The 129,923-nt window shown below is 40.2% G+C and overlaps 6 protein-coding genes across 8 annotated transcripts; 4 read left to right on the forward strand and 2 right to left on the reverse strand.

Moving 5' to 3' along the window:
• The first annotated feature begins 22,709 nt into the window (after window positions 1–22,709).
• Window positions 22,710–26,887, forward strand: irx1b (iroquois homeobox 1b). Its single transcript, XM_044172424.1, has 5 exons — window positions 22,710–23,212; window positions 24,101–24,340; window positions 24,861–25,653; window positions 25,865–25,925; window positions 26,540–26,887. Exons 1-5 carry the CDS (start codon window positions 22,976–22,978, stop codon window positions 26,586–26,588), a joined length of 1,380 nt encoding a protein of 459 aa, XP_044028359.1. The 5' UTR covers window positions 22,710–22,975; the 3' UTR covers window positions 26,589–26,887.
• A 15,319-nt stretch (window positions 26,888–42,206) lies between these two features.
• irx4b (iroquois homeobox 4b) lies at window positions 42,207–46,451 on the forward strand. Its single transcript, XM_044172531.1, has 6 exons — window positions 42,207–42,675; window positions 42,915–43,103; window positions 43,373–43,485; window positions 43,893–44,049; window positions 44,320–44,473; window positions 44,585–46,451. Exons 1-6 carry the CDS (start codon window positions 42,631–42,633, stop codon window positions 45,166–45,168), a joined length of 1,242 nt encoding a protein of 413 aa, XP_044028466.1. The 5' UTR covers window positions 42,207–42,630; the 3' UTR covers window positions 45,169–46,451.
• Window positions 46,452–51,468: 5,017 nt separating this feature from the next.
• On the reverse strand, window positions 51,469–53,364 carry ndufs6 (NADH:ubiquinone oxidoreductase subunit S6). The gene is made up of 4 exons (XM_044172349.1): window positions 53,213–53,364; window positions 52,791–52,844; window positions 52,141–52,263; window positions 51,469–51,606 (listed from the first exon to the last, which is right to left on the reverse strand). Exons 1-4 carry the CDS (start codon window positions 53,354–53,356, stop codon window positions 51,538–51,540), a joined length of 390 nt encoding a protein of 129 aa, XP_044028284.1. The 5' UTR covers window positions 53,357–53,364; the 3' UTR covers window positions 51,469–51,537.
• Window positions 53,365–53,616: 252 nt separating this feature from the next.
• Window positions 53,617–54,742, forward strand: mrpl36 (mitochondrial ribosomal protein L36). Of its 2 annotated transcripts, none has more exons than XM_044172350.1 (2): window positions 53,617–53,755; window positions 54,265–54,742. In XM_044172350.1, the coding sequence occupies exon 2, from the start codon at window positions 54,276–54,278 to the stop codon at window positions 54,654–54,656; it is 381 nt and encodes a 126-aa protein (XP_044028285.1). In that variant the 5' UTR covers window positions 53,617–53,755; window positions 54,265–54,275; the 3' UTR covers window positions 54,657–54,742. The 2 variants fall into 2 exon arrangements, with proteins under 2 accessions (XP_044028285.1, XP_044028286.1); XM_044172351.1 differs by lacking the exon at window positions 53,617–53,755 and adding an exon at window positions 53,773–53,976.
• A 1,915-nt stretch (window positions 54,743–56,657) lies between these two features.
• lpcat1 (lysophosphatidylcholine acyltransferase 1) lies at window positions 56,658–78,774 on the forward strand. The gene is made up of 14 exons (XM_044171732.1): window positions 56,658–56,947; window positions 65,784–65,923; window positions 66,102–66,316; window positions 67,399–67,511; window positions 67,748–67,808; window positions 71,294–71,352; window positions 73,266–73,300; window positions 73,533–73,587; window positions 73,817–73,899; window positions 74,568–74,693; window positions 76,107–76,260; window positions 76,834–76,932; window positions 77,007–77,148; window positions 77,620–78,774. Exons 1-14 carry the CDS (start codon window positions 56,861–56,863, stop codon window positions 77,745–77,747), a joined length of 1,497 nt encoding a protein of 498 aa, XP_044027667.1. The 5' UTR covers window positions 56,658–56,860; the 3' UTR covers window positions 77,748–78,774.
• A 15,530-nt stretch (window positions 78,775–94,304) lies between these two features.
• On the reverse strand, window positions 94,305–105,451 carry nrsn1l (neurensin 1-like). Of its 2 annotated transcripts, XM_044171734.1 has the most exons (5): window positions 105,351–105,451; window positions 102,851–102,933; window positions 100,449–100,601; window positions 97,339–97,681; window positions 94,305–94,342 (listed from the first exon to the last, which is right to left on the reverse strand). In XM_044171734.1, the coding sequence occupies exons 2-5, from the start codon at window positions 102,908–102,910 to the stop codon at window positions 94,320–94,322; spliced, it is 579 nt and encodes a 192-aa protein (XP_044027669.1). In that variant the 5' UTR covers window positions 102,911–102,933; window positions 105,351–105,451; the 3' UTR covers window positions 94,305–94,319. The 2 variants fall into 2 exon arrangements, with proteins under 2 accessions (XP_044027669.1, XP_044027668.1); XM_044171733.1 differs by lacking the exon at window positions 94,305–94,342 and having other exon boundaries at window positions 95,907–97,681.
• Window positions 105,452–129,923: the final 24,472 nt, after the last annotated feature.

A 129,923-nucleotide genomic window follows, 5' to 3' on the forward strand; every position in this document is an offset into this window, starting at 1 on the left:
TACAAAAAAATCTTCTCCGATCAATTAAAAAATCAGGAATATTTAAACATTTCATTTCAAACATTTAATCAGACTGACATTTTAGTGTCTTCACCTCTAATAGTTTGTGATAGGGTTAGGCAGTAAACTACTAACATTGAATCTTTACCTGATCCAAATGTATTCATGTTGCAATTTTCAGTAAATACATTCTCTGAATGTAAACTAACAATAAAACTGAGGCTAGCTACAACGACCAGTGACATATAACAGAATAAAAAAAAACAAAACAAAAAACCAAACAAACAATCAGTCTAGAAAGTGGCCATATTCGTCAGGAAACAAATCAGAAGCACGAAAAGTGAAATAGCACTGATGTATTAACATTTTTAAAGGAAGTCATTAGTTTTTAGCATGGTTCCAGATCTATATGTCACCGCCCTAATTTCTGCCTTTTTCTCTTGTGTGTTTTTGCAAAATATGTGGTTCTAGAAGCTTGGTGACATACAGACTATACTCACAGGGCTAGTTACTGCTACTCTAACTGGTGTACAGCTAACATGATAGCTGGCGGGGCTAGCGCTAGTTAGCTAGCTCTCTGTGCTTTTTTCTGTTTTCTCTGTTCTGAACTGTTTACTCCTCCTTCCCCGACACTTTGTTCTCAGGATTGTACATTTCAGTCAATAAAAAGTCGAAAGGGAAACATTTAAAAAAATCACGTATCAAAGTTCACCACAGATCAACCAACTCAACCTTAAATTTTTGCGTGAAATTACTCTGCCCCTGCAAGTGAATTGTTGTATTAAAGCAGTTTCAACCACGCATGCAAGGTAAAAAAAAAAAAAGACTATTCTGCTATTCTGTACTCGGGAAACAATGAATTTCCTTCAGTGTAGTACGGCGGCTATCTCAGAAAACAACCGTCCAGTCGGTGCAGAGTATATAAATTACATGCTCAATGCAAAACACCCACTGAGCTACAGATTCATCAGAGGCCAGAGACTGCCTACTACTTTGTATCTGTATGTGTGAACGCAGCGTTACTCTACAACTTTTGTTTGAAATACTTTCAGTGCTCACATACAAACTGACAATTCAACTGCCTACAGGGCTTAAACTTGAAACAAAATTTTCAATTGCTTTGAGTGATTACACTTCAACAGACACTTCATACCCTTTCAGGTCATCAATTTCAACTGACACTATAACTGCTTTAGGTGTACTTACACACCTCATGTGCAAATAATAATTATCTTAAGTCATTTCAACCTGTTTACAGTGTTTGCACCTGCAATTTTCAGCATAAGCGAGCACACATATTCCTAGTGAACGACTGAAATAAAACGAAAAGGAAATTATCAGGCCAAGCAATGTCCAAATGAGTCCGTTTATATGACACGATTTTGTGGGTTTAGTATATTAACACCCCTGTATGGAATAGTAAATTGAGCCATATTTGATTTATGAGTCACCTCTCCATCTGTCATAGATAGTCACATGCAGCATTTCAGGACTGACATGAAGCATTTCATCTCTTCCATCAGAGAAGGTGTGTATGTGTGTGTGTGTTAGTGTGTGTGTCTCAGGGGTGTATTGTGGCAGTGGGGGTCAGCTGAGCGGCTGCTGGGGGAGGATCTGCCAGTGAAGTGGTCAAGCAGCCCCAGATGGGTATCTAATAGTCTTAATCCAACAGGTCACCATACTGGGCTCTGCCTCGCTGCCGCCCCTCATAAACCTGGTTTTCCTCTCCTTCTGCCTCTCTGCCTCTTACTCTCTTTCAACTCCCCTCTGCTTATCTAACCTCCCCCCTCTCTGTTTCCCCCTCCTGTCTCGCTCTGCCTGTCTTTCCAGAAAAGCAGCAAGAAGCTAATGAGGCTTGGCTGGCGTTTATCCAGCCCTCTATCCCCTTGTGTGTGTGTGTGTGTGTGTATACTTGCTTGTGTGTAAGCAATCTAAGTATCTCCAGGCTAGATTTATTATGATATTTGCCTGCTTCAAAATAAATATTAACTTGATGTTTTTTGCATCTATGGGCAAATTAATGCAGTGATAAGGATATGGAGAATCTAAAAAAAGAGCAAAAGTCGATGGAAAAACTGCTCTGTAAAGACAGGTAATCAGAGGCCGCTAGAAATGGGAATTCCAAGGTGGATTTTCAGGGGCGGAAGGCAGGTTTTCCGCCCCATTAAAAGGTTCCCAGTGCAGGGAGATGCGCTCCACCTCGGATAAGACGGTCCCCTTATCTCTCTATGGAACAGACAGATGGGAAATCATTCCTGCTTTTCCCTGCGTCCGTGAAACACCTGCCTGTTTTCCATACAGAGGGACTCTCCCTGAGAAACAAACACTAAACAGCCTCCTGGCACACGCTTTGATGCTGAAATCTACCTTTTCTCAACCTGAGAATATTCTCAATACATCATTAACTCCCATTGCTGGAATTTGCAGACAGGTCGAGCTAATGAGACACATTTCAGAGAGTAAATTTCAAAACGGGCTCTCAGTTTGACAGACGACTACGGCGGTGGTTCACATTTGATATAATTTACAGAGAGCAGCAACAGATAGGAAGCGAGGGGCTGAGGAATCACATGTGATGCTGCTGCGAGGATAGAGACTGAGAGGAGACCTGTCACACACATTGTTGTAGCAGTCATTAGTGCAAAGTGACAGTTTCTGGTGGCCCTTCAGTCAGCTGGGGAAGCAGAGGAGAGAGTGTGTGTGTGTGTGTCAGGGAGGCGAGACAGTGGGATGTAATGTATTATATCAACAACAGGTTCACTCCAACACCCCAGCCAACGTGACAGTGTTAATATTGCAGGTTTATTATTCAGCCGAGCAGAGCTGAAGGTGTGATGACCCGAGCAGGTGACGGGACTAATTAACCACCGTTTGACCCTGCCTGCCTCAGACAGCTGCTTTGTCTGTGTGTGTGTGTGTGTGTGTGTCCGTGTGTGTGTGTGTGCACTCACTGTGAGTGATACCCAGTTTAAGAAATTATTTTTAATTCCTTCGCCGCTGAGGGTGTGGTAATTGTATGTGTGCACCCACCCGTCCGTCAAATGTTTCAGGCATCAGATTGCAGGTGGTATCCCACACATGATTTGATTTGCATAGGAAACAAATTAAATGATCTCACAGCTGCTGGCAAAATATAATAGATTTTAAGACACTGGATTTAAGATGCTGGATTAAATCAGGTGTTAAGAGGTAATACTGCAGTGTGCAGTCAATCAATCAGAGCGATGTATTTATGAAAGGTCTTTTTTCATTTAATGTATTGAAGTCTACATGTATGGGGGATGCCGCTGGTTGGCTGCTGATGTACTGTAAATATTATCATGTGACTGACAGTTGATCATCAGCAGGCAGGTGTCCATCAACAAAGAGAACATAATATGAGCTGAGAAAGCCTGTGTCTCTGCTGTGCAGGTTCAAAAGGAGCTCAACTGTAACAGGTCTGGTATGTTCATTTAAATATTTGAATGAGTTTTCAACAGAAGCAAGCAGCCAGAATAGACAGTTTTATCTAATGACCTGCAGAGAAAAAAAGCAGCCTAAAACTACATGAAACACAAAAGAAAAATGTGAGATAAATAATATAGGTATATCCTATATAAAATGTAAGCAATTTGACATTGACAAATGATCCACCAAAATTAGCTTCTATGGTCTGTGCAGACATTTGGGATTTACGTATTGACAGAACAATTTGAGAAAAACTGTGGTTATTTGTTAGCATTTGTCCTTTTTGTTAGGCAAGTTGTCATGTTCCTCTCTTTTGTCCTTTTTAGTGTTTTCACTAACTTCTTGCAAAAATGTAATATCCATTGTTCAAAGGAAATGACAGCAACCTGCTAACAAAGGATTGTTCTTAAAGGATTGGTTATTCTTCTTTATTTGTTGTTTTTAATTTGGGATTTCATCTGTCCATCAACTTCAAAATCTTGAACACCATTGATCAGATTTTAACTGAACTGAGAATTGTGCATCTCACTGCTGCCATTTTTTAGAATTACACTAATAGCATTCTCCGATTGGACCAATTTACTGAATTTTTGGGGGAAATGATGCATCAGACCACTAAAATGATTAGCTTCAAAGCATCAAATCATCTAAAATTGGCTGAAATGTTAGAATTTTCATTTAAAACCTAATTTTTCTTTTTGGTCTTTCACCTATTCTAACACTGTTTATGCTTTATTGCTCTTTTTGTTCTCCTAACCAACTGGGTTTTCATTGTACTGTTTGGTTTTTCACACTGTCTCATATGTTCTTTGTTTTATAGCTTGTTTTTCAAAGACTTTTACGTAACATGGTTGTATGTTTTCAACCAGGTTGGCACTAAATTGATGCACTTGGGACTAGGAGATGGGATCTCTGGTGTTGAAAACATCCGTTTGCCAACTGAGTTGAACTAAATGTTATGAAGCACTTAAAGCTGCCCTGTGGATTCTTCTTCCTTGTAATGTTTCATTCAGTGTTACTCACCAAAACACATTGTTTATATCTTTGTGGTCTTGCCTTTGTTGGCACATTGCTACATATATTGGTGCATTACCACCACCTGTAGATCAGTGGAATGGTATGAAACCATTGGCAGGAATGTGTGTCTACCCCTGCGTGTGAGACAAACTAAATGGGGACCCACTCATAGAAAAACTGCTCCATAGTGCTACTAGAAGTAACAGCCGCCACAGGTTACCTTTAAAGGGATACTCAGTGATTTAATATTGCACCTCCACAAAGTTGGGAGGCCTGCAAGAGATAGATAAAAAAAAGTCAAAATCAATCAACGCAGCATAAACCGAAATATTACAACTTTTAGTCCCTAGTATGGGTCAAGCTCCTACAACACTGGGTCCTACGTTTCCTATAATACAACTCAATAGCATCTTTCGTTTCGTTAGCATCTTTCCCTGCCTGGTAAATGCCCATGTCTTTAAATCTCCATCCCCCAGTTTGTAAGGCAGACTTTCTGTTATATATTTATAGTATCCACATTGAGATGGCCCTGATGACATCATCAGGATTGTTTTCTCAGACTTTAGAAAGCTCTTCCAGAGCCACAGAGGATATTTTTTCACAGGCTGAGTAAAATTGTGTAACACTGGTGGAGTGCCCCTTTAAGATATTCCATGACATATTTTAATTCTACACCTATTTTCACAGGCTGATTAGTGCTCTCCATCAGTGTTAATTTCAGCAACAAAAACTATGATGAAAAGTATTCGTTGATGACCTAGGCCTATTTATTACGACGAAAACAAGACTAAAACAATTTTACAAAGGTAACCACTTGGACGATCTTGTGAAAGACAGACTAATGGACGGATGGAAGAGCATGAGTCTGTTGTATTACTGCAGAGCAGAGTGACATGGACACTGTGTGGGAACAAGGTAGACTAAAATGTCTTCAGTTTTTGTTGACTCAAACAAACAAAATCAAATGACTACAATTTGACTGAAACAATATACATTTTTGTCAAAAGACGAAGTCTAAATAAAAATCTGGTGCCAAAAATTAACATTGCTTTCCATGTGTAAAATCAGTGGAGTACCTCTTTAAGTTCAGAGTTTATCTGTCCCTCAAAGATCTCTTGCACTGGCCAAACATCTTACCAACAGTGACTTATTGTATCTGTAATGGCTGTCATTTAAACAAGAAACAAGTTTGAATGAGAACTAACATGCCATTTGATCACATTAATTCAAATGCAGACCACATATCCAAAACTGCATTGTAAAGTTGATGCTGTTTGACTAATTTGATGTGGTTTTGCTGCTTCACTTGGCTGACAACACATTGGCTACTGACTGGCCCAAAGGGGGGCTGACTCATTTATTGGGTTTTCTTGGATTGTTTTAGTCCCGATTTTGAGCAGCTACCTGCAAAAGAAACCATAACAGACGCACAGGGAGGCCACTGAATTCTTGTGGGGCCCCAAATGCACTGCACACTTGAATCTGTAATGGCATGGTGATGATGGAGTACTCTTGACCTCCAGGTTTGCGCACACACACATACCCACACCCACACACGTCTTAAATCTCTGCAGCTCCTTTCCTCGACTCATTCGTCGTGTCTTTTAACATCTCAGCGTTCCTACAGATTGGTGACTTCCCCGGTTCAACTCCTCAACAATAGGCAGGTCCTACCCGGAGCTGGGGAAAGCTGGCCTGCCATTGTCCCAGCTGAAAGCCCAGTTATTCATTGCCCGTGAGTTAAAGAGCTGACCCTGGTGTAACACTGACGTAGCTGGCTTACAACACTGAGGCCCTTTGTCTGGCCCTGCCTCGTCTCTGATCACCCTGTAATGAACTGAGAGCTCTGTCGAAAATTCACAGCCTTCGCCTTTCATCCCCCTCTTTGCCTTGTCTTCATTTTTAGTGCTCTTTTTCTCAACAGACATTATTTTAAAGGGTTCTCCTCCCTCTAGAGCCTCTTATACAATAACAATGCTGACAATATGAGATGGGCCATTAATTTCCTCTCAATGGATCCCAGTTGTTTTCCGCTCTTCTCCTGTCTTCCCTCCTTTCTTTTGCTTGCTGTGTTTTGTTCGCCTTCTCCAGCTCTATAGGGATGGGTTTATTCATCTCATAGGGGTCCATTTGACACACACGCACAAACACGCACACATGCACGAGTAGGCACCTCCTACTGTTCCAATAATGGAGAGTTAAACGCTCTAAATGCTTTACGACATTTAATCATTACCTCACACAGGCAGTAGTCCCCCCTCCCCACACACACACACACACACACAAACAGTTGCCTCAAATGCAAATCTTATCTGTAAAACATACATTCAGGACATATGCAAAAATATTACAGGATCCGAGCAATGCCCAAACATTTTTTTTGGCCTAGCTAATATCTTATTTTTTTCCTGAAAATATTTCTTCAATCTGGAATTGGTGATGGATTTCTGTGAACTGCAGATGGACCTGCTGTAATAAATCCTCTCCTTGAAGTGTGTGTGAGTGAGAGTGCATGTGTGCGTGCGTGCATGTGTGTGTGTGTGTGTGTGATATCCCGGGGTAAATTGTTTCCTCCCGGCTTTGAGAGGTGGGCATTCAACAGCCTGCCAAAAAAGCTATAGGCGATAATTAAATGATTCCACGCTTGAAAGGAGAAAGAAGGGGGGGGGGGGGTGGAGAGAGAGGAGAGAGAGATACCGAGACAAAAATGGATGGAGGAGAGAGAGAGACAGAGAGAGAGAGAGAGAGAGAGAGAGAGAGAGAGAGCTGGATGGAGTGTGAGGAAGGGAAAGAGAAACACAGAGAGAAATAGATTTAAAAAGAGGTTTTTGCCACAGTGTGGGATAGTATCACACTCTGTGGGCCAGCACACTGTGGATCCAACCCAGTGCCTGACGCCAGCGTGGAGATAAAGAAACATCATTAATCAGCCATGTTGGAGGAGTCTAATTCAGGATGGCTCCTGTCAAATGCCAAACGGACATGTTTCATTCCAACTCCGGTTTTTCTTTTACCTTCAGTTCTGCTGTCTTGTTCTGCAGCATCCTGCTTCAAATCACCACAATTCCATAAACGTAGACTAGGAGATGCCCACTACAACCACAGCCACTGGAGCAGCCGGGGGTTGCTTGCTCAAAGGAAGCACAGCAGCTATTGTTGAGGGAGTGGAGAGTGTCACTCGTCTACTTTGTTCATCACTTTCCCTTTAATTTATTTTCAACATAGTTTCAGGCTGAACTTTAGGCTGAAATTGAAATAACGCTAATACAAGTTTGGTTATTAGTGGTTAAACTTAAAGGAAAGTTTCATCTATTTTCAACCTCACTGCTATGTTGTAGTACTGAAATGATTCGTGAATTACTTGATTAGTTGACTGATAGAAAATTAAAGGGGTATGCAAATGATTTTGTGTTGCATGTTCATAAAGTTGGGGGACTTGTGAGAGACAGATTTAAAAATGAATCGTCAAAATCAAAGCAGCAGAGGCCGAGATATCCTGACTTTTAGTCCCTAGTTTGGTGTCATTGTGTTACATTTTCCATAATGCAGCTCAGTAGAGTCTCTTCATTAGATCCTCCCTGCCTGGTGTATGCCCATGTCTTTCAAACTCCAAGCCCACAGATTGTAACGCAGGCTTTCTGTGAAAAGTTTGTAGTCTCCAAAAGATAACCCTGATGATGTCATCAAGCAGTAGGCTAAATAAACTGATTTTGATGAAGACATTTTTTAGCAAGAAATATGCTGAACAGTTGCTATATATCAGCTTCATGTATTTGAGCATTTGCTGCTTTTCTCTGTTTTATAGTATTGTAAATTGAGTATTATCGGGCTGTAGACAGCTGGTCAGACAAAATGAGCAGTTTGAAGATATCACTTTGGGCTCTGGGAAATTGTGATCCCACCCCATTTTTTCTCATGACATTTCATAAACTACATGATCAGTAACAAAAATAAATGCTGCTGTGCTATTTTGTTAGTTTAACAATAATTTCTGACCAAATGATTAGTTAAGTGGAAGACATTTTACTCGTTTATCACATGTGGAACATCATTTCAAAGTGAATTCACATACAGGCACATGCGATTTTCAGATATTTCACCTGTGAAATGTAAGACAACATTAGTTTCTTTTTTGTCTTTAAATTATTTTTGCGGGTATTTTATACCTTTATTGGACAGTGACAATGAAGAGATGACAGGAATTGAAAGGTAGAGAGAAATGGGGAATAAAGCAATAAAGGTCATGCAATCAACAACATTTCACGTGTGACAATTTCATGTTCAGGCACGTGGTTTTCACATGTGAAATGTAATATTAAAATTTTCACATGTTCTTTTTTTGTAACTTATATCATGCATTGCATCTTTCTCCTTCTCTCCACCTCCCATTCAATAAACAATCCAGTGGTTTAGTATAAGCTCATTTACATTCCTCAAACTGTCACTCACAAGCAGACACACACAGAGAAATTGTTGCTGTATGTGCCAATTTTTCAAGACTTGCAGCATTCAGTGTTCATCACTTGACACCCAGAGTTGCTCAGGTTTCAATGCTCAAACAGAAAAAAACCCCTCTCTCTCTGTCTCTGTCTCTTATTCTCTCGCTCACTCTGACAGTAGGTGTTGCATACTAATGCGTGTCTGTCTCAGGGGGCCGAGATGAGGAAGTCCTCTCCCATTACTCAGTGCCCACCAGCTGGGCAGGGGCAAGGGCTACAGCAGCTAGACAGATGGTACTGTCACCCCCTGCTCACACACACACACACACACACACACACACACACACACACACACACACACGCACATACACACACACAATGGTGTAACAGTAAGGAGGAAGTCATTAGCTGGGAAAACCACAAGATTCCTTATTGAACGGGCGGGGAGAAGAGGGGTAAGGGATATATAAAGAGAGAGAGGGAGGTTTTATCCTAAACTCAGTTCTGCTGAGGCAATCTGTCATGGTTGAAGTAATTGCCCTCGTCTTGCGTGAATGAAGTGATCTGTCATCGCCCACTGCATTACTGCCTTAAGAATTGCTCTGACACACACATACGCACACACACACACACACGGTCACAAAGCCATGACCCTCCTGAACGCTCCGACTAAGATGCATGCAGCTGTGACATCTTGAATAAACCGCCCTTCAAAAAATTTCGGGGGAGGGACAACAAATGGAAGAGGACACACGGCAAGTCTCTCTTCTTCCTCTCCGTCATTCATAATCGCTCTTTGTCTTTGCGGAGAAAGAGTGCGAGTGTTGCGGAGTGTAAAGGGGGTGATTCTGGCTCTGTTTTATCAGTAAGAGTAGGGTGGGCTTGGGTCTCATTAGGTCAATATCCTCTGGTCTTATTGTAGCTTACTTGACGTGGTTGATACACTGTGTTGAGTGAGAAAACAAAGGGGCGAGGGGAGGTATAATTGCACTTTAACTGCCGCTATTGGACTAATATTTGTCCAAGTGGTGAAAAGAGACATTAGTCACATTGATTAGGAGTCATTATTGGACTGGCGGGTGGTGAGCTGGGCTGAATGGCTGCAGCCGTTGGATGAATGTTGAGCATTAAAATGGAATGATATGGGAAAATGGAAAAATAATAAAAGGCTGATATTAGCCGGAAATATTTGAATATGTACAATACAATGAATATTTTCAAAGACTAATATACACTATATTTTTATATTATTTGCACATGAATTATCAGATTTGGTAAAACTCATTAAGTTTGCAGATGACACTATATTAGAAACGCAGATGAAGCCACATGTAGAACAGTTTTATTCAGTCAGAATCATTTGGTTACTGATCTGTGGAAAAATAACCAAACTTTTGCATCCCAGTTACTCCCTTAAATTTATTGGCAGTTATCTCCACTTAAACAGTGGGGCATTACAAAGGCAATGAACTTCAGAGACTCCTCCCATACAATAAATCACCATTACACCATTACATCAGATAAACTACTCAGAGGCTTGAAAACTAGTTGAAAATGTTTCTACTGCAGCACTTATCCTGAGGCAGGACCAGCCACGAACTCTTGATTTTAGGTTTAACCATGCTCATGATTTTTGTGCGATTTGATATAATATATACTATTCTATATACATTATGTTGGAATGACAATGATGTTTCTTAATTTGAATCAGTGCTGCAGTGGCATGATTCAATGTATTTATTTATTTGCATGGCTTTTTGTTTGAGAGATTCTCACTTTAAACTAATTCCAAAGTGACATTTTGATCCGATTCCACATCGTTTAACCAAGTGTTGCAGTTGCCTTACCTTAACCATGCCTTAAAGCAATAGTTGTGACATTTTGGGAAATATGCGTATTTGCTTTCTTGCCGAAATGTAGATGATAAGATTGATACCACTCTCATATCTGTCTGTTATATCCGTTATATCTCTTTTGTTCAATCCGAACAAAAGGCGAAGTGTAAAAACGACAAGTCGTGGTTTTAGAGGGAATTATGTGCCAGACAATATCTTAGGCGAGAGGAGTGAGTGTCTGCTGGTTTTCTTGCTACCTCACGGTGACGACAAGACTCGATATCAATCTTCTCATCTAACTCTTGGGAAGAAGGGAATAAGTGAATTTTCCAAGATGTAACCACAGTTTATTTACCATAACCATGATCTTTTCTTAGCCTTAACCATACCACAGTAGGAGGAAGTCCTTTTCAAAAACAATAGCATTGGGCATAATAAGATTTTGCAGAATTGTCCAATATTAATGTTCTTTTCTGGCGATGATAGGGCTGCTATGTTCAAAGGCATCTTCACCCTATCAAGAATAGCATACTGGGAAAAACACTTATTATTTATTTATCAAAATAAATAAATATTCATTACAATAAATCCCTACACAACCAACATAACAGCTCTGCAGTCAGTGCCACAAGTTTAAAATGTTACACAGTCAGACAGGTGTTGATTTAACTTTATGGTAATTTTTGAGGAGCTTATAGAGTTTTTATATTGAATTACAGGTGTTACTGTGTCCACCTCCTGTACATACAGTACCTTAAATTGCAGATGTACCCCCCACGTGCACACACACATGCACACAAACTCACCACCTCCTCCATCACCTCCACACATGCACACTCACACAAACAGACGGTCAAATAAACATACAGTCTGTCATATTTGCGGCTGGTAAACAAGCGCTGAGAGGCTGTTAAAGCCGGCAAGCTGGGTAAACCAGAGACAACAGTGTGCTTAATGAACTGGGCTGCCTCCCAGCACAACATCTCATCATCACTTGGACTTAAACAAACCACTCAGCTGCTAATTGGCCCGAGCTGCATGGAGCCGCTGTGAGGAATGTACGCTCCCCACCTCCACTGTTGCTTCTCAAAGGCTTGACAGACAGCAGCAAGACAGACTCTGTTATTGAGTCTTTGCACAGATATGTGACAGTCTGGCCTTGTGTTGGGCTTGACTGTGTACAGCCATACATGCACTGAGTCACTGTATAGTCTTGTGCTTCATTTATGTTTTTGTGGTATTGATAGTTTGTTTTTTACTAGTCCTCCCTCCCACAATGTATTTTGATACGATTTGATTACTGAAATTGTTGGTGCACAAAGTTGGAGGTTAAAGTTAGTTTTTTAGCACTACATTTCCCAAAAAGCACTTGTCACTCAAACACTGCAGCAGATATTCTGACATCTTTCCCTTGGATTTTTCAGATGTGTGAATATGTTCAAAGCGTGAGTTTCTATAGGTCACCTGCTCCTTTCTTCATCTGTTTAGATATGGTGGCTATCACCGCTGATGCTAACTACCCAGTTCTTCTTCTGTTTATGTCAGACAAACAAATAAAGCCCATCACTTCCTGTGTGCCAGAGGATTTCGCCCAGGAAAGCCCTACCAGACAGCAGGTGTTTAGATTAGAGAATGCAAAGATTCATAAACTGGGTATAAGCTGAATTATATTATTTGCAAACAAACATTTATTTATATGAAATGTTGCAGATATTTCTTCACCGCCATTTATTTACATTCTTGTGTGTGTTATATCCAGTTAATACTGCTGCTGTGCCATCTCATTTTCCCCACATGGATCATTAAAGTTTCATCTTATGGAGCTTTTCGGAAACATGCAAATCATTTTTCATAATAATATGACTTATACATTGTCTTATACAAGTATTTAAGGGGATTTCAGACTTGCAGCCAACAATTCACCCACGATGTGATTTTTTGTGAGGTAGAGGTTTGTGCTCTGAGTCAGACCAAGCTTGTAGCAGGGTGGAGATGTTTCGAGCGAGTGCAGGGTTTAGGAGGAAGTTGATAGAGCTTAAGCGCAGGAAGCACACCCAAATGGCTCGAGGCCAAGCCAGAAAGTGACAAAAAAAACACATCTCTGCAGTTAGTTCAAGTTCATGTATCTGTTTGCTTTACTGTACCTTAGATTTATTATTAAGGGAGTGTGCAAATATTTGGGACATGAATGATATGGATATTGAGGGTGGATTTCAATACTAATGACAATGATACTTTTTTAAATGGAGCTGCTCATAGATGATAGTTTGCTAATATTCAATTCCAGAGCAAAGTTAACTGTTTTCATGCCAGAAATAGCCCATAATTACAAAGATATTCTGTTTAAATCAACTGATTTAATCTACATAGATAGATCTATCTATAATAATTGTGTGTGTGTAGTCGGACCTCTTTTCAGCTCGTCGTGGTAGAAAGGAGGTTATGTGATCCAGGTCCTACCAGTGTTTGCATATATGCAATGTTAGTTTTTAATAGGGCAAGGGAAAAAAAAGACCGGAGCATCAGCCGCGAAGTGAAAATATTCAATAAATTGAGAGAGAAAAACAGGAAACGGAGAGAGAGAGTTTGATTTAACTTGCCCAAAGGAGGTTCAAAATTTGAGTTGTCATGTAATTTTATGCATGCATACATGTTTTAGTCATTTCAAAACTATAGCTACTCCTCAGCTGTTATTATCCCCCACAATGGAAAAGGGAGGTGGGTTATGAATAACTGGAAAACTGGTATCCAGTTTTACCAGGTTGTCTTCTGTTTTTATCATCAGTATGTTTGACTCATTAGACAAGTAATTACAACTGTACAACTGTTATCTGTTCACAAAGCAGTCTCTTCCAACCACAAGTGAGACGGAGTGCCAGTGTGACAACATGCAGAACGTCACCAGAGAAGTTGGATGTCAGACGGACCGCTTTGTGGGGAAAAGGACTGTGGCCACACAACTGTCTAAAAGAACACTAAGCAACAGAAAGAATACAGGTATGTTGAGAGGTCAAGTTCTTAGTTTGCATGTAAGTCATCATCTCCACTGTACTATTCTGGCCCTTACTCAAGATTTTGTTATTTGGGTAATACATACATTACATTAGGCCTGTCGCGATAATTACATTATTGACTTATTGTATGATATATGAACATGATAGTAAAGATTTGACAAGAGTGTTTTCCCCACATACAGTTGTCATGGTCTTCCTCCAGCCTACCTCCTGCCTCAGTCCATCCCTGCACTAGAGTCCCACCAGCCTCCATTTAAGAAAAAAGTCAGCTGTGACCCACATACAAACTGATTGGCAGCTGTCAAAGACTTCTATGAAATGTATTAAAAGTGTATTGAATAAATAATTGTGTACATAACACATTACCTGAGAATTACAATACAAGACTTTAAATTTAAATGGGAGGTTTAAAACCTGTGTACTCCCCATCTTCATCCGGGTACTCCTGTTGAATACGGAGCACAACACACGAAGGTATGACAACCCTGTCGTGCTTTCCCAGGTATCCCCAGCACCAGGAAACAAAACATATGTAGGCCAGGTAGCGAGCACGACTGTAATGACAAAATAACAACAAAATGTCATGTCATGTGACAATTTCATATTTATCTAGGTTTGCTTTGGGTAGGTGGTCAGTTGTTTTTGTTTTGTTTTTTCAGTGAATTTCCACAACCATAGAGCAAAATTTTCAGAATGATTATCTCATTAATGCATGTTACTAACTCTACATTTTATCTCTCCTGTAGTTTTGTGCTTTCTCGTCTCTCTTTTCTCCCTTGCTGCCACTTTCAGCAGGTATTTCTGCCTCCAGAGCTGCAGAGTCTGGATCTGTGATTACATCACTAATATGATTGCAAAAACCTGAGGTTCTTGAGTCCTAAACCTTTCAGTTTTTGAAAGACTGGCATTTGACATTTGATCAACACAAATATAATTTCTACACATTCAAAATAAAAAAATATTTTATTGTCTAACTTACACAGCTCTTTCCTTCATCTACAGCGGCCCATGGTCTGCCTGGTAGGTGTTTAGGGCATTTTGCAGGGAGTAGGGGTTCAGGCAGACAGGCTCAAGGCCTGGATGAAGAGTCATTCATGGCTCTTCAGGAAGATTTCAGGAAGCTCTCCAGATCTATCCTGAACCTGTTGGAGTATGTGTAGTGCTAGACATCTAAAACTCTACTGGCTGTGTATTCATACTTTTAATGATCATTGTGGAAGATACATTTGTTTATCTTTACATACAGCATTAAGGTCTTTGCAGCAGACATTCTCAGGCTCTGTGGCATTGTCCTGCATTCTCCACAGGTGCACCTGTACAATACAGTTTAATTCACAGTGTGATTAAAGATATTGTCAGTCATTTGAGTTGTCAATTTTATATTATGAACAACCAGACATAAAAGTAATCTGGACAGTTTAGAGCATATTCTGTTGCTCAGCTTGTGTGTTTTGCAATGATGATATTCAGCAATCCACACTAAAGCGGTTAGAAGACCTGCAACTATGTGTAGTTGAAGATGGGTTTCAAATGAAAGGAAAAACCAAGTGTCTTATATGGAGTCAGGCCACCACGAGCCTCTAGAACATCTTCAGTGCTACTGTGGATCCACAAAATATTCCCTCATATATATATATATATATATATATATATATATATATATATATATATATGTAATTGGTGGTGGAGAGCATTGTCTTACATGTTAGTCCAAAATCTTCCATATGTGTGAAACTGCGTTAAGATCTGGTTACTGTAAAGGCTGTAGCATTTTATTTACATAATTTTCATACTTAATATGCAACATATCTAAAACCATGATGGCTGTTAGTTAGATCTGTGACAGACAAATAATAATAATAAAAATAGTCTGCTAAAGTGGCAACATATGTTTTATTCTGTTATTTATTGATAGCTTAACTTTATGTGGCTATTCATGCTAGCCATGCTAGTTATATATTGCTAACTTGCTTAAAAGGGAGAGAAAGAATTACCATTGTGTTGCAGACCGAGAGGGATGAGGTTAATTCTTGGGTAGCTGGTCGTTGTCCTATGACCTAGATTCTGGCTTTGGAGGCTCAAACTCGTATGGCTGTGTGAATCCAATGAAGCTGCTAGAGGGAGCCTCCATTTTTGTTGTACAGTTTGACAGTTGAGAGAGGCGCAGCTTTCCCGCGAGTGGGTGTGGTTTTTAATCATTCAAATTTGGCTGGGTGGTTAATAACACATTTTTGTGTGGTGTGACAAACTCAGAACACATAATTATTATTGCTTTACACTGACTTTAAAGACCTTTGAGGCAAATTTGTGATTTTGGGCATTTATGCACACACTTTATATCCTGCACTTGCTTATTGGACTTCTGGTTAGACCTAAACTGCATTTCGTGGCCTTGTACTTGTATGTGTGTAATGACAATAAAGTTGAATCTAATCTAATCTAACATAAGTCTACATGAATGAACCTTAACCTGCAGCTTCACGGTGAGGACGAGGCTTCTGGAGCGCAGTCACCGGGGCTAACGTTAAGCTAGTTGTTGATGGTCAGTAAATAACTCCATACTGTAAACTGTCTTTAAACCAAAATGTCTCTTCTTCTATTTCTTAACATGTTAAATACAGAAGATATGATATATTGGTGTGGGTTTTGGAGTTGTTTAAAGACACTTTTGAGCACCTTGGGCTTAGTAATGAAAGTAATGCAACAAGTAATATAACTAATAATTTTGCTGTTGAGTAATTTGTGAAGTCTTAATAATGATAATAATAATAATATTTTTTGAGTGAACAATATTTCCTTTTTAAAATAAATACAAAACTGTGAACCATACTTTGGTGCTTTGTTTTACATAATTTGAAAAGTCTCCACATTAGACCATTATGTGACAGTGAAATCAGTGTAGGGTGAAACAACTTTTATGGCAGGACTGTTACAGAATGGTAAATGGGCTGCACTTATATAGTGCTTTTCTACCTTAACTGACAAAGCGCTTTACAATTGGCCTCTCATTCACCCATTCACACACACACACACACACACACACACACACACACACACAAACACGCAAGGCTCTGGCCTGCCCATCAGGAGCAACTTGGGGTTCAGTGTCTTGCCCAAGGACACTTGGACATGTGGACAGGAGCGAACCGCCAACCCTGCCGCCCCAGGAAGACAGTGTGTTTGGCAAAATCACATCTTCCCATTTGTATTGACAGGCTAATAGTGGCTTATATGCTTATATCATTCAGTTTTGTCTGCTGTAACTACATAGTCACACTGTAATTACTAAATTACACAGCACTGTCTACAATATATGACTTTAACTTAACACACAATAAAAGTATGACATTATATAAGCCAGGAGCTTCAATTTCAGCTGGGTGAAAGAGACACACGGCCCCTCGCCATCTCTTTCTCACTAGCAGTTAATAGGTGATTAAGCCCTGTTGCAGACAGTGGGCCACAGGGAGCCAATTGATCTGACCTTTGACCCCTCACTCTGACGGAGGGGGTGGCTGGAGGTCAGGCCTGTAAGGGATACCCTCTTTATCCTTCCCCCAGAACAGGAGCTCAAAGCTGGGGGAGGCACCCAGCCAGGATCCGAGGGTCTCTGGGGCCCCCCACCACCAGCATCGCATTCATATGGTCAATATGAGCCAAAGAGCAAACACCTCAGTGCTCTGAGGCCCTGTGCTGCTTGGACCTGAGCTGAGTATCTTTGATTTTCAAGGGTATCTGAAGCTTTGACGCTAACTTTTGCCCGAATAGATGAACAGGAAGCAAATATTGCATTTGAAAAACATAGTTACATGATATCTGTCATAGGTGGCAAGTTTGGATTGGAGCCTAACTCCTCCAGTTCGGAGATCTCTGTCAGTCCTGAAGTGAAGACTGAGCTGATCCTTCTCTCAGTCAAGGACTTGCAGGGGATTTTCAGTGGAGAGGACTGTGTAATGCCACTTCTCTTTGAGGTATCCATTGAAGTCAGCACTATTGCATTAAGCTTACTGGTCTTCCTAAGGGCACCTTTTCATCACAACCCACACACACACATGCCTCCCCTCACACTCCCCCTTTTAAGTTGAGGTATTGTCTTTGACAGCATTATAACGGTATCATTCCGCTCCCACTGTGAACAACAAAGACAAGAAACGCCAAATCCTAGAACGCAGCAATCTGTGTGTGTGTGCCTGTATGCGTGTGTGTGTGTGTCTGTGTGCTCTTTAAAGCAATGCTAATGGGCCCTAAGAAGCATTAAAGTGACCCCTACTGTAACAAAAGAGTTAATAATCCGTTTAGAAAACAATCAGATCCCTGGCAATGAGAAAAGCCCCCTGCTAAGTCTTTCTGTAAAGAGGAGGAGGTGGGCATTCACCTTTTTTTTCAGTCAGCAATCTTGTTGAACATCGCTTGTTTTCATCGCTCTCTCTATGGGGAATGATGGAACTGTATTTAATGGCAGCCCTCAGCCGCAGTCGGCAAATAAAAAGACAACGCAGTTGAGTTTCACAAGCGGGGCGACCATTTTGAGCGATTCAAAGTGACCCTTGCCGGAGGTCAGGGTTTGTTATCAGCGTCCATCCACTGTAAATGAGTCCCATTGGACTTCTAAAGGAGCTATTAACAAACAAACACTGGCACGCCCGTTAATTGCTAATGATAGGCTCTTTGTCTGGTGTTTCCCCTCTGGGTCAAAATGTTCAAATGTCAAAACAGGATCCATCTCCAGGCAAGTGGCTGTCAGGTCACACTGCTGCTGGTATAATAGCTAATATAAGCCATTAAGACTATGAATGACATCTTCCGTGCTGCATGTCAAATATCATGGTGATTAAAAAAGTGTTACAGAGTGATAGAATAAGTACAAGCTCAGTGTGAGGGATCATAAAACTTTGGGTAGCTGAATATATTACCTCAGGCTGGCAGGCTTATCTGTTATGTGTTAGAGTGATCCATCTGTTTTAACATCAGGTCAGAGCTGAATCTATCACTGCTTATCTTTGCTGTCAAGTAGATGAAGACGGGGTTTTTTTTCTTTATCTCTGCTGCTTGTCCTTCCTTCCCTGCCTCTGCTGTCTCCGCAATCTCTGACACTCTGGAAACTGATCACAAAGCCTGCAGAAGACAATTCATTTAGCAAAATAAAACAACAAGGGAAGAACTGTGACAATTAAGTGAAATGATTTTGCTTCTTTGCAAAGCATATCAGCTCTTATCAAGTGTCATTTTCTTGGCTTTGGTAGAGGGGCCTGACTTTATGTGCTTTGTTGTTCAGGAAATTAACATTTGTTTTAGGAAAACAATACTAGAAGCAGAATTATTTCATCAAGATTTCTCATTGAGTTTCACAAAGATTTAGAATTTACCGGAGTATCTGTGACTAGAGAGCAGTGTTGGGCAAGTTACTTTAAAAATGTAATCAATTACTCTTCATATATTACTCATTGAAAAAGTAATTATTACTAATTACTTAACAGCAAAAGTAATTAGTTTAATTACTTGTTACTCAGATAAACTCTGTCAAAGGTGCCTTTAAACAACTCTAAATCCTCTCACATGTACACATCAATTAAACACATGTAGAAATAGAAAGAATAGCAGGTATTTACGGACCATCAGCAGCTAGCTTAACGTTAGCTCCACTGACTGCATACAGCATACAGCAGGGTTCACACACCCTCCAACTCTGTGCTAAACCGGCCAGTGTAGGCATACCTGTGGCTAACGTGAGCAAGAAAGCTAAAGTGACACAACATTTAAATAAAGCTGTGTTCAAAATCACTCGCTTGTTCACTCATTCACTATTCCCTGTGTAACACAGACTAGAGGTGTGCTGATTTACTGTATACTGTACAGTACATGAAATATTCTGACGATAACAACACGTTGTTACCATAACTATCGTTGTTTTCACAGGGCACCATGAACAGAGCACAGTGCCTTCAGTTTTATTTTGATTAGCCACAAGCGACTTACTTCTTTTTATAGCTCTAACAGTACTGTTTCAGCAAGTTTGACTGATATCACGGTAGCACCATTTACGGTAATATTTTTGGCCACAATAGTTGTAGCATGAAAATGTGTTACTGGCACATCGCACACACTCTTTCATGGGCCGTAAATTGAGATTTTGGACGCTCATAAATCATTATCATTTTGTGTCGCCACTGACAGGTGTAGAGTCGCACAACGTTCGTGTCTATAAAATGCAACTGATTGCATTGTGGGATTGTCAGCAGAAAGTAGTGACCATGCTATGGACACTATTTTGTTTCATTGTAGGAATTTTTGGGGGCACTCTGTAGAGCATATATTTAATCTCAAAATGGCGGAGAGTATTTGTAGTGCCAAAGTGTATATGGAGTGGTTTGGGCACAGCCAAAGACAACTTTAGAGTTACCAGGAGTCACATTTCTCCTATTTAGTTTGAAGCTAACCGCCTCTCCACACCTCCAGCCCCTGCGCAATAAGCTAACGCGTTTCCACTGAACGCACAGAGACGAGCCCTCCATCAAACCGACCCCACATATTGTCGAAGTAATGGACACTGCTAGAGGGACATTTTTATAGAAAATTTTGTTTTAACACTCTACTACTGTTGAAAATTCAATGTTTTACACCCAGAAGAACTGAGATCTTGCAAGTAGTATCTATGAATGCCAAATAAGCCAATTATTGAATCATTATTGCATTACTGGTATCATCAGTCCTTTGTTGAAGTGTTAGCAAACAAAAGAAATCAGCTCATTTTTTGTCTTCATTTACCTCACTGCAAATTACCCAAGAGGAAATGCCCAGTGCAAGTGGATTGTGGGACTTTATTTGAATGTTTCCTGCGGTAAGTTATTCCTTTGTCTGGGCCGAGCTAATAGCAGGGAATGGGATTCAAATAGAGTCAAGCTGCCTCCTGAGATCCCTCAATCCACCGTCGCCATAAAAAGAGGTCTGAGGCCAGTCTAAATATTTGGTAGTCTTAGCAGGTTCATGTTAAAAGACACACACATACGCACATGCGCGCGCACACAGCACACACACACACACACACACACACACACACACACAGTGAATGCACAAGCAGGCCGAGGCTGTGAAGTTGAATGGCATAGCTCAAAGCCTTCCTCCCCCTATTCCTGCCTCTTTCTCTCTCTAAACCGCCAAACCATTCTCCCCCTTTCTCCAGCTCAGAGGAATTCATTAACTGCCTCTCCACAGAGACACTATGGAAATCAGGCAGCTACAAAGGCAGAGAGAGAGGGAGAGAGAGAGGGAGAGAAGAGGGAGGGGTGGTGGTGGTGAATGGGGCTATATTATCCTATTAGATGGTGGATATGTCTCGTTTCCCTCCCCTGTCATGAGAAAAACATTAATTTTAAGTGAGAAACGAGGGAGGGAGGGAGAGAGAGAGAGAGAGAGAGAGAGAGAGAGAGAGAGGGAGAAATGGTGAGGGTCTTTAACATTGCTCTTTTATCGAGCTGAAATGGAGAGTCCCCTGGCTCCATTTACCTTGGCAATGAGGATAGAGTCGCTCTCCATGAATGCCATTTAAAATGCCATGGAGATTAAGCATCCTCTCTCTCTCTCCCTCTCTTTCTCTCTGTTTCTCTCTCTCGCACACACACACACACCACAGCAGTAAGCAGCAGTGGCGGCGGCGGCGGTGCTCGTCATAATATGTGTTTAGGAAAACAGCTTTGAGATTCATGAGTAAAGCCCTCTAGGTGCCAGCGCTGAGGAGGGAAGAGAACGGAGAAAGAGACAGAGAGGACCATCACTTAGCCAGAGTGGGCTTTAAGCACTGTAATTAAATCATTAGATCCTCTCCTCCTCCCTCCCTCCACCACCCCTTCCCCTCCCTCTCTCTCTCTCAGCTCAGCCAAGCTCATCAGGGGCTCCAGTATGAAATGATGAATCTGTATTTATGGGGATGGAGTAATTACACAGCTAACCTCTGAGGGAACCCAGGAGGGCCACAGGGCCACTGAACAGGGCGCTGGGTGCTCAACCTCATTAGCACTGCCCTAATGTGCGTGTGTGTGTGTGTGTGTGTGTGTGTGTGTGTGTGTGTGTGTGTGTGTGTGTGTGTGTGTTCAAAGGAGCAGATTGAAACAGACTTGCTGTTTTGATAGTTAAGCCTGTGAGGACACATCAATATGTGTCCTTCCAATTTTTCCACTTTTGCACAATAAAATATGAGATTTTCTCGCATCTCATATCTCAAATTTATACTTCTACCCCCTTATTTTCTTACCAAATATATTCCACAAAATCAGTGACTTTATACCTGGGCCTAACAGAATACAGAAGTCCATTCTTCTCAACAAACATCTGTCATTTTCCACTCCACAGCTCCTGTGTGCTCCATATCTCTGCTATCTCTTATCCTCGTCGATCTCTGTCATTACCTTCAGTCTCCTTTATCTTCGCTCTGAAAATATGCTCCACCGACTTCCGTCGATAATCACGTACATTCCTCTCGGATCTGGCCGACCATATCGATGCCTCCCGGCCCATCTGCTGGCCAGAATGTCCCGGCATACCCTGCGGATCAGCTGTCAAAGCATGGAGGAAAAATTACACCTAAAATAAGCGAGTTAGATGTGTTCAAACAACAGTTGTTTAAACCATTATTATCTATGTTATTATTGATATTATTATGATTGATAGGCTATTATTGTTATTATACAGTACACATTTTTCAATGATTACTAATAGTATGATGTGTGCACAACAGAGGACAGAGTGAGGTGGTGCATTTCTTAAATAAAGTCACACTGGCCACAAAAAGCAAATATACACTTGCACACACTTCACAGGTTTTCTTTTCTGTATAGACACAGTGAAGACTGCAGAAATTAGATCACACACACCAACACACACACACACACGACCTAGGCTAACCAATGCACTAATCGCCTGCCCCGGGCATAGGAGGAGCTTGGTGCTTAAGTAGGCTGCCAATCAGTCAGTCAGCTCCACATCCAGAAGCTCCTGCGGCCAGACGCACGCATCACTCCGCACTCGAGGTGCCAAACTGCGGCTCTGATACAACTCCGGGTCGGTGGAAGTGGAGAAGCTTGACAGGGGGACTCTGGTGATTTAGACACCCCCTTCATCCTCTTCTTCTTTCTTGGGATTTCTACTTTCTCTTTTTTTTTCCCCAGCCTCCTCTTGCTGTTGTGTGGCTTTGACTTTGAGAGAGATTTACTGAACGCGTTCTCCGGACATGTCTTTCCCTCAGCTGGGATACCCCCAGTTCCTCAGTGCCTCCCATGAGGTGTACGGGGGCGAGCGACCGGCCTCTGCCCGAGAAGGAGGTACCGAGGGCGGCGTGAGCTCGTCGGCTACCGCCGCGGCTGTCGGCTCCATGCTGGGGATGTACGGGAGCCCATGGGCGGCTCATAACTACAGTGCCTTTCTGCCGTACAGCGGAGCCACAGACCTCGCCCTCATATCCCAGATGGTGAGAGTTGATACTTGTTCACCAAAGACTGAAGCAGCTCAGCTGTTAATGACAGACTATGCTTCTTGTCAGGCTGAGCTCTTATTTATTGTAAACTAATTACAATCAATTATCCAAAAGTGTAAAGTGATTAAGATATGTTTATACAGATCATTCTTTTTCAGGGAGATTTGTGGGTTGACAATCGTTAATAAATAATCATGTTATTAAGTCCAAACCGCCAATTGTCAGTTAACATCTCATTATCTTTATGTTTAAATGCTTAATATATGTATATAGGTTCTGCATGTAAAAATATGGAATCATCACACATAAGAGAAATGCGTCAGCTTTAATTAATCTTTAAGGTTAAAATTGTCAATTCAGATTTTTTGGGGAAATTATTGAAATCTTAAGGGAAACATCACTGGAGACATAAATTACTAGGCTATAAAGTAGGCCTAGTAGACTATATGTTTTAGTGAAAAACAGCGTTTATTAATTAGAAAAACACAATTAATATTAACAATTAATAATTACTAATGTAATAAAATATATGTGTAGTGTTTAGAAATTAATTGTATTCCTTATTAGTTCGTTAAATCGAAACTAAATTAGAAATATAATTTAGACAGGAAACCATTTATAAATAATAAATACTAAACTTCTAAATAAATAATTGTTATAGGCTATTTTCTTAATTCAGGATATGTCTAATTCCTGATTTCCTGATAAATCGCCTATTTGGTGTCAATCTGACGAGATATCGAAACTTTTCAAAACTTTTTTCTGCAGAAATGATAATTCAAAAGTTGTGTTTTTACGCATTCTCTGAACTTGAAGAGCAAATCATTTTCAAGACAAGTCGCTCAACAAGTTGTCACCTCTCTCCCTCCAATAACCTTTCAGGGCTCCCAGTATGAGCTGAAGGACAGCCCGGGGTCCCACCCAGCCTCTCTACCTGTCCACGCTCAAGGCTTCTACCCGTACGGCCAGTACCCGTACGGGGACCCATCCAGGGCCAAGACGGCCACCCGGGAGACCACCAGTACCCTGAAGGCCTGGCTGCAGGAGCACCAGAAGAACCCCTACCCCACTAAAGGAGAGAAGATAATGCTTGCTATCATCACCCGGATGACACTCACACAGGTGGGTAGTGTGTTATGTTTCAGTTGTGGCCTGGTTTTAAAACATTTGGAAAAAAGAGCCCAGTGCTAATCATTAGGAGCCCTATAGAACTTTGGGGGCATTTGATATGACACACACCGCCCATCACCCCAACAGCACCCTTTAGTGGGCATCAGTCTCCATATAGAAGGATAATAAATTACCATTGACTTGTTTTTCAAAAGTTATGTCATAGGCCTACTTCTCACTTCCTCTAAGCGCACTAGTTCATTAAACTACTTGTTACATTACTTAATATGATAATCCAGTTGTGTGACTGATACTTGAATACAGTCACACTTCCACCCCGAGAGAGGAAAGTCTCCAGATATTTCTGATTTCAAAGCTGGTTTAATGAGGAATGATGATGAAACGGGGTGAAGAATAATGAGTGTTTTTATATTTAATCATTTCATTTCCAGTTTGCAGCCCTGTTTTGTCTAAGGAACGGTGATTTTATTCTGATTTATAACGCGGGGAAAATAATGTTTCCTTTTTCCAGGTGTCGACGTGGTTCGCAAACGCCCGCAGACGCCTGAAGAAGGAGAACAAGGTAACCTGGGGCCGCAGCGCCGAGGACCGGGACGGCCGCATCTTCAGCAGCGACAACGAGGACGAGCACGGCAAGAACGGCAGCGACGACGAAGACGAAGAGGAGGAAATCGATTTGGAAACTGTTGATATCGAGAGACCTGAGGAGCAGCGAGAAGGGGAGCAGGGCTCCGGGAAGGGAGAGGGAGAGGCAGGCCAGGCCACCAGAGAGCAGGCCTCGGAGCCGAAGAGCTCGGACAGCAGCAGGACGCTTTCTGTGGAGGGCCTGAGAGGAGTGGAGGCGGCTATTTCTCTCAATAGATCGCCTGTTGTCAAACTCGCAGTGGATCATTCTCCGAGCAGACAGGAGTGCCAGAGACCACCGCAGAGCAAACCCAAAATCTGGTCCCTGGCTGAGACCGCCACGGCCCCCGACAGTTCTCACAAAACCTCCCCCGCGGCCCATGCGCACCACCCGGCTTTGGCCTCCGCCGGCCACCCGGCCTTACTCCCGGGTCATGGGATATATACATGCCAGATTGGCAAGCTGCACAACTGGGCCAACGCGGCTTTTCTGAATGCCAACTCTCTTTTGAACATGCGGTCCCTCCTCGGAGGGGCGCCGGCCGGACACCTGTCTCTCCACGGCGCAGTGCCGGTTGCGCGTCATGACGCACGACAAAGAGCGGCAGGCCCCGGAACTTCGGGGACGGAGGATGACAGTGACATAGAGTCGTCAGGAAGCTTCAGCCCCAAAAGAGACGGTATGGACTGCATTTGATTGCACAACCCTCTGCAATTAATGTGTTTACTGAACAGGCCTCAGTAGAATCACTTTGACGCACATGTCAACAAGAAGTGATCCAACAAAATAATTATCTGCAGGACAATATAAGTACAATTTACTAGTGAAATTTTGAAGATAATTCTAACCAATACATTGTTATTTATTTGACCATTTCTGCCTTTTTACAGAGGAAGAGAGCGACCACAGGCCTGACTCCCTGAAGTCCCCATTCCAGCTGATCACTGACAGGTAACCTCATGCGATTGAAATCAATTTGGCATTGTGACATTATCAACCTCAATTTCTTTTCACATGTCTTCTGCTAAATGAACCTTAAAGCAGAGGTAAACACTGTTACACCTGACTGGGCGGAAGGCAGAACTCAGCACATAAATCATGTGATTGAGTCCCCACTTTAACGCCTCGTCAGCCAGCAGTCTAATATATCCTGCGGCGCCCCCCAACAACGCTGAGTTATCGCCACCTATGTCATTTAAATAATCTGCCGCCATTTATTCACGCCCCCTCAGTGAATGCAGCTAATGTATGTCAAAGAAAACGCTGATAGCAACATCAGGAATTTAGTGGAGGGTGAAAAGACATAAAACAATTTACCTACAGTGCTTTTTAATTTGCATAAACAGAATTTAACATTGTTTTAGATTATCTTTAAAAATGATGAATATGAACAATATTAAAACTGGTTAAAAAATGATTTGACAATATATTTATATTTATAATACAGACTTAATGATATCTTATTTATACATATTTTTCTCTAATATTTGAGTAAATTTATCCCACTGTTGCATTTATTTCACCTCTGACCTCTGTTTTCTTTTTGTTCTCTTTCCTCACTTTAGACCTCACCATGGGACAACACCACAGCGAGTTCTGACAACAACATCATGAGAAGACAAAGCAAAAACAACAAAAAAGAAAGGAATAATTTTATTTAATGGAGAACAGTTAAATGAAGGCTATTTTGTGACAGTGCAACCTGTCATAGTATTACTGTTTAGCTTCTACATGCAAAAGAGATGGTTGTTTTTGTCACAGATTTGCTTGTATCACTCTCTTTTATGTCCTATGTTCTTTCTTCGCCTCTTCTGTTGTGAATGGAAACCTTGAAAATTGTAAATACAGGATATGAATTTGTCTTTAAAGAGTATATTTTTTGGGAACTAAATAAATGTCATTATAGTCATTTATTATTGGAGATCTTTTTTCCCTGTACCTAATTAGAAATCCGGGGGGAAAGGGGTGCAACGGGGGTATAGCGGTGACTTAAACTTCCTAAAGCCAGAACCCAACTTTTTATTACAGAATCTGCTTTTTTAGGGTTGATCGAGATTTTTATAATGTTAATTCACAGTATATTATTATATCTGACAAATATCAGAACATTATAATTAATGCTAGCATAGAAATTCTCCTTTTATTTTTCCTCCTTTCGAGAAGTTCAGTGTGAAGTCACAGAGCATTGGGTATTGATAAATATACATATAATACATATATAAGATATTATTAATTTACACTTGTTTAATGATGATCGCAGTGTACCCACCTTTTAATTGACCCCTTCATCACTGTGTCTAGTTTGTTTCACACTCTCCCTGCCAACTAAACCATGCACTGTCAGCCCTTTTTAGCAAGAAAAGTCTCACCCTTATTGAAATCTGCACTCTCGCCAAATCTCGGAGACTTATGCCAGCGCCTTGGAAGCCACTGCAAACGCTGCGGAAATTGAAATTGAAGATTTCCAGGACCTTATGAACCTGTGCCTGTGCTTTCAGCCCAGGCCTCCTTGCTTTAATGTTGGATTATACCCCCTCAGTGCCACCACTGCCGCCTCTGAAATATGGATCAGACGACAGGAAAGGCCAGCAGCCAGTATGGGGGCAGCAGCTCAGGGGGAGGTGGATGGGAGGGGTGAAGGGGGGGTTGTGTGTCACTCTGAGCCATTCTTGACGTTCACAGGCCCAAAGACAGGGTAGAGAGAGAGAGGATGGTGGGGGGTCTTAGGGCTGTTAATAGTGAGGGAAGCTGTGGTCCTATATACATGCTTGGATTAACAGTAGGTCATGCAAGCCTCATGATTTGGGCCCTTTGGCCTCTCAAGGGGCCTGGACAGCCTCAGGTTCATGTACACAATTTAGATTTAATTGCAAATTTAAACTTGCTATGCAGTCTATGTTAGAAATCTTGTTGTATATTAGGCAACTGCTTTAGGTTCACACTTAACTTTGATAGTCCAACGCTGATAGTCAACCTGCTGTCAAGTGGATATAGCTGCTTGGTAAAATGTTTGTTGAATTTCCGGTGGTTAAGCACTGCTGAAGTCTATAGATGTTCTTTATTTGGATTAGATTGCTGAAATGTTTGGGATTAGGTTAAAACTGGGTGAGGTTGTGGTAAGGTTACATGGTCTACAAAGGCACAACAAACAAGTATGTGGCAATGTGTTGAATGGCTACTTTCTGTCATTTAATAGATTAATATCAACAGTTGACAACTGAAATGAAGGGGTACTTTTGTATTTACTTTATCATTATTTGCCTAAACAATGCGTTCTAATGGAAACTTGATTGGGTGTGTGGCCCTGACTGGGCAGATGAACAGTCTGCGGTACACAGTCAAATGGTGATTTGAGCAGGCACGATACACACTGACAGAAGCCACCAGGTTTATGGACCTGGAGATTAACTCAATGCTGCCACCTCACTCTCAGAAAAAGTAAAGCAGAATTGTACTTTTTGGAGTACAATTGTCACTGTGTCTGTATCTCCGCTGAGGCACAATGCGCTCAACTCTTTTAAATTCCTAACAGTTATTAATGTTAAACATTACATACTTTGTAAAGTTGTCATTTCAGCTGACAAACACTCACACCAACCCAATAATGTTGTTCAACTTGCTCAGTTTGCATGTTGTCGCTGCCTAGTGAAAACCATGTTTCTCCAAATTTGGCAATTTTGAATTGTTCAGATAAACTGAAGGACACCGTGTTGCTTTATGGGGTGAGAAATTTCTCCTACTTCTTAATATAGAGTAAATAAAGTATTTAAAGACCCTGTGGATTATTTGGAAAACGCATTGTCAAAAAGCTGAAAACAGGCCCGTTTTCACATGAAACACTGACATGTGGAGATACATGGTTTTCACGGAACAGCACCAATTTCACGCTGCTAATGACATGATGACTGATTAATTCTACCCATGCTTCTATTTCACTCAACCAAAATGCACTGCAGTGCCAAGCACTCCTAAATAAGGCTCCATGCTAGCTTTATTGTCCATCTAAATGAATTAGTACAAATTTGCACTCATGCCAGAAACTAATTTGTATCTTGTATCAAAATATATACATTCACTATCACCAAGGCCTAAAATGCACCCAGTGTGGTACATGTGTGAAAAATGTACTTTACAAAACATGCTCCTCTTCTAACTCTAAAGCTAAAAAAAAGGCTAATAGGCTCAACATTTGTTGAATCACTCATTTTAAAAACCATTACCTTGGACATGTAAAGCTGGCTGTTTCTAAGGGATCTATGACTTATAGTGAATGCACTGTAAAATCACAGGTTGCAGTATGGTGAGCTATATTACTGTAATACTTCTCTGAAAATATAATTGATTTTTTTGGTTGAAATGCTGGATATTTCCTTACGCTGATCATAAAGTCTAGGCACAGTTTTATTTACCAATAAACAACCTTAAAGGAATAGTTTGACATTTTGGGAAATACGCAAATTTGCTTTCTTGCAGAGAGTTAGATGGCACACAACCCCCCGTAAAAACCACAAAATGTCATTATTACACTTAGTTTTTTGTTTGGATTAAACAAAGAAAATATTAAAAGTTAATTAGTGAGGTTTAGAGGGGCTGGTACGTGGATGTTTTAAATCTTTACACAGAGCCAGGTTAGCAGTTTCCCTGTTTCCAGTCTTTGTGTTAAGCTAAGCTAACAGCTGCTGTCAGTAGTTTCATATTTACTGTACAGACATGAGAGTGGTATCAATCTTCTCATCTAACTCTCAGCAAGAAAACAAATAAGCATATTTCATAAAATGCTGAACTATTACTTTAAATCTTGTGTATGAGGTGTGGGAAAATAATAGTCGTGACTTTGGTAGTGTTTTCAGGTGCGGTAGATTTTCTCCTCACTTAAAAAAATCTGCATTTCTTAATTCATAAATACATCCACCCATATATCCTTTCACAGACAGAGAAAGAGTCAGAAAACGAGAGCTAGAAAGCGCAAACTCAAGTCTAAAGAGAGCAAATGAGAGAGAGAGATGATGCAGTGAGAGCTGTCATTGATGTGAGAACAGCATGGAAGGAAGCCAGACACTTGAGGCCATTTTCACTTCTTCTGCCAACTCTGACAGACTGCCATCAGCACCGCTGAGGAGAATATCAGCCACTCTTCCTCTCATACACACTTCACTTTTTCTACACCTCATCCCAGCCAGATCACGCTACTGTTCTTCCAAGTACCCAAACAATATGTTATTCTTTCAAAGTTGGATATCAGTGAGCTTAGCATGATGGGGCTGAAAATGACATCAAATGGCTGTTTAATCAGTTACACAGCGTGTCCAAAACATGTTTTTTTGTTGTGAAAGGAGTGGAAAAAGTGAACAGATCCAAAATATGATTAGTGTTTTCTGGCCGGTGCAGCCGGAAAAACTTCTTCAGAGTTTCAAGTTTGTGCTTCATGTTGGTTGTTTGTCACCCAAGCCGCCCCAAAACTTTTCAAAAATAGAACTGGTACACACTGTAAAAAGCCATAAGTGAGGAAAACAACCATCGCTATAACACTCTCTCTGTGGAGTTTTTTGAGTCGCATCAGCCCCTCAAACTCTCAGTGTGAATAGAGTCTTCATTGGTGCTTTGGTATTCTGATATAGGCTCTTTGGTGAGTTCTAATCCCTATTAAAGAGGTAGATTATGGAAGGGATTTGTCTTTGATTTGCCTGTCCCACTGCTCTTTTCTGTCAGCATCTCGCTCTCTCTATATATCCTTCCCTCGTTCTTTTTCTCTCTGCTTCTCTGTCTGTCTTGATGGGATGTTCAGAGATTGAACAATGATGCCTCCATGTGTCATCCCCCTCACACTCCCACCCTCAGCCATCCTTCTGTGATTATGGCCACATGTATGAGGGTCCCTGTTTGCCTGAATAGATTTGTTAAAGGCCCCCAGTGGATGAGAGAGGCCTAGGCCCCGTAGCCTGGCCCTCATGTGCAGATCTATCCCTCTGCATGGGGGTGAGCTCCCTGCCAGTCTCCCCTCTCCACCCCCCCACCCCCACCCCCCCCACACACAGTGGTTACCCCTCCTACTCTTCTCCGCTCCTCCGCCACACAGAGATAATCAGGCTTATGTAAAGACGACGTGCTCTTTTGACAGTCATCAGCTCATCAGTGATCCAATCAAGCCCAAATCCGCCATTGTTCACTGCTGAAAGTGTCTCAAATCCGCTTGTGCGGGAGAGAGGGGCTGCGCTCTTTATCCTGCCAATCACTCCTGACATTCCTGCCCCTGTTGCCATGGCCTGGGGTCAGAGGTTGAGAAAACAGAGAGCATGAGCTGACTCGGGGAGAATGGCGGGGTGCTAAAGGAGGGACTCGCCGCGCAACGACCCCATTGGTCAGCCAACGCAGGGGGTAAATGTAGACAAGTTAGGACTCTATAGCCCCGCTGAGAGGTCCAGCCGGACAGAAAGAGACATGGGCAGGGAAGGAGAAAGAAGGGGGGGACGATGAGGCAGAGAAAGGGCCAAGGGAAGAGAAAGAGGGTAAGAGAGGTGTGTGTGGAGAAAGGAGGAAAAAGAGGGTTAGGGAGGGACAGTGTTTGATCGCCAAATAGGCTTTACAGAGCTTGACCTCAAGGGGCTCTGAGAAGAAAAGGCCTGACACACAGTTAAAGGCTGTGGAGAAGAAATAATGAACACGCGAGTTAATATTTCTTGAATTTTGAATGGATTTCTCCACTTAAAATGTAGAAACTAAGCATTTTTTTCCCACAGCAAAACAACCCACTATAATTAGTTCTATATTGCTGGAGCTAAAGAACAAACTGCCAACAAAAAAAGTAAAGTCTGGTGCGTGTGTGTGTGTGTGCGCAGGCTAGCCGCTGAGCTGCAATTTGAAATTGAAATGTACCTCCCAACGCAATGAAACTAATACATGTCATTGCAGGATAAGCGGGGCACTGGGTTAAATCTGTTGTAATGTTGTCAAAAGAATAATTTTCTGTACCCAATGTATACGTAAGTGAGCAAATGTTTAGCCTAGACAAGATATCATAGGGAATTTACGCCATTCACTGTTCCTCCATAGGGATTAGTGGAATTAAGCGTTTATACAAAAGCGAAGTATCAAAACTCATGGGTAATTCAACAAACTGAGTTTACAGAGTGCTGCTTCTTAGCCTGCGTTTATTGTGATGTTGCAGCTGCGAGTACCGTACAGACAAATAGCAAACATTGTCAATGCCTTTTAAAGGAGACAAATTTAATATACAGGGAAAATACACACAACAAATACTATGAAAGGGTGGGAGTGATAAGTCTTTTCTCTTGTTGTCTGCCCATTCATGGCAATAATCTGAGAGAAGAAGCAGATTAGGACAGAGGGAGGGTTCGTGGTGTTCGCATCGCTGGCTCTTTTCAGCCATTTTGAAACAATGTTTATCCACTGGTTTGTTATAGTGTAGCAACTTAGCTTAGTGTACTGCTGTGAGAGTCCTGAGGGGGCTGAGGACTTGCTGCGTCTTTGTTCAGCATCCATTGAGACACACTGGTGTATTGGAGCAGGGCGGAGAAGCTGCACAAAATTAATTCATATGTGATCTTGCCGATTTCTCTAATTTGTGTCTCAGTTTGTGAAATATCTGGGAAATGTTGCAGGGAATATGCTCATCAAAGTCACACTGTAGGTTTATGCAGCCACTGTTTGCACGTGACAAAGAAAATTAGCCCACCTTTGTATAATTTAAACTGCAGAAGATTTCTGTCTCTATCAATATTTTTTGTCTACTACTGAGCCCTAAATGTCATATTTTCTTTAAAAAAGTTTAAAAAAAATAAATTAAAAAGCCACCACTGTAGGAAGATTGTCAGTACCTTTAAAGGAGAAAGAAGAAAGAAGACAAATAGTCTCTTGGTTCCAGAAAGTTCTCATTGTATTGAAACAGGTTAAAATTGCCCAACCACAATGGCAGATTTTTTGTCACGCTAGCGGCGTGGCTCTAGCGTCAGTTTGTCCAGCACTTTGGTCCAGACTGAAATAATTAAACAACTATTAAATGGATTGCCATGAAATTCATCAGAGGATGACTTTTCCTCTAGCGATACCAGCAGGTCCAAGTTTTCACTTATCCAGTGAAATATCTTTCATGGTTCCCGAATGATGTATCCTGATGACTTCGGTGACTTTTCCTCTAGCGCCATCATAAGGTTCACATTTGTGGTTTGGAGTGAAATATCACAACTATTGGATGGATTGCTATGACGGCCCTGCCAACAACACTGTTGAAAGATTCGTAGACGTTGTGTTGTGTTGAGCAAGTTAATTACATTCCCGCTGAAAAACAAGCGTTCCCTCCTATTTTCAGGAAAACTATTTCAATCTGTTTCCTAGACAAATTTAGGAATTAGTGTTTGTATTTTGGAAGAACACAAAATAAAGCAGAATGCTGCTCTAAAATCATGAAAGAATTAATATTAGATGAATTAATATTAGAAACAGGTTGAAATGATTTCACCACACTAGAAAATGTTGGACTAAAAGATAATAATAGATAAAAAATGACATGATAAGATGAGGATTTTGTCAGTGTACAGTAACTCAGAGTGCAAAAAACCCTCTGCTGTCTTTCACTCTGTTGATAATTACAAATGACTCAGGGTCACATATCTTCACAGTGTAATTACACATGAGATGCATGCACACACACTATCATTCTACACACACAGTTGCAGAGTAATGTGAGTCCTCATTCATCTGCCCAAGTCGTTTAGGGTAATAGAGCTTAATGGAGTATATTAACCCTGTCCAGCTTGCGTCCCCCCTCAGATGTGTGTGTCTGTGTGTGTGTGTGTGTGTGTGTGTGTTCATGCACGTGCACAGGGAAAGGGGAAACCTGCCAACTGTTTATCTGCAAAGGACACACACAGAGACACACACACACACACACACACACACACACACACAGAAACACACTGGGGGAGCAGAGATCTGGTTTCCCACTGTCACAGATGCTTACCCGCCTCTCCATTAGTGATGTGATTGGAGTGGACATAGAAAACCAGCATCCTCGTTCCCACAAGGGCAATCTGAGGAAATTATTACCCCGCTCCTCTCTGGGGAATGTGAGCACTCCAGAAAGAAGCACTTAATTGACTGCTATCACATGCAACTCAACCGCATAGCATGAGTTTTTGAGCATTTGGTGTGGATTAATACTTTGCGAAATAGCGTGTGATGATATGTGATCAGTCATGGCTCTCTACTGTAGATGTGGAATCAGGAGATCAGACACTCAGCGGCGTTTACTGGGAAAGTGACAAACAGATGATCACTGGAGAATGAAGATTGATACAATAGTCAAGATCTTCAGTCTGTGCAATACAAGATGAAAATCTTTTTGTGATCTATAAAGAACATTATAGTATTTAATCTAGGTTGTCTGTCCTGATGCAAATGCTGCAGGAATGTGACAAAAAAAAATCATATGCTGATTAAGATGTAGCAAAAAAAATCATTGAAACAAAGGCTGTAAACTCAGTAGGGTAGGGATGTTGGGCTGGTCACTGCTGGCGGCCAAAAGTCCTGGGAGGTCCTGTCAGAGATGTAACATGAAATCTGCAACCACACACACGCGTACCCATGCAGACAAGCAGACCTGTTGTACTGTCTTTGGTCAGTCACAAAACTGTGGGTGACCCTTTCACCCCAGTCAATAACAACTGCAAGTTGAGATCACTGGCTACCCTCAGGCTAACACCACCACACGCACACACCCCATCACCAACACTGTAAGGCTGTAGTTCCCTAAAGCACCAGAGGATGGCACTTGAGGTCTAAGCAGTGGTACTGCAGTGGTAGTACGGAAAAATGTAGCTCTGATTTCTCTTTTCATGGTATTCCCCAATCTAACAACCTAAAGTGCACACTGGGGTAATGCTCTGAGATTAAATGTGGTGCCCAGTTTTGTAGGATTTTAGGATTTTCTAGAAATATTCACTTTGTAACTTCCACTTGGCTTACTGAAGTTCTTTCATGAGCAAATCAAAATCATTTTTGGTTATCTTTGGGTTTTTTTAATCCCCCAACCCCTCCACCCCCAAACAAGTTCTGCAGACCCCTGTCGTCTTTAACAGCCCAACGTGATGTTTCAGACAGTGATGGAAGAAGAACGCAGATCTTCGACTTAAGTAAAAGTAGCAATTCCACAGTGTAGAAATACTTTGTTATAAGTAAAAGTCACACGTTCAGAATTTTACTTAAGTAAAAGTACAAAAGTATTAGCATCAAAATAAACTTAAAGTACCAAAAGTAAAATATAATGCATAGTAAAATAATGTACTGGATTATAATTATTGATATTGCAGCTGGTAAAGGTGGAGCTAAATTTAATGTCTTTATATGCTGCCAGGTAGCTTGGGAATTTGCCCCCAGGGATCAATCAAGTATTATCTTAACTTATACTGTAATAATACATTGTAATTTATTTGTTAATTATATTTTGAATTATTACCCTGAATCTGCAAAGTAACTAGTGACTAAAATTATCAAATACATATAGTGGTGTAAAAAGTACATATTTGCCTCTGAAATGTAGTGGAGTAGAAACAAAAAGTGGCATAAAATGGAAAGACTCAAGTAATGTACAACTTCCTCAAAATTGAACAGTAGTACAGTACTTCATTAAATGTACTTGATTACTTCCTACCACTGGTTTCAGAAGTCCACTACAGCAAAAATGACATTACTTTTGTTGGCGTCTCAGAGCCCCCAGCTGTAAAACATGGAATGGAAATGCATGTGTTCTAAATCTGTGATTGGTTTCCCTCCCGAATCCCAAAAAATTCTATTTCTGTTGTTGTTTTATAGTAACTTGTTCCTAAAAGTTCTAACAGGGATTTAGACCTCTCTAATTGACCCCAAACATAAGTAACGTCAGTATGTATGTAGAAAAAGTAAAATAGCAGACAGTCAATGATGAAGAAACTGTAAAAAATAAATGGTCAGGAAACAGGTAAAAAAAAATTACATACAGACGCAGAGAGAGAATGTGACAGAACAGCAATCAAGGAAGAACAAGGGAGATGAAAAACAAATTAACAGATAACAGGTAACAGACAGAGGATCAGTGAAAGAGTTAAGATAGGTTAAAGTGTTTGTTAAAGGCTCTATCGGTCCCTGTGGACTTCGGCTAGAAGAGCTGAATAATGTATGTCCGCTCCCGGAGTAATGAAGTGGAAGTGATATGGAGGAATATGGCTGGCCTCCCAGGGTTCAACGCAAACTGTACACACTCTTAAGAGCTGCCTGTAGCCTAAACCTGTCTCCCTCTCTGCCTCTGTCGGTCTCCGTCCACTTCTTTCACGCACACACTTACACACACGCACTGCACAGCGGCTAAGAGGGTTAGCTTGTCTCTGTTCCTGTATCTTACATCATTGATGAGGAAGACCAGGGCATTTATAGTATCCCACTCAGAGTTCAGCAGCTCCAGATCTTCCATGAGGCTCTTATTAGACAGGAGCTGAGGAGCAGCAGATAGCATGGCTGCTGCTCAGTGGTCAGACAGGTACTCGTGGCAGCCTTGTTTGTGGATCAGATCGAGCCCGGTTTGCACTTGTACTTAACAAGAGGCAGCCACTGTTGGCCGTGTCTTGTGGTGAAAAGAAAGAACTGTTTTCTTTCCTCATGATCCATTTATTGCTTGTCCTCCTCTGTCCTCTTCTTTCTCTCTGAATATCCCTCATTTTTCTCACAGAGCAGAGACTTGAAAAAAGGTGGAAAAGTTACCTCGTGTTACCCCTGTGTTCATTTGTCTGAGGGTAGAACACTGTCAGCAAAGGAAGTCTTGCATGGAATCGACTTTTCTCCTCATTTTGTTTCACTTCAGAACACCTTAAGATAGTTATTTTAGCAAAGTGTCAGAAGGAATACACCATAGCACACAAATACTATCTGAACAACAGAATAACTTCTTTTGCTGTTGTCAGTTTTGTAAAAAAAGATGTTAAAGAAATAGTTTGACATTTGGAGAAATACTTTTGTGGGAAGATTGATATCAATCTCATGTTTGTCCAGAAAATATAAGGCTACTCCAGCAGGCGGTTAGCTTAGCTTAGCACAAAGACTGGAAACACTGGGAAACAGCTAGTCTGGCTCTGTCCAAAGGTAACAAAATCTACCTACCAGCACCTCTAAAGCTCACTAATTAACACGTTATATATTGTGTGTTTAATCAGTACAAACACCAAAGGGTAAAAATGACAATTTGTTATTTGGTTAGGTGTTGCAACTATTTCTTGGTTGGGTACAGTGGCTTCCTGGAGTCCCGTCTTGTCTCTGAGGTTGCCAGGCAACCAGCGGAGACTCCAGGAAGTCACTGTGCCAAGGCCAAGAAATAGTATTGCTCCAGTCACGTCATTTCGTTCAAAACTGCAGCCAAGTGGGAAAAACTGTTCAGGTCAGCCTCCAACTTGTTATTTCGAGTCGGAAATATCGGAAATTTCTGACAGCGATGAAATCTCCCACTTAGTGAAAAAAACCACAGAATTGTCAACAAAGTGGTGGCAAAATGGCTGCAAAGATACCGTCACTGGCGGTTACATCTTAATAAAATCCAATATTAACACTAACGCAATTAATTCAGTTCATTTAAAAGGACCTATAAACAGTTCACTTGCTCACAAACTGCTCTAAATACGCAACAAGGCAAAAGTAGTTAATTTAGGTTTAAATGATGTGACTACAAGGCTGGCAGTGGGCCAACCATCTCTGAATAATGTGTGAATGCTCCAAAGTCGGAATAATGGGAGGTTTTGCTGTTCTTCCCATTCTGCTGACATTACATGAATGCAGCATAACCCCTCATGAAACCACAATCAATTTTACATTTCCTTTTTTGTAGAGATTAAACACTTTAATTAGTGAGCTTTAAAGCCTAATTATGCAAGAATTGGTCATTTTTGCAAGTGCAATTCACTTTTACACCACTGTCGTACAAATCGCACCAAAAACTTGCGAGTCGAAGACAACTTTGCTAACACAGCCAAACATCAAGCAAGTGCAACAACACAAGACACAGCAAGCCAGCTGATATTACTTACTAGTCCAACAGCAAGAAGGCCAGCTCGGTGTCTGTCTTACAGCCTTTTATTTTGCGAAGCTCTCGCCAACATCTAAGCCAGTCCGAGATATACTCTTGTCTGGCCTCTTGCTTGGTCACTCTCTCTTTTTCTATTCTTAACTTCCTCCGTCAACATCCTCTTTGGTCTCCTCGCCTCTGACATGATGTCCATGCTGAAAATAACAAGCAAGCTTCTTCTTATAGCTAGCTAAAGGCCCATAGTTGGTGGTGTGTGACGTAGTGCCGTGCAGCATTACACACTTCTCGCAGGAGATCGTACCTGCTCAACTCAAGTTACATAGTGCAAGAACAGGTCTTTGGGGTGCGGAGTGGGAATGAAAGAAGCACCATTCTCCCTATTACAAGTCAGTGTACCATCACAATGATTTTGAAGCTGTTATTTAAAGGTAAAATAGTTGCATAATGTTGCTAAAAGGTGCTGGTAGGAGATAGAACTAACAGATGTTAAAGTGAAGAAGAAAGTGAATTAGCATATTTTCCCATTTTATTTATTTATTTATTTTTTACCAGGAGCCTATATATGGAACTATTTTCCTCTCCAATCTGACTAAGATTACCTCTCCCAAAAGAGGCTCAAGAAACAATAGTCATGTTTTCACACCGGTTGTTAGAAGCATTCTCACTTCAATTTGGGCCCTTCAGCACCACCCACTGATATATTTTTTTCAAGGTAAAATAGATAAAACCAAGATGAAGGCTCAAAAAGCATCTACATGTTAAACAGTGATTAAAATTGCATGGATTTCAGATTTTAAGGTAGAAAATATTCAAATGCAGCACACTGTGATTGAAAGAACTTGTGATTGGAGTTGTTTGGCCCTCTCTTCCAAACACTTTCTGCACTGCCTGGCCCTCTTCCTCTCACATTAACATGCTTCTATCATTACCCCCCTGCCCCACCTACTGCATAATAGCTAGAGTTGGATGCAGGAAGAAGAGAATAAGAATGTTTCCTTTCTTTTTTTTCTTCTTTTCTTGAGGAGCATCTTGAATGAATGATTGATGTTAGGGGAGCACGATCAGAAAGATATAATCACGGTCTAACGAACGCAGAGCCTTAAGAAATACATACTGGAGGAATGCCATAAATTTATAAACACATCATATATTAATATATAAGTAGTCAATTGCATATTCAAAAAGAGGGAAATAACATAATCTATGCCTCTCCATGTACAATGCTTGCATTATATTCATTCTTTTTACCCAGGAAGAAGGTAACAAAAGCTTGGAAGTTAAACGCTGCTCATTCCTCTATACCTCACAAGTTATTTTCCCCATAAACTATATGAAACCAAGATTAAACACAGTCATGTTCATTGTCAGTGGCTAAACAAATTGCCATTCTCTGTGAGTGACATATGTTTTGTGTGAAGACGTGCAACACCAGCGTGGGGAGATAACTTCATTTCCAAGCTTTGAGCACAGATGAGGTTAGTTCGTGTTCAGTATATGAACACCTTTCACGGGACAAATGGAATGTCACTCAAGCGCCGGTACACAGATGCTTTCTCCCCAGTGGGTCCTGAGATGCTTTCTGGTGATGCAGCTCTGTTGTTCCAGCCCTACTCTGGGTGCACTGGGAATATTTTGTCCTTTTACCCCTCCACATCCCCTCGCTCCATTTCAAATCCCCTGACTATTAACGATTTCCTCTGCTACCCAAGTTTGCCTCTTTAGGCTTTCCCTCCTTTCCACATTCATTTCAACATGTTGGATTTCTTGCTCGTAAAGTTTCTGATCCTCCTTTTGTTGCTTATTTCTTCTTTTTTCTCCATAACCTCAAATTGATTTCTCATTTTGATTCTCCCCTCCATTTCTTCCAATATAAGGGACTGTACAAAAATGATTAGGGTGGGTAGGGGGTATGATTTTTATATTTCATTTTATAAAAAAGGAAGACCCTCTCCAACATTATCATCATTTTCTTTGCACCACAATACACTCCCCCCAAATATCTCAAAATAATATATTTATGGCGGCAGCTCTGTGGCTGCTGATGGACTTAATATTATATTGTACAACAATATTTTCCACCCAATCTGCAACACTGTCTCCTAGCAATTACGTTTATATACAAATCATTTGCAACAGCAAATGTGTTCTTTAAGTAAACGTAATGTTTTCTATTAACATAATGAGAAAATGTAGTTAATTAACTATCGGGCAAATCGAAAAAATGTTGATACTGAACATATCAGTAAAATCTTTACTGCAAAGGCACTTCATTTGTTTTCCTTCAAAATATCCAATCTTGCAATACAATATCCAATTGTAGTGACTACAGCAATATTAAACTTTTTTATAGTTATGTTTAGGCACTCACATCTCTTAGTTAAGATAGATTAAGATAGGTCTGGTTTAATACAGAAAAAGTCCACAGTGATTTAAGACACAACTTGTTTATCAACATTTAACCAAAACCACAATCTTTCCCTAACATTAACTAAAGCCAAACCAACCAAACCAAGTCACATATCAGAATCAGAAATACTTTATTGATCCCCGAGGGGAAACTCTTTGACGGTAGAGTCTGGATACGAACCCTGGACTCGAAGTCGAAGTGCTGCGCTTAAAGGGACAGTTCACTCCAAAATCAAAAATGCATATGTTTCCTCTTACCTGTAGTGCTATTTACCCATCTAGATTGTTTTGGTGTGAGTCGCCGAGTTTTGGAGATATCAGCCGTAGAGATGTCTACATTTTTTTACTATAATGGAACTATATGGCATTCGGCTTGTGGTGCTCAAAGCACCAAAAAAATACAACTGAAAAACTCAACAGCAATGTCTCTTATCATAAATTATGACCCAGTTACTTGTTCACTCTGAACATAATCCAGCCAGCGATTATGATTGTCACCGCAACGTAATTGGGAAAACAATTTAGTACTATTGAAACAGAGGGTGAGGACCTCCCACAATTTAGCTGGTTGAGGCGGTGGATATGGACTTGACTGCAGTCAAAGAATCAGGCTCCAGAGAAGAGATATCTTCATTCACAAGGGGCTTTAATTTCAACAACTATATAAACGTAGTTTCTAGGAGACAGGGTTGCAACCTGTGGATCATTGTATAAAAATATATATGAATTAGATCAGATGATGCTATAGCTCGATATGTATGCGATCAGATGTCTGACTGTTGGTCAGACGCTTCTTCCGGACAGCGTCTAAAGCGCACAGTTATATATCTACAAAAGCCACATTTGTGATTTAACTACTTGATCAATTTAAAATTTTTAACAATAAATCTCAAAAGTTTAATGAATCTGGGATGAGAAAAAAACATAAAAGACTATCCCCAGCTCTCCCAAAAAATTCAGACTAACCTCTGCACCAAAAAACAAACTCTCCCTTCTCTGACCCCACTCTCCCCTCTCCCCACTAAGAATTTTCATACTATCCCTAACTCATTTCCTCTCTGTCTCTTAACATTCTACCCCAAAAATTCTTTATTTCTGCCATTTTTGCGTGTTTGTAACTTATCCAATTGTTTTTAACAGACACAGTCTTCTTAACATTTCCCCCCATCCTTTTACTCTTGCCCTATCTTCATCCTCCCCCATCTATAAAGAATGAATAAAGATCTAAAGGTGGACTGAGAAGAAATTAGAGAAATGTTTCCACTTCACCAGGATAGGCTTAAGACTGTTATTAAAACATGACAAGCCATTCAGTTGATAAAGGTGCTTACTCAAGGGAATGCAGAGAGTGTTTATTCTTTGATTAATTTGCTTGAAGGAGACCTGAAATTTCCCCACTCATGAATATGTGGATGACAGGGAGATTTCTCCGTGCTGACAAGTTATCTAAACTACAGGGCAAAACGATTATGCTAATATCAGGTTGTAGTCATCAATCATCTTATGTCAATGTGGTGTCAAGGCATCACGTTCCTGATCCCCCCTCTGGCCATAGCAATGTGTGTGTAGGAGTTTGCGTGTATGTGTGCATGTGTGCAGCTGTGTGTGTGTTTATTTGGAAAGGAGAATTGATCACATTCTCATTACGCCTGAGGACTGTTGGGGGGGTACTTGCGCTTGCGTGGAGCTGTTCCCCTGGATAAGAGCTGAAAGAAAACTGGAAGGGAATTAATTAGGTGAGTTTCCTCATCTTGATATGAACACCGGGCTACACACAGAGAGACCGGGCTGACGTCAGAGAGACGCGCCTTAAAACCTAAGAGCGCATCACAGGGAGATGCATGGTTTGATCACACAGGCACACAGGCACACACTCGCTTTGGATTGTAAGATAGCAGGGATACTGTAGAAGCTGCAGCTGCTAGGTGAATGAGGCGGAACTGCAAGGGAAGCCAAAAAGTTACTTTTCAAGACTGTTAATCTTGGTGCGTAAAATGAAAGTGGTGCGTAAATGTCTGCGCGCCCCCATTTGGATAAGGTGGTAGGTCCAAATTTTAAAACCTGAAAAGTTTAACGGCAAACTAGCTCTGAACTAGTGTCAGAGGCAAAAGTCTACCGTTGGCACGGATGCTGTTGGATGTCGCCCCGGGTCTGCGCTCCTGCTTTTGTCTCTTTGATCTTATTTGAGCCATGGCTTACTCTCCGCTGGGATACTCCTACTCCACCACACCGCAGGTACAGTCAATATTTTTAGCATGTTTTTTGTCCTTAAAGTTATTGTAGATGATTAAGTATAGACTACTACAGTGTCAGAATTTCCACGAACAACTCACTTGTTTTCTTCACAAAATGTGACAAAATCAGTGAGTAGCACGGCAGGTTTTCGGGTGTGTGAAAAATACCTTTAAAGTATCTTTCGCACTGATAATGTAATGAGACAAATAGGGTTAATTTTTGCAATTTTCTTGCCAAAGTTTCTGATGACCTCCAGCTCTCTGGCTGGTTGTCTGGAGCCGGGAACGCCTCCGTCACACCCGGTGCTGCGCTCCCCGGGCCACCAACTCACCGCTGGAACAGGCATTGGACTCTACAGCGGCCCTTATCCAAAGAGCCAAGGTTACTATAACACCTGCACCAGCGACGCCACCGCTCTCTATTCCAGAGTGAGTTTCACATTTCACTTTATAGTTCATTATTACTATAATTTTGCCTTTATTTAAAAATGCGTAATTGCGCACCTAACTCATTTTGTTCAAATGTATTTATTAGGATAAACCCCTTGAGATGTACCAAAAAAAAAAAAATCTAAGCAGACAAGGTCATTTCAGGCTAAAGCCACTCTTTAGTATCAGAGTGCATTCCTGTGAAAATATGTTGGAGTATTTTAAGGATTCGGATTAATCATATATCAATTATTTGCCAATATTTTCAGGGGCCACTAGATCCCAAAGAAGAAGCAGGATCTGTGCATGTGGGGACGTCTCAGACTCCTGCCTACTATCCCTATGAATATACATTTGGACAATATCCCTATGACAGATATGGGTAAGCCAAAGTCTGCATATATTGACTGAGTGCTTTTATTGCCTTTAAGTTAAACCATATTTTCTCGATTCAGTGTCAATGTTAACATCAGACATCCTCCACTTGGGACTGCCGACTCTCTGATGTCTCTGTAGCAAGTTTGTAGTGACCTCATATTCTTTTATGTCTTGGCATCATTACATAAGTATTACACTCTAGCTATAATATCCTTACTGGGATTTAGTGTCTGGAATTATATGTGTGGTTTTTTGCACTTTATGGTATGGTCTCTCTCCTAAGACATCATTAATATATGATTTAAAGTCAATAGTCTCTCGTAAATTAGGGAGGCCTTTCTTTATAGCAAATGTAATTCACTTATTTTTGGTATGACATTATATTATTTGGATTGTCACCATTTGGCGCAGGTATTCCTGCTCTGATGGTGCTTCCCGTCGTAAAAATGCCACCCGAGAGACCACCAGCACCCTGAAGGCTTGGCTGCAGGAACACCAGAAGAACCCTTACCCCACTAAGGGAGAGAAGATAATGCTTGCTATCATCACCAGGATGACCCTTACACAGGTAGGTTTTAGCAAAATACTCTGGATGGCTATTTCTTGAAGTTTAGTTGCCTGATGTCTTGTATACCCTCAATCCATTTCTGGTAGCATTAGATGATTTGTCCTTCTTCGTGTTTGCTTTACTTATTTCACACTTTCTCTTAAGCCTTCATACTTTTTTCCTATCTTTTATTCAATGTTTTGCCCTTTCCTTCACTCCTGTATAATGTCCTTCTTTCCTGTTCGTATGATTTTATGTTCCTTTCTGACCTCCATTCCTTCCCTCCCTCAGGTGTCTACTTGGTTTGCAAATGCACGCAGGAGGCTGAAGAAGGAGAACAAGGTGACGTGGTCACCGCGGGCTTGTAAAAGCTCTGATGACCGGGGCTGTGATGATGACAGTGACGAAGCTGAGAAGCCACTTAAAAACGACAAAGAACTTCCTGGTAAGCAGGGCCTAAATCAATCTTTCAGTGCATTTAGCTTGTTTCAAGGTTTGCTCAAAGTTTGATTAGCATGCACATACTTAGTGTTATCTGTATCATTCATTATTGCAGATCAGCAGTGTGCAGACTTGCAGAGTGACCTTGAGGACTTTGACCTGCTGGAGTCAGATGGTTCTGACTGTGAACCGAAGCCACAGTTTCTTTCTGAGGACAATGACCCAAACCCAAACCCAGATCTCCCACATAGGCATCTCACACACAATCCAGACCTACTGCACGGAAAAGAGAGATTGTCCCCAGACTGCCCCAAACTTACAATGGTCCAACAGCAAAACAGCGCCTTCTATCCCAATCCAGACCTTCGAAGTACAGACACCAAGCCGAAAATTTGGTCCATTGCTCACACTGCTGTGTCTTTGGATGCCAGTTTACAGCCAGAATACCCTCCCTGTATGCTGGCATCGACCAGGTCCTCATCTCCCGGGTATCCATCAAATATGGCGCTTACAAAGGCAGACAGACAACAGGAATCACCAGTCGCCACGCTCAGAGAATGGGTGGACGGAGTTTTCCATGGTCCTCCTTTCCAACAGCCCAAACCAGCTGAGGTGTGGAAAGGCTTAAATGATGCCGTGATAGACAGCAGAACACCCGGACAATCCTTTGAACTTGTTAGGTCTACGTCATCTTTGTAGTCCGACCAACACATCATCAATGGAATATTTCAAAGACTGCTGGACTTAAAACAAAAAGTCTAGATTTTGTTCTTGTGACTTGACCAATTGACCGTTTGCTAAGCGCCATCCCCCTTAGTTACTGTTGCTACACCTGTCAAGCTTTCCTTTCTCAACAGCACATATGTAGTTTACAATGATAACAGTAGTAGATTTACCGTTCAAAATCTTTAATACATTTTGATTCCAAACAAAGGGGTAGACAAAAGCAGGCTTCTCAGTTTAGCCAACAACCGTTGATTTTGCCATCTGAAATGACAACTGTTGGTGGCAGATTGTATTAGCTCTAGCTGGCTTACTAATTAAGCTAACGTTATCTCCGTGAGTTTATTAGAAAACCTGACTCTGGCTGACTTGTAAACTTGACAGCTCAATCTTGTAAAAGGGGTCATAAATATGCATTATTGGCTAAATGCAATATATTGTGCTAACAGACTGAGGCTAAAGCTTCATGTCACAGGCAAAAAGTCAGCATATCCTCACCAGTTGACGATCCATGTAGAAGACAAGCAGGCTTTTGTGATGAGGACTGACCAATGCATCTGGCAAATGTAACGCTATCTCAGGTAATGTTGGCTTGGGTTGCTAGAGTGTAAACTTCCCCAAATCTAGTAAAGAGCAGGACAGAGCTGCTAACATTGGCCAAAACTCTAATGGTATCCAGGACTGACTTGCACACAATGGGAAAATGCTACACAGTGGATGTGCTAATCGTGTAACGCAACATTGTAACCCCACAGGTAATGTAGTTGACGCTAGTTAATGATGTGCTCCTTGGCTTTGGAAATTATGCTTGATTACTGTAGGCAGTAAGCTAGTTAGCCGGACATACTAATGATTGAAGTTTACATTAAAGCAAAACAATCTATCAATCTATTTCTTAACCTTTTTCTCCTGTGATTTTGATAATCTGATATTTTAGAAAAAGTTTGAAAAAAAGACACCACCCTCTAAATGCTTTAAATTGGAGTATCGCGGGGCAGGGGTTTAGTGAACGGTCAGTTAACAATTTATGATCATATTTTGGCATTTGGATAGGCCCTAACTCTCTTCCAACTTACAAAGTCTTATGGGCTCCATAAATGGTCAAACGTCTTGTAGCAAACAAGTGTCACCACACACGTTCCTGCAGCAAGGTTGTACGGTATACACACATGAAAAATATACAATATTGTACACTTGCACTATAGCCTGCACATGCACTGAGTCACAAAAATAAAAGGTGTATTCCGTAGCATGGCAAAGTTCTCTGAGTGTGCCCTTACATTAGCTGTCCACTGTGCTGCAACCACTGATATCAGTTTAGATGATGTGAATTCTGTTCAGTAATAGTGGAATATAGCTCCGCAGCTTTGGATATGTGTCTGTGTGTGTGAGTGTTTGTGTGTGTGTTTTGAGGGAATGAAAGGGGGGAAGTGGGTGGTATTCAGCCGTGACTAATGGAAACACACAGAGGAGGGTGCTGCTAAATTGTTAAATCGATGCCACTTCCACCTCGGCTCCAGATATAGCCGCAATCAGCGATGCGTCCCTTTTCATTAGGCAGCTTTTGACTTTGTCAACCTGGGACTGCAAGAAATGCCACCACGCGCAAAATGCTTCATAAAACCTCTTAAGTAATTTTAAGTAAGTGTCACATCTTTATCCACTTCGGTGATTTTTTCATACAACCAATAATAAGAAACATCATTGCAATAAACAGAGGGATAAGGTTGCCATCATTAGGCCTAAATGTTTTATGAAAAATACATTTCCATCAACTTCAATTATTAAAGAAATTTTCACAAATTTAGCCCTGAAAACATTTAAACCAACACTTTCTCAAGAAACATTGAGAAGTCATTTTTTTCAAACCCATCTTTCTCCTCCCCCTGTTTTCGATTTAGGAAGAGTGATAAAGTATTTATCAGAACAGAGGAGGGATCTTCCTGGGCTTTGTATGGAATTAACCATTTCGGATTAAATAATTCAGGATGAATTCAACCGAGAATTTCATTCTGTTTCTGCCTCATAAATAAGTAAGATTTAAGATGATAAATAATGACATCTGACTTCTTATTTCTGTAAAGTTTTCTTTCTTCCACTCGCTGTCCGACAGGATCTCATTGTGGTTGGCTGCAAATATATTTTTTATATTTTTCCTCAAATTCTTCCTTTTCTCTATCTAAGTTTAATGTACTAGAAATGATACAATTGTGTTTCCTTTTTAAAAATCTTGAGGTGGATTTGACTTCAAAAGAGGAGGTGGTGGTGTCATGAAGGAAATAGAATGGCAGACAGATAAGAGGTTGGCCCAGTGCTGAGTGGGGTTAAGAGATATAAGGTTATACTTGTTCTCACCCTTAGCTGTTTGGGACATGACTTGACACTTGCAGCATGGGAGAAAACTGCAAAAGTACACATATACACTGCAATTTAGTGTTGAGCATTAAATCTGTTCTAACTTTGACTCAAAAAGTAAAAAAAAGTCCATGTTCACTTGTTTTCATTGTTAATTAAGAATTGTCTTGAATCCAGTGCCCTTTTCTGGTTTTTCAAAATAATGGCATTTGTTTAAAGAGAATCCTCAAATCTGTTAGGGTGTTTTGTACAATCATGTGATTATTTTACTCGGTTTAAGCTTTCATTTAATCAACAATCAACTATAATTATTGACTTAGATTTACTTTTTAAAGTCAGAGCAGGCTTAACCTGAACTGTAAACCTTCAATAACTGATTCTTTTGGCCACTTGAGGGCAACGGAAACAAGCCATGACCACAACACTAGCATACAGTATTATCACCTTTTAAGATGATATGGTGAACTTGTTAGCAGTTGCTTTTTTACACACCCAGCAGATATGGAGCAACATTATCATTCATTTTGAGCTACATTTCTGGCTACCTGGTAAATGTAAGTCCAATGCTCACTCTCCTTTTAGTTTTGTTTTTGGTCGCCACCAACTCCTGAGAAAAAGTTCTGTCTTATAGCTGCTAAATGCTCCTCTTTGTCTGTCTGCTGTTCAGTGGTTTTGGTCAGTTATTAAAGCTTTTTTTGCTAAAAACAGCGCTCTGCTGCAGCGGAAAATGATGCTATGAGAGCGGTGAGACTGAACCACAACAGTAGACTAAAATTGCGGGCCAGAAAACCAAAACAATGAGCTGAAAGACGCTATAACTCTGTATAGCCGATGGGAGCAATGAGCAAAACTTTTCATATCACATATGCTAATTTCATCCATTACTGTGATAAAAATATTGATTATAGCCACTTTAAGAGAATTCCTGAACCTTTTCAAAGTGTTCTGCATAGCGAAGGGCACATGTTTCGTGTCCCAACAAGATTTACTTTCTTTATGAGTAAATGGTAAAATGGCTACATTTATAACTGAGTAAACACAAAAAAATTTAAAATGGAAACTTTAAAATCTAAGCAGTCAACTGAACAGAATGTTAATGATTAAATTACACTACAAATTTCCCAAATAATTTATCTTAGAGAATGTGTTAAATGTAAAACTGGTGGTGTGAACTTTAAAATTTGTGAAGATGTTAAACAAGTAGAATTATGATACAAAATACTGTCAAAACTGGGAATATGACAGATTTTTGGTCACTTCCTCTTGTGAGATTTACCCTCCATCGTATCGCTCACCTTCCTTTTTTATAATCTCCATCTTCCTCCACTGACCTCTCACACTTTTCCCCCCTTACTCCTCCAGCCATCACCCATCTTCTCTTCTTCCTCGTTTCCTTTCTCACTTCTCATCTTATTCCCTGTCCTCCATATTCCTCCCCGTCTCTCCTCCCTCCCTCCTTCCCTCCACTCGTCTCACCTCACCTCTGTCTGCTCTCAGCACACGGGTCTGAAATGAAGGCCTGCTCCCTGGGCCATATAATGTGATTAAGCCTCAGTGTGTTGCTGTACAGGTCGGGGAATGTTAGATGCACTGTTTACTTGTCTGGCTCACACCACCAGGAGTTATTTGGCCCTTTATGTCTTATGGGAGAATTGACACAGGGTCAGAAAAGTAACCTGAATGTTTTCTGAATCACTTCTACTTTTAAAATTTCCAATGGAATGTCTGCACAGGAAGTATTGACAACTTCAAATTACTCCTCTCTGCACCCTCTGTCTGACACCTATTTCCTTTCAACACTGTCTGTGTCTCTGTCGCATACTTAAACACACACACATGCACACACACCCTGGAATATATATACACACAGTTCTAAGTCTCTTGCGTCTTGTCACACACACTTTGGTTTCCGGGGCTATCAAAGTGCTGAGTGCAAACTCTCTCCTCCAAAAACTGTCACATGTCGCCAGAGGTGTCTCGCTCCCTGCGGTAACCCTCTGAGCTCCTGGCACAAGAACAAGTCATTATTTCCATGGTAAAGGTCAGAAGCTCTGTCACCTGACTCTAAAGTGGAGCTGAGTGGAGTCGCCCAGAGACAATGACCAAAGGTCAGTTTTCTGTTTTGCCTCTCATACAGTAAGTATGGATTTGAGGAGGAAGGGCTGCTCCCAGATCTGCCTATGAGCTCCTTTTGGTCACAGTGGCTTCCAGACATGGAGGTTCAGATAATTGGCTGCAGGGAGCTCCATAATGAGCCTGAGGGTCTGAAATATGACACATCTTCAAAGAGAAATATTTTAATAGGGCAATTACAGCGACGAGGAGGATGTTTTGTATAGAGTGAGTGATTGTTGTGGAGGGGCGCTGTGTTAAGGATTTCAACGGCATTTAACTCCATTATCTATTGTGTGGCTCAGTAGTGAGGAGATTTTTACTATGATAACGGTCTCATTTGAGCTTATCTTTGTCTGTCTGGTCTGACCCAACAGTGCAGGTCACATTATGCTTAAGAGTTGTATTTGCAATTATTATCTAATATTATGCAGAAAGAAAGTGGATAACTGGATGTAGCCATAGACCCCTCTGGTGATTTTGACAGTTTAAGGCTGAACCCATGAATGAGTCCGTCTGCAAACTGGTTGAATCCCACTTTATAATCTGGAGTTACTTTATATATATGATGTTAAAGAATTATTCTATTGTTCTATTATGCTTGCTGATGCATTTAAGAGCAGTGAATAATTAAACAGTGCAAAAACACAGGACTGTTTAATTCAGCACAATTCATATGCTCAGTTTCATCTGAAGATTTTGCCCCCGGCAATGCCTCCAACTCAACCAACCACCACCTCTGAACCACTCAGAGTTACCAACCACAAGACCAACCAGTCAGCTCTCTGACACTGACCCGGCTCGCCTGCCTCATTTTAACAATGCACCTCTCTCCCCTTCAATCATCCAAAGTGGTCTGACTATAGATGAGGTTAACTACAGCATAAGCCTCACTTCCAGGAGTCACCAGGGCCAATTATATCAGCCTGACTACTCCTCCCAACCTGAGCTCTATGGTGTGGAAAATGCAGTTCCACTGGCTGCATCACTGGGGACAGAACAGGCTAGTGCTGTCTGGAGCCTGAGCCAAGCGCAGACCAATTTGGCATGCAGAGGTCTATGGAGAATAAGCCTGATGAAATATATATATGATCTTCTTCAAACATGTATTGTTCCGCGCTACTGTGTCTTATCAGGCTGGCTCCCTCCTGATGTCTTCCAGGCTTGGCAGAGCGAGACTCTACACTCTACAGCTCAGATTGTGTGGGGCAGATGCACAAGGAATGCTAAGGTTCTCTCGGTGCTCCTTACAGTAAACAGCAGAGACGAGGCATATCTTGCCTGCTTATTGATGAAAGCAAGTTCACAGCACTGCAATCACAAGAAATCAGTTATTTGTGTATTCCAAGATACAGGAAAGAAATACATCTTACTTGTGCAGATTACATTTTTAAGGTGCAATGCAACTATCATTGCTCTTATAATAGTTCAGACCAATTAAAGGTTTATTACATACAAACCCTTTTAGTGTCCTTTCCAAAAACAAATAGCTTTGATTTGTGAAATAGAAAATATCTAAAACTTGGCTTTTCTTTTTGTACATAAGACTTTTATTGTCTTGTAGTATGAGACCAAACACATCTGCAGGGAGCTGCTGACCTCTGCCTGTCACAGCTGGGAACTGCATCCAGCAATTCAAACTGGATCCCAGAATTACACTACTGCACTAGCAATCCCCTAAAAATAGGGACATGAAACATGTGCCCTTCAAAAAATTCTTAAAGAAACATTTGTACATATTCCCTTAATAAAGGTGTGTTGCAACATTGATTTCAACAGGCTTCAATAAGAAGAATGCACTCTCAGAAAGACAGACAAGATATAATTTATTAACCAATATGGCAATTTATACAGAGAAGCAAAGACAGGGGAAATGTTTCAGTGATGATGCTTCTGCTTGAACTGTAATCCACAGTAGCCACATGTTCCCACTTTTGTGTCTTTATCCTGGAGAAAGAGACAGAAAATGTTAGTATCTATAATTTGGGTCCTTTGCAAAATCAGCTGTTAAGGTGACTATAGGAAAACTACAGCTATAGAAAATATATAAAAACACATGTGTGTCCAAAGGTTATACATTTACATGCACAAAAGTAACCTGGTTATGGTCAGTCTTATGCAGTATCCCATTTTCATGAATGTTACATGAACGAGAAACCCAGTTTCCTTAATCAGAGTACTGGCATTTTCCGTCTTCAGATATCACTGAGAATAATCCTGTTTGGATCAAGGGGTTCATACATTTGACTATTCCTGCAATCTGACTAAATGCTCTAACATTTCCTCTGACAGAGATGACTGAATAGCAAGTATACCAGTTAAATAAATCCAAGTAAACCTAAGGAACATGTGCCACATTCAAACACATGAACACTTTAATGGTAAATAGCCACCATGACACAGAATGACTGATAAAGGCACTGGTTGGACTTTAGGTTTTGTCAAAATGATTTCATCATATTAGTGTGTGCAGGCCCTGACCAGGTTGATGTAGACTTTGGGATGGCCCAGGGCTCCTCCACCTCCATCACAGGACACCACTCTGGCCTCAATGTCAGACACTGGCTCCTCTGCCACCAATTTGATGGCAAAGTTCTTATTCACCTTGAAACAAAGAATGTGATTTATGTCGTTATCGGCTTAGTAAAACGACGTTTATATGGGAAACAGGTGATCAACTAAAGATTTTAACAAACATTAGACACAGTGAGACTGTAATGGTGTGCATAACTGATGTTTTGATGATGAAGGCTCTCCTCTGTGTGTACCATCTACTCATTGTGCTGGCTTTACATGGGTTAAGTAGTGAGCATGCAATGTTTTCAACATTTTAAAAATAGGTTGCTGAAGTTGTTTTAGTGTAATATTTGAGATAATGTGTGATGGTTTGAGCATATGGTGAAATGACAACATTTAAATATTTGTATGACACAATACAAAAGTGTGCAAATGTGAGGCTTAATAGCAGGTGCACAAGACACCAGTGATGCACATTGACAGTCTCATTGTTTCACATTTGTAACGTTACTATGCCTCCAACAACAAACCTAGATTTGCTCAGAGTTAACTGGTTACATTTAAATTGGCTGCAATCTGAGCTTTATTACGCTTGTTTGTTAGTTACTTCTTACCTCCTTCTGTCTGCCAACGAATCTAGCTCTCCTGGGATCATTTTCATCGAACACCTGAGAGGAAAACACTTACGTTATGACTTGAAGAAGAAGGCAACAGCGACACATAATGCTATTTTGCTACTGACTTGGGGGTCTGTTTTGGGGCAGTATGTGTTGCTAGTTGAGACAAGGAGCAAACGCATGCGTCCTTTCAAACAAAAATATATGTTGACACTCCCTAGATATCAGCTGTGTTACAATCAATGGCCGAAATTCAAATGTTAAAGGAAAACGTTAAGAGCCAAGTCATGTGTAGGGCTGTCCGATAATGGACGTAAGTTAATGGACCTACAAGCCTCACTGACACAAGGATAAGCTAACGTTGGGCAACTCAGTAATACCAATACGAAACAATCGAAGAGAATCACGTTTAAGCTTACCTGGCCGGTGTGAGTAATGGCCTCGCCGGTACTGGAAACATCTAAGCTGTAGCGGTGAACAGGTACAGCAGACAGCCTCAAAGGTGAAACAAGCACCTTAGCATTTTTACTGAAGGACAGAAGTCTACCCACTGCGGCCGCCATGTTTACAACAGCCTGCTTTCCCAAGCTGCCTTGCAGTGTACACTTAGTAGTGCTGGGAAACACTGTGCCCCGAATTTAGCTTCTCAGGTGCAATGTACTTCGCTACTGTGTACCACCCCCAACAAGCTTTCAAGTTCAGCCCTTATATTTTGGTATATGTTAGAAAGGATAATAAGTAAGACTAAGGCCTCTGCTAATACCAATAGAGGCAAGATTTGTCCAAAGCCAGAGAGGTAAACTGGCTGAGAGGCTAAAATGAGGGCACGACAAACCAGTAGTAAAACCGGAAGCAGTTGTATCCTCGCAAGCAAGAACAGCATAGCGGTCGTGTTGTGGCGATTAAAACGCAATATTCAGGGACATATCCCCCGTTATAAACCTCCTAGGAATATCTGAAAGGTTTGTTTACGTTGTTTGATTTTGTGATACGACCATGTCGTGTCGGGGACTAACATGTCGGCCGTTTTTATGTTTGGCTTTGACGCTAGCAGGTCAACTCTTGACATGCTCGTCTCCTTGGCGTGTTGTATATCTATCCCACGGTGGCATCGGGCTGTAGTGTTTACATGTGGAACAGCTTTTATAAAGTCACTCCACGCAAGGCTCCATCGGCCTTTGAAGTAGGTTGCTCAATGTTTTAGGCATCTGGCTATATCGGGGTACATTAGTTCATATGATGTACATTTGAATGATTCATAGAATAGCTGAGCAGTATTGACTCTACAGTGTATTGACACTTAGGATATTTATATTGATAATGGAACAATATTTTGGGTGCGATTACTTTACTGCTTTCATGCAGTAGTTAATCTCCGGATGAATTCTATAATGGCGTCTGATTAAAGATTTTGTTTTTAAAATGTAATGGGCTGAATATGACTTATCTCTCTCTCTTCCCCGCTCTGCAGCCTTTGACACCATGGCGCCCCTCCTCTGGAAGCACCTGGCTACCTCACTGACTCGCCAAGTGGCCCAGATGAGGCAGTTAAATCTGACCTTCTCCTCACCAGCAGCTAGTGCTTACAGATGTCTCTGCACCCTCATCACAGCTCCCCGCACACTGCTCCTGTCATCAGCCAGAATCAGCTCCATCCAGCCCCCCTCGTCTGGCTCCTCTGCTCAGTGTGGACCACCTCTGTTGGGAAAGTGTCAGCATCTTCCCTGCATCCAGCCCTCTGCAGGGATGAAAACCAAGTCTGCCCTGAAGAGGCGCTGCAAAGACTGTTTCTTTGTTCGACGGAGGGGGCGTTTGTTTGTGTTCTGCAAGACAAATCCAAGACACAAACAGAGGCAGGGCTAAAATGGAGTATTGAGAAGATTGTTTTGAGATCGTGGATATTTAGAAGAACTGTGCTGCAAAAATAAATTGTTTGGCTTAAGAATGTGCATTACTCTTTTCACACCTCTTCTGTTTCTACCTTTAACAGCAATGGCCCAAAATACATGATTATTTCACAGTGAAGAAACAGAATTATAGCATTTTGTTAACCATCATTTTCTTAAACTTCCACTACATTTCAAATGGTAAACAAAGTAATACGAGATTAGTTTAGTATGGTTCAATTATTATTATTATTGTTCATGTTACACTGCAGTCATCCGATTATAGCAAAAAACATTCTGCAAATTGGATTCTCAGTTATCTAAAATTATTTGAGCAATTGTTTTGTTTCCGTCCATTGTATACAGATGGTTAACTTGGATCTAATATTTTATCACACCAACATTGGCCTGCTTTATGTCATATTCCTTTTCATCATTCTTCCACATGAGGGAGCCAAAGTCTATGCTACATGAATACAGGATCCCACCTGGCATGTAATTTGGTCGCTTGGTCACTTTGACTCCCTTTTTCTAACCACCGTAACCTATTGTAAGTTGTCCCTGTCACCCCGCGGTTCCTACAGATCAGTCTCTATCAGTGTCTTTGCAATTTTGACTCACAAAAACTGTACAGAATCTTGTGTTGAAAGTGGTCTGTTATCAGGCTCACACATGTCAGAAACTAGCGGGGCATCCTAAAATCTATAACCACCTTTGTATCATTGTATTATTACTGAAAGACGGAGAAAGCACAGTGCACACAACAGTATTGACAGACTGTAACATGCAAACACCCATGGAAACCTGACTGGTTTGAAAGGTGTTTGGCAACAAACACTGAGCCTACGACTGCCACCCCGCGTGACTAGTTTTCCTAAATATATATTTACTGATGGAGGAACAACTAACAACACAACACCTGATTTTATCTTAAGGTTTGTATAATTAATTTCCACAGAGCACAGCCAGGATGGTATTGATCCAATATTTGCCACTATCCAATGGCATTTCACTGAAATACACAGGCATGGACAAACGCATGCTAGTGGCTTCCTGTGTGGCTCCAAAGATGAAGACACTGCAGAAATTGATGGGTGGATCAAATGCATACTGAATCTCACTAAAGGCAAATCACCCCAAACATCTCAAACACACATTCCACAGAGAGTCACACAGTTCTTATCATCATCTTCTTAACAGTGTGTGTTCTATGAGTGTGTGTGTTTCTGTGTGTCTTTGATTGTCGCTTAGATGAGTGACTTAAATATTTCAAATGTCCACTTCTCTTCAAAAGGTTCATGTTGTTATGAAAGGATGAATTCATATTTGTTCACCCAAGTAGTACAAATTCTGCACTTATACTTAATAAAATCACATCGCACCGTTTCTAGGGCTCTACAATGTCTATCTTACACTGTTGTGAGTTCACAGTGACATCTCCAGTAGAGCTTTATAGTTGTATTTGTAATTAGTTAAACTGGTTGATTTTATATTTTATTAAGGAAACACGTGACACGGGCTTGCGTGTGGGTGTGAGTACATAGCCCCCAGGTTTTCACAGCTGGTCATTGCTTTCAAAATAAAAGCTTGAACACGATGGTGTTTACGGTATTTGCCAATCTTTGAGTATACTTATAAGCTTGTATATTTCAGAATATAACATACACATTCCAATGACACATTTTAGAGAAATGGTATCAAACATTTGAAGGATTAAGCAAAGTTGGGATTTGTAAACATGCTCAACGATATTTTAAAGCACTGACCATAGACTGAATATAAAGAGGCACACACTCTAACTTGCATGCTCCTTTTCAAAGAATTATTTTTGTCTTTTAATTCATCGCATGTGGTACATAAATGGGCGTGCAAACACTACGATGGAACACATTTTTTTCATTGTAACATTAAAAATAGGCTGTATTTCCTACCACGGCCACATGAACTTTATTTTGAATCTCATAACCGGAAGACACTTCGTTTCATGTTGCTAGCTTGTTGTAGTTAGACCAGACCTCCTCCCCGCCTAACATCACTCTCTCTTGTCAGAGGATGGTGGACCAGAACTGAAAAAGACAAGAAGGCAGTGTCCTGCGCCACAAAACAACGAACTCAGCTAACGTTACGGGACATTTTGGACACGACTTGTCTTTGTTTTTTTTGGGTGTCAGGTCGTCAGCAATGAAGTCATCAAACAGTCGTCCCTCCAGACTGGGTAGAAACCCTTTCGTCCACGAGCTGAAATTCACCATGACAGAGAAAATAAAGGTAAGACAATTATAAGATAACGATAATGATAAATTAATTATCTATAGTCAAACATCATCCTTCATCTAAAGCTACTGCCAGTTGCCTTGTGTATTTAGAGAATTTACAACACCTAAACTTTACCCACCATGTTAGGACACACAGACACAGATTTTATGATGTATGTTTTGTGGGCCAGTTTACACTTTGGTGATGTAATAATAATAATAATAATGATAATAATGTAAAGTTTGTGTTACAAAAAAAACATTGGAAAGAAGTTATTTAAACTTAGGAGGAGTGAGGCAATCTTCTGACTATCTAGGAACTGTGGTTCCTCCATGTTTTCCTGGTTATAGTCAATGATAACGGAGAGCAAGGCTCATCCTTAAGTGGTCCTTAAAGGATGACAACAAACAAGTTCAATAGAAGAAACAGGTTCAGCAAAGCTTTCATACATGCTCACTATAATCCATGCTATTACTTTACCTCTGTCTTCTCACATTTAGTAGGGGTTTATATTGTCTTCTGCATTGTTGAGTGTGAAGGGAAAACAACCATATTGATCCATGGTTAATCTTAGACTGACTTCAGATTCTATTATCAGAAGGAACCCCTACTGGAAAATATAGTTTTTAGTTTTGAACAAATAACTGTTTAGCCCTCAGTGGGCTTGTCAGTATCCGCAGAGATAAGAGCAACACATGTGCAGTCTTCCATTTAGCTCGGATTTAGGAAGGAAACTAATAGCTAACAGTTTTTGATTTCACACATATCATCTTTGCGTTATCAATTTCACGTGTTTCAAGTGTTATCTGAGACTTCTGGTGTCACTATGGGCCCAGCCACTACCCCACATTTTCCTGGAAGGATCTGCCAAGCCAGAGTTGAATCTTGACTGACCAAATTTGCATGTCAGACATTTGCATTTGATTTTTAACTACACACCTAAACGACAATGGGAAGCACACAGTGCACTCCAAACAATCGAAACCCAAGCTTTGTTTTTTTCTGGTTTTTTTTTTTTTTTTTTTACATCATTGTATTGTTCACTTGTCATACTGACATGCTGAACAGGCTAACATGCACTCAACTTCCTCCCACATTCTCCCTCTGTCAGTCTACATTCTGTTTCTAGTTGTTTCCTTTGACTCATCCAATTGAATGTGTGCACACACACACACACACACACACACACACACACACACACACACACACACACGTGCACCATCACACGCTCACACAAACGTGCACCCACACACACACACACACACATACAGACACACAGTGTTTACACTCAGGTGTTAGCACAGGGGTAAACTGACAGCAGGCAGTTAACCAAGTTTTATGTCTACTCAGATAGTCCTCATTAGAGTGGCTCAGTTTCCAGGATGGCGTGGCAAGAGTTACTAATGGTTTGGGTTGGGTTAAAGTCAAGGTTAGGATCTCTCCAGTTAGGGCTCTTCTAGATGATCCACTGATCCATCCTCCAGACTGATACTCTACACGCTACAGTGGTTGCACATATAAAGCAGATGTTAAAAGTACTTGTTAGAGTAATGCGTGTGCACCAGGCCAAACATGAACGTGGAAGTGGGAGGTGAGATACTCTGCTGGTTTTACTACAGATGGACAGCTGTGGTTACATCCTAAATCACCATTGAAATCGATGGTTTCTCACTGTTGGAGGAGGACAGTCTGGCTGAAATACCTCCTCATCAATCAACCAATGGATCAGTGGGTTCTCATGCGTAGTGATTGGTGGGGTCTGCTGACAGAATGAGTGTCCTCGACACACACTGCTAATGTGGTCCCACTGACCTGAACTAAATGAGTCATTTCATCTAGTGTTGTGCAAATAGAAAACTAATAATGTTTTCATTGAGGGTTTGTTACGAAGGTGAGATGAACTCCAAAGCATTTTCAATTACCCTCTTTTAATTTTTTCTAAAGAAAAAGAAATCCCCTGAAACAAGTTGCACTGAAAACAAAGGTGTGTTTTGTGAAGTACACTTCCTCTGCTCTGCCCCATCAGGTGTATCTGTTTCTCCATAGCTCCAGGGCCCAGAGGTGTTTGTTTCCATTCAGAGCAAACATACAAAGCACAAGGCTCAGGAAATTGGCCTTTATGTTTTCACCGTCAGTTCCCAACAATTACGTTCCAGTGAGAAAAGTGGTAAACCCTGCCCCTTTGTCTTATTGACTTTGCATGCGTACACCGCACTAAATCATGCTTTGAAGCTTGACTTTGTGAAGACCTTCTAATCACTTCAATTTGGCTTGTTAAATGCTGTAACTACACTTTTCCCAGTGTTGGGCTGGCTGGAAGAATGTATTTATTAGTACATGCCTGAGTTTGCAGTAGATTGTAAACAGTTGTGTGTCTCTGCCAGATAACAGCAGAAGTCCAGTGAATGTAAGCTGGAACATGTGTGTCTCCGTGTCTGGTTCACACCTCCCACTGCCTGCTTCAAATGTGGCACTTAGGTGTGTTTTTCCACTTCACACACGTGTGGACTTAGTCGTCGGCTAAGTCACGTTTGTTTATTGTCCCATGCAAACAAACATGAGCTCTACCTGAACAAAAACTTTACTTCCTACATGCCGTAGATGTATTTGACTGCATGATGTGTGTGTTTTTCTAGGTATGTGTGTCTGCTTTGGAATCTGTGGGTTTTTGTCATATTGAGACGACAGGTGCTGCTTGATGCAGAAGCACATCCCTCCCCCTGGCATTTGGTCGTCCTGGGATTTTTTTTTTTCCAAACTTCCAGCAAACATGATCAGCAGCACTGTGGGCCAACTAGGTCAGCAAGTGAAACAGACAAACAGACAGTAGCGCTCATTCCAGCTGAGTCACACATTTGCTGAACAGTGAAGACATGGCTGCCAACTCTTCAGCTTGCAGCCAAATACCTGTGACATTCGGTAGTGCAGCGATGTCCACAGATTGGACTAGGAACCTTCTCAGTATGTGTGTGCAACAGGTTCTACAACTCCCTGCCTGACAAAGCTAACCTGAAGTCTGTACCCCAACAACATGACAGTAAACACTACGTAAACAGGACAGGTTGAGTGCTTCCTAGGTCTCCAGTTGGAAATTAGAACACACTTCCCTCGGCTCATTGAAAACAATTAAACCAGGACAATCGGCCTTCACTACAGGGTGTATGGAGCAGTTAAAAGTGTACTGGGTCACATTGCACAGGGGAGTTGGGTGTTATGTGGCATGGCTTTGGAAAAGTATGTCATATTATGTCTGAGCAGGTCTGAAAATAATTTCTCAAAATTGTTGGTTTGGATCAACACATAGAATAGTACAACATATAGTAAGATACATTAGGTTTTCTGTGGCCCTTTCAGGCTGGAAAAGAAGGATCATAGTACTGCTGTACTCCTCTCAAGAGCAAGTGACATCATGCCATATCACCGGTAGTAGGGCTGTCACTGTTTATTCGAAAATTGAACATTAGTTCGAACGTGGGGAAAAACTACACGATTGACCCTTTGCATGCCCTATTGACCTGAGTCAACTAAGCTAGTAATGTTATGTTGTTTGCTACGAAAATGGAGGACGCTAGCGAGCAAAGCAATCCTAAGCAGACAATCATGACACCAAAGCATCTGAGAAGCAGTGCGTGGAAGTATTTTGGGTTCTGCAACATAGATGGTAACTAACAAAAGTAAGGCTGTTTGTCGACTTTGTGCAAAGCAGCTGTCTTACTCTACAACGACATCAAATCGGTGGACTCACCTACTAACTAAGTGAGGCAGCGGAGGCACCGCAGACGAGCGGAGCAACGTCAAGTGTACAACCTCGTCTGACTGCCTACTATTCGGCACACTCGGCTTCAGCAGGCCTCTTGCTTATCACCGATAAGAGAGCAAGATATGCAGCCCATTGGGATTGTAACTCTTATTACTATTTTCTTTATGTTGTGTGTTCTATGTTATTAATACTGTAGCAATTTGAGTCTCACTATGAATGAAAAGTGCGGTACGTTGTTTTGTTTGGGAGTAACGCATTCGAACAAATTGCGTGTCATTTCAAATTTGTTCAAACTTGATTTTTGGAAAAAGTTACAGCCCTAACCAGTAGTAAGGTCAGAGCCGCTCTAGCTGTCTTTTCAGCCATGCTAGCGGTGTGACTCCAGGGATGGCAATCCACCACGTTGGTCCTGGCTGAAATACTGTATCTCGACAACTATTGCATGGATCGTCATGAAACTTTTTACAGACATTCATGGTCCCCAGAGGATGAAGTGCCGCCATGAGGTCGACATTTGTGGTTCAGAGTGAAATATCTTGACACCTATTTGATAGATTGCCATGGAATTTGTTACAGATTTTCTAATGACTTACGTGATCCTCTCACGTTTTCTCTTGCACCACCAACAGGTCAAAAATGTAATTTATTCTGTGAAATATCTCGACATCTACTTGATGGATTGGCATGAAATTTTGTACAGATTTTCATGTTTCCCAGATGATGTATTTTACTGGCTTTTGTGATCTTCTGACTTTTTCTCTAGCGACATTTTTGGTTTTTGCACTTCCCACTACTTTTAATATGTTTTTCCTTGATTTTTCTATTGGTGAGTTTTTGAAGGTGGGGCATTTTGTCTGGTCACCCTCGGTAACTCTTATGCCAAACTATGAGGTTTATCTTTTATTAGTGAGCCAACAGTAGCTAGATTTCAAATGAAAATGCTTCAGTTTGGTATTTCAAATAAGGTTTAAGGTTTGATAAATAATTAGATTAGGCTATGTAAAATAAACGCATCCCTTTAATAAGATTGATGGTGCTTTGTCTCAGCTTTATTCCGTCCCTGCCCCTCCTGATGTGTGTCTCTGTGTACATTTGTAGGTGATGGTATGTGTCAAATGTTTGCCTTTGCATGTTATGCATGGTATGTCTTGTTTGCATTAGAGTGCAACTGTCTGACATATACGGCGTGTGTGTGCGTTTAGAAAGCGGAAGTGCTATAGGATGGGCTGAGTGACTCCATGCCTTAATGGCCCATGACCGCTTTAATGTTGCCATATGTACATACAGAATGTGTGTGTGTGTGTTTGTGTATGTGTATTTGGAGACAATGGGACCATTGTGGCTTCCCACAGTCTCCTGAATATTTTACGTACAACAGAATGGCCTAGCAAAAAACTGAACCTTACCCTCAGGTCAAAAGACATTTGCAGCTATTTAGTCTACATAACCGTTAAGTGTAGACAATATGACATTTTCTTTGTGCCTTTGTACATTTTCTGATTTCACTTACATATAATGTCACACTTGATGGTGACTTTTCATCATAACTAGTCATTAACTACTTGGACCCAAAATGTTCAAAATTAATTAAATATATTCTACATTAAGAAAAGATAATGACACAAATAAATTATTAGTATTATTGTGAAATGGTATTTCATCTGTGATTGGCTGTTGGTTTTGTCTAAATGAGTCAACAGCTAATCGTATCACTATCTCAGCCTTGTTTGTCTTGATGAACAAAGACTGTAATGAAAAGTGGTATTATGGAAAAAAAGCGAAAAGTCAGTGGGAAAAGTAACAGACTTTGGAAAATCGACATTTTGAAATATAAACTGCTGGAATGAAATAAAAACAACCAGTAATGAACTCTGTACGTTTAATAATAATATTGAGGTGAGATAATTGAGTTATTTAAAACTGTCGTTATATTGTGTATTTTATCACATGGTTGTATTTCATTATGTTTCATTTTATACTGGACACCTTGGGTTTTGGACTAATTTACAAAAAAATCTACAGACAGGTTCATTGACTCTGGATAGAAGTGTTCTTGTGTGTTTGAAGTATTTTTTTTTCTCACTTTTCTTTGTATTCTCACTAGTAAACCAACAAAGGGGCACTCTGGCAATTAAGTAATACACTTCCATTAAGGAGGCACTCCACCGATTTTACACATCAAAGTTTACAGGTCTTGGGGACTTGTACTGTATATGGGAAAAAAGTTGTATAAAGCCTTTTTCAGGCTCCAGAGGGAGCTGCACGAAATCTGATAAATTGCCTCATGTTATGTCACTCGAATCAGTGTCAGTTGGTGCTGAAGACTATAAGTCTGAAAATGAAAAAAATCTGATGGTTGGAGATAGAAAAATGTGATCTTACCCGTCCCCTGTAGCCCACTCCTCATGTCTGCTTGAGGCTAGCATTAGCCGCTACTAGCATAACACACTCGAATCTGCGACCCAACTTTTGGCAGTTGAGTTGTATTGTGGGAAATGTACAATGAACGGTCAAAACCGATGCCACAGATGCCGAGATATCCTGACTTTTAGTCTCAACTATGGGTCAAGCTCCAAAATTAATGTATCCTACAATTCCCATAATGCAACTCAATAGCGTCTTTTGTTAGACCCTCCCTGCCTATAGTGAATACCCACAACAGGCTTTTTGTTAAAAAATTCGAAGTCACAAGCCCAATTTGAGATAACCCTGATGACATCATCACGTTTTTTTTAAAGCTCCCTTCAGAGCCAAAGTAGACAATATAAAACTGTTTAGTTGTAGTAATAGTAGTACTCCTGCCAAGTAAACTGATCTTCATGTGTAAAAATTTTGGTAGAGTACACTGTTAAAGTACACTTTAACACTGTGTTTTGTACAATCTTGCACATAAGAGGAGGCTTTTGAGGGCTCATTTCTATATTTGGATAAGTAACAGAAATATGAGGAGTACAGTCACAGATTATTGCAGTAATCAGTACTTTTATAGTGAGGATGTGGGGTAGAAGTGAGCCTAGCACTGCATAAGTGTATTTTTACAGCAGGGGTGGATGGGCCGGTACGCTCATAAAACACTAGAAATTGCTCCCCTCTGCCCCTCCCCAGCTCATTCTCATGCCTCCTCCTGAGAAAATGTCAGCGGATCCTCCCAGATGGATTTGTTAAGCTCTGATGATGAGTGCACTGTGTGTCAGGCATGGGGGTGGTGATGCAGGGAGAGGCGTTAGAGCATCATAAATCACCTCCATTACTGTTTATTTATTAATACAGCCTTGCAGCGTGCACCTGGGCTCCTCTGGAGAGAGAGAGAAACACACAGGAAAGAAAGGAACGATGTGGCAGGAAGGGAGGGGGTTAGATATTAGACATGGGGAGTGAGAGATTGATGGATGGATGGATGGATAGTTGAAGAGAGGAACACACACACACACACACACACACACACACGCAAACACTGCATCTCTCTCATTAGACAGTAAGAGAACAGGCATGACAGGTCAGTCAGCTGACTTGTCATCTCTACTGTGGCATTCTGGCTTCAGTACACTTAAACTGTACTGTATGACCTGCGGCTGAACTCATACACTGTTTGCAGAGTTGCCTTATCTATTTTCCTACCTTACTATTTATACAGTAAAACCTCACTCGTGTTATGCAAAGGCAAAAGTCCTTATATGATAATACCAAACGGTCAGCAAACCCCTACCTTTCTGAACAAATGTATTGTTTACAGGATCTTGAGCTGCTTTGTCCTTATCAAGAGACTCCTGACAAGTCATTACATTTTATCAACTTTTTGGTGGTGCTCCCAAAAGAACATACACAGAAAAAAACATGACAAATAGCAAACAAAAACAATAATAAAATCTTTGTCATGACATTAAATCTTAATTGTAAAAGTGAACATTAGAAGCAATATTTCAAATACAAAAAAAAAAGCTTGTTTTGAATAATCCAAAAGATATTATGGACCTATGTGTAATGGTAAATGATTCCAATCAAAGGGAGCCTTAAAACAGACCATCACTTAGGTCCAGGCTCTAATATCTCAACAACTACTGGATGGATTTCCATGGAAGTTTGTACAGACATTCATGATCCCCAGAGGATGCATCTTAATAACTTTGTTGATCTTCTGACATTTCCAGTAGTGCCACCAGCAGGTCAAAGTTTTCACTTATCCTGTGAAATATCTCAACATTTACAAGACGGATTGGTATAAAATTTGGCACAGATGTTCATGGTTCCCAGACAATATTGTGAGCATGTTAGCATGCTGATGTTAGCATTTAGCTCAAAGCACCTCTGTGCCTAAGAACAGCCTTACAGAGTCGACAGCATGGCTGTACACTCTTAGGTAAACAAGACTAAGCTGATTGTCTAAATAAATACATTGATGTATAGTGCTGGAAATAAATGTAATTTGTAATATAATTTAAATGAATACATTTTAAACTGAAAGTGTATATATAATAGTTTTATATAATATATGTAAAACCAAATAAATTTTCTTTTGGCATTTAAAGACGTAACTAAGAGCCTCATACATATCACTGCGATGGGTATGAAACAGGCATTTCAAAATAAGTACATAAACTGTTTTGAATTGGCACATTTATTCACAAACATTGAAATAAGAGCTGAGGCAAGTAGCATGAAATAACTTCCTTAACTTCACCAAGAGTTGTAGTGAAGGTAGATTGGTAGCTACATGCATATGGGATAGGGTGATACTGGAGAGCAAGAAAGTGTTTGTGTCCAAGAGTTTATCACAAAAAAAACTGTTGTAAATAACATTAACGGTAAAAGGTACACAATATCAGCGTAATCCAAAATAGGTAGCAAGGAATAGATGATGTGTTTTTTTCCCTGAAATTAAAAGAAAAACTGTGTTTGGACTTTTGGTTTTCTGTTCTGTGCAGGCATATTTTTCTGCTGTATACGAATGTTCAGATTTCAAGTCATTATTGTTTTGACAGTTGGCTAAAAAGCAATAGGAATGTCAAACGATGGTACAGTCACTTGTGCAGTGGAATGTTAACAATGTGACTGTTCATATCTCCCTGTCTCTTTCCTCTCTCTCTTCAGATAGGACTGATGTCTGTCACAGTGTTCCCAGTGCGGCTGCTGCTGGTGTCCTTCCTCATGCTGCTGGCGTGGCCCTTCGCCTTCACAGCCTCCCTGGGACGTTCAGATTTTGTCTTTGAGCCACAGTCGTGGTGGAGGAGGTATGTCCGGTGAATATTTATGTTTGTAGTAAAGTGTCAAAGCGTGTATGTGCTACTAAAACATATGGGATCACACAGAAATGTGTGAAAATTGCAGCATCCTGTAAATAGCATTATGATAAACAAAGCCAAACAAACAAGCCCTTTGTCAACCTCAGTCTTGTGTGTCTTTTCTCAGGTTTATAGACCTGTGTCTACGAGTGATCATGCGAGCCATGTGGTTTTGCGGAGGTTTCCATTGGATCAAGGTGAAAGGCGAAAGAGCCCCGCCCTCTGAAGTTCCCATCCTCACCGTGGCACCACACTCCTCCTACTTTGATGCCATCCCAGTCACTATGACCATGTGCTCCATAGTCACCAAACTGGAGAGCAGGAGCATTCCCGTCTGGGGCAGTGAGTAATACACATTTCCATCACCTCTCTGACCCATAGATTTACAGTACTGTATGTGCCATAATATTAAACATATTTAATGCAAACTGCTGGCACACAATTTAAAATGCTGTGTAGAAGTTAGTACACTGTAATATGAAAAGAACTTAAACTTGTATTTGAATGACATGAATTTGACATTTTCTGAACCGCTGTAATATGTTGAATAAATACATTCAAAGAGTGAATTTCCTTGGCCAAAAGGTAAATGGTCTGGCTTAAAATATTTTGGGGTTTGTATTGAATTAAATACAGAATAACAGCCATTTCAAATCTGGTTTTTCAAATTAAAATTCAATTCTCTTAATTTAGATTGAGCTTTCTGAGACAGACGGTACATCGAGGCATTAGGTAGCACATTGGTTATAGTTTGGTAGACAGCTAAGACTGTCAGAAATGGCCATCCTTTACACAAAAACTATGCTGGGTCCATGACTGGTAATTATGGATTCTGACATTTTCCAGTAATATTTTACTGCAGTTAAACATCAGGGTGCTGCAGATAACTATAGGACTATCACTAGCTGCCTGCATGGTAGAGAATGAGTCCTATGTGTTTGGTCTGTGCTCATAATTATGGGCTATGCGAGTGAATTAAGAAGATTGAAAATCAATGAATCCATTTAACATACAGACATTTCAATAATACAGTCACATATTTAAATGGTAAAAATCCATGATTTTGAATATTAAAAAATGGGTTCAATCTGATTTTAAAAGATCTGCAATAGAACAGACATTTTTTATTATTCTGGGACATATTCTCCCCATTTCTCTTCCATTTCTATTACTGCAAGCAATATCTGAGCTGTCCTTGTCTCAAGATGACCTCGTTTACAGCAAACTATACTGAACAGTGTCTTCCTGCAGCAAAAAACATCAACTTTTGGAAGGATTGGGATGTAACATCAGGGTGAAAATTTGTGTACTGCTAATGCTCCCACTTTATTAGCTTTTCTTCTAGTTGTAGTACTACTACTTTGTGTTTTCGCTCTTGTTCTGGCATATATCCAAAATCTCTCTCTTCACCATTGTCCTCCCAGCTCTGATCAGCTACATCAGGCCAGTGTTTGTGTTTCGGTCGGATCAGGACTCCAGAAGAAAAACTGTCGAGGAGATCAAGCGGAGAGCCGGGTCTGGAGGGGAGTGGCCTCAGGTAACATACATGAAAATGCACAAAAAAACACACACACACACACATATAACACTCACACAGAGAAAACTGATCTCACACTGCATGGGAATTGAAAGGTGATAGCATAAATGCAGTGAGTCACAGACAGTTCACACAGATCAAGGACAATTTAAAACAATGAATAAGATCCAGATGCATCTGTGTGTGTGTGTGTGTGTGTGTGTATGTACACTTAAATGTGTGTTTGTTTGTTCCAGATCATGATATTCCCAGAGGGAACGTGCACCAACAGGTCGGGTCTCATCTTGTTCAAGGCTGGTATGTGTTCAGTCCCCTTCCTGCTTTAGCCATCATGAAACCAGGTGGAAGGTACCCTTGTGTGTGTGTGTGTGTGTGTGTGTGTGTGTGTCCTTACCCTATTGCGGTAAGGGCATTTTTATTTCCTCTTAACTTAAACCAAATATACCAAATGACAATGTGTAGGGGCCATAATCACGTATCATTCCATAAATGGTCCAAAAAGAGACACTTCACAACTTAAATCTACCATGTTCCACAGATATACCCTTGTAATAGATGGAAAAAGTCTTATTCTTTTAATGGGACTATAAGGGCAGTCACATAATCTTTGCAGTGCCTCTTGTCTTTTTCCGTAGGTTTGCTTTTCTGTGCTTATTTCTATTGACCCAAATAATAAAGTCGGTCGGTTGGTCGGTCAGTCCACCACTTTGGTCCAACAACTCATCTCAGTATCTGAACATCAATAGGTCAAAGTTTTCACTTCACATCTACTAGATGGATTGATACTATATTTGTACAGACATTCATGGATCACAGGCGACGTATCCCGACTTTTTCTTCTGTCGCCATCATCAGGTCAAAATTTCAAATTATCCAATACTTTGCTTTATCAAGTCAAATGTATTTATAAACACGTTTAAAAACAACAAATGTTGACCAAAGTGCTGCACAAATTAAAAGAAACAGGCTGTAAACAACTGGGACAAAATATATGAAACATTAACACAATAAAATATAATATATTTAAAACACTATATATATATATATATATATATTCCCATCAGCCTCAGCTGTACTATGTGTTTAATGCTATTTAGCAAATGTTAGCATGCTAAACAGGCTAAACTAAGATAGTGATCATTATATCTTCTAAACATCAGCATGTTAGCATTGTCAATGTGAGCATGTCAGCATGCTGATGTTAGCATTTAGCTAAAAGCCCAGCTGTACAGCCTCACAGAGCCGATCTTGAGCACGTTCATGCGGCGGTAGGTAGTAGGCAAGTGTTTCCCACGTCGGAAAAATACCAAAACACACAGCTCACTTAATCCACACTTGATGCGCACTTAAGTTTATGACATGTTGGATTCAGTGTGAACATTATTATTGATGTCCAAACACTACAACGTTATGGCAGAACCTCCACAGAATAATATTGCATATCTGACACTGTCAACATAAATATCAAATATCAAATCCTTTTATCAAAGGTTTGAAATATGTTCTGTCCTTTTTTAGACAGAAACCATGCAAAGTGTTATCATGTTATGTCTCTTATGTACAGTAGACCCACATGATTCAAGCAATTTCATTGCTTGATTAATTGTATTACTCTGCTCAGCTTTGGAATGGCATCTGATTGTAACTGTAATACTGTTTGCTTGATCCTACTTATTTGTTTTAACAAAACATCTGAGCTTGGTTGAGCCATGTACAGTATTTGTATTTATGTTTGTCCTCATTTATCAAGCCTGTCCTAGCGAGCTTTGATAGATTTCCACACGCTTGCGGTCTTAACGGGCACGTGGGCACTGTGGAAATTTCTGGTAACAGATCACACAAGTACACACTTGACTACTCGCAAATGCTGCGTGTAGTATTGGGACAGACCCTTAGTCTTGTTCAACCTACGCATAACTCCAAAGAAGTTGTTTCTTATGTATTACAGATGGCGATTACATTTGGGAAGTTTATAGTGTTCATTTGTGTGTTTAGGTTAGGGAACCAACATCTTTTTTGTCCAGTGGCTAAAGTTGTTAGTATATAACAAAAATTATGATCTACCTAAAGTCCAAATGAGGGTTGGTGTTCTCCAGAAAAGCTGATATAATAATTGTCCAAACCACAGCTCAGAACAGTATTTGGTTATTGTTCTTGGTAATTTCCAGCCAGGGGTGTGTCGTTTCTTAATAGAGAGACTGTGTGTGATCACTTTGTTCAGTATTCATTTCATTTAGTGTGTCTGGACTTGTAAATGATTATTTATGCATGGGGTTGACTGCATAGCTGCCAACTCCAGGTGTAGAGGTCTGGGCAAATTCATTTTATGTTGGCCCAGCAGGTTTGGGTTCAGTGTCTTGCTTAGGGACACCTCAACAGGACACATAACTGTTGCACCCAATCTTTTTTGGGCTTGTTTTTCGGCTCACATCCTGTGTGTGTGTGTGTGTGTGTGTGTGTGTGTGTTATGCTGTCAGCCATTGTTCCCTGCCTGCTTTGTCTAATCCACTTTCTTCCAGTCTGTAATTCTGTCATTCCCAGTAAGCCCTGTTGGTCACACTTTGTCCTGCTTTGGTTGTGTGTGTGTGTCTGTGTGTTTGTCCAGCTTGATCTGTCTGCTGTGTGTTACCAGTCCTCTCTGGATGTGTCTCCTCTAGTTATGTCTCTTCACTGGCTCCCAGCACAACAGAGCGACAGTGTGTGCGTGTGTGTGTCTGTGTGTTTTAATATGAATGGTGCCACCTGTGTATGATGTGCTCTGAAGATACCTCCAGTCTTCAAAAGGCCTTTTAATAGAGCCGTCACTTTCATGTTCACCCTTCTCTCCCTGTCTGTCCCCTCACTATAGTCACATTATTATTCAGAAGGTGTAGACACAGGGATGTTCTCAACACAAAGTGTTCTCTGCTGTGGAACGTTTTACTACATCACCTTCATGGGTGTCATCTTAAAGCAGTAGTGAAACCAGCCTCACAGACATATTTAAGCTAAATGTTTAAATATATCTTGCAGCAGAACTCTTTAACTTTAATTGAACTTTTACATAGTTTGATGTGTTGTTCACCATTGCACAACGGTATATTTAATTTCTAGGGAACACTGAACAGATTATATCTTGAATCCATTTTATCTAGTTTTGTTCCAGTGAAAATATTCAGAATATTAAAATATTTCCACAATCTGAAAGAATAGTTTTGGCCTTTCAGCTCATTGCTTTGGTTTTACAGTCCTCAACTGTTTTGATTCACTTTTGGTTCATCAACCTTGTATCCAACTGCAACAGGCAGCTGTTTTCAGCAGAAAATACTCTTATCCCATTGTTACCTATTCAAAGCTCACCCAGTAGCTTGAATATGGCTTTGTCCAGTACTAAATACTGTATGTAGCTTCAGCTTGTCTATCATCAGCAGGACTTTATAGAATCTCAATAGAGAGCTCGTCTGCCAGGGCTGGAGGTTATCTTGAGGTTGTCAGCTTGTTACTCATCTAAACCAGTACACAACTTAGACCAATACATTGTTCTGTCTCTCTGCTATGTTGAAGTCACTTAAAATCTGTAGAAAACCCTTTTGCCAAAACAATGTAGTATTTTTATTTATAGTAATAACATTTTTGCTACTAATATATGCATGTAGTAATTGAATAAAAATCTGGTTAATACAGTTTCATTAATTTTATTTGCATACATGATTATTAGAAATATTGTTCTTGATACAGTTCACATTTTCTTTTTCTCTTCTATTGTCCTCTCACCACCTCCCTCCATCGCTTGTGTTTCTCAGGTGCTTTCATACCAGGACTCCCAGTGCAGCCTGTGGTGCTACGCTACCCAAACAAACTGGTAAAAACATTTTAATTTAATCCTTTCGATACCTGCTCCATACCTCTAACGTTGGACATAGTTCAAGCTCAGCCTGATTCCACCAAAAAAGAAAACCCCACCATGTAAACAAACCTACACATTCTGACACACACACCTGTGATGTAATGGTTTCTTTCCCTCACGTTAGTATGTGTTCCTCTTGTGTTGAATGACTTCATGTTCTAGTAGGATGATATTTCATCCACCTCTCTCACTCACACTCACACTCACACTCACACTCACACACACACACACACACACACACACACACACACACACACACACACGTCATGTCTCTCTCGGCACCTCTCGTCTCTCTCATGAATAATGCAGTTCTTATTATCTAGTTTTTCTTGTCTGTTTCCCTAAAAAGCTTTTGTCACTGTTTCTCTTTCTGCTGAGTTTAGTCACTGTGCAGACTTTAGTGACAATGTGGCAATACAAGGCAGTTAAGTGAGGCAAAGAAAACCTGAATAAACCACACTAACAGGAACTTGTCCATAGTTTGTATATTCTTGTACAGATTCGGTTTATGTACACCACCAGAAGTGTTACCATTCCATCTGTTTCCATCTGTTCATTTAGTTGTAGAGAAACTTTGCATCTGGAGACAACAATAAACAATCTACAGCCAACCACAAACATGGGAAACAAATCACACAAAATACTGATTGTTAGTGAATCGACAGTACAACACCAAACTGCATGAAGTGAAGCTGATAGCATCAGTTGAAAGTGCCTAGATGTCACGTATGGGCCTGTTGTAAATGTGATCTTATCTGAATTGTCTTGGATTTATCTGTATGCTGTTTTATCACACTTGGTTTACGTAGTCCAAATCAGAGCAGAAAATAATACAATGTTGCATTTGAGCTTTAGGCATTTTAGTGTTCTGTTCACATTGCCCTTTTACACATGAACAATGGATGAAGGTAAATATGAAGACACATGTAACTGATGACACTTTGGTCATCGTGTGTCAAGCACCCAGAGTGGAACATCAAAAAACTGTCAGCAAATCATGCTGCACTGAAGTGACCATAGCTATATTTTAATATTTCTTAATTTAAATGACATATACTTTGCATTACTGTCGACTATAACGTAAAGAAAACTAAAAGTTACAAAAGGTTTTATACAACTTTTCCCACACATACAGTAGTACTACCAAGAACTGTAAACAGACTTTGATGTGTAAAATCAGTGGAGTTCTGTGTTGAAAGTTACATTATCATGTCACAATGATGCAGTTGTAAGTGCAAATTGATCAAAAAAGTCAGCATTGATATTTGATGCAATTATAAAAATATTGACATCTAGTAGCAAATTGGTTCCAGTGTCTCCTACTTAACTGTAAAGTTCATCCTCAGTGTATGTGTGCTGGAGGCTTCAAGTTTCCACATCACACTTGTGTAAGTTGCATGCTGGATCATGATCGGCTTCCAAACTGTTTGTGATGTCACCTAGTCACGCCCGTAACGCATGTTTATCTAAGATAAAGGTGAGCGCAGAGAAACTGTCCCCCTTCAGCGGATGAATGTGAAAACAGCCTTCAGGTGTCAAACTCTGCACATATATCACTCTGCACAGTGAAGCTTAAACATCACAGCGAAGTAACAATAAGCAAAACTCATTTTTGGTTGTAGGGGGACTTTAAGTAACGTAGAACTGCAGCATTAACAATGGATGTGTAATTTGAGATCCTGCCTAAAAAGTGCACATCACAGTATTTTATGTATAAAGTGACTGGGTCTGCAGCTGTCATCATAGACACACACACAACTAAGAAAAATAACAAACAGCCATTCCAGGAAGTTAAAGAAGTTCATGTGAGGCTTCTGTGTTTGTGTATTTGTCCTGAGCCATTTCCTCTTTCTCCTTCCTCTTCACAGGATACTGTTTCATGGACGTGGCAAGGTCCTGGAGCGTAAGTGTTTCTGTCTTTCTCTCACACACCTACAATCTTACACACACCACAAACCATAACAAATGCACGCACGCACACACACACACACACACATTAAGAATGAACATGGTAAGATGCTGTAGGGAAACCTACAGTGCTATGTGTTCAGTCTTGTCTCCATCCATCATATTATTATTCTCTTCCTGATACTATCTCGTCATGTATAGACAAAGCCAACTCTTCTGTCTTCCAGGTTCAAGATCCTATGGCTCACTCTGTGCCAGCCTCATAATCCCATGGAGATAGAGGTGAGTGGTTTAGTCAGCCAGAAGTCACTAAAACTTGATTTCCTTTTTTGTCACAGTATCGTCAATCTTCTTTCCTAATTGAGAGAAATATTAGTTTAAAATTAAAAAGATACTGTCCATCTAATGTACTGAATGTTATATGTGTAATTCTATATTTATTATATAGCGACCCAGTATGGAGTTCTGTGACAGGACAACAGGATTAAGTAAACATTCTCTCTGTCCTTAGTATTTGCCTATTTACACTCCATCCAACAAGGAGAAGGAAAACCCTGCCCTGTTTGCCAATAATGTCAGAAAGCTCATGGCCAAGTAAGTGTGTTAGTGTGTTTGCATAAGTGTCTTTGATCAGCGTCGGATTATGCTGCTATGCTGTTTTATCACACTTGGTTTACGTAGTCCAAATCAGAGCAGAAAATAATACAATGTTGCATTTGAGCTTTAGGCATTTTAGTGTTCTGTTCACATTGCCCTTTTACACATGAACAATGGATGAAGGTAAATATGAAGACACATGTAACTGATGACACTTTGGTCATCGAGTGTCAAGCACCCAGAGTGGAAAATCAAAAAACTGTCAGCAAATCATGCTGCACTGAAGTGACCATAGCTGTATTTTAATATTTTTATGCTCTTAATTTAAATGGCATATACTTTGCATTACTGTCGACTATTACGTAAAGAAAACTAAAAGTTACAAAAGGTTTTATACAACTTTTCCCACACATACAGTAGTACTACCAAGAACTGTAAACAGACTTTGATGTGTAAAATCAGTGGAGTTCTGTGTTGAAAGTTACATTATTATGTCACAATGATGCAACAAGGAGAAGGAAAACCCTGCCCTGTTTGCCAAAAATGTCAGAAAGTGTGTTAGTGTGTTTGCATAAGTGTCTTTGATCAGTGTCGGATTGCTATCTGCACATGCTTGTTTTGGATGTCCGTAACACGCAGACAAACCTTTCCCTCCGTCCTGACAGGGCGCTGCAGCTGCCACTCACAGACCTGTCCTTTGATGACCGTGAGATCAGCCTGTCACAGGGTCCACTGTGCATATACGACTGCAGCAGCCTGCTCGAGTTCAACCTGCTGGTGCGCCGCTGGGGGTGAGTGGAGGGGGACTGGACTGACTGGTCGGACTGGGTGGAGGGTGGGTGCGCGATCCAGGACTTTTTTGGGCACTGAAGGTGAAGAAACACTGGCACCTATTGGTGGCAGGGCAGAAACACACAAAGGGAGATCTGTGCTTCTCAAGAATAATATGAGTCGATCCATTCTAATCAAATGAGGAAAGGTTTGGTGTTACATAGCACAAATGTTCTGCCAAGACTGAATATTTTTTAAAGATGCCACAGATATTAGTTCGCTGCAATCAGGTTTTATATTCAGGGGATACATTAAAATAGGAAATTTGTCAGGTATCTGTAAGCATATCATGTGATTATTTGGTTAATTAGAGATGATATAAGTGATATAAAAAGGTAATCCCACAGTTTTTTGGATTAATGAGCATTTATAAAATCATCAGTCGTCAGCATGTGTTTTTCTCATTTGAGCGCATAAATGTTAAAGATACCCGAGAGGAATCATTTTTCCTCCTTCTTTGCTAATTAGCTCATTAAAATAATCTGTGTTAGTACTAGGTGGATAGTATGCACAACCAATAATAACATTCTTTTGATTATATACTGAGTTTGACGGAATCTTTACAGAGAGTCATATGATTGTGTCTGACTCACCATCTCTTCATCATGTTTATGATGATGATACATAGAGACACTTCTTCGCCAGCTATCTCTTTTCCACATTTATGTATTGCTTTTTAATTGTAATATTTTATGCAGAAAGTTTTATTTAGCCATGCTCCTAAAAATATGCTGTTGTGTCAAAGTACAGATTTTATTCATAGTTTGAGGTTCATTAAGGCGAAAAAGCTTAAATCAGTATAGAAATGTGAATCGTATGTACTGTACGTGCCATTTTAATGATGGGAAAGTAAGACTAGATCTGAGTTCTGGATTTGGCTTCCCACAATAATACTAAACTCTTCATCATGAGGAATTATTATAAGTAAAGGATAAGTAATGGAAAGTGTCATTCTTGCAAAACCCAGTTGGCCCTTCATTAGTTGATTTTCTTTTAAAATGGGTTTTATAATAATTACAACATCCAATCAAGGAATCTATTGAGTTGTGAGGAAGACAACATCTTGATGGGAGGAAAATAAAGTCTTGCAGATAAATCTTTGATAGTTTATACATTTAAAAAAATAGAATAGATAACAAAAGTTCAAGTCAGTGTGCAATAGGAGGTCAAACTGAGACAATTCCAAGCCAAAATACGGTAGGTGTAGAAGATAGAATATGAATACATTACTCACACTTTTGCTTTTAGACATTTATCTGCTTTAATCTAACAAACCTTGTTTCCCTATATGTCACACACATAGTTAACAGTATGACTAACTAATACATGATGTGATTTCTTTGTATTTTCTCTGGTCCCCTGTGTATTAACAGGCTGAGAGCAGGAACTAAAGACAAAGTGCTGGAGGAGCAGGCCAGAAGAGCCAGAAAGCTGCAGGGAGGCAGGCTGGGTTTGGAGGACTTTGCTCAGTTCCTCAACCTGCCAGTTACAGAGACACTCACACAAGTCCACAGCCTCTTTGACCAGGTAACACAGAGAGATTCAAGGTACAATAGAGACTTTTTCTTTGTTTTAATTTTTTTTTAAAATGAATACAGGCAAGTATGTATAATAACAGACAATGAGTTTACAAACTGGTAAAAGAGTATAAAAGTAGAGATTTAAAGATTATGCTGATCCAGCTAAATTGTATAGCAAGATGTTCCAAACCTTGCCCTAAGCCCTAATAGGAAAGTCACGAGCCACAAAAAACTGACACAGTATCACTATTACTTTCCTATGTCAGACAAGCTGTATAGGTGTTTCATGTGTAGAACTGGTCTGACAATGACTGATCAGCTCCCCCTTGTGGAGTGTCTGCAGTCTGCTAAATGTCAATAAGTGTACAGTTGTGTGATTGTGACTGCATTTACAAATGAAAGTGAATTACAAATATAACAGTGGTGCCGATTCTTTTGTGTGATGATGCTTTCTTTATCCAGTTTAGTTTACATGCTTTCAAACTAGAGATGATTACAAATTTGCAGCAAATTACATTTTCTGATAGGATTATATTAGTTTCTTTGCTATTTCCGCTCATTAAGATAATTTTGTTCCCAGCATGGAGACGGACAGATAGACATCAGACATTATGTTATTGCTCTGTCTACCATTTATCGACCATCAAAGTCAATGGAGACCCTCAAATTGGCCTTCAAGGTGAGTACATTTTCCACTGCATCTGGTTTGAGGTAGGTTTTAAGTCATTGCACTGAGAATATGTTGGTGTGCAGATGTATGAGAATGAGGAGAACGGGGAAGTCCTACAGAAGGAGCTGACCACCATCTTGGAAATAATGTTGGGGGTGAAAAAGATGGAACTTTCAGGTCTGTCTTTAGCGCTTTGCAGACCTGACACAGAAAAGATCACATACGGTAAGACCCAGTATTTGTTATTTTTCAACTTCAGTACAAAATGAATTGTGATACCTTTGTACATATGAGACCATTGTGGTGATGATTGACAGCATCTATCAGTGTGTCCCCGCTTCCTCTGTGCTGTCACCATCACATTTGATTTCTTCTTTGCTTCACTGATGAGGATAAGCACCGTCTGTCATTGATTTTTGCAGGGCCCTTTAACTTCGCCATCTGCCTTTCCTAGAACCTATCAAAGCTTTTCTGTACACTCTTTCTTTCTCTATTGTCCTATAAAGCAATTTCTCCCATATTTCCCATCTGCACACAATGTAAAATGTAGTAGATGAATGGAAGCTGTTAATCTTCTCTGTAATGGTCTGGAATCATCATAGTAATTACACTTAATTTAATAATGTAAAACCATAACATTAACTGACGGTAGTAATAACATTTAACACCATTTTCTACGTTTGCCCCCTTTTCCAGATGAAATTCATCATTTTATCGAGCAGCACCCACACTTCGTCCATGAGTACCTTGATTTTATCGACCATCCGCGCAAACTCTGCCGACCAAAGAGCTGCAATGGCCAGAGCCACAACAAAGACGACTGAAAAAGGGACTCTAATCCAACCACTCTATTTACCTTCTCTATCTGATGTAACAGCATCTCCAAATACTGCAGCTTGCCTACCACCTCTGTGCCTTTAAGTGCAGATAGAGAAAGAGGAATAGAAGGAGAATAACAAAGTTGTTCAGCGCGATAACGATGGATCAGTGCAGCACAGATGATACTACTACTCTCCATCACTTATCTCAGTTCACTTCTGAACTTTTTTTTGTCCTCATTATGATATAAGGAAACATGTTTTTTTTTCTGCTCTGCAAATATATTATTTAATTTTAATTTATTTTCTTATGTATGAAGTACAGATATTTAAGAAATTAGTTGATAAAAAGGAGGGGTCTTAGGCAAACGGACCTGCTGCTCTTCATTTACATAGTGTACATAGAAGCTTTACTTTCAGGTAAAAAGGTTCAGGATATACACTGTGCTGCCATTCTGATAAGACTTGGAACACGCCAAGCTATGTTACAAATACTTAGCAAAAGCACCAAAAAAATAAAATCTGCCACTTAATCCAGAGAAATCATTCCTCACTTCAAGCAGCTGTGTCACTGCCATAAATACACAAACCAAGAACCCTTGCAAAAAAAGAAAGGTTGACCAAAAAAAGCGTTGACGGTTGACCATCCAACTATGTTTCTATATTTTATTTGGTAATGTTATGGCTATTTTGCTAAATTTTAATGTCCATACTGTTTTCCAAAAATAGTTTTTCTCCACCTTCAAGAAAAAATATTTTTTAAACAGTCTAGTTTTTCTTATTCGTTTAAGAGGAGGATTGTTTGGCATTCCTTTAAACCTCAGACAGATAGATATTACACATACCATATCTTCATTTTCCTAAGCCTGTGCATGTCTCTGCTGGGTTAAATATAGATCTCAGATGGTTTACGCTGGACTGACACATTTTGTACCTTAAAGCAGCAATGTTCCTGTAATGTTTAATTTCTCAATTAAATGCAGAAATCAAAGCACCTTGCTTTTATTTTCCAAATAAAATGGTTTCAGTTTTGTGTTGTTGTCACCTACTGTCTTTATCCACTAGGAGGCGCTCTGCTTTCACACATCCACCTCAAGGTGGTTTGACTTTTTGACTCCCTCAAACTGACTTGCAGTACTGACATGAATCAAGTCAGTGGTTCTCAAATTTCATAAATACCTCGCTGAAATTTTGTTCATAGCTTTATTTACTTACTCAGCTGTAGATTCTGTCCATATCATCTATACTCAAGTTCTTTGTGTTTCCCTTGACTCATCCAGTACATGTTTCCAGGCCGTACCTCCCTGCTATTGCTTTCATATTGGTTCATCTTTTCTGAGTCCACATGGTGGTGCTAGCTCCCCAAGCAATACACACCAGAGAGCCCATGCACCATTGCCCACCTGATGGACAGGAAAAGCATTACCTCATCCCTTCCTTTCATTCCTTCAGGTAAAAATAGACAGATTAAGCCTGGGCTTTGATGAGAGAAACCTAGAGAGGAGGTGTGGAAGCAGGGAGAGAGGGATAGAGATGGAGGAGAGAGACTAAATGGATCGTTCTGCTCCAAATCCAATTCCTAATAGCTGGAGGGAGGGTGGGTGGGAGGAGGGAGAAGAAAACAGTCAAAGAAAGAGTAGAGGGAGAGGGGGAGTGGAGATATCATGTTGAACAATTAAGACCTGCCTTCAGGGTCTAAGGAAGAAGCTTTGTTGAGAACATATAAATTGCTCATTGAGCGCTGCCTCTCTGCAGTCTCTCTCAGATACTCCTGCCTCAAAGGAAACGGCCATAAAAGACAGCAGCTGCAGCCTGCAGCCCACCACATAGGAGGGCTGGAATCTGTACACAGTACTTGTGGATCCATCTCCAGCCGTCATCCCGGCCAAGCAAAATCCCCTCTACAGTAAACACAACCTGGATCTAATCCCAGTGACTGGAGTTGAGGAAACATCACAGCACATCCACTGGAGATCCTTTGTGGTTACTGTACTTTGCAGGGTCAAAGATCCAGCTCCACCAACAGTTGTCTCTGTTTATGTGTCAGGTTGTGGAGGCAGTTAAAATATTTTGAATTAACGTTTTAGTTTATAGGCTATGTGTTTAATACGGGATAGTGTGATGACAGTAAAGGTTTTATCAAATGGGATCTGTAGTCTGAAACATCTACCTCTGTTATTCCTAACCATGAGTACTTGTATCAGGAGGGTATGTGGAACGATTGTGGAGTAGTTAGCTCAGTTACTTTGAAAAAATATATAAATTATGATTTCATTGAAAATATTAATATTAAAATATTTCCAAATATTAAGTGAGTGCATGACAGCTAGTTAGCAAGCATGCAGCGAAATCTTAACAGTTACCCAGCAAACATTTCCTCAACCTGCGTCGAGTCCAGTAAGTCGCTGCCGTCAAGTGAGCCGTACGTCGCTTGCGAAAACCCGGTCAAGCCAGTCGCCGATTGGATTTTGATGAGCGTCTATTCGTGATGTTACGGTATGGGTGCTTGGAGCGGCCAAAAAGGTGGAAGAAAGACCCGTTTTTTAGCAAAAATTTATGAAATTAGATATAACAAGTTAAAAAGACACTATGTTGCACATTATAGTAAATTCAGTTATATGTTGCACATTATAGTAAATCCACTTATAGCCTACTACAATTCTAAGTTATTGTACTGTACTTTTTTTTATTTAAAAGAGAACTCAAAAACATCATCAAATGTTGGTCTTTGACCTGTCTTAAGAAACCTTTCCTTCATAGGTGATATGAAATTTCCAATGGATTCCTGTTCAGGATGACCCTGGCTATGACCATCTAAATGTTCATATGGTTTTACTGTACAATTGTGGAGAAAATTAAAGGGAAAGTCAGCTCAAATTACATTATAACATATTCATCGTTTACTCATATTTGATATAAAGTTTAAAAAAATCCTTAATAGGTGACAATTCAGTAAAATAACATTATATTTGACATGGACATAGCCAGGGTCACACTGAACAGGAATTCATTGGAAATTTCTTGTCACCTATTAAGGATTTTGTTTTAAATTTTAATATCAAATATGAGGGAATAATGATTATGTTATAATGTAATTTGAGCTGACTTTCCCTTTAAATTTCTATAAAAAAAAAACCCTGTACAGTAAAATAACATTATATTTGACATGGAAATAGACAGGGTCATCCTGAACAGGAATCCACTGGAAATTCCCTGTCACCAATTTAGGATATGTTTTTATTTCAGTTAAAATATGATAGAATTATGAATGTGTTATAATGTAATTTGAGCTGACTTTCCATTTAAATGTCTCAAAGCTGTATAGTAATATAACATTTTAAGCTCAAACGAGCTGTAGTCATCAATGGTTTGAAAGCCATGAAGGAGGCTACAGTGACCAAGGCCACTGATTTTGCTGGACGACCCCAAGACCTGTTTGTCAATGACACCACCGACAGGAAAGGGGTGATTCTGGCAGATTTTGGCTCTAGTTGGAGGGATCATCGTCGCTTTGCTCTGATGACCTTGAGGAACTTTGGTCTGGGGAAGGATTCCATGGAGGAGAGGATTTATAGAGAGATACAGTACACCATTAATACACTGGTGGCAAAGCAGTTTTCCCATGCATTAGTCCTGTGAACTTTCCGTTATTTTAGGGCCCATTCTTCTCAATTTTTCCAGTCTTTATAGCGAGAACCGTGATAGCTTGATGTTGCTATCTAAATGGACTTGATGTAGCTGACAGCGCTTTAGGGTGGGGGCGCTAGATGGCGATAATTCCATTTTTTTGTTGTGCCTTCTTTCCAGCTGCTGTGAAGAGATGGAATTCAAAGGCCACAGAAAGTGAACTCGAAGCAGCCATGGGTGTCCACCTTATGCATGTACCTGCAAGGCCTGAGGGGATGGGATTTGGAGCCCAATAAATATAATTTTCATGTTTTTGTTTCTGGTTTAAAGGTACTGCATGCGACATTCACTGCCATTAAATGTTGCACTAGAGCACCAGCATTTCAGACCAAAACAAACGGACACTATGGGCCACCAGACTCCATTGAGAAAAACAGTAATTTTACCTTGCAGATCATCGTAAAACACACTTCATTCAAACCGGACAGAAACAAAATGAAACTCACCAATTCCATCTTTGTTAGTCTTTCCACTGTTCCAACAATCACCAACGCTGGTTTGGTCAAAATAAACCCTTAATTCACCGAAATATTCTGGCTCTAAACCTCACCTGGCAGCCACGAAACAGGCCGCCATAGCTGCAACATAATCCTTGGGAACAAATATGCCTGTCAAAATAGCCTACGTCCACTAAAATGCAACATGACAGCATTATGGAAAGGATCCCTATAGAGATAGACCTTTTTGTACAGTAAGATCCTTTTTGTTTAACCAGAAACAGACGTTATAGTGCTCTTGCTCACTGCCAGACTCAGTTGAAAAAAACAATAATATTACCTCGAAACGGGACAGAAACAAAGTAAAACTCACCAAAAGTGTCTTTGTTAGTCGTTCCGCTGTTCCAACAATCACCAACTCTGGTTTTGTTGAAATAAATCCTTAATTCACCATGTTAGATGAGAAAAGAAACAGCTCTCCTCAAAGCCAACAGTTTTACAGGGAGGAACTCACATGCACTAACATGCTCGCGCGGCTGGACCGTCTGTATAAACAAAGCACAGAGAGGCTCCGATAACAACACAGGCAGAGGGGGTGTGACATCATTCTCTGCTCAGGATGCCATTACTCCACCATATCTTTACATAGCAAGTAGTTGTTTGCTGCTATATTTTTGTTCACAATCTCATATACAGAACCTTTAAAGATGTTGTACTTTGGGTAACATTTTTAAAAAATTGCATAATGCACTTTATTCCCTGAATGTTGTTTTCTGTTGAAGGTTGTTAGGCCATGTATTAATGCTTGTTTTAAAGTTTTCATAATTACAGGAAATATTAGCCCGATATTAGTAACCTTTTGATATAAACCAAATGATCTCTAAATTTGGTGTTTAGCATTTGTGCCACGTCCTAGTTTACGGAATAGATGTAATTCAGTAGGGATTTCTGAATTACATGACACTTTATCATAGGTGTGTTTAGTTAGTTACACCACTGCAAAACAAGTTTTCCTCGAGATAAGCATTCCCTTAAGATTATGTTTTCATGTCGGCAAAGGATCAAAATATGACCTATGATGCAGTTTGAGGAAATGTTTGCTGGGATTGAGAAGTAAAGTCTAATGGTTTTAAATTTATAATATTACATGCATATCTATAATATTTACAGCAGATTGAGAAATATAATTATCTACATGCAGCACAAGAGCTGTGCTTGCTATATGTTTTGTGGGTGTGTCAATGTCCAACTTTATGTAGGCAGCAGTGGAAGTATGTGGATGTTTAGTGGCTTGGCTTAAAAATAAATTTCACATAGGTTGAAATAATGTCGTCTATACAATGCTGAAACGATGTGGATTGATGACGTGGGTCGAAAGACTGACGTCCGAAAAACTTTCATATCAGCCCCTCCACTAGACGTCGTATCAACGTCCTGAACCAATGTTGATTAGACGTCTGAGATCGAAATGTTTGCTGGGTTAGCTAAAAGGAATGGATAAACAGTTGAAATAGTAAGCTAAAAGTAATGCTAAATGGTTCGAATAACGTTAGTTAGCTAAAGGTAGTGGATAAATGGTACGATTAGTTAGCTAAAAGTAATGAAATATATAGCTAATGGATAAATGGTTAAAATGAAAATGAATAACTAAAAGTAATGGATAAATGGTTGAAATAGTTAGCTAAAAGCAACTGATCAATGGTCCAAGTAGTAAGTTAAAAGGGGATACATGGTTGAAATAGCTCAAAGTAATAGAAAATGGTTAAAGTAAGCTAAAATTCATGGATAAATGGGTACTTGAGTTTATCGGCCAGGGTTGTGGGAGTAGGCCTACATCAGACAAAATAAGATTTTCAAGGTCCCTGATCAGAGGGACCTTGAAAATTGATGTGTATCCTTGTCTTAAATTAGAATAATCTCCCCTTTAATTGACCCAGTAATTGTAGCTATTATTTTTCCCTTTCACTGTTTAATTCCTGTTCAGCTGGCATTATTCACTCAAACTGCATTTCAGTGGGTTTTAGCTGTGACTTGATTCTGCTTAACTATTCATTGCTAGTGTGAAATGTATTTTGGGGGAGTGATTGATGACACATCTGAGCAAACATGTCTCCTGCCACTCAGCTTCATGTTGTGGTTTCATCATGCTCATCAGCCCACTGAGTTCATTGACAAAAAAAGTACATTAAATCCTCACCAGAGAAATTTTACTATGGTGGTTTTTACTATGGCAGCACTACTTTACAGCCAGTCTTGCTGTTCAGGAAATAAGTCAGATAGAAAGATGTATTCATTTATTTATTTTCTTTTCATATTTTACCTACAAGCACAAGGAAGTGAGGGGTAAACTCCACTCCACAGCAATGCTTTGAGCTAAATGCTAACATCAGCATGCTAACATGCTTTCTTTCCTGTGACAATGCTAACATGGGGATGTCTAGCAGGTATAATGTATACCATGTTCAACATCTTAGTTTAGCATGTTAGCATGCTAACATTTGCTAATTAACAAACATAAAATACACCCGACCAAACTGAACTAATATGTCGGACAAATTAAAAGGAAGACCACCACCAATGAAGGCATTAAGTGAAACGTCAGAGGATCATCAGAGAATTCATCATTCCGTAGGGAACCTGAACGTCTGTACCAAATTTCACGACAACAGGTCTAATAGTTCCCAAAACTACAAATGTCAGCCTTATTATGGCGCAAGAGGAAAAGTCAGGATTACCAAAGCCATTAAGATACATCATGTGGGGAACATAAATGTCTGTACAAAATTTTGTGCCAATCCATCTAGTAGACATGATGTTAAGATATGTCACTCAATAAGTGAAAAACTTTGACCTCATGGTGGCGCTAGATGAAAAGTAAGGGGATCACCAAAATCATTAGGATTCATTATCTGGGGACCATGAATGTCTGTACGCAATTTCACAGCAATCCATCTTACAGTTGTTGAGATATTTCAGTCTGGACCAAAGTGGTGGACTGATAAACTGACAGGATGACATTGCCATGCCCAGAGTTACACTGCTAACATGGCTAAAAAATACCTTTCACCCAGAAGCGGTGCAGCCTGCTGACTTTACTCAAAAAGTAGGATGGCACTCCTCCTCATCTGTTTATCTTTATCTCCATCTCCTCTTTTGTCAATGGTATACTGTACATTTAATAAAAGCAGTCAACACTGTGGCTTTTATGTGATTGGATGGTGGTTCAACTCTCTTTGTTCTGGTTGGGTGTAAAGAACAGCACGACGTCTGTGGGCTGCCTGTGGAGGTTTTACACTCTTACTGTATTCTTGTTTGGGATGTTGGCCTCACACCACAGACTATACTCCTCTTTTCCCTCATGAGGGTTTCGTGCACTGCCTGCTCCAAAAACAGAGTGATGTAGGTGTTGAAGGAGGGATGCATACTTGTATCAAATTCTTCTGAGTCACAACTTTTTTTTGTAGTCCAACCTGCTCACTTTTGAACATCCCTCCTCCATGTTATATCCAAATGTGTTTTTTTAATACATAAAATGTCAGAAGCAAGACACTAAAAAAATAATTTCTAAAAAGGAATAGGCACCCTGCTGTTTGAGTCACAGTGATTCTACGAAAATCATGTCAAAAGGCAATACTGCTTTTTTTTAGAATACTTCATGTGGCCTTTTCATTCCCATTTACATTGCAGCTACAATTACTAGATATGATTTTGATGTGTGTCTAAGCTAACGGTATTAACATGCTCAATGAGTGGGTTTGAAATTTTAAAAAATGGCTTGATGTTGACAAGCAATCATTTCAACTCACAGCTATTTAAAAAAGGTATCTAAGTATAAAGCTGTTGAAAATGGGTATGTGCATGTGCCTGCTCTCTGAGTGCTGCATATTGATGGTTGATGGGTTGAACCCAAGTATAATTCAGCCTTTATGTTTTTCCTCTATGTTGCATATAGTATGTGGCATTGAAACATGCACTTGATCAAGGAACCCTCACAATAAAAGACAGTCTGGGCTGTATGGAGTCCATTAGCCACTGAGACAAGCAGGGAGGCAACACTTGTGTTCAGATAGAGAGATGTAAAGACAGCGAGATTGTGGCTGAAAGGTTCAAGGCGAGTACCAAGAAAATAAATCAGAAATTGGCTGATGTAGGATGTGGAGCCTATCAGGTAGAACAGGCTGTGAGCAACATCAGATATCAGGCTGGGCTTTCTATAGAGGAGAAACACCAAGACAAGGACAATTACAGTGAAGACAAATGTTATAAATGGAGATGGGACACTACAGGCCTGGCTACAAACACTTTGAGTGAGGCATACCTTTTCATTCATGTACTATAAATCATGAATCCTATACATTACTGCTGCCTATTTTGCAAACCATGCTATAGTGTTTCAGATTTTTGAATAAACATTTCCTACCTTCCAGGCGACAGTCTTTGACTTCCATTCATTCCCATCCCATTTAACGTTGAGTTTAGATACATTTTTATCAAGTATATCATCATTTTGATGTAAGACTAGTGCACTTAAACTGCATTAATAATAATAGAACTTTGTAAAAAAAAATATAGTTCGTTCTTGAAAACAGTAGTTTGCCAAAAAATATCTTAACTCAAGGTCTGCTTATTAGTTTTTTTTCTCAGATAGAGCAGCAGATAGAGTTTGCTCCACTTTACTGAGCAAACTACATCAGCTAAAGCTGAGAAATCTCCATCTGCTGTGTTGTTGACAGCTTTGGAAAAAAAGCTAGTAAGTGGACCTTGAGTTAAGAGTTAAAAAAAAACAACTAAAGTTTAAAGAGTCTGCTCATTGGTTTTCACAGTGTAATGAAAACCTGGAACGGTATAGAAAATACATTTAAAAATCTGAAGTTTTACAGCATTTTCACATTGTCAGCAATAATATAACATAGCCTATAAATCATCTGTAGTTAAAGCTGCTGCTTAGAATAATAATTAAAAAAAAAGATACTGCCACTGGGTGAAAAGCAGTGCAAGCTGCAACCCAACCCAATTTCCACCTGGTTTGTCTAATTCTTCTTTGAATCAGAAATTTTTGAAAGATGTTATATATGTAATGGCTTCAAGGTGCTAAAACTCACAAAAACGCTGACATGTTCTTTTAAAGGCTAAAGCTGGTGATATTCTATATTTTTGTTATCATCAGCAAATACCAGACCATAACCATGTGTGTCTCAATACTTAAATTCTGACTTCCCTACCCTGTTTGTGCCATCGTTCCCCAAGCCCCTTGGGTACTACTGAAGACGTAAATCTTTACAAATACGTCACAGATATATACTTTTAATTTTAAACAAGTGTAAGTAGTTTCCTTAAAAAGCTGGACATTGTAGTTTTTAGCAAACGCTATTCAAACTGTAGTAAATAGTGCATTTGTTGAGGACTATTGCTGCAAACTGATACACATATGGTGCTTAATTTGTTCAGTCACTATCGCTGAATGAGGTAACACAATGGTGATTGAGCCTATGGCCCACTGATGAAAGTACTGAAATATTTATATATTTGCAGTATTATGAACTGGGTATCGGTGGCGACTTCCTGGAAAAAAAAGCTGTATTAAGTTACTGCTAATGCAAACCGAACATTTCCTATTGCAGCATCCTTACAATAATAGCATTTAACTGGCGAAACACAAGTTGACTTTTATTATGAAGTAGGAAATGCAATGTGTTTGTCAGTGAGATTAGCACTTACATATAGTATATACTATATACTATATACTTATAGTTCATCAAAAATGCGCCAATTCATTGTTGGTTTTTAGTCTTTAATGGGATTTGTTGACAATAAGAAAAAAAGTATAGATTACCAGACATACCCTTTAAATTAAATTGACTCACTTTTTTTCAATAGAATAAAATTTCATGTTTCCACAGAAACTATGATGTTGAATTGATCTGAGTGTTTGGAGACTACATCACCCCCCCATGAATAAAGGACATCTTTTTGGTCCATTTAACACAACCTATGGACCACTTTACTAGCTGTTAGGAGACATTAACAGACGGAGTGAGTTACATGAGATGGCTGACTAAAGAAACAAAAAGCTTGTCTTTTTTCATATTTCTTGTTTTTATTGGTAGCTCTTTGCTTCATGCTGTCTTATGTTATGGTTCTTTATCAGGTTTTTATTGACTTGACACCACTGTGAATGTCCTGTATATTTCTGATATTGAACATTATAACGGCAATGCAGGTTTTGTAAAGCTGATTAGAAAGCGGATGCAGGTCTAATTTATCATATCCACTTAGCGGCGTCCTATTCCCATCCCAGTGCTAAATGGACAGGTCGTCACTTTGCCTGCAGCAGGTTGTCAGTGGGACTGAGGCCTGTGTGTGGTTGAATATGTTAGTGTGTGAGCATCCATCCTGCCTTCAGTATCAGTCCTTTTCACTGCAGCCATAATTACCACTGTCTGAGGGTAACCAACAGTGGCGGATCTCATTATGCCATGATATGGGTCGCGTCTGCATATACAGACACACATATACTGCCTATTTACATATGAATGCATCCAGTTTTGCACACACACCCACAAGCAGGCACGCACTCATCTGTCCACCCACCCACACACACGCACACACACACAGCATTTACTTAAGCGTTAATGTGCGACACACAAGTTACATAGTACACACACACAGCAGCCTATTCATACATGCACCTCACACATATGGCCTACTCATAAATTTAGACACTTCCGTCAGAAGGCCCTCGCCAGCCGACAGGGATATGAACCCAATATAGCATCCCAGAGATAAGCCAGTGACTCTGGAAGCAGAACTAATATTATTTGCACGGTGTCGAACGTTTATCTGGCGCCGCCTGCAAAGTGATGGTTCGGTGTCACTTTTGTTTAATAATGATGTGCCAATAGTAATATGCCTGCTGGCTGGAAACCTATTACAGTTCAAAAGATTATCCAAATACAATCTAATTTGGAATATTGCATTTTGACAGCCTGTGACTGGAGGAGGTGGGATGGTAATGCACTATTTTCTTTCCTTTTTAAAAATTCCAATTAACATTTTTAATGCTCAACAAACCAATGGTGACTGCAAATATGCAGAGGTGTTTGACTGTGCCAAATCTCCTGATGGGTTTCAGACAAAAGAGAGGGAAAAATAACTTTTGCACAATGCAAACTTTTGATTAGGTGAGTGCCATGTTTGGGCTCTCCTGTCAGTTGACTTTAAATTGACATTGTGAAAAAGAGATAATCTTTAGAGGAGAGGAAACACTGTCAAACTGGTATACCCTATATACACAAAAAATCCTTCTTTTACATTCATCATTCTTATCAGGGATGACAGAGCTGCCTTCTGTTGTCACACTAAGTGGAGCAATCTTACATACTACCTACTTTAATATCACACTCACAGCCTGTAAATTAGTATTACACAAATACTGCTTATCCAGATACACTGTTATGACTTGTCTAAATAAAAAGGAGGAAATTTGTTTAGAGTAACAGAATTCAACATTTACTACATTTATTACACAGCGCATTTTTCGCAAGACACAATAACCACCCAAAATGCTACTTAGCACCAAAATCACTTTATTAAGCTCTGTCTTTGCATACCTACAGCCTTGAATTTATCTATCTTATTATCACCTTCCTCATAAATACTTAACCAAGATAGATCAACACAGTAGAGGAAATTGTTAAAAAAAACCTTTGCTAGTTATTAAAATTAAGTTATTAAAATTGAAATTAAAATTCAGCTTAGATCATCCGACATGGTTATATATCATCAATATCTAATGTTTAATGTATTCCTTGAGTTATTTGGTGATGAAGTGTTTTAATTTACTTTTTTTGTTCATACCCACTTCCCCTCAACCAGTCTCATCTACAGTACTTCTTCCGTTAGTGATGTCCCGCTTTTCAATGAATGACTTTAGACAACCTCTTGAGAAGCCGTGAGTTGTTACTTCAATCACAGTGGGTGTCTGGGCATATTAATATCACAGCAGTAGAATTATAAGGTTTCATCTGACTTTTGGAAGGGTTTAATTGAGCTTTGAATTTTTAATTTGCAGTACCTTTAACTTTGTCCCATCTGTCTTGTTTCTTGTTACATCCTGTATCTGTGTAAGATGTCTTACATGTGGCAGTGGTAAACACCTGGTAGAAATGTAAACTGGTAATCTATGCACAGACTGCCCGTTCCCAGGTTTGTTGTTCATCTTATGGTTCTATATTAACATTGACAGGCAACAACATTTGTATCAAACAAACAAACAAACAAACAAAGTTATTAAGTAATGGATTTACTGAATTTTTCATTACACAAACACAAATCAGTGAAACTATAAAAGTATTAAAAAACACATTTGAAACTGTATTTAATAAGCTTACTTAATTGCCTATAACTACAGCAACATTACTTTAACTTACTTACTTACTTTAAGATTAAGAGTCCACACAAGTGGCTCTGTGAAGCAGTTCTTTGGCACAGCGGTTCTTTGAGCTAAATGCTAACGTCAGTATGCTAACGTGTTCACAATGGAGACTGTCCAAACGACAGCATCAGTTATTTCAGTAAATGCCCCAAAACAACATATGTTTACGTTCAAGTGACAAAAACCTCCAGCGTCCGTAGTAATTATGACTCTTGTCCATCAGGAGCAAAGCAGGAAGTCAGGTGACGTTGTTATAGGGCCAAAAGTCCGCAGAGGAAGGAGAATGGGGTGGATGGATGGAACCATAAAATGTCGGACTTTAAGTTTGATAGGAGACTGCTGTTTGTTTCCCATTTTCTACAGACAGTCAACATTGGTTTCTTTTAACCATGGTCATTCCCTACCCTAAACCAAGTGGTTATTATTGTAACCATGGTAACGAAGGACCCTTAAACTTTACAAAGTAGTAATTGTAACCCAAACCACTTTTCCCTAACCTTAACCAAGTCATTTTTGTGCCTAACCCTAACCAAACCTTAACAATAGTGACAGAAAATTAGCCAGCTGGCTAACACTGGCACATTTGGAGGACTTGTTGCACAATGCCAATGCTTGATGTTTAGCAGGTATAATGCTTTCCATGTTCACCATCTTAGTTTAGAAGAATTTAAAAGAATGTCAAAACCAAAGCATTGGACCAGTTAAAATTTTGACCTGATGATGCCGCTAGATGACAATCCCTCAAATAGTTGCTGCAATATTTCACTCAAAACCATGAATGTCAACTTCATGGTGGCGCTAAAGGAAAAATCAAGAGATCACCAAAATCATTAGGATTCATCCTCTGGGCACCATGGATATCTACACCAAATTTCATACCAATCCATCCAACAGTTGTTCAGATATTTAAGTCTGGACCAAAGCAGTGGACCGAACAACAGACCATCCCTATAAATCACTTCAAACAAGTTCATTAAACATTTTACATTCAAACCACTGTCTTGTTCATTTTCATTTAATATAACTTAATTGCCTTACAACTGTAGCAACATCACTTTAAAAATAGCCATGATTAGGGTTTAACCCACTGCTCAGTGTAACAGAACGTAGGTTGATACGTAATCAGCATTAATTTGCACTAAATTAAGTTAATGTTGTTTTTTTTCCATTGAATTGGTGAGATTTCTTAATGAGGATCAGCCTTAATGTGTATTTACTCTATGAACATGTTCAATAATTTGTAATTTATTATATATTTTCCACTCAGTTTCTTTAAAATGAGCTTTTCAGTCTACATTTGTAAATAAACAGTCTGATTAGAAGTTATATCAGCTATAAATATCTTCATGTTTTTTTCTGCTTAGCAGAGTTTCTTTTTGATGTGGGGGGGTGTGCTCTTGTAATAAGGCTTTTGGCTGATGAAATTGGGTGTTGGTCTGCCCACCAGGTCTTGTTTCGTCTTCAGAGCCTCTAATATAAACTAAGCAAAGGTTGATTGGCTGTGGGATGTAGAGAACTTCATCTACAGAGAGTACATCTGAGGGCTGATACTGTCTAAAATGGTACATGCTGTACTGCTAGAGTGCAAAACTGGAAGGACTCTTACAGTAAAATGATACTGATAGAAACATTGACTAACTGACTTTCTCCATATTACTATGTATACTGTCAACTTCCTGCACACATACAGTATGTGGCCTGCAGTTGAGTATTTCATGGTGATGGACTGTATATTGCGCTGCTCAGATAAGAATTTGGCCATTGCAAATGCTTAAATTGAGTTGTGGTTGCAGAGGGAAATAACATCTCTTCATGTCGTGATGTGTGACACATCAGCATGGTCAACCATAACCATTTCTAGAATGGTGATGAGTTCATTAGTAATGTGATTCCCTGCTGTTGCTTCACTTGTAATGGAGCTATGTGCATGTTTAGTTCTTTTAAAAGAAAATGCAAATTTCAGCCTGAAGGCATATAATGAAAAATGAGAGTGATAGTGAGGCTCCTTTTGCTATACCGTCTCTTTGCCACTCTTCTCTTGTGGCATTTTTTCTGGCATATTCCCAGTCCACCTCTTATTTTCTTCACAATGGTCACATCTGTCGGACATTGCCTTTTAAAGAAAAAATTATCACATCTTTATCAAATTCAATGAAATTTTAATATTCTGCTTTTGTGTTTTTGCTCTGTCTACTTAACGTTAAAGGGTTTAATACTATTAAACCCTACATATTGTCAGTATGAGCATGTTAGTTGGTATGCTGACATTAACATGTTAGCTCAAATCAGCGCTGTGCCTATAAGTAGCTTTGCAGAGCTGCTAGCTTGGCTGTAGACTCTAAGTCTTGTGTTACACTTGAACAATCTTTCTGTGTAAGACATCAAACATATTTTAGGTCCGTAAGCAAAATATGTATAAAATTAGCACATATTTGTCAAAAACTTAGTAATCTTGGGCATGTCATAAAATCATAAACACACCCCTTACTTGAAACACAAAATGTGCTGTGACTGCACTGTATTGTAGTCTGCCATTGGTGGTTTAAGTTTTGTTTTCATTAAAAATCTGTTGGCAACACATTTTGACTCCGTATAGTCTCAGTCTACTCTGACTTCATCAGAGCATAATGAAATTAAATGCACATTAGCTATTGAGGTCCTAACTTGATGTTTATCTATATTTTTACGTTATTATTTTTTTCTCAAGCTTTCCTGGTCAAACACAGATTAAATTAAAACTAATGAAAAAAATATGGACTGATTTATTTTTTTCCAGACAGGCAATAGACACGTTTTTGTCAAAAGAGTACCCAATCCCACACACTGGCTGAGAGACATTCCAGCTTCCTATCTGTTTTCCGCAGCAGATGAGATGTTACAGTATCACATCAGTGCAGCAGACTCCCAGGCACCCAGAGATACAGCACCCACACACACGAACACACTCACTGGGATGGATGGGTGTGCCAATCAGCCGAGCAGACTGCAGCCCAATCCTCGGCTGTGCGGTTCTCTCCCACGACAGTGTGACTCACACTCCGAGCTTTGCAGTTAGTGGAGCGTATCAGCCTCCATCTTCACAAGAAACACTGCCATGGCTTCCACTTTTCTATCTCATTATGCACTTACAAACACTTGCTAATAACCACAGCATGCTCAAATCAGCCATGCAAACATGCGCTCAAAGTGTGCGAGGGGCATGTTGACAACAAGGGCAGAAAATAGTTCCTGTGATGGCACTGGTGCTAGCTCATATGCAGGCATGATGTGTTAATTATTTTGTCACAGAAAGAAAAAAGACTTCAAGTGTAATGCAGACAAACCCCTGCATTTCTTACAATTTTTTTTGGTAGAAAAATGTGTTTTCATCAATTTGTGTTTTTTTAAGGTTGACCTTTAAACAAATATTGATGTTATTATAATTTACAATACAAAATAACCGCAAAGGTCATAGGAACATCCAGTCTAACAGAGCTTAAAAATGAATGCAGTATTTTATAAAAGGCCATCATCAGCTTGATACAGGAAGATAGGTATCAGTCCAAAAACAACACACTGTACATTGGTTTTGGAACAAACATCAGCTGGCCAGTAAACACAGCACAAATTGCTGCAAAACAAATATGATTCTGAGGACAAGTTGTGACCTAGAGAAAGTGTGTATGCGTTTGTGTGTGTGTGTGTGTACGTACGAACTGTCTCGATTAGCGGTGTGCCTCCTGTTAGTGTGTGACTTTTGGAGACAAGATGAGATGAATCACACTCACAGTTGAGACTCATCTCCCCAAAGTAACACGTGTACTATTTACACGTGTACATATACTAATACAGACATAAACACAACTCACAAACACACACACACACACACACACACACACACACACACATTCCTGCACATACCCACAGCTACACCTCACATGCCACATCTCAAAATTATAGGAATACATTTATAATGTACATGTAGTACTTACTATTTAAAACTCTTTTATGTAGGCTACACAGGTGCTGCTCTTGTTGACACTATTGCTTGTAGTCATTCTTTCCTAAAACATTGGAAATTATTGTAAACTGTTTAATTTACTGTGTATAAGTATGCAGTTTAAGAAAAAAAAAAATTAATTAGACCGATATTTTGGTTTATGACCAAATACCTGTAAAACTGAGGACTGGGTTATACTAGAAAATAATTACTTCGTATGTTGTGTGTGAGTGTGTGAGTGAAAAAAACACCTGTCATAGAGAGGGGGGAGACACGATATTGTTTAAAAATGGTGATGATGGTTACAGAAGTTGTTGGACACAACCCCCCAATCCTATGTCGGAAAGGTGCGGGGGGAAGAGGTTTCCGAAGCTATTTGACCGTCTGACAAGCACTTCTGAAGAGGCATACTGGCAGCTTAATGACATACCCACTTTGTGTTTAGTGCTAATTAGCAAGTGTTAGCATTACTAACAGGCAATGGTGAACATGGTAAACATTACATCAGCAAAACATCCACATGTTAACACTATCATTATGAGCATGTTAGCATGACGACATTAGCATTTAGCTCAAAAAACCGCTGTCCTTAAGTAAAGCCAAAGAGCCACTAGCACCAGCATGCCGACTGTAGACTCTTAGTCTTGTTTGAGAGCATTAAAGCTGCATTATGCACTTTTTGACCAATAGGGAGCATAAAAACTTTTTTAAAAAACCTTTTGTAAACAGTACACATCCAGCAGACATAGAACAACATGGGCTAGAATGAGTCGAGTCTCTGGCCACCTGACTAGTCCATCTCCTTTTAAGTCGGTTTTTATCCACCAAATGAGAAAAATATCTGGGTATATATCTATATATCTTTAGCTGTTAGATGTTCAACTTTTTTTCACCACCCACTCTCCCAAAGTGTTTCTTTTCCTTTCATGCTGGGCAACTTGCAACTTGCTCTTTTGCTGGACATGGCCATCTGTAATATTATATAGGGGCCTGTAGATGGTGAGAAATTCCATCGATGTCTTGCAGGAGCATTTTAGTGTGCTTTATCTTATTCTCATCCTATTTTTATATCGCTCAGAAATTGGTTTGACATGAAGTTAGATCTCAAAAATCATCTTGCTTAAAGTGGACCTTGACTTGGGAGGCAAGCAAGGAAGTGTGACATGCAGGGATGTCTTAAGGTAAACAAGTGTTCTTTGGAGGAACGCAAACTATTGGTACATGGTCCGCCATGCCTCGTGAATTTTTGATGCACCTCAGGGAAAATTCTGCATACAATAAAATTGGTGAGTGCCACACGTTTTATAAATCACTTGAACATGCCACTTAAGACATAATCTATTTATATGAGGTTCTTGCATGAGGCCCAGTGTGTGTCTTGTAGAACCAAAACAATCAGCTAAAAGAGGCTAAAAGCAGGTAAAAGCTGAATTAATCTTCAGAATTGGGTGTTATTCCTCAGTGAGTTCAGCACTAAAGGCAACCCCTTTCCAACCTTTCATTACAAAGAACCATTTGATTGAGTATAAATATCAAAAATATCCCTTACTGTCAGTTTAAAATAGGTTTATATTCTCGCCATGGTGGAACAGATTGATAAAATGGAACCAAACACTAACAAAGCCTAACACATTTAAGTATGCAGAAGTTTATTTTGGTCATTTATTTTGCACTAGTGACACTTGATCCTAATTTTATTCCATTATCTTCATCATAGCCAATAACACAATAAAACAGTAAAACATCAATAATAACATCCAGTGGAATACAATCAGGTTAACCAGTCAGGACAACACGATTATTCTATTTTTTTCTAACTTGTACTCTCTTTTATTCAAACTAATATAACTAGGAGGAACCTATCAAATGAAGTGGCCTCTAAGGTGTCAGTGCAGATTTGTCTCATCTCAGCGCTTTACCACTCACTCGCTACTACTATGTGCCTGTAAACAAAAAACCTGATTGGTTTGAAAATGAAGAGAGGGGAAGTGCTGGGCCAATCAGAAAAGAGCCTTTGTTCGGAGTTGAAAATAGAGCACTTGAAGCCCAACTGTTGCCCGGAGACACAGATTGCAGGCAATTACGGAGCCAGATTACAGTGGGGAGAAAATAGGTGATATTGTCAATGGAGCACAAATTTGTGCATGTGTGTGGGTGTGTGGGTGAACAGATGAGTGTGACTGTACATGTGTTGAACACAGCGGGCTGAGGATCAGTGGAGATATGTGAAAATGTAGATACAGAATTGTTAATGAATCTTCTGCATGTGAGCACTATTTGAATGTCCTGTGATCCGTGTGTATATATGTATATGAATGGAAACATATGTTTTCTCTGTGATTCATGCATGAGCATAAATACAACAAACACTATCAAGTGGAAGGTAAAAACAAAGAATTTTCTATCATTAGTCAATAGGAATCTGCTGTCTTTGAGAGTTGAGAGTTGAACACTAGAGCACTGCACAAACACAGTCTATGGTCAACAACTATATCCCTATCCTGGAGTATGGGGTGTTTCAGAGAGCCACAAGGTCTCTGGTTGAAGTCTTGGGCCCTCATTTATACATTTTAATTTCGATATATAAAAATATATGATCTATTCAGATCAAGCTGTGCTTTTAAATCCTGATAGGTGTAGATAGATAAGTACCTAAATTAAGTCAGTCACAAAGGCAGTCACATCACAATGTGACATTCACACGTCCACACAAAAACAAAACGGCGCAAATTCGTGTGTCAAAGTTTGCCAAAGTAGAACTCTACACAGAAACTTTGGTCCTTGAGCGGATCCACGCCGTTTTAAAACCTGTCGAGACCTTTATGTCTAACTGTGATATCCACGTCACAAAACAACCTCCATTTGAACAATTTGCATGCTAAAATGACACTTGTTTCCTTCAAAAACAGATCAAAAACAATAATAAGACCAGGTAAATGAGGCCCCATGACTAGAACAAAAGCCTGTACACCATGTAGTTCAGCAAGGATCTTTTTTAAGAAGTGGGCTGCACATTTTTCACTTTCGACAGTATGACGGGTACCTTCCCCTCCTCGTTACCTGGCGGCTTAGTGACCACATCCCCTGGAAATCCCCTCCACTTTGAACCAGACTCTCCTCTCCGTTCTCCTTCCCTCAGTCTGTGGAACAGCCTCCCTTTCAAGTTGGTCCGGGGGAGGATCAAAACGACAACCCCCATTGCCACCAGGGCCAAGCCGAGACAGGAGAGCACGATCCCGGCAGCAGTGCTGAGGTGCAGCCCCCTGTTGAAGCTGACGGCCTGGGTGTCCACGAAGAACAGGTCTCCCTCTCCGAATGACTCTATTTTATGGGGAGTGGAGTAACCGACTGACAGGCTGGCAATACCTGCAGTCAGGATCAGGAGACCCAGGGCCAATGACACCTGGAGAGATAGTGAGATACAAACCAGAAGTGGCAATTTGTGCAATCCTGCTCTTTTTTTCTATAGGGTGAACTCTTTGCTCAGCGCTCTTCTTAGGAAAGGTAATTTCGTGTTTGTGGTGCAGAAAAAAATCCAAATTGCCAAATGGGCAGTTGCTTACATACAGTCCCTCACCTTTACAAATAACACCACACCACTGCATTCAGTTCATCATGTAGAGACAACAGTTTAAAATGCACTGTATGCACTATATAGAGTATATGTAGAGTTATTACACTGGTGAAGCTTATCGCTGGCAGGCACCGTGTCGCCAGCAGTGGGGCTGGCAGTGACAAGGACATGGGGAATTTGGTAGTCTAATTTATAAGAAAAGGGGATACAAATCTCAAAATAAGGTAGAATAAAAAATGTACACCTTTTCTATAACTGAATCTTCATGTATTGTTGTAAAGGGGTTGCACTAAAGGCTTTTACAATCACAGTAAGCCTCAAAATAGCAATCAATTTAATTGATTAATTACAGTTACTATGGAAGGGACTAATAACGGATCCAGTTCAAGTCAGTCAGTCATAGTAACATCATTATAGTTACAGCCCAAGTGACTGAACATAATATAAAGGCCAGCTTTCGTTTAAAGATGATTATTTGGGACTATAAAAAACATCTAAATATCTCAATATCACTATATGCACTATAAATGTTTTATATTCTAAATATTTAAACAAACTTCTAAATGTGCCATAAGAAGATTAAGAGAAAACCCAATCTATCCTAAATTCAACCGAAGGTTAAAAACATGTTTTATGCAACTTTTCACATTTTTATTCAACTCAGTTCGGGAATATGATAAAATGCTCTGTTTCAAAAGCTTGTAAGGGTAATGGGAAACATGGGCTGGACTGAAGGATAGAAATACATAAATCTACACTTAAGGCACATCAGCCACTGACTGTACTATATCAGTGAACAGTTGAATTACAGTTTTTCTCAATTGCTAAAACACTAAACCCTATTGTCTGAACCAAATGCTCAGTTGCCTGAACCCACTGATTGAATCAATCACTCTTTTGGCAAAACCATAAGCACTTTTCACCTGTTTAGACACAACTTGCCAACACATTTTCGTTGTGATGCACCCGTGCTGCATAATGGTGAGCACAGGTGACAAAAGTCAAACACAATTAAAGCACAGATGTCACCACTTGAACACAACAACTCAAAATTGATCATACTTGTGGCTAATGATGTGAGGGAACATATAAAGTAAGCCAGTTCAGAGAGCACTGGTTTGTGAGGCCCTACAATGGATAGAAATCTGAGAGGAAGAGTTTGTGTGAGAGGAAGTCGAGGTGGTCAGCGAAGACCAAGAACAGTAATATCTGATGAAATCAGAGCTACTGTGATTGACCACGTTCTTGTCTATGGTATGAGCATGAGGGAGGCTGGACAAAGGGTACAACCGAACATCAGTAGATTCACTGTGTCCACCATAATCCGAAGATTTAGAGAAGAGAACAGGTAATTACCTTTTTTTGACATTATAGTACAGTATGTAAATGTTGACAGCAATTACTGTATGACATACTATATACTGTACCACAGTATACTGTAAGTAAATATATGTTTCAGTACATCACTGTACCAATATACTGTAGTATTGTAATGGAGGGTTGGTCTAACTGTTTGTAGGCCTAGTATTCCATGTATATTTTTGTACTTTATTTTTACATGGGCTTACTGTACACCAGTGGCAAACGCATAAGATTTCTGTTTTGTCTTGTGCTAAATGCACAGGTTTTTTTTGTTTTGTAACATGCATTTAGCCTACAGGGAACAATAAACATTTATTTCTCTAGCTTCATGTCCTGAGCATTGTGTTTTCTATTTTTCTACGTAGTGTTTAGTGACTGTTCAGTAGTGTTTTTAATTTTGATTGACTTGGGGCACGATTTGACAACATAGTTCAGTTTTGAGCACAGATTGAACTGTTTTGAGGTGAAAGTTTGGTTTTGCAAGAAGAGTCTGAGGTTTTGTGAATGTAGCTTGAAAATTGTGTTTTGTGTTCACAGTTTAGAGAAAAGGAGAGCAGCTTTCAAGAAATGTGTCTTAGCAATCGAGAAACAGTAACTTTCTACGAACAATGAGGGTACCTGACCTCCCGTCTCCCCAGGGAATTTTTCTTACGCTTCAAACAAACCTGAAAAGTAACATGCATCACTTCCTGTGTGCCTGTAGGATTTCTCCTGGGACATAACAGATACTAGTGGTGGATTTAATCTCTATTGTGTTATATCAGTCAGTGGCTGATATTTATTTATGTAAAATATCAGAGTAGGACTGATTAAGGGAAATACACAATATGTCTTTCTAATGCAAGAAATGCTGGAGAGACTGAGCACTGAGACACCAACAGACACACTGATTACTATAATGTCTGATATGCAGTTCATGAATTTTTATTTATTTGTTTACCATTATGTTCCTATTTTGAACTTCATAGATGATTATGTCCTAATGATTAATGGTAATATAAATTGCCATTTCAGTATGGCTTGATTTGAACAACTTCAAATTGTTCTTAATTTCTTGAAAAAGGTTCATTTTGTGGGTCTACTCCTGCTTTTGAAAACTTATTTTAACTCAGTTATGCCAGTAAATGTACTGAATTGAATAGAAAGACAGTAATTTGAGTGGTTTTAAGACCCAGGAACAGAGATTCAATGATGGTGAGCAATATAAACAGATTGGAGAGTGTAGTTGCTCTACCTTCCAGACTGCTGAGTTCCACCACAGGTTTGACCTCTGGCTCTGGATGAACCCCCGATCCTCCGGATCTCTCTCCCACATGGAGGACGAGCACTCCTCGTAGAAGTGGTGCAGATAGGAACGAACCCCAAACTGAAGACAGCTAAGACCCGCCTGGAAGGATGTTGTGCACAAAGGGAGCAAATTCCAAGGTCCTCAGTCATTACATTTGCCTGTATCTCTCGTTCACGTTTGAAAAAAGCCTAGTTAACACTTCAGATTACAGCCTGCAAAATATAGTGTAATTATTTAGTACATATGGGGTATCAATAAAATAGTTACTGGGTAGTGAGTACCTATACCGGTACGGATATGTAAGTGCAAGGGAAGAAGACAAAAGTTTAGGAAATAAGGGGGTAACAACTTTGAGTTCCATGTTCCAGGGAACTGGACCATTGTGGTGACCAGGGAACTGAGCCAGTCGATCTTTGTTCCAACCCTCAGCTATGGTCATGAGCTTTGAAAAGTGACCAAAAGAATGAGATCGTGGATAAAGGCGGCTGCAATGAGTTTCCTCTGTAGGGTGGTTGGGCTCACCCTTAGAGATAGGGTAAGGAGCTCAGACATCTGGAGGGAACTCAGAGTAGCACTTAAAGCTCCTATGCGTTGAAAGCAGCCAGTTGAGGTGGTTCGGGCATCTGATCAGGATGCCTCCTGGGCACCTTCCTTTGTAGGTTTGTAGACCCAGAACACGCTGGAGAGATTATATATCTCATCTGGCTTGGGAATGCCTCGTGAAAAACGTTGCTGGGGAGAGGAACGTCTGGACTACCTTGCTTAGCCTGCAGCCACCATGACCCGGCCCAAATCGATGGATGGATGGAACTTTGTGTCTAAGAGGGATTTCAACAATTTTTTAGCTCACTGAGTACCTATTTAATAAATACAGAGTACAGTAATACTATTACGGGGTAACATGACAGGAAAAAAGGGAGAAAACAGTGTGACAGTGTGGTAAGTGTTAAAGTTAATTAACAACACATAACGCTGTTCTGAAGGTATTTCCAGAATCCTTAAAGACTCTTCTAATCATCTGGATGAAAAAAATTCCTCCAGTGCACGATAAAAATGATTTTTAACCAATCTTTTTTATCATGCAGAGGATGGAATATTCTTTCATCTAGATGTTAAGAAGAGTCTTTGAGGATTTTGGAAATACCTTCAGAACAGCTATAAATGTTAAATGACCTTCTGGGTTTTTCAAATATTGATGAGTATTTATCTTTTAGAGAAATGGATGCTTAGCTCTGTGACTCCAGTGTAATGCTAATGCTAATACACGAGAGGTGCAAACTGGGGCTAGTGTTGATATTGTAATGAAACAAGTTGTGGTATCATTTCTTTTGACTTATGAATTACAAAATATATTCTTAGTCTTGGGATCCAATGTTGGATCTGTCTAACAATCAAAACTGATGTTAGAGAAGAACCTAGAACAGCTTTTATGTCCTTTCGTGTCATTACCAGCAAGATAATGAGTGTTACCATTACTCTGAAACGACTGCAGACTGTACAGAACTCAGCTGCTAGGCTTTTAACCAGGACCAGGAGGTACGATCACATCACACCTGTCTTAGCCTCTTTACATTGGCTCCCTGTTGGTTTTAGGATTGATTTTAAGATCTTATTGATTACTTTTAAGGCTCTTCATGGCCTGGCTCCAGACTATATTTTAGACCTTGTAATCCCTTATGAACCTTCACATAGTTTGAGATCTTCAGGCAGGGGTCTCCTGTCTGTTCCTGAGTCCAGGATGAAAACCAAGAGGGACAGAGCTTTTGCCATCAGGGCCCCGAGGCTCTGGAACAACTTGCCCGAAGAAATTAGGTTGTCTGAGTCAGTGTCTTCGTTTAAGTCTCTTCTCAAAACACATTTTTATCGGAAAGCATACCCTGATTTTACCTGAACTGGCTGTTTATTTTATTGCTTTTGTGTATTTAATTTCTTTTATATTTTATCATTCACTGTGGTATTTTATTTCTCTTTTTGTGAAGCAATTTGTACTTTGTTTTGATAAGTGCTCTATAAATAAAATTTTATTATTATTATTATTATTATTATTATTATTATTATTACTTAAGTGATGGTACAAATGTGTGAGAAAGCTCCCTTATTAAAGTTTAAGTCCGGGTTATGTCGGCTGTAAAATGAAGAAGCCCCGTGTTCACCCCTTTTACAGTACAGTGTAGTAAGTATTTCATTGGTACCCTGTATGTACAAAAGATTCACATTGAAATTTGTGGGCTGTCATCTAAAGCGTTTCCAAAGCATATTAGCTGTCCTCTGTACATCTGCATAATGTTGATCATAAGACTCTTTAAGCTGTAATAAAATCAAATAAATCCAGGGAAACTGAAGCTCACCTCACTCCCGGAGGATTCTCCTCCTGAGCCAGAGACACAGGCTTCAGAGCACAGCGCCATCACACCTCACACAGCTTGTACACCTACAGTAAAAGATACAGATACATACTGAGGGTAATACATATTCTGAGTCGAGATTGAATTGTGTACATGTCAGCTGTAAGGCTGTTGTAACACAAACACTGTTTATCTGCTGAATATGGATTTCCCTCAATAAAAGCCTCTCTCCATTCAGAGGCTGGTTATAAATCTTGGCCTGTGTCATCAGATTGCCCCAGTTATTGTTGCTGCATGTGAACGATTGACGGCTACCGTGGCCCTGAGGTGGCTCTATTACCACCCACGGATGAGTCACACAAATGCAAGTGCGTGCACACTCTATTTTTCCTCATACGCATATGCACACATGTCCCTCTGTTGTTGTTCTCCTGAGGCGGTTTGATTGATTTCTTTCATTCTCTGCCTCCAAACAGCTTCTCCAAGCGGCTACACATGTCTGATCTCAGTTTGTATTATACAGTATGTTCAACCTGACTGCAATTTGAAACGTAACCCTGAAAAATACATCAGCAAAGGAGAACATCCTGCTCAGGTAATGTTAGGTTTGTACCCTCCTCCATGGCCAAAATCTTGAACCTCACAGGATGAGTTGTTACCAAACTCTGTTCAATTAAACAAGCTTTTTGTGAGTCCATGTGATTTGTGATTACAAGCCCTGGTCTCTTTGTAACTGGAAATTGTAGATATGTAAACAAAACTTATACAAGATAAAACTTCCTAAGCCAACAAAAGAACATGTGTGTAATAGCACCAAGCTGAAGAAAGCTTACTCAAACTGAAAAACAAAATATCCAAAATCTTTCAAAGTATTACATTGCCTTCTAAAAAGAATGCTGAATGTGGCCAGACTTTAGTAACTTAAAACCTAATTTTTATAGTATTGACATCTCATTTATTTTTTGTCTGGCTCAGTTTTTCTTTATAAAGGAAACGATCTGACCTTTCTGGTTTTATTCATGGTGAATGTCAACAGAATTAGAAGTATGAATTCTCAAGAACAGGGCATAGGAAAGTCCATAACTAACATAATGCCAATGGAAAACTTGACCTCATTTCTAATTATACTTTTAAATAAATGATTGCACTGATTAGTGATTCCAGTACGTTGAATATTTCCATTTTATACTACGTTATACTTCTACTTCACTACATTTCAGAGAAAACATTGTACTTTTTACTCCACTATATTTACTAGACAGCAATAATTACTGGTCACTTCTTTCATAACTAGTTACTGCTTATATAAATATAATACAATATAATAGATTAAACTAACCAACAATGTTAAAATCAGCTCTGTTTTGATCAGCCAGATGATATAATGACTATAAGTATAAAACGTGTATTTATACTTTAATTTAAATAACATTTTGAAACCTTTTTGGCTTGTGACCCCTTACAAAAAAGCAGTGCCTAGCTGTGGCTCCTTGTCATGTTTTAGATGTGTATGAGTTGTTAGTTTAGTTCCACTAAAGAGACATTTCCCCTCTAGACTTCTCTGATGGTTTCATTTCAGTAATTGTTGGAAGCTCAAAGCGGCAAAATTCAATATTTCACAAGCAAAAGCAAAGATTCAAGAAAAGTCCAAAATTAATACAAATTTTCGTAGCATGTTTTCCTCTTTTCTGCCCCATTAATGATCTTATGACCCCTCAGATTTATTTTGCGACCCTTTGCAGGGGGGGCTCACCCTTAGATTGGGAACCTCTGGACTAAACTAGCTGACTTTATATAGAGTTAAAACTAGCTCCACCTCGAGCAGCTACAACGGTAAAATGCTGTTTATGCAAACAATGTAATAATGTCGGATATAATAACATGACACTCAGTTTTCTGCAAAACAAATACATTTGCTTTGACACTTTAAGTACATTGTGCTGATACTACTTTGCTTTTACTTACTTATACATATTTTTACACATTTGAAATAGTAAATAGTAAAGGATCTGAGTACTTCTTTCACCAAAGCTGTTCAATATGTAAATATGCTTTTAGATAAATATGTGAAGCACTGACTGGTGACTCACAGTAGGCCTATATTATGTCGGTATTATGATGGATTAGGCTCTGAAGTGCGTTAACAAACTCAATGGTCTTAAATACTAATGTGATTTATTTATGTATTATTTTCCATATTGCTTACAAATGGATTTCTGATTCCCCCCCTCGATCATAAAACACATCAAACTTAGTCTAAGCTTTGGCACGGTATCCTATCCTGATCAGTGAATACACATTTTTCAGGCATGGCACAGGCATAAACTAACCGCCAGCACTGGACACCAGTGACTCATCGCGGCCATGCATCCTCGGTCCATTTCACACTTTTCTCCGTAGCACTTCATCTACAGCGACTCACTTTGTCGTTTCTCTCTCTACAACTGCAGCCTCCTCTTTTCACTCTAACCGAGTTAACAGCCACTGAAGGACTCAGTCTTACCCCTTGCCCGGAGTGCTGGCTCTTCTCACTGGGGATCCATGTGCTGTCAGACCGGTTGATCTCCAGCGCTGCTGCTGATGTGAATCAGTTGAACGGAGACACTGAGCATGCGTGTAAATGCAGAAAAAAAAAAAAACATGTGTAAACCCTAGACAGTGTATGGAATCTGTCAGGTAACCCATAACCTGTCTTTATCAGACACATTCATAGATGATTCAAAGCCTTTCGTCCACGCAGTTAGTTTAGTAACAAGGTTTCTAATGAGGTGTGTCACTTTTAAACACACTAGTGGTTCAGTAGTGTCAACCGGACACAATGTATTCTTTAAAAAAATATAGGTGACTGTCTTTTCATTTTCATTTAATTAACCAGAATAAGTCATAATTAGTTTTTTGAACCGCCACCCACATCTCCAGAGAATCAAACTGGATTTAATGATTATATCTAAGTTTAGAGGTCCAAAGTTGACTTTCTTCCTCAGTTCATCATCTTTATACTCTACATGATATATTAATCACAGCAGAACTTTAAAATACTATAGGGCAAAAAAAGTATGAAACAGAAAATATGTGTCTATATACCACAGGAGATTTAAGTATTAGCCACTCATCATTGGGTACCATGGATTGACTACCTGCCTAAAGGAATATTTAGTGGTATTATATGAAAGCCAGTTTAAGACTGCCTATATATTTATTGCAGTTCTTAAAGTCTAAGTCTAGCACTGTTGCACTGTTGTCAGTTATTCAGCTGGGATGAGCCAGAACCCCCCACCCCCAAACATTCTGCACCTAGATATTATCCCTTTGAAGTTTGTTGAGTCTTACGGGCTTTTTGGTGTTTGGCCACAGGTGCGTTTGAATTGATTCAAACTTTTCTTGAAAGTCCTCGCCTTGAACCCTTGTCTTCTGCAAACTACCTCTAAGTAGCGAGCCAGCCAAAACCTTTTTCCAAACTGTCCAAACTTTTTTAACCTCTTTCAACATGACCCCATGCACAAGGTGACAGTCCATAAACAAATGTCTTTTTGTCATTAGCTTGACTGGCTTGCACAGAGTCCTGAGATGTTCAAAAATCTTCACGTGTCCACATACTGTACTGTGTTTGGATGTCTACTGTACATAGGAAGAAAATGGTGGTTAAAAATGATTTTAAAATTCAACATCCTAAATTTCAATCCAGTGATTTAAGTTACAGACATTACATGTGGAGTCCCACAGGGTTCACTTTTGGGACTCGTTCTTTTTTATGCTTCTATCAAGGTACTTTATACGTGCCTTGATTTTTTTCTGGTATTGTTTTTTTCTTTACATTTTTACTTTATTTAATTTCTTTTTATCAATTAAGATTGCTCTTTATATTATCACAACCATAGTATTCAGTAAGTACAACATTACAAGGTTGAGGCCTTTTAACTTTTCACCAACAATGAGATACATATTGTAACGTAAGGTAAGCTTTTGTACAACTCTAGAGTCTCTAAACTGTCCATCAAATGTCAGTCTGACAGGATAGTCTACTTAAATCGAGTGCTGCATTCACCAGCTGTCAATAACTGATAAAGCCTCTGGGAATGCAAACTAAAGACGCATGTCTGCCTCTGTAAGCAGGCTCACTTCAAGGCATGGTACATAGCTGAAATAATGTTAAAAGAAACAACCTCACACACACACACACACACACAATCCACTGTCAGATCTTGCCAATATGTGTTCTGTAAATATTTCAGTGTTTCCTGAAGATGCATTATTTATGCAGACTGTCATAACAGATCCCAAATGGTAAGAAAACAAATAATGTCATTTTCACATATTTATCCGATCTGTGTGTGAAAAGAACATTGCTACCAGGCAGAATAATTGTGTGTGTGTGTCTGTGAGAGCATAAGGGTAGTGGTTCATCATCCCTGCATATTTGTTATTTGGACACAGTATGGTAAGCCATAAAAGGCAGGATAAGACCAGTTTCCAAGGTGCCCTGGTGAGAGAAAGACATGGAAAACTGTTCTTGTTTGTTGTTCACCCCCCCACCACACACACACACACACACACAGGTTTTTGTATGATCAAGCTGTGCTCTATCAGAGAAAGAGAAAAAAAATTTCCATGGTTACGAATCCAGCAAGGTCAGACACAGGAAGTGAGTGCTAGGTGTTGATTGGCTGATAGATAATTACACTTTCCTTTAAGATGATGTGCAAACAGGACATTTTTTCATCTACTCTATTTAGAATCGGTTGTAAAGCATTATCAGTCGTTTCAGCTGCATGCCTCGCTGCCCTTATTACTTCCTTTATTCACCAGCTTGGGAGGGTTATCCTTTGGTGTGATAAATTATGCATTGTGCTTGTCTGGTATCTTAAAAATAACCTGTGCATCAACCCACACCAGCCTATAAAGCCACTGTCAATATCGTGGAACATCTAAGCCATCATGTTAATTAGCTGTGAAAAGCCTTTCATTTATTGGCTCTCAAATAGAAAGTGTACACCATTTTCCAAAGCCACAATATTTAGGTTTGATGACTGAGAAGATGTTTCAGTCTTTCATTTTCTCCACCTGTCTAATCCTTGTCAGGGTGGTAGGGATGGTGGCTGCTATGCCAGCATCCACTGCAAGACACTTTTTGACAAGTTGGCAGTTCAGTGCAGTGCTAATTGAGCTATAGCGACATTCGCACTTAAGGACATTTCCAGTCCAGTACCTAATTTTCTTCTTCGCCCTTCTGCCTCTCTTTTTACTCATTTTGAAACACCATTTATACGTTTGAATACATACAATTGTTATTATTAAACCTTAAAGGAATAGTTTGCCTTTTTGGGGAAAATGCATATTCAGTTTCTTGCTGAGAGTTACATGAAAAGATCGATAGCACTCTCATGTTTGTATAGTAGATATGTCGCTGGAGCCAGCAGCCGGTAGCTTAGCATAGCATAGACTGCAAACGTGGGGAAACAGCTAGCCTGGCTCAGTCCAAAAGTAACAAAACCCACCTACCAGCACCTATAAAACTCACTGATTAACATGGTATATCTTGTTTGTTTAATCTGTACAAAAACTGAAATGTAAAAGCAACAATTCAACGTTTTGTTGATTCAGCAATTGTTGTTTTTACACTTCGGTTTTTGTATTGATTAAACAAACATCGAACATGTTAATTAGTGAACTTTAGAGGTGCTGGTAGGTAAAGCCAGGCTATCTGGTTCCCTATGTTGCCAGTCTTTACTCTGAAGTAAGCTAAGCTAAGATAAGCTAATTAGCTGCTACATATTTACCATATAGACATGAGACTGGTACCGATCTTGTCATCTAACTCACGGCAAGACAGCAAATAATGTATTTCCCAACAAAATTTACTCCCTCTGTGCCTCTTTCTCTTTCTCTCTCCCCATCTCAAACACATGTTTTGTAAGCTTACCTTCTTACAGCTTGTTAAAAGTCTATCTATTTTCTTCTCTCTATCTCAAACCCAGGCTTACTTTATGGATTCACAAAAGGCAAATTAAAACTCAGTCATTCCCTCATTCTATCTCAAATGCAGGCAAGGCTTTGACTTATCTTTTAATTGCACCAAAGGCTTGTTAACTCAAATTCCCTCCCTTGTGTCATATCTCTCTTAAATTCAAGCATACAGTTAGGATACATCACACTATCTCAAATACAGGCATACCTTTTTAATATCATAATTAAAAGCTGGTTAAATTCACTCTGCTGCTCTCTATCTCTTTCTTAAAAGTGCGTATTGCAGGTGCACAGTTATGGATGCACCCAAGCTGTGTTAAAACCTCAAATCTTTCATCTTCAATGTAGCTGTGCTTTTAGGAAGCACACATCTTAATTGCATAATAAAACCTCTGTAAAGCACAAATTTCCTCTCCCTTGGTGTATTATATGAAGCGGAGCCACTGCAGTGCTGCAGGCAGGGTGATGGCAGTGCACAGTTCAGAAGGTCACTGGATGTGTTTGTGGGTGCAGGGCCAGGGAACAGCTGCGTTACATCACGCAGAGCGTCCGATAATGGCACATTAACATGAATAATGCATCCCATGTTGACAAGCGGAGGGAAACACACAGAGTCTAAATATTCTATAAGAAGAGGAATTCATAGAATAGAATAGCACTTTGGGAACTAATGGGCCGTCAGGTGTCACATCCTATGATGAAGAGGCAGAGGAGTGTGTGTGTGTGTGTGTCTGTGTATTGATGTGCTTAGATTTAAAGACAGTGGAAGTCTGGGGGAGACATAAGGCAAAAATAAAGCTGTCACAATATGTCCATACTTTTTCAAGATTTAGGCAGTTAATTCTATTGAAAAATGTTTTTATTGGAGCTCTGATTGATTTGTTTTCTGTGGTCAGTGGTGGAATACCTATTTAGATTGTTTTATTTAGGTACTCCATTATAAGTAAAAGTCTTGTATTCAGTTCTACTTAAGTAAAAGCATGAAATCAACAAATATATATAAACAAATATATTCTTATAGTATCAAAAGTAAAGTTATCTTTCAGGCAAAACGCCCGGCTATTATATATTATAATGCTGGATTATTACTACTGATATATTGTTGTGTAATCAGCATTTTAAAGGATAAGGCTGGTGACAATAGTTTTCTTATTGTCAACAAATCCAATAAAAAGACCAAAACCAACAATTCATTAGTCAATCTCTCACTACTTTCTGACCTCCCTACCTTGTCTGTGGCACTCAGCCCCAAGCCCACTGGTTCCATCTGAAGATGTAAATCTTAAATATCGGGTCACAAATATATAGACTCATTTTTAAAAAAGGCTGGCTGGTACCTTAAAAAGGTAATTAACAGCTGGACACAGTAGTTGTCCAAACTGGAGTAACTACATTTCCTGTGGACTATGTGCTTTAATACACATTTGGTTCTTTAGTGAGTATTTGTGGCGGCAGGACGGTGTGTGTGGGATTGAGTCAAACTAAGAACAATGGCCGTCTTCATGGTAAGGAAGGAACATGTCACCCAATGCAACGGTGTGGCTCATTGATCAACAACAATGGAGCCCTATGGCACAAAGGTCTTTTCATGTGATTTGTTGACCATAAAAAATATAGAAGATCACCTGAGATGGAGATGGAGCTCTACTGCATCATATTCTTTGAGCAGACCATATTTATTTTGTATATGAAATCTTCTTAATCTGCAAAGTAGCCAATAACTATGGCTGTCAAATAAATGCAGTAAAATTAAAGATATAAATAGCAGAAAATTGAAATGCTCAAGTGAAGTACCTTGAAACTAGTTACACGTTTCAGTCATGTCTATGGTAAATACGTAGTGTCAGTGATCCCGGATTAAAAACGGGCCTGGGCCAGCGTACCATCCTCCGAATCTTTACATCATAAAAATTCACAGGGACATTTTTACACTACATACTGATTTCAATAGTCATGAAAGTGATTTGAAATGAGGATACAATCATCACGTCATGTTTCAGCTGCAGGGGAAAATGTTTTACATATCCTGTTAGATTCTACATGTTAGAGGATGAAACACACCCAACTACCTCTTCCATAAGGCCCTGAAGCATCTTTCGCCCCATGAGGATACATTTCATCATTCATCTACTGATTATCATTTTAATACACTATATTTCGTATTCAGATGTGGGCCTATCCTGGGAACAAATCCACTTATATAATCCTGCTAAGAATTTAGCTCCATCTAGCTATCTATCTATATGATTCGATATACGTTACCCAGCTCACGTCTCATCTCTCGCATCTCAGACAAACTGACCCACTTCTCGTCCTTTACCCGGAACAGACTGTGCCTGGAGGGGAGGCTGGCCACGACATAAGGCTGCTGCAGAGCTGACTGGTTCAGGGGTCCATCTCAATGGGCTGCTTTTCCTCCCCGTCTTCCCTCAAGTCATTACAGCGGCAGATAGCAGACAGAGGGAATGGATGGGTTTCATTCCAACGCAGCGCTTCTACTTGTCTGATCATTCAAGGTCATATCGAGCAGCTCAATGAGACTACACTGATGTATGGGCAAGTGGATAACGTGTGGGTGTCTGGGGGTTTCACAGACACACACCTGCACAGGGTCAAACACAGTCTGTTATCTCAGTTCCCAAATCTGACACTAGATGTCAGTGGAATGCAGCACAGGGCTTTGTGTAAGCTTGAGTTTATCAATGCAAGTTTCTTTGTTTCTTTAGTCTTCACGCAGTAGAATAACAGCCAATTTGAAGCCATATAAAGTGTTTATCTATTACAAACCCTCCATGCAGCTGCTTCAGTCAGAAATTGAGGACTCCAATGATTTCTATGAGGTAATGTCAATAAACAATGCCAGTGGGATGTGTTAATACTTTGCTTGATCAGTCAAATTTATTTTTACCCTTTTCTCTAGCAGAATAATAACATACATACATAAAACTTTAATCATTTCATATAAAGTCATTTATGAACTGTTTTAAGCAGCAAAAATGTCAAATGTGTTTACACAAGAAAAAGATCACTTGTTTTTTTAAAGCTGTCATACTAATAGAGATTAAAGTTAAATTGCCATTGGAAGCATCTTTTAATTTTCTAGTGCGATGGAACAACTACATTTAAAAGTCATATCATGTCTTTATGCAATAAATGCCCTCCACACAGCTGCTTCAAAGATACCTTGAATGCACCAGTGGTTTCCATGAGGCTAAGTATGTCATCAATATGAAACTTTCATTTAAGAGGGTGTCTGCTGTCACATTGCGAGACATCAAAGTCTCACAATATGGATCCATGATTTTCAGTGTAATCACATTACAACAGTGGAATATTACCATGTTGGGGTAAGGAATCATTATCATATCAATACCACCATTTATCGTTGATATAATTAGATAGCTGACTGTATGTCATTCCAAACTGGCACATATAAATTCTATCATACCCCCCACCACCACCACCTCGCTCCCCAAGAAGTCATTAATTTATCCTAGTGTAATATTATCACATGGCTACATTCCTCTTCTCTATCTAATCTAATTCATCAGTCTAATAGGTCATAATTAATTGCTCCATTATTAATCGAGTGATGTCATACCTACATGCCTGGGGGTGAAATGAACTGTCTGTCATCAGGAACGCTGCCTTTGAGCGTCGTGTGTGTGCGCTGGATGTGGCGATTATAGTTTGAGCTTTTGCCTGACGCATGGTACTCAGCAGTGTCAAAAGCTCATCAGACTCAACCATCTACAGATCAAATTTATCACTGTTCGGTGTGACCGTGTGATTACTGCTGATTACCTCGGGTCAAAAGGTTCAAACATCATTGAGGAGGATATTACACCGCAGTGGGACATGAATATTTAACTGTCTCATTCTGGTGATGCTCTCTCTTTGGCTAACTTGAGCCAGAGGAGATGATGATTAGCCTCGCAGACAGGGCTAACGACCTAGGATAGATTACAGTCGATGGCCATTGAATATGCCAATGACATGGAGTGGACAGTCTCATTCATGTAGAGAAGTCAAATGCAGAAGCTGGAGGAGAGGAATTAAACCTTCAAAGTTATAATCCTTAAGATTGAGATGTACAATTGCGCCAATGTGCATGCTGCCTGTTGCAGTTTCGCTGTCTCGTTCATGTCAGTGTTTCAACAACACTGACAAATTTCACCCAGTATGTGAGTTGTCCTACTAGAGAGGAGAGGACACTGGACCTGCTGTATGCTAACGTTAAGGATGCATACAGCTCCGCCTCCCCGGGTAGGTCAGACCACAACCTGGTTCCTCTATCCAGGGGGTCAGTGTGGACATTGTACAGGATTACAAATACCTGGGTGTATACATGGACAATAAACTGGACTGAAGAACACTCAAGCGCTTTACAGGAAGGGCCAGAGCTGCCTCTACGCCTCTATTTTCTGAGGAGGCTGAGGTCCTTCAACATCTGCCGGACAATGCTGAGGATGTTTTATGAGTCTGTGGTGGCCAGTGCTATCCTGTATGCTGTTGCATGCTGGGGCAGCAGACTGATGGTAGCGGGCGCTAACAGGCTCAATAAACTGATCCGTAAGGCCAGTGACATTGTGGGGGTGGAGCTGGACTCTCTGGCGGTGGTGTCATAGAGGAGAATGCTGGCCAAACTACATGCCATCTTGGACAGTGTCTCCCACCCACTCCATGACATGCTGGTCAAACTAAGGAGTACCTTCAGCGAAAGACTCATCTCCCCAAAAAGCACCACAGAGCGCCACAGGAAGTCATTCCTGCCTGTGGCCATCAAACTCTTTAACTCCTCCCTCTACGTGTCAGTCTATATGACCCTAAGTCACTAAACTGGACATTGGATCATTAACATCACTGTAATACTTTAAATAATTGTGCAATATTCTCTGTTTTCAGTTTAAAATTTCCTATTTATCGATATTTATTCATACTTATATTACTGCTTTGCATTATCCACCGTCTCATTATAAACTTAATAAACTACACTTAACTTGACAGTACTCATTATTGCACTATTACTTATTACTTATATTTTTACATTGTATTATACCATACATACTTATCAACCTCTAAGTCCACTTGACACTTACACTTATTTTAGCTTTTATACTTATATCCACTTTGTACTTAATTTATCTTACCTGTATTATAGTGTATTGTATTTTGATTTGCTTAGTACTTCTATTCCTGTGTGCATTGATGTGATGGTGAGTACTGAGTTTCCCGTCGGGGATCAACAAAGTATTTCTGATTCTGATTCAGATTTTCATGAAATCAAACCCCATTTTGACACTATTTATGGTTTGCAATTATTCACTGTATTTAAATTTAGTAATTACCTCTATGCAGTAGTTTTCATTGTTAGTGGCAGAGGCAGCCATTCCCGCGTTGGATTCAAATTGCCTACTTATGCACGAGGGATTCACAGCATGTGATCCAGTATTACTTTTAGTAATTTTATCTCACTGATATAAGCCCCACTGCTTACTGTTCACTCTCCTAACGCCTTATCAGGGATGTATTAAGTTACTGCTAATGCTAACCCAACATTTCCTACTGCTGCTGCTTGACATCAAAAGCATTCAACTGGCAAAACATGGGGTGGTTTTTATTGTGGAGGGGTTATTATTGTGGAGCAGTCACAGGAAATGCAACAAAATATGACAACAAGTTCATTTTTGGTATTTTTTGACAGTGAATCAGTTTAAAATATTACAGGGAGTACTGGAACAAAAGGGAGCAGCCACAGTGAGCTGTTCAATGAAGAGTTGCAAATGAGTTTATGTAGAACTCCGATCGCGGTTGCTCATGGTATGATGGAAAAGGCTAATTATTGACTGACTTCTGTATTAAAATAATGTGTTTGGCTGCACTGTAAACAGATACACCAGTTGCTCTTCTGTTGTATTTTTGACAAAGTAGCTGCTCAAATAATGTTTGCTGCCCCCAGAATTTTGGGGCCTGTAGCATTAAACCAATCACGGGTTTCTCCAAATCAACCAGGACTGAAATTGTAAGGGTTATAACTTTAATGTTTGTATCCCTAAAAATATCTCAATGGGATATAACTATAGAAACATACAAGAGAGAATCTCAGTGTTATACATTTTTATTTGCTTTTTCCATTTCCCAAAAACTGTTTAATATATGCAAATTAGCCCTAAAATGATTATTCAGCACCAGCGGCGGTTGAGTTTATAGCTCATTATAAAATTACAAAGTATATAAAGCAACTTCTGCCAAAGCACTTTGCTTTGCTGTGGGACTGGAGAGACGCACTAACAGGCCAAAACAAATACACTGTTCTGCACACACTGTTGGGAGAAGTTTAGACTGATGTTAGGCGTACATTACCCTACCTCTGAGATATGTATAGGGACATATTCATGCACACACACAAACAGAAAATATTTTAACCACCTTGCCAGTGCTGGCACTGTATCATTGTCATCCATCTGCCCCTTTGTTTCAAACAGCATTGTAACCTTTCCCAGAGAGTGTGTGTATTTCTGCAAGTCGGTGTGTGTTATCACTGGCGTGCACACATGCTTGTATATCCAGTGTGTGTTCTGGCTGCCAAATGTCCATTTGGATGGGGAGTATTGCCAAGGTGAGGTGGAGGTCAATTCTGCACAGCTGAATCATTGAACAGCACAGAGCTGAGCCATTGCCAAGGCTCTCAAAGCAACGCATAACACAATGTCATCATCTGGGTACAAAAAATCTCAGTGAGGATTGTGCTCCTAGATGTTAGGGGTGAGTAAAGATTCATACAACATGACGTGTTTCATTTCATTTTACAAAAATTTGGCTTATTTACTTTTGCTTTCCCGACAGTTTGATTCTCAGGCTGAGTTCAATATGAATTAAAAAAGATATTTCCTTGTGAGTTGGCGGTCAAGGCTGTTTTTTTTATTTGTTTTTTCTGTGTGGGGCCAAAGATGCTCAGTCCCCACTGAGCGTTCCTGCTTTCATCCTTGGATCTGATCAATAATGGATGGAACTCCCACAGCCTTGCAGGCAGGGATTGCTTGGAAAAAACTTGGAAAACAGCTGCAATTCTGCCAGCCCCAGAGCGTCGCGCCGGAGACAGGGCCGCGCTTGGCCGCGCTTGGCCGCCAATTAGCACCAACATTTTACAGTTGCTCGCTGGGTGTGACTGTTTGGAGGCACACTCAAAGACACATGCACACACACACACACTGACTGACACCTCTGGAGAGCCACTGACCTACTCCCCTAACCACTTTATTGATCTGTGGGCCAAAGATGTGAAAGCCTATTGAGGTCATCATTAATGATTCATCATATCCAGAAAATGTCAAATGTGGCTTGGGAGCGTAAACATGAATGCGTCAGATGTTATGGACTCATAAACATGTGAGAGCTTTGAAGAAATCCTCTATGCATCTATATGAATCATACATGTGAGAAGAGAGGATACAGAGTATAGAGTATAGAGACAGCTTTCAGATAGGGTGATGCAACCATTTCATCACGATTTGTGCTGATGCTGTCACTCACTTTTCTCAGCACTCCCACAGAGCGCTATATGTTATTCTGAATAATCTTCCACTTGGCCCTGTCTCTGTCTTCTGTGTTGGCCTCTAGCATCGTTGGGAGGATGGGAATCTATGGGACCAATATAAAAACAATGTGCATGTAAAAGTATGCAGTCTTTGCTTATTTGATGCTTTTAGTCTGCGCAGTTGTCCTTTGATAAATATTCCAGCACACACACGCATACATGTATATATACAATGCATTAGCTATTCCACTGAGACCCCCACACATGCACGCTATCCCACAGGGACAGATCGAGTGTAGCAGCCATGCACTCTGAGACATGCAGTCGCTGTGGATTTTCAGACCTTTTATACAGCCATACGTGTACCAAATACACTTAAATACCAAATAGATGCCTCTCCTCTGTGGCCTTGTAGTGTGAGGGTTCCCTGTAGTTCTTGGAATGATGTGATAAACTTCACAGTTGTTTTCCTACTGGTCCGCTTGTGGAGGTTTTGTAATTTGTGCCCCCCATAGATAGGGGCTGCCTGGTCCAGCACAGAGGTCCATTCAAAAATTCTAAGGTTAGGATTTATGGGTTGGGCCAAGCACAGGCTGGCCTTGTGTAGCAGGTCCAGACAACACCCGAGCAGGGGACATAAATCTGACTTTATGAGGGGAACTCGCTGGGCTCTAAAAAAACTGAATTTCCATTTAAGGAAGAACATAATTATATTCTTCTTATTTTACTTTCTGTTTTTCTCTCGTCTCTCTCCTCTCTTTCTAACTTTTTTAGAAACTCACACCATCTCTTTCGAATTCACCATGCACATCAAAATCACAATCATTTAATTTATCAGTTATAACATATTGTACTGGTTTCACTAGAGAACAGACAACAGATGAGTTTTGAGATGTAACGTTATATTAAACTGCAGTTCTGAGATATTAAGCATCAAAGATTTGATACAGCACCAGACAAAACAGTTAGGTTATGTTTAAATAAAAACAAAAACTCAATAATACCACAAGGTAACATTCAGGTATTGGGCATGTGGATATAATACATCATATGTAGACTAACACAGCAATTCAAAGCTCACAAATGAAAATAAAATCCCAGCCAGACATGTTTTAAGACAAATAAAAATACTCTGCTTTGAATAATAAATTGTGTCAGAGTTAAATTGAGATTGAAGGTGAGCCCAGAGAAACTTTCCCCTTCAGCAGATGAATGTGAAAACAGCCTTCTAGAGTCAAACCCTGCACATACATCATTCATAAGGCACAATGAAGGTCAAACATCCAAGTGAAGTAACAATAAGCAAAACACATTTTTGAGTGGACGGGAACTTTATAAATTAATGCAGTACACAGTAATACTGTAGTATAACGACTGTAGGATAGGACATACAGCACAAAGAGACAGTGCAGGTCATTCACCAGACATTAGCCGACCATTCCCTGTAATTTCGTCCCTTTTCTCCTAGCCACTCCACAGTGTGAGCTCTTATTAGACCGGGCCCATATCTCTAACTGAACAATGACTTCATGTCTCTGCAGTTAATTATCTGTCTGATCCATACCATAGAGAAGAATGAATGAACTCCAGCACTGTGTTCCATACATAGGCCACACTAATGTTCTTTCCATATAGGCAGGCACAGGCAGAGTCATGAGACAGAGCTATTAGACCAATGTAATGAGTTTACGTATGAGTAATGGCTGCACACTTACTCGCACAGAGAGCACTGCACATTGTTTCTAAATCAGTTTCTCTCCTGATCTGAGTGCGGCAAATCTTGCGACTAATTTTGCAGGTTGGGGAATGATTTTGAGCGAACCACGTCTGCATATAGATTGCTGTGTTATGCCATGTTTGTAGGTATGACCAATACCTGCTATACAATTGGTGTGGTGCAGTCATGTACCCCGCTACTGTACGGTATATAAATTCAAAGAGGCTCTCAGTTTCAGTGAGATCTCCTGTGTCTGATCTAATACTTGTACACTATATTGGCCTGAAATGCCGTAATGGCCCCAGCTGTGATGCAGTGTATGTGCTGGTCCTGCATCAATGCTTTTAAACACCTCAGCCATCATTCTGCAGCACTGGTGTTTATTTAAATGGATTTGGCCTGCTTAGGCTGTAAAGAGAGAGGGCATAAAACACTGAGGGCTAGTGAATTACCAGCAATAAAGCTGCGAGCCGAGCCTGTTGACAGAGCTCACCCGAGGTGGGCCAAACTAGGCCATGCAGGACTACCAAATCCCAAAGCTTGCTACTAACAACAGCCTGAATTCTTGCTAATTGTATCTCCTTGTCATCCCTGTTTACTCAAGCCTCACCACTCTCTCTGCCATAATGGATTCAGGGGCCTGACAAGCCATGTTTGATTGATTTCTTTCCCTGACCACTCAGTGGAAGGACTCCTGGCTGCGTGCCAGCTGTACAGTGGGCCCTCCCTGGTGTGTGTGTGTGTGTGTGTCTGCGCTGGCACACACATTCTGATATGTGGGTGCACAGATGGAGCCACTATAGCATAACTGCCACGCTATAACTCTACAGTAGGATACTGTGGTGTACAGCGGTCTGCCCGGAGGGTGTCATTAACATTTAGAAACAGCCCCGGCATCAGTCACACTGCCACTGCTTAGGTGTGTTTAACCTTTCTATATGGAGGGATACAGCAGCCCGAACAGAGGGGATTTAACAAAGAAATAGACCAGCTAGAATGGAGAGAATATTAAAATGTAAAGTGAAGTTTAACCAAGGGCAGTATAAAGGAACAGCATATTTCCATATAAATGTTTTGGGTGGATATGATTATGAAAGTCAAAGCAAAGTCATACAGGTTGGATTTATGTTCTGAAAGAGTGGAAAAAGTTGCACTGTAGCACTTATCAAATTTAAACTTTTCTGTTCTATTGAGTCTGACTCTGTGCTGTTTCAGGTTTTATGTGTGCCAGTGCTGAGCAGTTCTCATGATGGATGTGCAGGGCTGTCATCTCCGGATTGCCTCAGTTAAGATGATAGATCCAAGCCCGCAGAGAGGTCGATTTAAGTTCACGGCTCTGGAGTTAAACTTGCATTGTGCTCACCCTCAAGTCAGACATTCTTCTGATGACAATGATGACGATTCTACTGATGTTTGTTTGATGCTTCCAGTTGTCACAATGGGCAGAGCGGATGGCTTAAATATCTGTCTGTTGAACATCTGCAACAAATGGCTGTGCGTGACTGTTTGTGAGAGAGAGGCAGAGATGAGAGAGAGCTATTCTCATTATCGCTGAATAGCTAAGCAAGTCCTGGCCTGCCAATTATGGAGTGTGACTGTCAAAGTTGTTAACATGTCTATGCGCAGATGTTGTGGCAAATCACTTATATTGATATTGAATAAATCCACATATTGTATTTGGCTTTCAGGTAATATTTAGTCCTGTGTTAAATCATTAAAAACAGCTATGTAATTAAATCCCTTACAGTACATTTTCATGGATCACCATGTAATCTTGACACCGTTTGTCATATATGCAAAATGTATGTGGTTGTATTGTTAGTAACTGTCTCAAAATGTCATAAAATTATAGTATTTTGTGGCTCAGAGTATGCATCACAATTAAAGAGCACTACAAACATGCTGTATATGATCTAAACCCAGTAATCTAATGGTAAATTATGAAGCATGGTTAAATAAAAGGGGCACATTAGCCATAGCTGTCAGCTTACACTGATTGATAGACCGCACCAGTCGTGGCAGACAGGGTGAAGTATTGAGTGTGGGACGCTGTGAGCGTGTGTGTATGAGTGTGTGTGTGTAATTGCAGGCGGACGTGTATTACAACGATTATCAGAGAGGTAAATCACTTTATGAGGTAAGCTTACGTTATGATGAATGTAATGCAGCACATACTGTTCAGTATGTCAAATACAGAAGAAGGTATGTATATAAAATTCTAATTATGGGATAATCATTCCATGTGTCTAATGATATAAACTGATATATATCCGACTGCAGTGGAGAGTGATTTCTGTGCTAAGTCCTCCGTTATGAGTAGATCCTCCAATACTGTTCCTGGTTTAGAACAGGCTTACAGTATAGCCCATTAGAAAAGAATGAGCTGTTTTCTTTGATTTGGAATGCCATAGGAACAAGACATTTAAATGACAGATTATTATATTTCAAATGTGTGAGTATTTGTTTTGAGTAAAAGCCACATTGAAGCGGGTAAAATATAGACACAGTAAAGTGTGAAATGTGAAGTTAATATTGGTACCTTAGAGATGTAATGATTTCAAGATTGAGTGTGCTTGTTTGTGAGGAACAGGTCAGGCTGTGGTCCTCACTTGTCCCCATCTAAAAGGGAAACATGATCCCTCTGAGAATTCCCAGTATGGAATATGAATATCACAAGAGTAAATGTATGGCTTCCCTACCTAAACAATCTTCTCTACCTTTAATTAAAGATAGATCTTTTCTAAATCATTTTTGGTTTAAGAGCTACATCGAATTCCGAACAGCAGGTTTCAAACAATTAACTAGCAGCCTTGACATCTCTTCTCTCTCCTACTGCCTACAAAGTGGGACCCAGTCTGGTTGGGCCTGGTGGTCCAGTTCCCACACTGGCTGCAGAGGAAAAGGAGGAGAGGTGGGGAGACTTCCACTCCAAAAACAAATCGAAGAACGAGAACAAGGACACTTGTGCTTGGACGTAAAAGGAAGAGCAAACACCTGGAGCCTGGGCCTGTCCAAATGGAACTGGACAGGAAACACGGGAACATTTAGGTCTGACAGGAAGAGGAGGGTGATGAAGAAGGAGAGTTGGCAGATTGAGGTACTGGCCTCTGCAATCTGTCACTATGAATCTAACGGTTGCTTTACTGACATTGCCAGCACTACAAAACATGAGTTTGGTATGATGTGGTTAAAAATAATAATCCCTTTCTCTGCAGTGTGAACAATCAAAATAAAGGATATTTTACATTCATAAATGGCCCTTTTAAAAAAAATTGATTTTGCTGTGCTGACATTTGAGATGAGTACAACAAACTTGAAGGTGTACTCAAGGCCACTAGAAAGACCAGAATTCTACCGCTTTAAATGGATATTTCCCATGTGGATTGCTTGTCTTTTATGACTTGGTTTCAACTGCACAACAACAGCTCTCAGCATGTCGCAAGTTTAAAAAAAAAAAAAGGTGCATTTTATGGGCACACACCAAGATACTGAACACAGCAGTCAAAGCCCAGCCCGAGATTCTTCATGATGTGCACAAACAAAAGAAGTTTAAACACAATGAGATGCACACAGCAGTTTGAAGAGCCAAACCAAGACAGGCGGTCCAGAGGGGTTTGATTACAAATGCTGTGAGATTTTTTCACCATCACAAACAAACAAGAATCTGTTCAAAGAGGGAGTCTAATTCAAAGTAAAACAAGACGCTAACTTTCATCTTCTGGAGCCTTCACCAGCATTTGATGAGCAAAAAGGTAAATGCTTTGGTTCTGAGAGCATTCATGTTACAAAGGTTCTCTGTTCCTAAATCTTTTTTTTTTTTTTGGCTTTGACATGACAGATAAATTGTGCTAATTGAGGACGGTGCAAAACTCCAAATTGAAACTTGCTGGGGTTTTTTATTACGTGAACTGTAGCAGTTCTGGTTGATAAATCGAAATGTGACATCGCTGAGGCTGCAGTTTATTTCTGTCCCAGGATGCAGCAAAAAACACATTGCATTTAAATCCATATGTGCGACTAATAAGTGTTATCAAGTATGGAGTGTGTGTACACATGTGTGTATGAGTGTGTGACTTTAGCACCAAGACAACCGGGATATGGAATAAATGGGAATCATTTTCTCTCTGATGAGCTTTTGCTCAAGTCTGTCAGACGCCTGCCTTCATGCTACTGCAAGATAGTGAGATGACACCATTTCTGCGGAACACACACACACACGCACACACACACACACACACACACACACACATACACACATGTGTGCTAAAGGTAAATGTGTTGAGATTTTTCAGATACACTCAGGTCAAACGCTCTTGATATATTCACTGCCTGCCTGTGGCTCACTGTTTTGAAAGACTTGTATGGTAATTTTGGAGAAACTATACATTTAAAAGAGCCAATTTCTCTGGCTATGAAGAGATACGGGCGGTTTAGGTCAGAATAGCTCATGCACCCATTTTCTCCATCAAACACCCACCGAGTGAGCCATTCAAATCTATACGGCCTCGCCTGCTTCTCTATTCAGTGCTCATTTAGCGATAGAAAGATGGGAGGAGATGACGGGAAAAGCGAGCCGTCAGACAGCCAAATGGTGTGGGCTGGGCAAAATCACACACCACAGTATATCCAAAAGGAGGTAGATCATTTGAAAGAATATTACAGCTGCAACTTAAAGCTGGAGCCGTGCCAGCAGCCAAAAGACTTGAATTTCACTCTTAATCTGTTACTCACTCTCTTTCTCCCTCCTACCAACACATTTTTTCTTTCCTTTCCAATCACACTCACTCTCCCACCTCATCATCTAATCCAGCCTGAGGGAAGAGGAGTGTGTGTGAAAGATGAGCCGGTCTTAGCCTCGCTCTAACCCCTTACTCCCTCCACACACACACGCACACACTGCTGGCATGGCTGGCTAGGTGAGGGCATGCTTCGCCTGTGATTAGAAGGGCAGGGGTTATGATTTAGGCGCCGAGGTGCGACGCTGCATGTATTATACACTGAACAATGAATCTTTGGAGAAAATGGTAATCCAAACACAGATGAAATATTCATGCCGCATAGCTGTGTGGTTCACCTCTTCTTTGCTCTTTAACCAGATAAGACCCATGCAGGGTTAAAGCAGAGGTAAATGAGACAGAGAGATGAGGGGAGAGAGTGCAGAGAGCAGAGGAAAAAGGAAGAAGTAATGTAGTGGAGCATGAAATCATGGCTGGCTTGTGTAATTTAGCTCTGGGATGGAGCTCACTGGCAAGTATTTCATTCCCCCCAGGCCATACTTTTAACACACACTTCCGAGCACACACACAAGTGCAGCACATACATAAAAAAAAAACAATTATTGTTATATATTATATTGCAAATGATTAACGTGCTGCATTCCACTTATCTTCACAAGGCCTTTTCAATCTATTCATCATTGCTCACACATTTGTTTGCACACTCCTCTACTGCGCTATATTGTTTATTGTTGCACTCAACAAAGCAAAAGGCGCCTTTTTCCTGTCTTCTGCTTGTCAGAGTCTGACAGACAAGTCTATTGTTGGTGTCCTTGTGTTCGCCATAGAGAAGGCTACCTACCTCCACTACCTCAGTCACAACAGACAGTTTCCTGTCTGTCCGCCGTCCTTGTGAGCAAACTGAAGTGAAAAACAAGAGATAGGTGTTTAGGGTTTTACAGGACTCGATGGATGTCTAGTAAAAGAAACACAAGCCGATCAAGCGGAAAGCGCGGCAGGAATTCAGGTTTCAAGGTAGATGAGTTCCACCAGAGAGAGACGGCTGGTAAACCTTCATATCAGGCAGGGTCAGGCGGTGGGTATGTGTGTGCGTATGTGTGAGTATGTGTGTGCGTGTGTGTGTGTGTTGTATCTTGGCATATTCAGAAGTAGAGGGTGTGATGAAGGGGGTCAGCTCTCATCCATAACATTTAACATTAAAGTGAACTACAGAGAGAGAGTTTCTGAGATTTTGCTGCCACACTGATGCTGATAAGCATGATAGCAAAATATTGCTGTACTGCTGAGGACACCCACACACACACACACACACACACACACAGGCCAGGCATCTCTACGAAATATTTATTCACATGTGCTCACAAACAAGGAAACACACAGACAGTCATCACACGCACAGACACACAATCACATACACACAGCATCTATAAAACACCCTATTAGGCCTCATCCCATCATATCTGAGCCCACCTCATCACTGACCTTACACTATAAAACTTTAACACACCTTGGTGTGCGTGAACACACTCCACAGTGTCATTACAGCAGCTCTAATAGGGTTGTGCGTGTGTGTTGGCTCCTCTGGGTTTATTTGCTCTGTGTTTCCTCTGCAGATGGAAGCTTTACAAGCCCATTGGCCTCCTGTCACTGTCCCAGTGAGCTGTGTTAAATCTATAACCAGCTGACAGCTGAGCAGATATTGGAGGACTCTCCATGAACAATGGCACAGCAAGAAAAACACTGTTGCGATCAGTCGGAAAAAAGACAAGGCTTTACACGCTACTCAGCGGACAATGGTGGTGATGATTATTATTGTGAGCTGGTTTTCTGCTGCGCTGCACTGATAGATACCAGGTGTGTGTGCAAGTGTGCAAACCAATTATTCTGTTTGTTTGTCAAGACATCTACTACACTGGTAACAACAATGTGACCTGACTAATATCACACTCATGTACATACTTTTCACCCTCTACGTGAGCCTCTGCAACACAGTTAATGTATGTATGCACGCAGCCACTGATTCACAATGCCTCCTGCAACACACAATGAGCACAGATGCATTAGTGGTTGGGGCCATGCACATTACAGAGGATAATTGCCTATGCATGTTTTCTCATGTGCGCTCCCTGCTCTCCCTGACTAGCAGTGGATTGGATTCAAGCGCCAGTTGCAGAACCATTAATAGAAATTAAGTGCCAGCGAGAGCTACTGGAGAGAGACCAGTGGAGCTGGAATGGAGTTTATGTGAAAGATAAATACATTTCTACAGAAGAGTGCCTCCGTTTATTGGTTGGGAAATGCACTGTGATATGATAGAGGGGCAACAAATGAGTATGGAATGGGACGATATGGCTGAGAGAGAAGGGAATGTTGTGGAATAAGAGGCCTGACTTGAATAGGAAATGCAGCAAATAATGTTAAGTTGCGGCTTGAGTTTTAAATTTGTGATCCGAGTGGTGAGTTCAGAAACCTCAAAGATTAAACTGATACACATTAACCATCAATACTGTACCAACAAGCAACTGTAAAATAAGTCAAGCACTCTGCCATCCAGTCACTCTGGGTTGCTCTCTCTGTCCTTTTAATACCGAGTTATTATTCGTCATCCCTCGAGTGTCTCTCCCTCTTGGCTGGCTGGTGTCAGACAGATTACATACTCATCACACACACGCATGCAAGCGCAAATGCATGCGCCCACATTCACTTGAGCTAATGAAAATTCAGCCTCATCCCGGGCTGTCTAATGGGCCTAATAACAGAGAGTCACTGGGGGCCTCGCGCGTGTCAGGCAGATTACAGGACGCACATGGACTAGACGGACAGGTCCTCGGCAGCGACACACCCACACTGACACATGCAAACACACACAGCTCTCATCCTCAAGTAGAGCTCGATTCAGGAGGTGCAAACAACCAGCCTGACCACTAGGAGGCAAGGGTGAGCTTTGCCAAACAGCCACTCAAAAGCCACTGAAGCTCCTCCTAACAGGCTGAATTGTAGAATCTTCAATTACACACATGACTTATCCCATTGTCATGTTGTTCTACTGAGCAACACATCATGTTATGCATACTTACTGTATATTAGCCTTTATTGTCAGCACATTGCTTTAATAAAGTTTCATTATCAAACTGTTCTGTGGATTCCTGATTATGCTCTTTCCCTAAAAAGCATGGATGGATTAGTGAACAGGCCTACCGAGCACAGGCCCAGGGGCCCAAGGGGTCAGGGAGTTCCTGGGCCAGAACCGCCGTTTGAAGTGACTGATTTCTTGTAGGAAAGTCACAGAGCTCAATTAAAAGTAGGGGTGTCAACCAAACCCAATCCAATATTTGTTTTTGTTTATTATTTCCTTCATATTACAGCTGCACAGCACACTGAGGCTACAGTAACATTTCATTCAAATACAGTCACATTGCTTAAGCTATTTTAATCAGTTTGGCAGCAGAACAAGTCTGATTTAAGAAAATGGAGCCTGGATCTCAGACTTTCTTTAATGTTTCCTATAATATTTGGTCTAGTAAAATGTGCTGCTAAATGTTGCTGAAAGAGCTACAGAACAACTACAAAGCAACTAAAAAGACATAAAACTACCACAAAACACGCAAAACGATTAAAAAGAGACGAAAAACAACCACAAAGAGACAGAAAATGACAACAAACAGACATATAACGACTAAAATGTGACGCAAAATAGAAAGAAAACGACTAAAAAGAGAAAGAACAAATGCAAAGAGACAGAAAACGACTATAAAGAGTCATTAAACGACTACAAAAACACACAAAATGACTGCAAAGAGACACAAAACAACCTCAAAGAGATGAAAATGATCAAAAAAAGACACAGAATGACTAAAATGAGATGCAAAACAACTATTAAGAGACACAGCCTTGTCGTTGCAGTCATTTTGTGCTTCTTTCCGCCTAGGTGTCTTGCTCCTATGTAGAAGAGTTTTACATGTTTCTCAGGGGCCCTTTGTCTCATAATCCATCCATGCTAAAAAGCAAAAGAAAATGCCATTAAATACAAGTGAGCCCAATGTCAAACGTAGACACAGCAGCTCATTTGATCAAACGCAAGTCCGAGCCACAGGGGACTGAATTGCGATTGCCATTCTGGGGGCTTTGAGCTCCGAGGCTGATCCCATGTCAGGAGGAAGCCAGGGGAGACGTTCACGTTTTGGCTTCGACGGGAAGAATAGAGAGAGGCTACCGGGTCTGCGACTGAACTCTACCTGAACTCCAAATAACTTTTCCTGTAGTCGAGGGAGTTGGGGGCAGAGGAAAGGACATACAACAGAGAGAATAGATGAGGGAAGAGTGGCAAAGATGTGACAGGGTGAACAAATGTGCATCATTCCAAAAGGACTGAGGTATGGAAGAGAGGACGAGTAGAGGACGAGAAAGAGGGATCCAGACTGAGAGAAAGATGCCAAGGGAGGAATAAGCACACATGCCTTCCATGAAATACTCTTCAGGCTCTCTTTCTTGCTGGGCTTGACCCTCTATAATTCAAGATTTTGGCATACAAGTGCAACTCAACAAGTCTTTTGTTCTCACCCAAAAGCTGTATATACTATATTAATCTGTGGTAACGAACACATGGAATTCTACATTCTATGAAATTATTTTGGCACTATTATTCTTAATTTATATTGATTCAATCCAACTCAATATGAAGAATTGAACCCAACTAAATGACTTCACCTGTGACCCTTATGTATCCCTCTCAAGAGAAAAGTGAAGCACCACGATTTGGTGAAGTGTTATGTTAAACGATTCCGCACCTCAAGATTTATTTGACTTCCAATGCCAACGTTCAATGCTAATGCAGGAAGTACTGTGCCCTTTATGTAGCAAGATGGTAAGTAAGGGTGTGGAGGGTTGGGGTGTTGAGACCGGAGTTCACTACCACCACAGATCTGCAAATAACATTTGCCTTTTTATTCACAATAACCACGATCTTTCCCTAACCTTAACAAGTGCTTTAGTTGCATGTGCAGATATTGATGAAAGCAATTTTAAAAACGTTTGAACGTAATCCAGGGTTTATCAGTACAATATAACCCAAGTGCAACATGGCAAGGAACATGAGTGGTCAAACAATCAGACAAGTTGCAAACAAGCCAAGAGTTCAGCCATATTATCTTAACTGCTTACAATCTCGCTAATAATCCCTCATAGCACGGAAAATTGTCTGTGTGTACCTCTACGGAAAGTACGGTAGGTTAAAGTTGAATCAGGAAGTCGGATGATCGGATGACGGTGCTGAGCCTGGATGAATAGAATGAAAAGAAAAAAAAGACTCTGATGAAGGCCAAAATCTTGATCACATTTTGTCTACATCTCAAAATAAATATTGCAAAAAAGCATCCCTGCTGTTGAGTCTGACTCCCCTCTGTCAAGATAGACATTTCATATGAGCCTCCTTCCATCTCCCTTCTCCCTACAACACCCCCAACCACCCACTTGTCCAGTTACAGCACCACCCCGCCCACGCTGTGCCCCCCCCATCCTGTTAGTAAGCTTGGACATGCATCCCAGGCCGCTGCCCACACATTTCTCAGCTCTTCATTTTGGACACTCATACATTTATGGAGTGATTTGGTGCAGTTCTCCCTCCAAGGCATCCAGGATTACTGCACATACTGAGCTGTGGCTGAGGGGGTGTGGGGGTGGGGGTGCGGTCAGTCGAAAGAGGGGAGGAAAGGGGGATCTTTAAGTGAGGGATGAAAAGACAAATGGAACCAGCAGTGCAGTGGTTTCCAAAAAATGAAAGATAAATGATAAGAGAGAAGATTGTTTTTGGCCTCTACAGGAACACTTCATTTGTTCCATGGAGTAGTATATGTGTGTGCGAATGTACAGTATATAGGCATCCCTACAGTATGTTTGTGGTTAGGTGAATGTGTGTGTGTGTGTGGGGGGGTGAGCCTTGTTTGAGATGTCACCAGTAATTTAAGGCCCTCTTTTGATGCAACACCCACTTTTCTCTTGTGATAAAACACTGTCTACATCACCTGTGAGCCTGTGATCTTTCTGTATGTGTACATGTGTGTGTGTGTGAGTGAGAGATTGTGTGTGTGTAGCACTCTAATTAGCACCTAAACACACAGGAGAGTGCTGAAGCCAGACAGCAGATAAATCAACAAGACAAGGCTATAAGATCGCAATACACTAACAGAAGATATCAGCTGCACTGCAGCTTTAACACACTTGATAAATTGACAATACAGCGGTAAGCTATAAGCAGCTGGCTCCTTTCCCAATTCCAAAGCATTGGATTGTGGGGAAAATTTTGTGTTTGCACTGCAGCTTTCTTTGTCCCAACTACAAAGATGCAATAAGTAATGACATGCACCAGGAGGGTTTTTTTCCTTTTTTTCCACATTCATTTGCTAATACATGCCCACTGCATTTCTATATGTTTCCCTCCAATTACCAGCATTACTCAAAGTCAGAGCCTCTCCCAGCACATTTTTCATCTTTCACGTTCCTCAATCTCATCCATTAATTTGAATATCCCACCCCCGACCGAGCGGTTCTGGCAAACACAACAGTGGCGGGGAAACGAGCGTGCTCCCTGATGTGTGTTGTTTCTCTCTTTTCTCTCTGTGCGTCTCCCGGCCTCTCTGCTGCTGTATGCACTGCGGGCGTGAAGGAGACAGATCCCAGCAGTACAGTATGGTCTGGCACTGGTGTGTTCCAGCCCCAGGGGAGTCTGGGAGAATGAGTCCCAGTGGAGGTTTGTTTAAATGCTGGAGGGAGTGTTTGCCCTGGACTAGCCTCTCTCATGCTAATGGATACGTCTGTGTTATTGATAATAGGACTGCAGGAAAAAACGTGTATACGCTATTTTATGAGTTCATTATACGGTGGCCATATATGGTGATGTCTCATTGCCCTTGTAGGTGAGATCTTTGTAACTGAGCAAACATGTGTGGCATAAAAGAGATGTTGAATTCTGATCTGCATTAAAGCTGCTCTGCATTGGAAATGTATGAAAAATAAACCCATAATATCATCCTCAAACAGAAAGTGGGGTTGCATCAGAGGAGAGTTTCAAATCCCCTTTATGACTGAAACTGTAGTTTTAGGTATGAACACTGGCAGGAAATCTTC

The sequence above is a fragment of the Siniperca chuatsi genome, linkage group LG17 (genome assembly GCF_020085105.1).
Source record: "Siniperca chuatsi isolate FFG_IHB_CAS linkage group LG17, ASM2008510v1, whole genome shotgun sequence".
In the NCBI taxonomy this organism is placed as follows: domain Eukaryota; kingdom Metazoa; phylum Chordata; class Actinopteri; order Centrarchiformes; family Sinipercidae; genus Siniperca; species Siniperca chuatsi.

What these genes read in the sequence shown, in the direction of transcription:
- irx1b (XM_044172424.1), top strand. Translation starts at nt 22,976, where the DNA reads ATGTCTTTCCCTCAGCTGGGATACCCCCAGTTCCTCAGTGCCTCCCAT. An exon ending in CCCGGATGACACTCACACAG is followed by an intron (nt 24,341 to 24,860) that starts GTGGGTAGTGTG and finishes TCCTTTTTCCAG; the next exon opens with GTGTCGACGTGGTTCGCAAA. An exon ending in CTTCAGCCCCAAAAGAGACG is followed by an intron (nt 25,654 to 25,864) that starts GTATGGACTGCA and finishes GCCTTTTTACAG; the next exon opens with AGGAAGAGAGCGACCACAGG.
- irx4b (XM_044172531.1), top strand. Translation starts at nt 42,631, where the DNA reads ATGGCTTACTCTCCGCTGGGATACTCCTACTCCACCACACCGCAG. An exon ending in CCTACTCCACCACACCGCAG is followed by an intron (nt 42,676 to 42,914) that starts GTACAGTCAATA and finishes TTCTTGCCAAAG; the next exon opens with TTTCTGATGACCTCCAGCTC. An exon ending in AAACGACAAAGAACTTCCTG is followed by an intron (nt 44,474 to 44,584) that starts GTAAGCAGGGCC and finishes TCATTATTGCAG; the next exon opens with ATCAGCAGTGTGCAGACTTG.
- ndufs6 (XM_044172349.1), bottom strand. Translation starts at nt 53,356, where the DNA reads ATGGCGGCCGCAGTGGGTAGACTTCTGTCCTTCAGTAAAAATGCTAAG. An exon ending in TCGTTGGCAGACAGAAGGAG is followed by an intron (nt 52,264 to 52,790) that starts GTAAGAAGTAAC and finishes CTTTGTTTCAAG; the next exon opens with GTGAATAAGAACTTTGCCAT. An exon ending in CCAAAGTCTACATCAACCTG is followed by an intron (nt 51,607 to 52,140) that starts GTCAGGGCCTGC and finishes CTCTTTCTCCAG; the next exon opens with GATAAAGACACAAAAGTGGG.
- mrpl36 (XM_044172350.1), top strand. Translation starts at nt 54,276, where the DNA reads ATGGCGCCCCTCCTCTGGAAGCACCTGGCTACCTCACTGACTCGCCAA.
- lpcat1 (XM_044171732.1), top strand. Translation starts at nt 56,861, where the DNA reads ATGAAGTCATCAAACAGTCGTCCCTCCAGACTGGGTAGAAACCCTTTC. An exon ending in CCACAGTCGTGGTGGAGGAG is followed by an intron (nt 65,924 to 66,101) that starts GTATGTCCGGTG and finishes GTCTTTTCTCAG; the next exon opens with GTTTATAGACCTGTGTCTAC. An exon ending in CTGGAGGGGAGTGGCCTCAG is followed by an intron (nt 67,512 to 67,747) that starts GTAACATACATG and finishes TGTTTGTTCCAG; the next exon opens with ATCATGATATTCCCAGAGGG.
- nrsn1l (XM_044171733.1), bottom strand. Translation starts at nt 102,910, where the DNA reads ATGGCGCTGTGCTCTGAAGCCTGTGTCTCTGGCTCAGGAGGAGAATCC. An exon ending in GAGAATCCTCCGGGAGTGAG is followed by an intron (nt 100,602 to 102,850) that starts GTGAGCTTCAGT and finishes ACATCCTTCCAG; the next exon opens with GCGGGTCTTAGCTGTCTTCA. An exon ending in GGAACTCAGCAGTCTGGAAG is followed by an intron (nt 97,682 to 100,448) that starts GTAGAGCAACTA and finishes CTATCTCTCCAG; the next exon opens with GTGTCATTGGCCCTGGGTCT.